The sequence below is a fragment of the Mesocricetus auratus genome, unplaced genomic scaffold (genome assembly GCF_017639785.1).
Source record: "Mesocricetus auratus isolate SY011 unplaced genomic scaffold, BCM_Maur_2.0 Super-Scaffold_100028, whole genome shotgun sequence".
NCBI lineage: Eukaryota > Metazoa > Chordata > Mammalia > Rodentia > Cricetidae > Mesocricetus > Mesocricetus auratus.
Window position 1 is genome coordinate 11,603,877 of NW_024429209.1, and position 139,393 is coordinate 11,743,269.

General features: G+C 53.3%; 3 protein-coding genes across 10 annotated transcripts in view; all 3 read right to left on the reverse strand.

Annotated features, from left to right (window-relative positions):
• Cdh22 (cadherin 22) overlaps positions 1–6,112 on the reverse strand; it is a 123,273-nt gene extending 117,161 nt beyond the window's left edge. The window contains exon 1 of one of the 2 annotated variants that reach the window (XM_040732786.1): positions 5,809–6,112. The gene's annotated coding sequence lies outside the window, so the exon portion shown is untranslated. The remainder of the gene's footprint in view (positions 1–5,808) is intronic. The other variant, XM_005084979.4, reaches the window with a different exon arrangement.
• A 39,466-nt stretch (positions 6,113–45,578) lies between these two features.
• Positions 45,579–57,468, reverse strand: Slc35c2 (solute carrier family 35 member C2). 6 transcript variants are annotated; one of them, XM_021235891.2, is made up of 10 exons: positions 57,379–57,468; positions 53,101–53,451; positions 52,564–52,714; positions 51,894–51,957; positions 51,188–51,260; positions 50,550–50,718; positions 50,383–50,466; positions 47,957–48,132; positions 47,199–47,328; positions 45,579–46,115 (listed from the first exon to the last, which is right to left on the reverse strand). In XM_021235891.2, the coding sequence occupies exons 2-10, from the start codon at positions 53,218–53,220 to the stop codon at positions 45,958–45,960; spliced, it is 1,125 nt and encodes a 374-aa protein (XP_021091550.2). In that variant the 5' UTR covers positions 53,221–53,451; positions 57,379–57,468; the 3' UTR covers positions 45,579–45,957. The 6 variants fall into 6 exon arrangements, with proteins under 6 accessions (XP_021091550.2, XP_021091553.2, XP_021091554.2 ...); XM_021235894.2 differs by having other exon boundaries at positions 53,101–53,448; positions 57,379–57,449; XM_021235895.2 differs by lacking the exon at positions 57,379–57,468 and adding an exon at positions 57,244–57,367.
• Positions 57,469–58,706: 1,238 nt separating this feature from the next.
• On the reverse strand, positions 58,707–115,052 carry Elmo2 (engulfment and cell motility 2). Of its 2 annotated transcripts, none has more exons than XM_005084974.4 (21): positions 114,988–115,052; positions 104,804–104,922; positions 104,541–104,581; positions 104,043–104,115; positions 103,356–103,406; positions 81,553–81,734; positions 80,170–80,269; positions 78,858–79,009; positions 74,139–74,217; positions 71,212–71,262; positions 67,555–67,677; positions 67,142–67,276; positions 66,321–66,425; positions 66,129–66,237; positions 65,554–65,690; positions 64,211–64,374; positions 63,989–64,101; positions 63,726–63,833; positions 62,854–62,936; positions 61,324–61,401; positions 58,707–60,092 (listed from the first exon to the last, which is right to left on the reverse strand). In XM_005084974.4, the coding sequence occupies exons 2-21, from the start codon at positions 104,879–104,881 to the stop codon at positions 59,892–59,894; spliced, it is 2,163 nt and encodes a 720-aa protein (XP_005085031.1). In that variant the 5' UTR covers positions 104,882–104,922; positions 114,988–115,052; the 3' UTR covers positions 58,707–59,891. The 2 variants fall into 2 exon arrangements, with proteins under 2 accessions (XP_005085031.1, XP_040588577.1); XM_040732643.1 differs by lacking the exon at positions 114,988–115,052 and adding an exon at positions 114,653–114,749.
• Positions 115,053–139,393: the final 24,341 nt, after the last annotated feature.

The window sequence follows — 139,393 nt, forward strand, 5'->3', positions numbered from 1 at the left end:
AGCCTGCAGACCCAGATCAGTCCCCAGAACCCGCATGAAGATGGAAGGACAGAACTGACCCCACAAATCTGTCCTCTGCCGACCACAAGCATGCACGGCACATGTGTCCACACCTACATGGCACATCACACACATGCACACGCACACTCACACACATACACACAATAATAACAATGAAATGTAAAAGAATAACAAAATCTACATGCCCTAATTAGAAACAAATGACAGAAACCAGCAAGACCAGGAGAGGGGGCTGGTGAACTACACACTGGGCAGCAGCCCTCGGCCTCGGGGCTGTGGCTCTCTCCCTATGTGGGAGCCACAGGTATGCTGGTTCCCACACTGTGTGACTGTAAGCCCCTCCCCAAGCCCACGCTTGATGCAGCAGAGGCAGTGTTGGCCGTGTGCCACAGACCAAGGTCCACACCCAGGAGCCCGAAGGAAATGTCCACACTGGCCTCGATGGGGCCTCCCCCAGGGCTGGGTCTTCAGCCCCTGCACTGATCTTGGTACTGCAGAGTTCTCGGTGATGGAGTGGCCACAGGTGGGGACATCCTGTGGATGGTAGGTGGTTTGGCAGTGTCATTAGGGTCAGGTTTCACCCACTGGGTGCCAGTAATGGTCTTTGACCCACAGACATTTCTAGATATCACCTGATGTCCGTTGGGGACCAAAAGTGACTCTGGCTGAGAAACATTGAGCCACCATGCTGAGAACAATAACGAAGTCGCCCATGGGGAAACCTAAGCTCCACTGCTAGGATTTGAGGCAGGGGGTGATCCCTGGGTGGTCCCACAGGGCTCCCTGGGCAGCACCTGGTCTGGGGGATTCAGAGCCCCGCAGACCTCTCTATGCTTTTGACTAGACATGGAATGAACCCCTTCATCCTTGGGACCTCACAGACATGCTTCCAGCCCCAACTGTCCCCTGGGTATCCCCATTTGCAGGTCCCACCAGCTTCTCACATGCATCTGTCCCTAGCTGGTCCCCACCACTTCTGCAGCCCCTGCCTCGTATTTATTATCACGGTGGCCCAACAGCCTCACGGTCCAGAAACGGACATCCCTACGCCTCTGCATTCATCCAGCCCTCGAAGGTCCCACATGCAGCCCTCAGAGCAGCCCAGCAGTGGCATCCCTGGACCTGGCTTCCCAATCTATCCACTCTCCCCACAGCTGGGGCTGAGGCTTCTCCAGGCAAATGTCACCGGGTGCTTCCCTTGCTGAGAGCCCTCAGGGTCCCCACGGCTCAAAGATGCCATCCTATTACCTTTCTGCTTCCTGTGGCTCTCCAGCCCCGCTGGACCTGCTTCTGCAGCCCCATAGGGTTCACTGGGCTTGCAGCTTCCCACCCCTATTCCCCCTCCCCTCGGGGGACCTCCACAACCCTGAGCTTGGAGCCTGCCTTCCTCTCCAGTGCCCGCCTCATTTTCACTCCTTGGAGGACCGTTATTCAATCCTGCAGGGCCCTGCTTATACCTCACTCTTTCTGAAAGTCTCTGCTGCTCATCCACAGCTCTAACCATGGTGATGGGAACTGCTTAATCGTGTGTGTTGGGCCACTGGCCTCTCGCTGGCTCGGGCTCACAGCTGTGTCTCTCACTCTGAGCACAATGCCTTGCACACATACAGGCTTAGCAGACACGGGTGTACATGTATTTTTCCAACTGGATCATGAACGGATGGATGGCGTCACAGACAAGTGTATGGGTGGACATGGGGAAAAATGCCACTTGGGTTTGCCAGGGGGGCTTCAGGAGATCTTTGCACAGGCCATTCTGAGGAAGGCAGGTCTGGCCTTGTGCGGGACTGTCAGGTTGGAGGCACAGTTGGAGATAAAGGAGGATGCAGACGGATCACAAGGACCTTGAATGTCACTGTGCAGAGTCTGGACTTAATTCAGTAGGCAATGGGGAGCCATGGAGGGGTTTTAATCAAGCAAGTGACGCGATCCCACCTGTGCCGGGGAACTATTGCTCAACTGCAGCCAGGGCTGGGGTAGGAGAGACTGGAGGCCTGGAGACTGGCAAGGAGGTTACCACCACAGTTTAGACTTTTCAAAGCCAAGACACCTGAGTCAGATTGGGAATTACGGGGTGGGTCAGGGCACAGAAGGCAGAAACTAGGACAAAATGAATCTGTGAGAATCTAGAACCTTCCTTTGCCACTGGCTGCTTAGCCGGCCAGTTTCCACTACCCTGGAAGAATAGGAGGAGTCTGAGGTCAGAGGCAGCCAGATTCTAGCCCCCAGGTGGCCAAGCAATTGTGGCAAAGCAGGGAGAAGCCATTGCCTTCAGGATTATCAACAGAGGAATTTTACCATAACCGATGCTTTGTTTATGGGCATCCTGAGTGCCCAGGACAGTGCTAAGGGAACTGGTTTGTACAGGTTTCTTTTGTTTCTTTTTCCCCCACAACAACCCAACAGAGAGGTGAAGTAACTTGTTCAAAGCCACACAGCCCACAAGTCACAAACCCAGGTTGCAGTGACAGAGCCAAACAGCAAGCAGACAGCCAAAGGCTGGTGGGTCTGAGGGGGAAACAAACCCTCAATGTGACAGCAGGTAACGTGGGGCCTGGAGGACAGAAAGGAGCACCTCCAGGCTCTGGAACCTTTTATGCTAAGACCCAGATCACAGATTTAGGAAGGCCGAGTCCCCTGTAAGAGACCCAGCTAAGGAGTGGGCGCTGTGCACACCCTTAGCAGTAATAAAGCAGGATCTTCGGAGGCGAAGTGGTGACGTAGGCCCAGGCCCGAGAGCATCGCATCGGAAGCCTTTTTGCAAATTAGACAAGAGTGTGCCTTCTCCAGGCAGACGCGGTTGCCTTTAGGGCACCTTACTTGTTGAGTGGAGCTTAAAATAGATCTCAGACCCTCCTCTCCTCCTGAACCAAGTGTCCTCGAGACAGTCAACAGCCTGCCCAGCCGCACAAGACAACTACACTTCCAGCCTCCCTGTTCCATACCCCAGCCTCCCAGTATCCAGCCTCCCTCCCGTAGACAAGGACTCAACTCATGGTGCAAATGTAACTTTCCAGTTAGTCGTTGCCCACTCCCCGTGAGACAAAGTCTGATGATGCTTGTGGTCCTGATAACAATGTTAAGCTCAGAGCCTGTCCTGATTAGAGCAGGAGTGGGGGGGTGGGGTGGGGATGGGGGTATCTAGGCTTTCTTTAGAGACACCAGAAACAAAACTGAAGGTTCCAGGAAGCTGAGGCTCCCTTCAAGCATTCCATCTTAAGTGTACTCCGAGGAGCCAAAGCTAGGGAAGGGGATCCGCCCTTGTGTGTGGGGGGGGGGGCATGGGGGAAATAAGACTTTGATTCCTGAGCCTGGACTGAAGTCCTGGTCTCCTCCCAGCCACGTATGACTGGTACTGCCTGTCACTAGGGGGAATGGTAGGACCCTACCTGAGGTCTCAGCCTTGCCTCTCCTTGGGATGTTCTTCCTCACTAAGAAGCACCCGCCCATCCCAGGCCACCCAGCACAGGTGCAGTTACATAAATAGGATCTCACCCCCACACACACACATAACCGAAGCTACATTTCCAACGGATTTTCCTGATGGAAGAAAAGGGGAGAAAACTCAGACAAAAGAGGAAATTTAATTGGCCAACTCCTCCATTTGGTGTGGTAAATAAACTGTTCCAAACTTTGCTGTGTTGAAGGTCCCTGTCCCAGCTCTAGCCAGTCCCCCACAGGGAGCCTCAGAACCCCAAAAATGAGACCCAGAGGGCCCAGAGAGGGCAGAGGCTTTGTGCAAATTGTAGACTGTCAGAGAATCAACCAAGACCCTAGCACCTTACACAAACACACACACACACACACACACACACACACACACACACACTACACATGTACCCAGGGTCACAACAGTTTGTCATTTCAGTTTCTCTCAGTCATTCAATTGCTTTTTCTTCCCCTAGGAGCTCAGGGATCTACCTTAAATACCTCATGCTGCATGGAAGCGTCTTCCTGCTTTGCCCACAGCCCAAGGACAAGAAACTATCAATTTCTCTTCAGATTCGCCCAACATAGAATTGATGAGGCCTGGATGTCAGGGTACCTGGATCCCCATTCTGCCTCTTGACAGTGCTCCTTCGGATCTGAAGCCTGTTTCCGATACTTTAAGACAGGAAGGAGGGCAGCCCAGGTAAATTGAAAGACATGGTGACCCAGAGATAGGTGCCCTAGGCCGAGAGCCCTAGCTTGCATGGCAAAGCACCCGCTGAGAGGTTTTGGCGTTGAAAATGAGGGAAGAGCACAAGACACCCCCATCCAGATCCCAAGCAGGATTTAAGGGACCACAGCGACTTCCAGGAGCACTGGAAAGGGCAAGGCACCCAGCTGGCTTGGAGAAGAAGGTGCCTCCTGACCAAGCAGAGAGAGAAGGAAGCAGGTTGGGTGAAAGAAGGTGGACACACTAAGGATGAGATGGACCAAGCCTCCACATTCCAACAAGAGTCAAAGAGGGCACTGATGGGCAAGCGTGGGGGATACACCTAGGGATAGTGCTCCTAATAGATGGGCTTCAGGACAGTAGGGGGGAAAGAGGGTGGGAGCTAGCACCCGCCTCCAGCAGCTCAGCAGAGGCGGCAGCCAAAGCTAGCAAACAAGCCACTGGCCAGGCTGGGCACTCCGGCCAGCCAGTTCTGGGACACGGTGAGCGCTAGAATCAGACTCTGGTAAAGCAGGACCGGAATGCACATCCTCCAGCAACAGATCAGGGAGAGAGGTAGAGAAAGTCGGGGGTTCCCAGCAGCGCGAGTGTGGGAAGTCTTCAACCTAACCGCCTGGCTTCAGCCTGCCGGCGCTCCTGTGCCCGCCAGCAGGGGGTGCCCCTGTGGCTTGGGGAGACCTCGGGGGACTCCGGTTTCTGTCTGCGCTCCGCCGGCTGCACCAGACTGGGTAGTCTCCCGCAGCCCCCCAGCTGGGGCAGGAGCCCGACCGGGCCACAGCGGAAGTGGTGAGGTCAGGTCCCCAGGCAAAGGCGACACAGATAGGGTTAGTGTCCACCGAGGGTCCTGCAGCCCTCACGGTCTCACGGTTCACGCCTCCCCGATCCGCACTCCGGGCCTCTAGGGTCAGTCCCGAGTGACGCTCGCTTTGGACGTGAGCTTGTGAAGCCCGGTCTTTCTCCGTGGCGGGGACAGAGTCCCCCGGAGTCGGGTGTGGAGGAAGAGGGCAGAGCTGCCCCTCGATCTCCGCATGTCATCCGACGGCCGAGGGGCGCAGGGGTCACGTCGGCAGAGTCGCAAGGGTCCCCGTAGCCTGTCCGGCTCACCCCACCCCAGGGTGGCCGCAGCCGCGCGTGTCTCGGCGGCCCGACCCGCACACGCACCCGCGCAGCGCACACGCTCCCGCCGCGCCGATCGCCGAGCCTCCGGGAGGGGCCGCGAGCCCACGAGCCCAGCCCGGGCAGTGCGGGGTGGGCAGTGGGGACGCCAGGGTCCCGGCCCGTGTCTACGCCGGGTTCACCATGTCCGCACCCCTCCTCGAGCGCCGGCCCTGCACCCCCGGCGCCGCCACCCCCCACCCCCCCGGCCTGCGGGGCATCCCCGAGCTCTGGGCGCAGGGACCATGACTCCGGGGCCGGGAGGTGGCCGGGCTGGGCTCCGCGCCGGGGAAAGTTTGGACGTGGGAAAGTCCCCGTCGCCCCGCCGGGGAGGGGGCGCGGGATGGGCGCGCTTGGGCCGTTATCCCGGAGCCCGCGCCGCGCCCGCCTCTCCCCGGCCCGTGAGCCCTCACGGCCCGCAGCCTCCCCCGGTGGCGATCGGCTGGCCTCCCGCAGGCGCTGCGCGCTCTTACCTCGGGGAGCGGCCCGGCTGCACCCTGGTCCCCGAACCTCGGGACGCCAGCGAGCCGCGGGATCCCGGCCAGGTCCGGCCCCGGCGTCCGCCTGGAGGAGCCGAGGGAGAGCGGGAGCGAGAGGGGGAGCCGCGGCGGCGAGTGCGCGCGTGTGTGGAGGAGCGAGAGAGCGAGGGAGTGTGCGTGTCTGACTAGGGGGGAAGTGTGCAAGGGACGGATCCCTTCCTTCCTCCCGCAGCCTCTGGTGGAGACTCAGAGAATGCAGCGCCCGCCGGGCAGGAGCGCCGCGCCGCGCCGAGCCGCAGGCGGCCGCCGGGCCGGACCCCGCAGCCAGCCGGGGAGCCCGGCCCCCCGCCCCGACCGCGCCCCTCCCTCGCCCGCTGGGCCCCGAGGCTCCGTCTCCCCTGCAGCCGGCCGCGGGAAAGCCCCTAGGGGAGTGCTCCTCCTCCTCCCAGCCCCGATCCGCGCGAAGGGAGCGCCCCCAGGAGGGAGCACGCTCTGCTCCCTCCCTGCCTGGAGCCTCAGCTGCCCCGAGGCACCCGTGGCAGACTAGACCCTGTCCCCATTACTCCCCTGGCCATAACCTACACACACACACACACACACACACACACACACACACACACACACACACACACACACACACACACACACACTGAAAGCCTGGCTTCAAAAGAAGGGGGTGCAGGCGAAGGTAGGGGCGGGCTTCTCAAGTGGCCACCCCTGGCTGGCTGCCCAGAAAGGCCCTTTGCACAGTCTGAGGCTTCAGAAACAATCACTGTGCATTGAGGTGGACAGAGCCCCTGCTCTGGGGCAGGGAGTCTGCTGGCAGGTGGGAGGTCAGTTGTCCTGGGAAGAGAGCCATGCCAGACATCCCCCTTTGGGAGAGAACTCTGGGAGTCCTTCCTCCAGCCAAAGGGGGGAAAACACCAGAGTAGGCAAGCAAGACACTCCAGCTGAAACTTAGTGTCCTCTTGCACCGGTCTAATAAAACCCTCCCACCATCCAGAAATGCCTGGAAAACCGGCAATTGACTTTTCCATTCCTGCTCAAATTCAGCTAGCCCGCTGCCCCGTGCCTTTTCAGCGTGGACTGCTTTTTCTCTTGGCTGTGCAGGTGCCAGCTAGGTGGCTGAAGTATACCCTGCAACTGTGTGTCTTTGCCGGCCTGTCCCTAGCCAGGCATCCTGGCCCGAAAAACAGACGCTGAAGTTAACGTGGCTGCACCCTCCTCCAAGACCCTGACTCCTGCGGGTCTCCAGGGAGCCATACTCCAGCTCACCCGGCCTGCTCACCACCAGGCACTCTAATTTCCACCCCAAGCCTCCTCCCTGGTGACCGGCTTCCCCTCTGGGTGGCTGCATTTCTAGTCTTTCCTGCTAAACTCCATCACTCTTATTTATTTTGAGATTTATTCTCTGCCTCGACAGCCAGCTCCCTCCCTTAAGTCCTTCTCGCGGGCGGCTCATTCCCTTCATTGATCTCCCAAGCCTCGCTTTTGTGCGGCCCCTTCTCCTGGTCTCTCTCCTCCCCCTCCTCTCTATTCTTAGCTTCTACCCTTTCATGCTTTCCCAGACCAGAGGCCGGCCCTTCCAGGTGCCTTCCTTCACTCTCTGCTCTCCCCGTCTCTCAGACTCACTTTTGTGGCTGTGGGTCCTCCTTTCCTGTCCTCACCCAGGCCTGGGTGTGTGCTGCTCTCTCGGGAGTCTGACCTGATTACGTGGCCACAGGCTATTTGAGCCTGAACTGCTGCGGTTTCTGCGCATTTGACTGCGCATAGTGGGGTGCTCTAAGAAGTCTCTTCTCCCCAGAGCTCCATTAAAACCTCACCTTTTACTCTCCCAACATGTAGCCCCCCCACTTCAGGGTCGCCTCCTGCCCTTATCTTTGACTCTTTCTTCCACAAACCTCCTCTGGGCACATGGGAGGCTCTGTCCTGGACTCTGGGAACACAGGAGAGTCACCATCATCACAACTGTCCGTGATTCTGCCTTTATGAAGATACAACATCAGTCCTGTTTTACAAATGAGGACACTGAGGCAGCACATTCTGAAGTATCAGGAATAGGCAGTCAGCAAATGGTGAGGGCAGATTAATGCCTTCCGTCTGGCTTCTCCACTCTTGTTTTCCCTGTCTGGGAGTGGACAAGCCAAGACTCTTTCTGGCAAGCGCAGCAACAGGCAGTGTGGTGTGAGAGAAACTGCCTCGCGAGAACCACGGGATGGAGGGGGCAGGCTGCTTTCCCCAGTGTTGGTGCGTGGATCAGATGGCCATAACAACACCCTGTGCTGCCACTTAATTTTCACATAGATCGCTTCACTTGATTTACACAGCAACTATACATGTGTACACAGGAAGGCTGGGACAAAGAGAAACTACGAGACTCGCTGAAAGTCACAGAGTGTGTAGAAGAGCTGGGCTTTGATCCTACACAGGCCTCTGAGCTGAACTGGTGCGGAATATTGTTTCCCGACTAGCAATGGGCCTAGTGCTTCTCAGGTGTCTTTATGCCATGGCATGGAGGTGACCCCACAAGAGGAATAGGACTCCTCCAGGGTCTGGATGGGGTCATGAAGAACTTGAAGGGATATGTTAGGGATAATTCTAGGAGGGGCTTGTGAGGTTCCATCAGAGGAGTGCCAGCTGGGCTCAACACACTGATGGCTTTGGGGCAGCCATTTGGGCCCTTGGCCTTCGCCTCTTTTGAACCCTGGTTTCCTTCACCTCCACCCCATGACCTTTGGGCCCATAGCTCTTTGTCACCATGCTGTCATATACATGGCGGTCTACCTAATATCTGGCCACTAAACCCTGTGGCACCACCCTCTTCTCCTAGTTGTGACAACTATAAGGTCATGTCAAAATGTTGCCAAGTGTCTCCTGAAGGGCAAAGTCAGCCTTAGTTGACCACCAGGACTCCAGTGTGAGGGTGAGCTCCAGGGTGCTGTGCCTCTGAGCATGTGTCACCAAGTGTTATGTGTGTATATGAGAGTGTTTATATGTGCATGTTTATATGTGTGTATATGTCTACATATGTATATATGAGTATGTGTATATATGTCTGTGTTTGTGGATCTCATGTGTATGGCATATTTTGTGTGTGTGTTATATGTGTGTGGGTCTGCTTATGGATCTCTTATGTATGTGCATGTGCGTGCACGCGCATGTGTGTGTGTGTATGTGCGAGCGTGCACGTGTGTGCATGTCACGTGCACACTCGTGCTTTCAGGTCCAGGCTCTTCCTCTCCCTGCTTCTTCCTCTCCCATCTACAATTGCTCACGCTATAGCCAGACCCCCACAGGGCCTCACCTGTTTCCCTGTTCTCCCCACATGCAGTCCCGGAATGATTTTATGTCCTCCTGCTTGTCTCTGTGTCTGCCTGTTGCCTTGGTACACACATTCTGCATACTCTTCTCTGGCACCCTCCGTCCTGGCTGTCTGTTCCTCTCCAGCAGTGTTTCTATGATGCTTTCTGAATGTGTGTCCTCACTTGTCCTCTCTACCTGTCCCCACATCCCCCACCCTCTCTCTGTCTTTGGCTGTCTTCTCCTCCCTAGTTCTCTCTCTCTCTCTCTCTCTCTCCTCTCTCTCTCCTTCTCTCTCTCTCTCTCTCTCTCTCTCTCTCTCTCTCTCTCTCTGTCTTTGTCATTCTGTCTCTGTCATCAGCCCCCTGCTCTCAAGTCTCCATGGTACCTCCCCCCTCCCATGTCACTGGACTCTCTGACCTCACCCTGGCCCCTCCCCATCTTCCTTTCCTCCACTCTTTTCTCCTCTCCCTTCCATGCTTCCCATCCCTCTTCCCCCTACTGCCTGCATCTGCTCCCCTCCCTCCTGCACTCCCCCTCCACTCCCTCTCCCCTCCCTCTCTGTCCCTGGGAGCTGGAAGTTAAAAGCTCTTCCGAACTTGCTCTGCAGTCGCGGTTCCCGGCGCCTTTCATCTCGACAGCACATTTGTAAAACTGCACAGACTGAAGGGCCGTGACACGAACAACCAAAGAAATGTCACTGCTTGGATGGGGCCGCCAGCCCGCAGGGGGGTGGAGGAGCCATTGGGGCACACCCCACGGACTCCTGGGAGGGGACCCTTGACCAAGGCAGGGTGGAGGACCCTCTACCATGGCTCTAGTGCCCGGTGCCTCTCCAGAGCTGGAATCAGAACAGGGTGGGGTGGGGGCAGGCAAGGTGGAGGAGGAGGAGGAGGAGGCTTTAGAGCTGCCAGCTGGACCAAGACAAGACAGGTGGGCAGCTGACATCAGGAGCTCTGGGAGCTCTGTGGAGCAGAGCTGGGTAGATTGTTAACCCCAACACCTCATCCTGTTCAAACTCACCAACCCAAAGCCATAGTGTCTGGGTTCAAATCCTCCCGCTTTCACTTACCAGCCCCGTCACCCTGAGCAAGTGGCTTTACTCCTGTTCCTCAGAGAGAAAGCAAGGATGATGCTAACAGTGTCTATGTCGGGACCCATGCATGGCACTTGGAATAGGTGTTCATTGTAATTAACAAGAACAATGGAAATGGATCGCTAGGTAGGACAGTGGGCCCTGTACTTCGGCCGGGGGAATGGAGGGTTAGAGAACACAGGTGGTCTAAGGGAGGGATTACAGCCCAGCTCCCTCCCTCCTTTCCCTTTCTCCTGGGGTTTGTGGGTACAGGATTAGGACTTGCATTCTAGCTGGTCAAGTTACCTGTTTGTTCCCTGCTATATCCTATGGAGGGGGACCATAGTCGATGTTCAATAAACATTTGCGAATGATGAATAAAAATCTTGGAATGCATCAAGGCTAGACAATTGAAAGGCGCTTTGTTTGCAGGTGTATGTGGAGCAGGCATGGAGAGGAGAGAAACAAGGCTTGAAAAGAAGTCTGGACCTTGCCCTGTGGAGTTCTAGAATGGGGAATTTTGTCCAAATCCATAACCCCCATCTGGCCTAAGAGCCGGCAGCACCCTGGACAGCAGACATGGTGACAGGTGGGAACCCACCTGCCTTGGAGCTGTCCAAGAGGCTGTTCAAGCCGGTTTGGCAGTCTCTCACAGCTTCTGCCTGGAGCCAGACCCCAGCCTTCTGTCCCCCCTCGCCCCTGCCATGCTTGCTATGTCCCTCTCCTCGCTCCCTCTGTACCCAGATCTAAAGTCAGGAGTCCTACTGAGGGAGGTGCTCCTCCTGCCTCCTCTCTTCACTGCCTTCAGGCCTCGACAGCTTCTGCAGCCCCGAGGCTGACACTGCAGGTGGCTGTGTGGAGATGAGAGGAAGGGTCCCCAGGGCTTTCTGAACGTCCCTAAAGATCCAGCAGACTGGAACAGGGCCCGAGCACCTGGAGCATCCTCTTGACCCCCTCCTTCCCTATGGTTGCAGGGTGAGACAGCCCTGACACCCACACTCCTCCAAAGCACACACTTCAAACACTCCTCTCCCCCTGAATTATTCACCTGCCTTTCCCCAGGGCTGCCGCAGAGCACCCAGCCCAGGTGCTGAGCAATAGGAAAAAAAATGGAAGGCCCATTAAATTTAAACACCACTGAGGATTGTCAGACATGAGGTTCTATTCCTGGCCTGGAAAAAGAGCAGCCATGGAAGGGGTGGGGATCAATGATGGGATAGTGGGGAGAGACCACCTTGGGCTGGGTGACTCACTGAACAGTAGGAAGGCTGGGCCAGGATCCCAGAGATCCCCACACCGCTGGTCCTCCTGAGTGAAGGGCGTAGTGCCCCCTCCCTCACCTGCTCTGGTAAGCCGGAACACCCATCTAAAAATAGCTCTTTGCAGTTACCCGAAGGCCCACCATTCCCGATTCAGCACTCGGGGAGGAGCAGGGCATTGCTTCTCCAGCTGCCTGTGTTGCTACTGGCTTCCTTCCTGCATCTCCCATCCTGGAAACACCAAGCTATTTCAGGCTGCTATCCTATCTCTGATCTTTTACAGTATTCTTACCACTTGGAACTCTGTTGGGACTCAGACTTGCTGGAAAACTCCTATTTATCTGTCAAAACCCAATTCCGATGGATGGCATGGAACTCGTTTGCCTCAGCACTTGATCAGCCGGGAACACCCGGACCTGGCTGCCTACTTTGTCGACCCTGAGACCCCATGCTGCCATCACCATCTGCAATCACAGCTACTTGAGAACAGGTGGTTGGAAGCAGAGAGAGGCACCGCCGGGGATGCTGAGGAGCGCCCTGCCCCGCCTAGTCCTGGCTGTGGTCCCAGAGCTCTGTGCTTTGGGCAGGTCCCTGGCCTGCTCTTAGCCTTGATTTTTCTACCATGTGAAATAGAAGGGGCGTTGCAGGAGACAAGGAGGGTGACTGATCATGTCATGATGAGCACCGCCCTCCCGGTTATTAGCATTCTGGAGTCTTTGCCCCCGTGTGGTTTCCCAAGCTTTCTCTACATGAATGATGCTTCAGGCCTGACATAGCTGGTTTATACTGGTTTATCCAAGCCAACTGTTACACACACACACACACACACACACACACACACACACACACACACACACACACACACACTGGAAATTTTGCAAGCCCTTGGAAGTGACCCATTGAGTGTGTTTATCCCATGAAACTGACAAATACCAGTCAGGGCTTGCCCTCATGCTCCCCCAGAGCCAGCTCCTTAGTCTGGACTTCCCAGCCCCAGCTCCAGGCCCTGCCCCTGCGGGTCTTGCTAGAGAGACTGCCATTCCTGTCTTCAATCTCTGATCTCCCTCCCTGCTCAAATGTAGCCCACTCAGGACTCCTTGCTTCCCCTACCTCATCCTCCCTGTCTGGGATGCTCAGCATGAGTGACCACAGTCCAGCTGTGTCAGTATGCACTCAGGGGCGGACCAATGTGAGCGGACACCTAACCCTGCTCTGGGCTCACAGAGCCATCATCCCCTACTGTTGGTGTTTCTGCTCAGTGGTACCTTGGTAGGGAGGTCCATCCCTCTTCCACCAGGACCCACCACGGCACGCTCTTCCAGCCCTGTTTATCCATCTCAGGTGCTGCCCTCACTTTGTGATACGTCATGTCACTGTTGACTCATCTATAGGGTTCTCTGTAGAATGGTTTGAGGACAGGAACCCGCCCTGCCCTGCCCACCCCTGCAACCTCATCTATAGCACTGCCTAGCAGAGCAGCTGCTTCACTGTTTCCTGGAGCAGATGGCTGTGTGACCTTAGGCAAGTCACAGCCCTCTCTGGGTTTCTGTTTCTGAGCTCCCTCCCTGGAGGAGGCACTGCGGGCTGCAGGCTCCTGCTCCAGAACTGCCTCAGAGAAGAGCCCAGGCCTGTCTCTGCCTCTAACTTACTGAGTCACCCCAGACAAGTCCCCAGCCACCAGCCACCAGTACCCCACCTCGGTTTTTACCTCCCTCTCACATCCAGGCGAAACAACAGCTTGAGCTCAGGTGTCATTTAGACCTCTGAACCGTATCTTCGTCCTTCACATCCAGTCTCCATCTCTAGCTCATTCGTTCATTCCTTCACTCAGCTAACACTTAGTGATTGTCTACGTGTCAGACATCGAGGACTTCCTTTCCAGCAGGGAAGCCAGTGAACAAGATAAATTAGTAAAATAAATAGCATGTCAGAGAAGTTTAAGGCAGGAAAAGGGCCCCGGGAGAGCTGCAGAGGGCTGTCAGTTTTAGGAAGGAGGAGCAGGCAAATAGTTGCCCGAGAAGATGACCTAGGCAGAGCTATACAAAGGACTCGTGGCTTTGGTGAGAAAGCCTTCTAGGCAGAGGAAATAGCAGGCGCAGAAGCCAGAAGCAGGGGTGGTCTGGTGAGCGCGGCACCCAGTGGGCCAGCGGGAGATGGGAGACTCGGGTGGTTGCTTCTGCGTCTCCTTCCCTTCATCCTTGTCTCCACAGAAAGCCCATCCTGATGTTGATGACATAGGAGTCTGGAAGGGGGGCTCCCCTGCACCGCCCTCCCTCCCTCTAGCCTCCTAGCCTGCGCTGCAGGGGCCTGCAGCTTTGGATCCGCAATTTATCTCCTGGTGCCAGGAGTTTCCTGGAGCCCAGCGCTTCCTCCCCACTCAGCCCCGCTCCCCTGAGCGGCAAAGACAGGTGTGAGGAATTAGCTGTGGGGACTAAAGCCGTGACAGGAACCAGCACAAAAGAAGGGGACAGAGTGTAATGTTTATTGCGTTTGAAGCAAAGCAAACACGCGGCCTATTTATGTATCTATAGAGAATTAATTGGCGAGCGGCAACGAGAAGCAGATTATAAATTAGAATCATTTTCGCCAACTGAAACCCATTCATCTTGCTTCAGAATGGGCCTGTCACTGCCTCCTGACTAATTCCTTTTACATTCCGTGTTTTTTTCTCTCCGGCCCCCCACAGGCTCTCACCTTGAGACCTGAACCCCAGGGGTTATCAGTACCACAGGGGAAAGCCATGGTTGTGTTTTCCCAGGGACCTCGCTCTCTCTGCCACCCTCTTCTCGAACTGCTTCCCCACAAACTGCTCAGGGTCGAGCCCCTGGCATCCTTATGTCACATTTTGTCCCTTTTCTTTCCATAGTTCCGGCTTGCTCCAGTCTCTCAATGGCCTTGCTCTGCCCCTGAGAGTCTGGCAGGAAGGGCCTCCCCACCAGGTAGTTTCAGGCCAGGCAGGTGGAGGGGGCAACAAGAGGCTGCCATCCTGGGGATGCTGGGGGCACTGGCGGGCGGCTGCCTGCCTTTGATTCTGGGCTCAGAGCAGGCAGACTCCACAGGAATCAAAGAGAAGTCACGTGGCTGGGGTCCTGGCAGGCTCTAGCTCCTCTCACCTGGAGTCTGTGGAGATAAAAGGCCAGGGCAGGTGCCAGTCTTTGTCAGGCCTTCGAAGGAGGTCACACCAATCCCGGGCTGTGACCCAGTTAACCCCTTCTTTCCTGCTGCCCACACTGTACTAGTGCTTTGGGTCTGGAAGCTGCCGCTCACAGGCCCTGTCTAAGTAGGGGGCAGCAATGGTAAACCTTAATGGCCTAGAGATGAATGGGCTCTGGAGAAGGCCCAGCAGGGGCCTGATTCTAGGAAGCATTTCTGGATTACAGGTGGTAGTTCTCTGAACTTCAGCTTCCTTGGTGTAAGATGGAGATGTGAATGGTGAACCGACACTAACTAAAGTTTGTCAAAGCCCTCAAGGGCACAGCGACTGGTGGTGCACAGCTTTAATCCTGATATTTGGGAAGCAGAGGCAGGTGGGTCTCTGTAAAACAGAGGCCAGCCTGACCTACTAGTGAGTCCCAGGTCAGCCAGGGCTACGTAGTGAGACCCTGTATCAAAGAAATAAAAGTGAAACAGACAACAACGAACCCTACAAGACTTCCATGCTGGTCAGTAAACAGCCAGCCCAGCTAATGCTCCTCCCTGCTGCTTCCTCTGGGCCACCATCAACGATCTCCCTTCCTTATGGTCCCAAAACAAAAGGTCAACTCATCTCACTGGGGGCCTAGAAAACCCACTCCAGCATCAGCGATGGATGCTCTGATTGCTCTTCCCATGCAGCACTGAGCATCAGTATTACACATTATCTTCCCTGTCCCTGTTCTATGATGGAGAAAGATTAAATGAGACAATGGGGTGCAGCGCCTTACATCCCCCAGGAGTGTGGTAGACACAGGTACCATTTGGCATTGATTTGGAGCACAGCTGTTAGCCATGAATCCTGGTGGTCAAGCTCTCTCTTCCCCACCCTCCCCGCCCCTGGGAAAACTCCCAGTCATTTCTAGTTTCCTCCAATGATGTCACACCCTCTCCCCATCTGCTGGCCCCCCAGAGCCAGAGCTAGTGCCAGAAGGACCTCCTCCCAGGACAGAGCCTTCACTGATGAGAATGTAGACTCTCAGGGTGGCAGACTGGCCTCTCTGATGCCTGTTCCTCAGATCCATCACAGCCCAGGAGCCATCAAGAGACTGGGAAATTTGGTCCCGTCGCTGCAGGTCCCATCACATCAGGGGCTTGTTAGGGCTCACAGAAAACATCAAGGTGTAAAACGAAGCAAAAACAAAGATTAGCTTCAAAATGCAAAAAGAAAACTGCAAAATGGAAATGAATGTGTGTTTAATTGTCTGCAAAACTCAGCATTGGGCCAACTGGTCAACAGTGGCCCAGCGCTGCTTTTTCAAACTCACTCAAGAAAACGGATGAGGTGGGATCACCATCGGAATGCATGTAGGGTACAGCAGAGGAGGACTCTCAAAGCAGGGGTGCTCCAGGATCCACCTTGGTCTTCAGACTCTCTTGGGTTTCAGCTCTTCTCCCAACTCAGTGACCCCCATTTCCTGGGTCTTGAGTCTTCAGTATCAGCCAGGGAGAACCACTTCCTGAATGCCAGGATAGCCTTGAGAAAGATGGGAACCTGCTCTGGGATGGCAGGAAGCACTTTAAAATGCTCATTATAGAGGTACACACCTGTTACCCTGCTCGTCAAGAAACTGAGGCATCAGGATCACAAGTTTGAGGCCAACCTGGGCTTCATAGCAAGACCTCATCTCAGTAAATACATGAGGACTGGAGAGATGGTTCAGTAAGCACTGTGCTTGCCTTGTGAGCATGAGGACCTGAGTTCAATCCCCAGAAATCACATAAAAAAGCTAAGCAGGGTGACACATGGACACATGGTCCCTCGGCATTGGGACTCTCTGGCCAGCCAGCTAGCTGACCTAACCTAATCAATGAGTTCCAGGACCAATGAGAGACCCCCCTCTCTCTCTCACACACACACACACACACACACACACACACACACACACACACACACACACACAGAGAGAGAGAGAGAGAGAGAGAGAGAGAGAGAGAGAGAGAGAGAGAGAGAGAGAGAGAGAGAGAGAGAGAATAAGTGATGTCGGGATCAGCAAATGGAGAACCTGTATCTCCTAGAGGGAAACTTCAGCTGCAGGAGCTCTTCCCCTATAGGTCATTGACAAGAATGACCTCAAAATGTGTGAGGGTTTGTTACAGGCATCAGAAGCCAGGCAGAGCCACCTGTTACCCTTTACTTGCAAGATGTCAGAGAGAATCAAGGGCCAGGGAAGAAGCTGGCACCGAGGAGGGGTAAGTTGAGCCTTCAGGGGGTCAGGACAGCAAAGCAGCCATTTTCCCATTAGAGTAAGACACAGATACATGGCCCCACCCGATAGCCAGCACAGCCAGCCCTACTTGTGCACGCCAATTCTGCATAACCTGCTGGGGATTGTTTTCCACGATGCTTGGAGATTTAGAAAGAATTGTTGACTAACCCCAAATACAAAGATTCTGCTTAAAATCTCAGCGAGATTTATACATCTCAAAACACTTCTTAGCACGCCTCATGAAGGACAAATCTGAGGAGGGCTATCCCAACACGGTGCTGGGGGTGGGGTGGGGTGGGGTTGGAGCAACCGGCACCCATGTGAATGATGTGCAGGGAAGGCATGGGGACACACACTGTGCCTGTCCTGGCTGTGTTTAGAATAATAGGTACTGCGCAGCACGAGCTGAGGGTGCATCTTTGAAGCATGTGATCAAAGGCCTGAAACCCACGGGTCCCCACAGCATAATACCATTTGTGTATTGAAAGTGTGATCAGAAGAGGGTTTCAGAAAGCTAGATGTGTGTTCAACTTTATCGGGCTGAGTACACTAAAAAAGTCAATGCTACTGTATGATGACTCAAATAAAAACAAATAAGGGACACACTCAGGGCTGACAACCTCAGCTCCATTCCCAGGGCCCACATGGAAGAAGGAGATAATAGACTCCTGTGTGTCATCTTCTTACCCCCACGTCTGCACTGTGGCTTGCACACATGCACACACACACACACACACACACTCGACATAAATAGATAAATAAATAATGCAAAGCTACATTCACACAAACCCAACAGGCTAGCAAGAGCACATGCACCCAAAGAATGCCTGTGGTGTCACCTTTGGGAACTTCCGGGGTCATTTGGGAGACACTGAAACCCCCCAAGGATCATCAGGGCTTTGACACATGCCAGGCACTCAGGGACCACAGAGGAACAAAGCAATTTATTCTGCCTAGGAAAACCCTGGAAAGCTGCACCTAAAACTTGATGATATGTTATTTGAGTTTCTGCCTGAGTCCCAACCTCCTATGATGTCTGCATCAGAGAGCAGGCATCATTTAGCAAAGGGAATGAAGCTGGATGTTAGATGTTGGAGAGAAGCAGGCTGGCCAGGGGCCAGTTCAGGCATGGGTACTTCTTGTCTTATCAGCTCCTGACAGCTGGAACCCCTGCAGCACCAGTTGGGATTAAACTCATGGGCTAGGTCCCGCCATAGGACACCTGGCATGGTGCTCTATGCTGGGAGGGGTATGGCCTCCTCCTCTCCATTATCCCATCTACTCCTCATCCTCATCCCATTCACCTCATCAACCCATTGCCCCCTCCAGCATCCCATCCACCAACCCACTGCCCTCTCCAACAATCTATCCACCAACCCACTGCCCTCGCCAGCATCCCATCCACCAACCCATTGCCCTCTCCAGCATTCCATCCACCAACCCATTGACCTCTCCATCAATCCATCCACCAACCCACTGCCCTCTCCATCAATCTATCCACTAACCCACTGTCCTCTCCAGCACCCCATCCACCAACCCACTGCCCTCTCCAGCATCCCATCCCCCAACCCACTGTCCTCTCCCTCATCCCATTCACAAGCCCACTGCCCTTCCCTTCCAAATCACTCTTGGGCTTGTCTCCTCTCCTATCCCAGCCTTGGCTGCCTTGAGCCCAGTAGCAGATCGCCTTGTTTCCATTCCTCACCAGCCTGTGGCCCGAGGGAGTCTCCTTGAGTCAGGTACCCTGCTACACCTGCATAGCTCCTGACACATCATGTAGCTTCCCACCTTTCCTCTGTCTCCCAGAACCCCGTCCCACCCCTCGCCTTCCGGCACTGAGACCACTGGAGTGCTTTTGGTTCATTCTGCCCTGTCCTTTCGGGAGATCTTTGCTTCTCCCTCAGCTAACACCTACGCATCTCTCAAGGCCCCTTGAGAGCTCGCCTCTTCCAGAAACCTTGCCTTGACCACCAGAGACTTCACATCGTGCTTCTCAGTGCTCCACCACCCTCACAAGCCCCTTCTTCTAGCAGAGCTACCGATGAATGAAGAGGCTCTTTACTTCTCCACTAGGTTTTATGGTTAAAACAAATGGGTTTTAGGCTCAGGCAGCCTGAGGTGCCATTCTGGTTCTGCCATGGTGAAATTATGGTGGCCTTGGTGACCTTATAACAGACAGGGACAAGTTGTGTGATCTTTCTGTGCCTTGGGTTTCTTACCCTCAAAATGGAAATGGAAAAGGTACCTGAAAAAAATTAAAAGCAAACAACAAACAAAAACCCTAAAGTAAGTGACTGTCTACAGAAACCAAGGGGCAAAAAAACATCTCAGTGGGTAAGTGCACTCGTTGCTAAAGCCTGATGACATGAGGTCAATCCCTAGGACCCACGTGATGGAAGGAGAGAGCAGATTCTGGAAAGTTGGTCTCTGACAGCCACATGTGTGCCCTGGCATGCACTCACTTGCACATACACACACACACAAAATACATACATACATACACACATGCATACATACATACAAGAAACCAAGAACTGAGGTGTATGTCCTGGCATAGTACTTTGTCTAGAATTATGTTGGGGGGGATAGTTTCTGTGCTCAGGACTGAAAAAAAGAAAGGGAGGAAGGGAGAGAGAGACGTGATTATAATTCATCTCCCTCCACAAGCTGTAAGTTTCTAGGGGTTGGGGTAAAGTCCAGACTGTTGTTTGACCATCTGCTGAGACCCAGATCCTGTGCACAGACAAGATACTCCACGGATTCCCCCTGAGTGCTCCGTAGGTTCATGGATGCCCCCTGAGAGTTCCTTAGGTGCATGGATACCCTCTGAGTGCTCCTTGGGTGCATGGATGCTCCCTGGGTGCTCCTTAGGTGCATAGATGCCCCTGAATGCTCCTCGGGTGCTCCCCATCAGCCTTTTCAGCTCCTGTGCTCTTAGAACTGTCTTACAGTTGATCTGTGCTCTTAACCAGGGGCTTGGAAGTGTGGGCCGCTGACATCTGGCTTCCAGCACACTCACAACCTTTCCCACACTGCCCTAAGTAGGCTGCCCTGCCTGGGTGGTCCTTGGCCTCATTATCAAAGAACTTTCTTTGGCAGCATTACTAATTAGCAGCGAACGACGATTAGTGTCATTAAACAGATTCAAAATGTTTGCATGATGGGTTCCTTGCTGGCTTTGAGGTGCCCTGGACAGAGGCAGGGGTGGGAGTCCTGGAAAGAGTGGACTTAGAGAGAGCTGGTGGGAGGGGGAGGGAGTTGGCAAGAAAGAATGAAATTTAAAGTGGATGAATTATTTACTGCAGCAAACAATCGCAGACTCACTTATTCTCACTCGGAACATCCCAAACTGTAATCTACGGCATTTTTCACATCTCCCTGGTGTGCCCAGTGATTTTCTTTACGGCCAGATCCAGAGGCCAGGGTAATCTTGTAGGAGATTGGCTTAGTATCGATCACCTCGTCCCCTCCCTGAGCTCCAAGCTCCCCACTATCCTGGACACTGTATTCCCAGCTTGGATTGTGTCCCCAGGCTGGGTGCCAGGTGGGAGCTGATGAGGGGTCATGCCTTGTAGTGAACACTCCAGCCGCCAGGATGGACTCCCTTGCCCTCAGAGCCACCGCGGCCTTTGTTGGTCTGGGCCCAGGGCGGCCACTAAATGAGCCCCTGCTATTTTGTCGTGCCTTTCAGATGCATTATGTCATTACCCTTCCGAGAAGCCTACGGTAGGTGTTATTAATCCCATTTTTCAGATAGCTTCAGTAGCTACTCCTTGCCCGCCTCTGCTGGTCCCGGGGCCTCTGCTATTACCTTTAATTCATCATCCCACTGGCCCCTCACAACAGTCCTGCTTCGGAGAGACTGGGAAGTGACCTGCTGGCCTGGAGCCTCACAGTGAGTGGCAGGACCGGCCTTAAACCCTGCTCCTCTAGCTCCTTTCATGGTGCCTATGGGGCCCGCTGCGGGACTCCTGAGGAGCAGCCATAGATAAAGATAAAGGCTGTGAAGGGTACGGTCAGTCTCCTCCTGATAGAGTCATGCTTTACCTACCCAAAGGGACAAGAATGTGTCTGGCACAGTGGCCTTCCCCTCCCCCCCCCAGAGTCGGCTGGGGGGATCCCCACTGGGCAGCCCCTACTTCCTGCCCACCCAAGGGGGAGGGGCCCCAGGAGTCCAGGAGGCGGAGCCTTGGGAAGGACCGGGGGAGGCAGAGCTGGTTTGCTGGCTCCTCTAGGGAGCAAGATGGAGGTGGGTGTCCTGGGCTCTGAAACCCGCTAAGTGGCCAGTTTTCTGGAAGTCCTGATGCTCCTGGAGTCGGACTTTCCCCGTGCAGAGAGAGATCTCTGTCTTGGGTCAGGAATGGGGGTGGGGACGGGAGGCATGGGGTGGGAGCGAGCACTTCTGTACTTGGACCTTGTTGGTTGAAGCTCAGCTGGTTGCCTCCGTGTGGAAGGGGACGCCTGCCGCTGACAAGTCTCCCTCCCTCATTCTCCTCCACCTGGCCTGATGTCTTCTTGACACATGAGGGACCCTGCATGTCATGGTGGTATTGGGTGAGGTACCCCGGATGTCATAGTGGTGTGTGAGGTGTCCTGAATGTCTTATACCAACCTACTTACTTTGCATGTGAGAATCCTGAAGCCTGTAGATGGGGCAGAGGGCACCAGCAATCGAAGACAGAGCAGGGTGGCCCAGACTGCCTGATGCCACTAGGGGCCTCATCCAGGCTGCAGGGACTACTGGATTGTGAGGCTGTTCCACTTGGAGTCGAGGGACCTTGACAACAACCTGCAGAAGAGACAGGGAGGTGGGTCCCACAACAGGTCTGCGGCTCTGGCAACTGGCCACCTTTCTCTGTGGTTTTAACTGTAAATAAGTGCCTCCCAGCACTAAAAGTGTTTAACAAGCAGTTGTGAATGACCAGCTCTATAAATGGACCTTTTAATAATAAATAAGTACTTATTTAACAGGTAATGACAGTTTTAATGCCCTTGGAATCCTCAGAAACCTGAAGCTCTGCATCAGTGCTTTAGACTGGCATCTTCTGCTCATAAGTTTTGTCTATTTTTAAATTTACTTTCTCTTATTGACTAGCAAAAGCTCTTTGTATATTAAGGCTACTGAGCATTTACCTGATGTATCTTCTCCTAAATCCATACAAATACTTCTCCTTAGGGGTTCAGAAGTCTAAATATTTTATATAGAAAAGTCTTAAAGAAAAACAAAACAAAACAAAAAAACTACTGAGTTCTGAGTTACTTATGAGCCTAATTCATTCTTGGGGGGTTTGGGTGGACCCAGACACAGGCGTGGACATGAATATGGGTGATGATCAGAAGAGCTCGCATTCAAGAGCCCTGGTGATGGATGCAACCATGGGTGATTGTCAGTCCCTTGGGGCCTTGGTGGTTCGTTTGTGCAGTGCCATGTTTGAAACAGACCCCTAGCTGAAGGCCTACGATTCTGGAGGTCCTGGGAGGAAGTAGCTGCAGGTCACTCCGCCTTTCCCCTCCTCACTCCCAGCAGACCTGCAGCCCCTTCGCCAACAAGAAGGGCATCCCTTTACTATCGAGCCCTTAGCACCTTGCAGCAGGCTACCGAGGGAAATACCCTGGGACAAACCCACTTGACTGAACCGCTGGGGGCAGTCCTAGCTCCACGACACGCCCAATATCAGAGGGGTGGAATAAGTAGACGAGGCAGGGCGCTGCCTGAGTGTGGATGCCAGCTTTACGTTGCCGGGCTGTGTGACGTTCAGCAAATTACTTCACTTCTCTGAGCGACTCTTTCTGACCTGCAGAGGTGGGAAAGCCCATGCAGGCTTGCAGGTGAAATGGAACTAGAGTTTGATGTCACACAGTAGGCATCCTGTGGGGTCAGCCCTCTTGAAATAGCTCACACAGCCTAGGTAAGCGCTGTACCCGAGCTAGTTCCCAGTCCCCCCTTCTTGATGCTTCTCTATTGCCGGACAGACCGCACCATGCCTTCAAGGGCTCCGTGTTTGAGGAGGGGCTTCCCTCAGCAGAGGACCCTGAGACAAGGATTCAAGGGCAACCTGTTGTTAGCATAGTGATGCCTGAAGCACCTGCAGTGGGGGAAGCAGCCAGCACAAGAACCCTGCTACTACTGTGCCAATGGATGAGCAGAACCCTGAGGATTATGGAAGGCAAGATCTCCACTCTCGTGCTCCTGTCCCGAGCAAAGGTGCAAGGATGATACAAGGATGTGGGGATGCAGGGATGCAAGGATGTGGGGATGTGGGGATGCGGGGATGCAGGGATGCAGGGATGCAAGCTTGCAAGCATCCCATTCCTGGACACTTCAACCCCAGCTCCTAAGTCATCACTTACAAGCTTGACATCAGTTCCCAGCCTCTCCCATCTGCCACCTGGACAGCAAAGCCATGCAGGTGCCAGCAGCCAGAAGCCAGCCATGTGGCTGTGCACTGAACTGCTAAGGACATGGACCTGGAGGGGTCGTGTCACCTCGGAAAGATGGGTTAAGCAGTTGTCGCCAGCTGGCCCTGTGGTTCAAGGAGAGGCTCTGGGGGCAGAGAGGTTACACAAGGCTGGTCCTTTGTTGCTCTTTACTTGAAATTGATAGCTGGTACCAAAGGGCACAAGTGTCACCTCTCAATAAGATGAAATCTATGTCTTGAGCTCATGGAGACGACAGGAAGATTTATCAAAGTCCTGGAAAAATTAACATTTGGACGGGGGGGATGCATGGCAAGAGCGGCCTCCAGAGGGGGTCTCTTTGCGTGACTCGGGATGGTTCCTGCCAGCAGTGGACGGCAAAGGGCTGGTCGGCTGGCCTCGAAGGAGAGGGAAGACCAAGCAGACAGATGCTGCAGACATCCAGGACTGGGAGGAGAGACGTCACTCAAGGGGAGCAGGGAGGCAGCAAGAGACTTGGGGCTCAGTCCCTGGCCTGCCCGTCTTTGTTCTGACGCTGGGACTCTGTTTTCCTATCTGAAGGGTGAGAGCGTTCTCCATGCTGGCCCCATGTGAGACTCCAGCAACCTTGGAAGGCTGGTAGGAATCTGCCTATAGGGGGAAAACAAAAAAAGAAAAGCTCTATCTTCATAGCTGGGGCAGTGGAGTGGCCCAGCAGGTGGGAACTACTGCGATCTCCATTTACACTTGAAGCAGAGAAGTGAGATCACTTACGCAGGACCCCACAGTGGGTTGGGGCCCTGTGGAGATTTAAATCTGGGGCCGCTGGCTGCCATCTGTCATGGCTTCCTGCCTTGGCTCCAGACCCCACCCCAGCCCTGGGCTGCAGCTTCTGTGGCTACCTCTCCACGGTGTGACATGTGAACGGGGAACGTGGCTTGGAGCTGGAGTGCTTGCCCAGTGCTGGAGGGTTATCCCCGCACGAAACGAGCAGACAGGGGCTCAGCATTTGGTCTGATCTGCTTCTCGCCTCAGTCCTGTCCCCTACGTGGCACTTTGCCCCAAGCCCTTCACAGGGGCCTCAGTTGCTTGGTCTGTGAAAGGGACCTATGGGCAGTCCCACACAAAGAGCCTAGTTCATATGAAAAGTGACCCCACATCCACCCGCACTGGACTTGTGCCTGCTGGACTCACCCAGAATAGTTCTGTACTAAAGAGGGGGATCCATCCCCCCCCCAAATAGGGTGACCTAGGCCTGGCAGCCCCAAAGAGTCCCAACAGAAGCCTTACCTCTGGTAAGGGAGCGAGAGACTCATGTGGAAAGGGCAGTTGTCAGAGGTGCAGGACCTCAGTCACTCACCCTGATGGGCCCTGGACTCTAGGGTGGGGAGGGAAGTTCTCAGTAGGAGAGACAGAATCCTAATGTTGAGAGGAGCTCCAGAGCAAGCCTCAGTTTCCCCATCTGAAAAATGGGCACTGGGAAGGCCATCCACCCGTCAAGTCTGTTTGGGCACACTGAGTTTTAAAACTGGGATCTAGACACCTTATAGATCTGAGATGGTCAGTGTGGGGCTTTTCTTGACTGGGCCTCAGCATACTCACCTGAGCCCACTGGCCTGGGCTGTACGAACTAGAGGGCCTGGGGCGTGGTGCTAAACCTAGACAGTGTCCAGCCATTAGGAACCCTGAGGAAAGATGCATTGCTGTATTGTCACTGAGACCAGAAAATGCGGGGCCCCGACTGGAAGAAGGCTTGAGCAAGGCCACTCTACAAATGAGACCACAGGGAGAGCAGTCACTTAAGGATCTGGCTTTAGGAACCACAGCCACTCATGTTGGGCCCAGCCTAGATCCTTGGGCCTCCCCTCCCCCATCAGGCTGTCCTTCCCTCACTCTGGAGGAGGAGGCCCAAATCCAATTAGCCTGGGAGCTGACTGCAGAGCATCGCCCCTTTAATATTGCCAGAGAAGCTGCAGAGATAAATGGGAAATTAGAATTCTGCTAGGGTCCCTGGGACCGGCCTGCCAGCCTGCCCTGAGCAGAGGCTGTGCAGTTCTTCTCTGGACCAGCAGAGCTGTCTTGAACCCTAATGGAGGGGCTGTTTCTGAGAGGCCTACTCCTTCCTAGGCCCCTCCATCCTCCCAAACTCTCGCCTTCCCCTGCCCCCCCCAGGAGTACCTTCTTCATTTTGGAGGCCCCTTCTGTCCCTTCCACAGCTTTCTCTCGTGGGGATCTGATGTTGGCAGGGGGCTGTCAGCCTCACCCAGCTGCTTCTCTTGTCACTGGCCTCCTGTGGTCTTCATGCAGCCCAGGACCCTCCTAGACTGATCATGGTCCAGGGCGACGAGATGTGGCTGAGGCCACCTATATGTAGCTCCCTTGAGGGTTCCCCACGAGGGTTGCTTCTGAAACGGTGGAGCCGGCGTGCAAATGGACATTTAAGACTTCCTACCCTGTAGGAGGCATGAGCTTCCAGGCAAAGCCCCAGTTACCCCAGCCTTGCTCTGGCCTCAGAGCAACAGGGAAGGAGTTCCTGAGGCCTGGACACCCCAGTCATGGCTCTGCAAAGTAGGTGGGTTCCTGTGGTCTCCAGCCCTGCCTGAGTCTCCCCAACTCCCTCCCTGGGGGACTCACTGCTGCTGGGAAAGTTAATCCATTACAGTTTAAAGGCTCCTGTTCCTCGCTGGCAGTAAATTACCTGCTTTGCATTTCGCAGCAACAACTTAACGGTATTAATTTATTGTGCTCTGTCTTTAACAAACATCATTATCATATTGCCAGCCAGGATTATGCAAATGGGAGGGACAAGGGAGAAAGAGGCCGATTCTTGTCCCCAAAGTCACCTTGATTTATTAACTTTGGGACTCTGCAATTGGCTGGATCTGGAAGATTCAGGTGAACCCTAGGCCAGGAAAATCCAAGAGCTGGACAAGAATTTGTGGCCAGTAGGGATGGTTGGGGAGATCCTCCTGGAGTGGAGAGCTGGCTGGGCCGAGAAAGAGCCCTGTGTCACACTGGATTAGTTCATTCATGCTCTGGGTCCTAGCTTATTTGTCTGTAAAAGGAGTTGATTAAGGCTATAATGTGTGCTGAGAATGTAGCTCAGTGGGTAGAGTGCTTGCCTGGCATGCCTGAAGCTCTGAATGCGATCCCAGGGCCACATAAAGCAGGTACGGCGGCTCATGCCTATGGTTCCATCACTCTGGCAATGCAGGCAGGGGAATCAGAAGTTCAAGTCCACCTCTAGCTACCTAGAGAGTTAAAGGACAACCTGGAATCTGTAAGATCATGTCTCAAAAGACAGAGTTACCACGTGGGTACTTGAGAAGCAGTAATACATTTTAGGCAGGCATGGTGACGCGTGCCTGGCACTCAGCAGCTGGAGACAGGAAGTCTGATTGAGTTGGAGGCTAGCCTGGGCTACACAGTAAGACCCTGCCTCAATTATTTTTTAATTTTTTATTTTTTTATTTGTGTGTGTGTGTGTGTGCGTGTGTGTCTCTGTGTGTGTGTGTGTGTCTCTGTGAGTGAACCCCTGCCACAGCTCGTGGGTAGTCAGAGGACAGTTCTTGAAGCTGGTTTTCCCTTCCACCTTTATGTGGGTTCCAAGAACAGAACTTAGGGTGTCAGGCTTGCCCACCCGCTCATCCTTTAGATTTCCTCTAGAGGGTGTGGGGGGGTTGGAGGAGGGCAGACTGATAAAGAACGGAGTCATGTGATCCTGGCTAGAGTTCCTTGGGCTGGGCTCCCTGTTTTTCTGTGGTTGCTGTCCCCAGGCTGTCTGGACTAGTCTGTGTGGTGGGCATGGGTAAAGGCAGCTGGGACCTTGGAAGAGGAGAACCGAGGGAAGAGACTCCTGCCCGGATAGGGCCTGTCATCTAGGCAGAGGCCCTCGGATGTTCAGGCTGCAGACAGAAGTCCTGGTTGGTAAGGGGTGCCAAGCTGCGGGGGTGGGGCAGCACCGTCTGATTGGTCATTGGGCACTGGACTAGGCCGGAGCTGGGGGGAGGGAGCCTTCCCTCCAGGCCTTCCTGGCATAGCTTCTACAGCTCTTGCTGTGCTTCAGGGCCCTAAGCTCCACCCCCAGGCTTGTGGTCGGCTTGCCTGGGGGCTGAGGTGGGCAACAGAGGCCAGTGTGAGCCAGGCCTCCCCTAAACACCTGCCTCCAAGGCCATCCCCGCCTCCCGTGTCGATAACTCTCAGCTTTCACGGTGAGAGTTTGCCTGCTTACACAGCTGCTGTCCCCTGGCCACCATGGTCCATTCCCTACCACCTGCAGCCTGGTTCTACCAGGAACTCACTGCAGCTTCTTCCAAGCACTGGGGGCTCCGGCCCAGGGGTCTGCCCTGGCCATCAGGGCCTTTCCCTGGGTCTTGCAGAGGCGCCAAGGTGGAGGCTGGACAGGGGCCAGCAGATAGAGAGGGCACAACCTGGCCCATGAAACTTGAGCCTGATGGACATGAGATATGTGTAGGACCAGCAAGATGGGTGGGTGGCATCTTCACCTCTGCCTTGTCTCAACCCTCATGGCCCAGTTGACCCTGTCTCTGCCCCCAGTCTCTGTCCGCAGCTAATACTTAGCGACCTGGGCACTTGTTACTCTTACCTCCCTCTCTTGGTCTCAATCTCATCCACCAAAGAACTAGCCATGGAGAGAAGGGATAATGGAGGGGCGGCTATGGGGGAAAGGGATAACAGAGGGGCAGCCACGGAGGAAAGGGGTAACAGAGGCGTAGCCATGAGGGTAAGGGGTAGTGGAGGGGCAGCCACAGAGGGGAGGGGTAATGGAGGAGTGGCCATGGGGGAAGAGGTAAAGGAAGGGCAGCCATGGGGAGGGGAATCAATTCAATTTCCAATGTTGACCGTGGCAATTCAGGCTGTGTCATGATAAGAAAGCCATTTCCCGTGATGGGCTTCTAATCCAAGCTGTCTTTGCATTCCGAGGCTCCCTCCTCCTGCTGCTGTGTGTGCCATCGCAGGAAGAGCCCTCCAGGTGAACCTTGCTGAGCTCCATGGCTGGACAAAGGCCAAGGGCCAGAGGACACAGACCCAGGAGGAACGGAATGTCAGTGACACACCTGATCGCTAGGACTGAGCTATGTGTAACTCATACTCTAGACAGTAAGCTCATTAGAGCCTCATGCTAGCCCCCGAGACAAGTAGAGATCTCCCCATCTGCAAGACGGGGAAATAGAGCCTGGAAATATGTGGGGCTATGGCGGGGGAGCTGGGGAAGGAGAGTGGGAAAGGATGAGAGAGGCCATCCTGGACGGGTCTACTAGGGCCCTTGTGCCCTTCTAGGCAAGGAGGGAAGACAGGGAGTTCTCCTTCATACTGGCTTCTGTCAGCTTGATTCTCCGGAGGGGATGCGAGAGGGGCAGGGATTTCATCCCCAGACTGCAGACCATTGGGTGGCACTGGCAGCACCTTGCGTCTGGCTGGGCAGGTGACCTAAAGGTGGAGAGGCTAAGGCAGTTACGGAGACACAGGGACCAGTGGCCCGGGTGGCCCTGTGAACAAGAGTTCATGGAGGACAGGTGGCTGTGTGGACCCCGAGTCCTGTTCGTCTCCCTTTGTGCCCTGCCCCATCATGGACTCCGTTGGGGAGAGACGGTGCTCTCCGAGGCTGGTAGGGTCCTTTATTCTCCTTGCTGGCCCTTGCTGGCCGCAGTTCAGATGGGAGGTGCAGGCTGCGGGAGACTCACCACGACAGCTGGAGGCTGCACAGGGCTGTGGGTGGTAGCGAGTAGGGACTTGCGTTAGCAAGCAAGCTAATCTCATTTGGTTGTTGTAGCCCATACCACCAGAGCTGCATGTTAAGTGGCCAGACGCAGGCCCAGGACAGGGGCTAGCCTCTATACAGAGAGAGGCAACCTAAGCCAGCCTCTGACTTGGAGGAAGGGGCATATTGGGCAGCGGAAGGAACCGTTAGGGCCCATTCCATGTAGCATCTGCTGGGAGATGAACTCTGGGTCCCCCAGTCCTCTCAGCTGGGCCCTTTCTTCTCAGCCATCCTCTGGGGGGTGCCTCAGGTGGGTTGGCAAAAACTCCTGAGCCTGTGCCCCTGGGCAGGTGGCATCTGGAGAACCACCTCCCTCCTGTGTGCCGGCGGCACTGCAAGGCAGAAGGGCCCACGGTCGCAGCAGAGGCAGGAGAGGAGCTGGTGGGGAAGGGCCTGGGAGCCTTGTCTAGAGGCCCCTTTCCATCAACCCACTTCTCAGAGTCTATTTGGAGGGAGAGCACCCCAGGCAACAGAAAAAATGAGGCTGGAAGCTTTGCGGACTAATGTAGAAACATCTTGCGCTCAGAGGGGAGAGAGAGGAGTGCCAGGGATGTAGTGCCAGGGGCGGGAGGGGGCCAGGCTGGGAGCTGGCACTCCCTGGGTCCCTGGATGCACCCATTCGCCCAGTGTGGCCTCACGTGCAGAGCTGTCCATGTGGAGGGAGATCTGGAGCCACGGGGAGCCAGGCCCTTGGGCAGAGAGCTGGGAGATGGCCTGAACTCTCATCACAGTGGGGACAGGAGCTAAAGCCAGAGCCTGCGAGGCACTGTACATAGCCACAGCTGTCACCTAGCTCCCTTGATGGCAGCTGCCAAGCCCCTGCAGCAGCTGACTTAGTTAGCCTTGCTCAAGCTCTTAGCTCAGGTGTAGCTGATACATGTGCTGTCTACCCCTTCTGAGGGATTGGGAGCCAGTCATTGAAACACCTATGCCCCAGGCCTGTCCCACTTCCCTTCAAGGAAAGCACTATTTTCACATTGTGTCACTCTGAAAGCACCCCTCAAATGCTTGAATACCCCCCCCAGTGCTCCACCATTGCAGTTTCCTGGGCCTTCAGAAAACCCCTGTCTGCTGATGTATAGTGGTGGGCAGTTATTCTTACCTCTCTGAGCCTTGGATCTTCCATGTGTAAAGTGGGAGCAGACATACTTTACTGGGAGCCTGAGGGTGTGGCTCGGTTGGTAGAGTGCTTGACTAGTATGCAGAAAGCCCTGGGTTCAGGCTCTAGAACCAAGGGAAGCAGCCACAGTGACAACCCCAGCAACCCAGAGGCGGAGGCAGCAGGATCAGAAGTTCAACTTTGTCTCTGGCTGCATATTGAGCTTGAGGTCAGACTGGGACACATGAGACCCTGCCTCAACAAGGAAGAAGAGAGCTGGGCATGGTGGTGCATGCCTTTAATCCAGCACTCCACAGGCAGGTGAATACCTGTGAATTTGAGGCCAACCTGGTCTACAGAGTTCCATGTCAGCCAAGGCTACACACTGAACCCCTGTCTCAAAAATATATAGATAGGTAAGTAGATAGACAGACAGAGAGATATATAAGTTTTAAAAGATGAAATGATGCCAGGTGGTGGTGGTGCACACCTTTAATTCCAGCACTCGGAAGGCAGAGGCAGGTGGATCTCTGTGAGTTCGAGGCCAGCCTGGTCTACAGAGAAAGTTCCAGGACAGGCTCCAAAAGTACGCAGAGAAACCTTGTCTTGAAAAACCAAAATAAACAGGTAAATAAATAAATGACAGAATGAAAGAAAGAAGACAGACACACAGAGGTACTGAATATAGGAATGCTATAAGAAACAAAATAGAAAGCAAACACCCATGGAGACGACAATCTGCCACAGGTGCTCAATCTGTGCAGTGTTTGAACTCTCAGGGACATCATAGACTTGGTATTGTGGGAGCTGGAAAAACTGCCCTCTGCAGCTAGGCCATGTGGCCTGCCAGAATTTGCCTTGCCCGGCTACCTCAGTGGGTAGAGCATGGGACTCTTAATCTCTGTGTCATGGGTTTGAGTCCCACATTGGGCGCCAGATATAGTGAAAAATCCACAGATGCTTGGGAGGAAGATTTATTTATTAAGGGATGAAATAGGGAACACACATGCTCACAGATACAGCAGGAAGCTACTCTTTGCTTCTTCGTCCACCAGGAAAGGATGGAGAAAGCTCCAGCCCAGGCCACCACTTCCAAGCAGAGAGTGTTTGACCCAGTGACCTCAGTTCACATTTATTTATTTGTTTAATTGTTTGTTTATTTATTTTGAGACAGGGTTTCCCTGTGTAGCTTTGTAGACCAGGCTGGCTCCCAACTCACAGAGATCAGCCTGCCTCTGCCTCCCCAGCGCTGGGATTAAAGACATGCACCACCACCGGCTCTGACCTCAGTTCTTAACCCCATCACGTATTAGAGAAAACCACACCCGTATGGCTAGTCACCCCAAATGTCACTGGTTAACTGAATGGATCCCCCACAACACTTGGATCTAGTGAAAGGCAGGGGTTGGACTGAAGTCTCCACAGTCTGCCTGTGGGGAGCCAGTATGCACCCGCCCCCCAGCCAAGACCTCGGGGCTTTGGTAAGGCCATTGTCAAGTCCACCAAGCTCCAAGACCAACTCTTCTAGGTCACGTGACCATCTTCACTGTGGAAGGTGGCATGAAGGTTTCTGAGCTAAGTCTCCAATGTGGGAAGCCCCTGCTGAAGTCATATGCAATGGCCCTGGGACTCAGGCCATCTGTATCTGTCAGGGTCAGAATTCTCACCTAAACCCCTCCCATGCAGACCTTCCCCACCCCACCTGGCTCAGGTTGGCTCTGATGCTGGTGGGGGCAGGTGGGGGTGGTCATCGGATGTGTGAGAAGCAACTCTGCCCCCTCCCCAGCCAGCTGGAGCCTGGGTCTGGGATGACCGTTCAGCTGGCAGTTAAAGTCCCCCTGGTTGTCTAATTTAATCACAGCTGTGTGCACGGCGACTCTATAAATAATTTTTAGTGCGACATAACCATTATTTCACTAATTGCTTCATGTGCACCCCTGGCCTGTGAGATAAATTAAAGTTTGCTGAGTCAGCACCTTTGGCCGCTGAGGCTTTGGGGCTTCAGAAAGCGGTGCCCAACAGCTAGGTTATCCTAAGCCAAGCTGAACTCTCAGGGGCACCCCGAGGGACAGGGACAGAGGGTTGGAGGGGTGAGGAGCCATGAGGAGAAGGAGCTACTGAGGGTTAACCATACAGTTTTCCAAGTTGTATCCCGCACAAGGGTGCTTGGCTGAGAGGCAAAAGCAGGCTGATACCCAGGGCATAAGACAGACGCTACATCAGTCTGTGTGTCCTGCCTTGCATTTGTGTGCCCTGAGGCAGTACAAATGGGCTAGCAGCCCCAGAGTTTTACCCTAGCAGGCCACCTGGTTGTCAGGGTCCCTCCCTGTCAGAGAGACAGCACTGTCTTGCAGTGTGTCTTGATGATAGTTTGGGGACCTGGGTTCTAGATCAGGGCTGTTGGGCGTCCTGGATCATATCACTTCTCTTTCTGGGTTCCACCGTCTGCACAGCTCATCTTGTGCCTGTCATGTCTAAAGCTGGGCCTGGAACCTGTGCTGGCCCTGTGTCCGGACCCTGGGTTCTCTCCTCCAAACAGCCCAAAGGCAAGGGATGTGACTGTGATGCTGACATGGGTGAGTCTGGGCAGGGCAGAGCTCAGTGATTCTTCTTAGTCTAATTTCCCCCAAAACCTGGGTGTGACGAAAGCTGGGATGGCGCAGCTCCTCCCGAGTGTGTCAGGATGTTTGCCCTTCACTTAGGACCCTTGTGCTGGGAACACGGTGATCTAGGGAGTGGGCCAGCTCCGGAGCAGCAAGACCTCTTCTTCCTGGCCTGTCCACAGCCCAGGATCAGCCAGTCTGGCCCCCACAAGCAATCTGGGGTCTCCCTCCCCACCGGGAAGTTGAGTCCTCCAGGCTGAGGGCAGCCCTGGGCCTGCTGCTCAATGCTGCTTCCTTCAAGAGCAACTCAGGTTCTGTCTGTCTGTCTGGTGGTGTCAAGCCCTGCATGCTCAGAGCTGCTGCTCCTGCAAGTCCCTATCACCAGCTTGGCTGGTCATGGCTGAGGACAGCAAGTCCAGGCCCCCAAAGGGCTGGCAGGAAAGGCACTTTCTAAGGATGAAAAGAGTGACAGATGATCCTTGTTACCTGTCCTTGGCTCCTTGCAACAGGGCTGCGGCTGGGATAATGCAGTTATGGCCACCGCTGATTGAATGCTTGTGGAGGAGCCAGGCCCTGTCCCGGGGCCTCTGCTCACATCATTGCTGGCCTGTAAGGCTTGAGATGCTACAGGAGGAAAAGCACTTTCCTTGTTTAGCGAAAGGAATACAGAGGTTCAGAGAGCTGTTGCGTCTCACCCAGAGACACACGGGCCTTAGCTGCGGAGCTGAGATTTGGACACAGGTTTATTCTCCCCTCCTCTGACCTACTGGCCTCATGCTAGCTCTAGAGTCTCCACCCTCCCGTTGTGGGCAGGTCCTGAGGCTCCTGGGGGGAAGTGGTAGGACTACCGGCTGTGTCATGGAGTCTTCCTCCAGGTTAGTAGTGACAAAGGCACAACAAAGGTGGCTGAGTGTCTCTCAAGTCTCATGTTGGGCTTTAGAGCTTCTCTCTCAAGCCTGCCATGCAGAAGGAATCTCCTCACCCCGGGGACCGAGACAGAGGTGCAGGACTAGAGTGTAACCTGTCGGGCACATGCAGTGATGAAGCAGGTGGCAGTGGGGTTGGGAACATAGCTCAGCTGGCGGAATCCTTGCCCAGCAGGCACCAATCTCTGGGTTTAAGCCCCAACATCACATTGACAGAGAATGTTGGCACATGACAACAGCAGCCGAGGCAAGCGATCAGAAATTCAAGGTCATTTTGGCCTGTATAGTGAGCCCAAGGCTATCCTTGGCTACATGAGACTCTGTCTCAAAACTAAGTAACAACAAACAGGTGGCAGGGTGGGTCTCACCTGAGGTTCCAGAAGGCGGCTCTCTCCTTGATTCCTTGGAAGCTGAGATCTGGACCCCTGAACAACCCGCCCCAGCCTGGGATGGCTGGGCTGGTTCATCCTTGTCTCCCTGATCCCACACACTAGCTCCCTCTCCTGTAGCTTCCATTGGGACATTCCCAAGGCACGGTGTCAGCCTCTGGCCTCTGCGTCCCCTTGTCCCTGGCACACCATCACCACCCGGGGAAATGCTGGAAGCTGATGACAGCACTCTGGGCCCAGCTCCTCCAAGGTCCCTGCTTAACATCCAGGGAGGCCATGGGGACAGAGGGCAACCGGGAGCAAAGTAGCTGCTGACATCCACAATTGATGCCCAGAGCCTGCTCACCTCTAGTCATCCTGCTTGCTGGCCTAGCTGAGTGGGGACACCGACATCCCTCAGGCCGGCCTCCCCTCCTAGAGCAAGTCTTTTCCCTCTGGTCTCGGCCTCACTTCTGAGCACCGCCATTGAGATCTCTCTGTGTGGGCTCATCTCCCCAGCGTGGTCTCTCGATTGCTCATTTGTACTAAAACCCTTGGCTGACCACCTGTATGCTTGGCAGTGTTCCAAACACAGCAGAGGACAGGATGGGCAAGGTCTCAGCTGTCCTGGGAGGACCTGGCAGTGAGCAAGCCAAGTTCTTGCAGGGATGGGAACGTAAAAAAAAAAAAGTGAACTCCACAGATGGGTTTCCAGGGATGAGTGAGGGAAGACGGAAACCAGCCTGTTTTAATTTCCCCAATCTCCACCTGAAACAGAGCATCTCTCTTCAGTTACACAGGCTGGGGACACAGGGTACAGTATTACAGTGCCTGTGACTCTGTCACCTGTGGAAATCAGATATTGCCTGTCACGTGGCAGTTGCTGCAGACATTTCGAAAGATCGTTGACACTTATCACCGCTTCAAAATTGTTAAGTTAATGGAACTGCTGCGTGATCTTTGTTTGATGCGGCAGTAAGACGGTGGTCTGGGACTGTAGCTCATATTTGTTTTGCAAATATTTTGAAGACTGTACTTCCATATAATCAGCTGCCTTTGACAATCTGTGTATTTTTTTCCTTGCTTTTCAAACCTTATTCTGAGTTAGGGGGCCATAAGCTACACATTGCTCTGCCTCTCATGGGTCACCACCTGAGCCTTCCCAGGTGGTGACAACCAGGGCAGGTAGAGATGGAGTGCTCGTGACAGGACACCCTCTTGGGGAGGGGTATTCCTTCAGCTGACTGCCCAGTCAAGTTCACAGTGGGCAAGGGAACCACAGGGCCATGGACCCTAAGCGAAGACGGAGCCGAGATTCCAGGATGGTTAGAGCAAAGTTAACATAGGAAAGGGCAGGGAAAGCATGACCAGGGTCTCATCCTCTCAATGAGGGGGGCTGCCCCTGAGCAGGTCTGTGCCATCAGATCTGTGGCTTAGAAAGGCCACCTTGCGGAGCTAGGGGGATGACTCAGCGGGTTGGAGTACTTGCTGTGTAAGAGTGAGGACCACAGTTCAAATCTCTAGGACTCCCATGGACAGTCAGGTGTGGTCACACTCACACCTGCAACCAAAAGGAAGGTTGGGGCTTGCAGGCTGCCAGCCTGCTTCCAGGTTCAGAGAGACCTTGTCTCAATAGGGCGAGGTGGGGAGAGCCATAGAGCAGGGTCTCCCGCGGGGGGGTGGGGGTGGGGCATGCACCACACATTACTCAAACATACAAAAAAAGAAGAAAGGGCTCGCCTTGGATATTGGCATGGAATGGATGAGGGGTGGGGCACAGCCACAAAGGACGAGGGGACCAGGAACAAGGTCAGGCATTTGGGCAAACACGATGGTGGCTTGTATCGGGCAGGTATGGGCATTCCTGCCCAGGGAGAACTGGAGACTGAGCTTGCACCAGTAGAAGGAGCCCCAAACCCTGCTTGGCCGGGCTCATAGATGTCCCCAGCAATCCGTCCTCGGCCAGATTGCTCCTCATTCTTCACCCATGGCAGAGGCTGCCAGCTGCCTGCCTTGGTCCATTTCCCCCTTCTGGTGATGAGGACTGCATCCCAAGCTTGTCTGCAATGTAACATGGCCAGCTTAGAGGCCATATCTCCCAGCCTCCTTTTCGGTTAAGGGTTGCCATGGAGATGTAATTAGAAGTCATCGGGTGGGGCTTCCAGGAACAGGCTTTTTATAGGAGGGTGACTCATTCTTTTGCCCCTCTTCATCTTTCTTCTTGGAACATGGGCAGGATGTTGAAGGCCTCTGTCTTCAAGAGTCTTTTTGGTATATCATGAGGAAAAGTGAAGGGAACCAGGGACCCTAGACCTAGATATCCCCAAGGATGAGGCCCCATTTGAACTCCCCCTGGTGGGCACAAAAACCTTTAAGGGCTTGAGTCATCATAATTGGGTCTTGTCACTAACATTGGGATATAATCTTCACTGGACACAACCACAAATCCTGCTTCTGTTGGACAGTGCCATCTGAATGATGACAGACCCCTGGGACCTGGTGTGCCCAATACTGAGTCATCTATCCTTCTCCCGAGGACTTCTCGGGGATTCTGAACATGTGTGAGAAGGGTGAACTGGTGGTGTAAGGTTGGTATGTAACCTGTTAGACGGCAAGAGTAGGTGTGCGCCGGGTGGTGGTGGTGGCGCACGCCTTTAATCCCAGCACTCGGGAGGCAGAGGCAAGCGGATCTCTGTGAGTTCAAGGCCGGGCTGGACCGACAGCCTCCAAAACAATACAGAGAAACCCTCTCTCGTAAAAACCAAAAAAAAAAAAGAAGAAGAAGAAGAAGAAGAATAGGTGTGCAACTGAATAAACAGGACGTGGGACACCTACCTCCCTGTCTACCAACCACCGGCCCACCTACCACCCATCTGCTCACCCATTCACCCATACAGTCACCCATCCATTTACCATCCATCCCCCTACTCACCCATTCATCCCCCTACCCACCTACCCATCAGTCTCCCATCTGTCTACTCACTATCCATGTAACCATATGCCTAGCCATTCACTCATCCACCTATCCTCTCACTCACAGGCTCATCTATCTATCTGCCCACCCACCCACCTATCCATTTGTGCTGGCTGCTTTTATGTCAACTTGACACAAGTTAGAGTCATTTGGGAAGAGAGACCCTGACTTGAGATAATGTCCCTGACTTCTTTGATCATGGACTGTGATGTGGAAGTATAAGCTGAAATAAACCCTTTCCTCCCCAAGTTGTTTGTAGCCATGGTGTTTTATCACAGCAATAGAAATGCTAAGACGCCATCCATCTATACATCAATTCTCTTACCCATCCACCCACCCATGTATCCATCCATCCATCCATCCATCCCTGTATCTACCCATCCACTAGACATCCATCTATCCTCCCACACCTCCACCCTTCTATCCATCCACTCTTCCCTCTCCCTCTTTCTCTCATCACTGTATGCTACACCTTACGTTAGGTACTGAGGCCTGAGATATGAGTAACACATCTTATTTGATACTCACTTGTGTTTTATGACAGACATTTCTGGAAGAAGGGAACCATGATTGTCCCCATGCAGAGAAAGCGGGTGCTATGAGACTCAAGTACTCAGTCCCTTGAACGTTTTAAGTCCCTCATCATGTGTATGCATTCACTAGCTAAACATGTAAAAAAATATGTGCACATCTTGTTTGGGTTTTCAGCATTTGCCTGGCCCCTGGAAGGATTTCAGGCTTATGAGAACACACAGAGATGAATAGATGTGGTCCAGCTGCCAGGGAGCTGACAGTCTCGTGGGGAAGAGAGAGGAGCAAACAATTCCAGTACAGTGTTGTGGGCGGGACAGAGAAGCATGGATGCCAGGCTGCTTGACAGTTCCTTAAATGGTCCCAGTGACTGTTCTGGGCTACTGTCCGCAAGTGATGACCAGATGTCACCCCCTTCATCTGCCTCCTGGGTTGAGAATCAAGATGCCTGCCTCTCGTGTGCAATGTGTAGGCCCTTGCCTGTTCCATCCCCCAAGTCACTGCTATTGTGACCAATTGCCCAAGTCACAAAGTGACTGGAAAAGCAGCCAGTGGCTGGGCCATCCCAGCGTGCGATCTACATCTTTACAGGTGAACCCCCGCTGGCCTAGAGTGAATGCCCAGGAGGTGGCAGGGAAGTCGCCTTCAGTTCTGTCAGTTCATGCAGGACCCTTCTGCAGCCTCAGGCTGGGGTGGGATGGGGCTGAGGGCAGCAGGGGCTGCCTACATGCCCGTGCTGAGGAGGAGAACCTGGGCTGTTTGGAGAATACGGTCTTTTCAGAGCAGACCTTTGAAACCGAGCAAGAATAACTTTAAACAATAAGATGCTTCTCTTTCCCCCTCGGCTGTTGCCCAGGCAACGCCAGAGTGCTCAACAACTGTTTAGTTTTTTAAGAAACCAAATCTCCCTCCCTTTGGTCAGCTACCGCCAGGAAGATGAAGAGGCGGTGGGGGCACCCCTCATGGCCCATTGTGTGGGAACCCGGGTCAGCTGCCTGCAGCAGTGACATTTAGATCTGACGCTACATATTATGTACGAACCCTGAGCTGCACTCCTCTGAGGCTAGTGCTCCCAAACTGGGGAGGCTTTAAGCTGCAGCCTGGACTGTGCCTGTGAGCATGGAGCTCTGGCAGCTTGGGGGTCATTTCCAGACGCTGACCTCCACCTGCCAAAGCGGCTGGGAAGTGGTGTGGGTGTGCAGCAGACATCTGTCCCCATGCCTCTGCATTTCCTCGCTTAGGAGAGTCCTCGTTAGGCCAGAGGCCACCTTGAGCAGGGAGCTTTTAACTCTTCCAAGCTCAGACGTTTGCGACGCTGGTTCTCTGTGGGACCTCTAAGGCCTCCATCAAAAAGGAGGGAGGCCTTGCTGATCCCCACTCAGACAGAGAAACCATGGCCCACTTGGAAAGAAATCGTCTAGATGTCAGGCCCTACATCTAGAAATTCAATGTCTGTCCTTCCACACAGAGAGGTGTCTTTGTGTGCCCATTTTCCGGCTGTAAAAACTGAAGCAGTTGACATAACTGCTGGCTGAGTCAGGATTCAGAGCTGGGCCAGCCCAACCACACGGTGGGGCTCACAGGTCTCATCCATACAACCTCAGGGAGGTTTTGAGACTGAAGACACACCTTTGCTGGGCTCTGGGCAACGCCCCTGCTAGGGAGACCAGCTCTGCAGTTTGCCTCCATTAAAGGAAAGCAGTCAGGTTGGTAACTCATTCTGGATTGTGTTTCCAAGTAATCTGAAGGACACACATACAACATTTTGCATCTCTATAACATGGGGACATACTCAGTTGGTAGATGACTCTAGGAAGACACTACTTTAAAGCCTGATCTGATGACTCAGGCCTATAATTGTAGCACTGAAGCCAAGACAGGAGGATTTCTGTGAATTCAGGTCTAGCCTGGGCTACAGAATGAGACCTTGGCTCAGACAAACCTCAAAACTAAAACAGGGCTGGGGAGATAGCTTAGTTGGTAAAGAACTTTCAGTACCCCATCTACTTGTTTTAGAAAAAAAATTCAGGTGTAGGAACTGGAGAGATGGCTCAGTTGTTAAGAGCACTGACTGCTCTTCCAGAGGACCTGGGTTCAATTCTCCTTACCCACATGGCAGTTCACAACTGTCTGTAACTTCTGTTCCAGGGCATTCATTACTCTCATACAGTCATTCTATAGGCAAAACACCAATGTACACACAACAAAAATCCATTCTTCACATAGAAAAGCAATTAAAATAAAAAAAAGCAAGTGTAGTGCTTGCTTGTAATCCAAGCTAGAGAGTGGGAGGTGAAGGGAGTATAGGGTGAGGAGAGGGGAAGGAGAGGCAGAGAAGTGGGTCTGTGGGGGTCTCTGGCCAGTCAGCCTACCCCACCGATGAGTTCCAGGGCAGCAGGGAGGCTTGCCAAACAAACAAACAAACAAACAAGCAAACAATGTGGACAGCTCCTGGAAATAATCACCAAGTTGTCTGTTGGCTTCCACACACAGCACATATGTGTGTGCATGCACCCCCAAAACACACACACACACACACACACTCACGCACGCACACACACTCCCAGAGAAAGCAGCCGTGTGCAGTTTGTGATTAATTTCACCATCTCAATGACCCCAGAACACAGGTCTTATCAATTCCACTTTCTTTTTTGCTTTGGTTTTTGAGACAGGGTTTCTCTGTATTGTTTTGGAGGCTGTCCTGGCACTCGATTTGTAGACCAGGCTGGCCTTGAACTCAGAGATCCACCTGCCTCTGCCTCCCAAGTGCTGGGATTAAAGGTGTGCGCCACCAACGCCCGGCACACACTTTCTTTTTTTAATGATTTATTTTTATTTTTTTGTGCATTGGTGTGCCTGCATTTGTGTCTGTGTGAGGGTGTCAGAACTCCTGGAACTGGAGTTACAGACAGCTGTAAGCTGCCATGTGTGTGCTGGGAATTGAACCTGGGTCCTCTGAAAGTATAGCCAGTGCTATTAACCTCTGAGCCATCTCTGCAGCTCCTCCTCCCCCGCCCAATTCCACTCTCAGCTCAGAAGAGGAGGTTCAGAAAAGTAGGGATTTCCTGGTTGGAAATCAATAAACGTGGGAACCTGGGAACAGGCCCTGGCACACAGTAGGTTCAGAGTTCCCACTGGATGTCTTTTCCTGGGAGATGGGCTTTTCCTGGGGCTTCTGTCTCCTGGGAAACAAAGCGCACCACGGGAGAGAGGTTTAAATTTAGAAAAGCTAAGGCAGGTTAGACTAGACCCTTATCCAGCCGGGCAGCAGACTCAGGATGGGAAATTGGCTTCAGCCACAACAAAAACACAGAAGAGGAAGCCTTGACACCTGTGAAATGAGAAAGGCAGGGATGGGAGAGCCTTGATGGGGCGGCTTACTGTGCATGCGTGTGTGCGTGCCCACATTAGTGCGTGTCCACATTAGTGCATGCCCACATTAGTGCGTGCATGCGTGCACGTGCACGTGTGTGTGTGGGGGGGCGGGGTATTGGCAGCAGCAGGGACAGGTCCAGGTCTGGATTGAGTGGAGGAGCTCCTGGCCCAGCCCAAGCAGCCTTGCCCTGTGTGGGAATCCTGGAGGCTGCACCTCCCCAGCCGTGACAGAGCACACGGGCAGGTAACAAGCTCAGTGCAGAATAGCATTTCCTAGCCTGAACGTCACCCCTCTCCTCGGGCCCTTCTTCTCACCCAGATGCCACCCTTTGGCACCACCTCCCCCCGCAGAAAGTCCCTGTCCCTTCACCCTGCCACCCAGCACGTCTCGATTAGCACTGCTAAATGGCAAGCCCAGAGGTACAGTGAGGGAAGGGGCCCGGGTAATGAACTCCCATTGGTTTCCTTCGCAAGATCACTACCTTAATTTACGAGGCCTGAGTGAGTCTCATTTCCCCAGTGCACGTTGAGTAATTAACTATTAATAAAAGCATTACTGAGTTAACCACGGGGGCATGTTTAATTCATGGGGCAACCCGGAACAGGATGGTGGCAAGGCTCAGTGGGGGATTCCTCCTAGGGCCAAAAGAGAGCAGCATGGGGCCCTGGCCTGCTAGACCTCAGCCCCCTGTGGTGGGCCATTACTGCTGCCCCCAGGCAGAGGGGCCTAATTGGCAGGAGGGCATCAAAACCGCCTGGCATCCCTCGCAGACGGTGGCAGTGCTGGGGAGAAGATCTGGGAGGAAGGACTCCTCATTGAATGACCAGGGTGAGTGACCTTGGGCAAGTAGACAAACAACTCTCAGTCTTTTTCTGTTTTGTTTTTAAATCTGGAAACCGGGCTGTAAGTCACAACCATTTCCAGAGTGCAGGCGATCGGCAGGGACGGCCAGATGGACAAGTGACAAAGCTTCTGCATTGGCTTCATCAGGACCGGAAGGAGCATTGCTGGGGTAGCAGTGAGGGGAGGGGGCACCTGCTCCTTGAGGAGGACAAGATGGACAGTCCCTGTCAGAATGCCTCCTGGAGTCCGCTGGCTGTTCAGAAGCCAAGCCACCCCCCTTTCCTGTGCAGTCCCAGCTAGCAACCGTGAACTTGATCTCGGAGCTAAGCACTACCCTGGTGCCCACTCAGCCTCTTGCCTTAGCATCTGCCCTGCCCTGTGTGTGCTCTGCTTTTTTTTTTTTCTGTGTTCCAGTGAGCTCCTCTGTTGTCCTGAAGACTAAGTTCAAAAGCCCAGGTCTTTCTCAAAGTGGCTTTCCTGACCCAGATGGTCCCTCTGTATTTCCTCTCCTGCCACTGCCCCTTATCCCCTCACCCATTATCTATCCACTCACCTGCCAGTCTACGCATCCATCCGTATATATAGCTACATGCCTATCTATGCATCCATCCATCCATGCACTTACTCATTTCCATATCTACCCACCCACCCACCCATCCATCCATCATCTATCTCTATCATCTATCCACCCACCCACCCATTCATCCATCTATCTCTATCATCTATCCACATGCCAATCTATTCATCCATCCACCCAATTATCCATCAATCCACTTACCCATTTCCTCATCTGTCCATTCACCTACTCATCTCCTTACCCACCTACCCATCTCTCATTCATCCGCCCGCCCACACACCCATCTCAACCATCCTTCCCCATCCGCATATCCACTCAACCACCCAGTCATCACATTTCCTGACTACCTTCTGTGTTTATTTCACTGAAACTCTGGACAAATAAGGGTTTCCCTAAATCAGCAGTTCCTAACTTTTTAGGAGTTACGAGCACTATACCTAAAACAAAAAGCAAAATGCCCCAAACCAAAAAACAACAAAGCCACACACATGTGCACATCCATGTCAGATGTGCAGATGTGCAGATTCTTGATGGTCCTGGAGCTTGGCTATGGTCCTGAGGACAGGAACACCATGATACAGTGGGGGACTGTCTTGAAGAAAATTGCCTACCGGAAGTCATGCCTCATTCCAGGGGCAGGCCCACCAAAGTGACTGAGTACCATCAGTTATCCCTCGGGGTAAGGCTGAGGGGCTGATGGGCCAGGATGCTTCACTGTCAAGGGGCCAAGTCCCGCCCTTCTCTCTCTCCCCAGGGCCACTTCCTAGTAGACTTTGCCACTGAGTCCCATGAGGACAGGGCGGATGGTCTCCGCGGCTCACACAGGCAGGCACCTGCAAATGCTCCAGAAGCATTTCCTGCATGTATTCTGATGGATTTCCTTGTCTCCAGCAGGAGGGTTCTTCTTATACTTTAAAAGAAAGGCTCGGCCCTGCCACCAGATGCCAGGGCCTGGGGGTTGCTGGCCTGCTTCAGGGAAATGTACTAGGTTGCCAACGAAACTGTAATAACCATGGGAACAGCAGTCAAGCTCATTGGTTGCTCTGAAGCTGGGGGAAGGGGCCTGGCTGATGTCCTGGCTAGGGGCAGGCAGAGGCTGGACTGGCACTCACCGTTGGTGGTGGGGGATGGGAACCTGCCCACCTCACTGAGCAAACTCATCTCAAGTTTATAACTAGCACCACCCCTCACACTTGGCTTTTAAAATCATTTCTCTAACATTTAGGGAGGAGCGCATGTGAGTGACACAACGCACTCGTGGTGGCCAGAGGACAATCTGTGGAAGCCGCTTGTTTCTTTAGCTGTGTGGGGCCCAGGGATCAAACTCAAGTTTGGGGACGGTGACAAGCACTTGTGTTTTCTTCACAGAGCCACCTCCGCTACTGGAAATTTCTCCATGAAACAAACACCAATAAAGAGACTCCGGTGTGTAATCCCTAAATGTTGGGGCTCCGGTGCTGGCTGCTCCTCTCCCTTGTCACCTGGGTAGGTTGTGATATCCGCAATCTGGATACAGAGAGCTAATAGCTGTGTGCTCAACACAGCAGCGGATTTCCATACATCCCTTATCTTCACAGTTGCTCAGGAGACAGAATTATTCCATTTATCGACAAAGACACAGGCTCAAAGAGGGGATCAGCAACATGTCCAAGGTCACCCAGTCCAGGGAGCCGAGGACAGAGGACTTCTAGATACGTGGCTTCTGTGAAGTTAGTTTCCACAGCCAAGAGGAATGGGTCCGCAATTCTAGCTATACGGGGCCACCTGGGATTAAATAATCCACAAGAAGGGCCAGGAAGTGGCCTTTCTTCCTTATTTTTTGTTTTTTTGAGACAGGGTTTCTCTGTGGCTTTGGAGGCTGTCCTGGAACTAGCTCTTGTAGACCAGGCTGGTCTCGAACTCAAAGAGATCCACCTGCCTCTGCCTCCCTAATGCTGGGATTACTGCCTGGCCAGAGTGGCCTTTCTGTCCTGTCCTCCCCACCCCTCTTCTCTTTCCCTGGGCTGGAAGGACAATGACTCTGCTTTCATGTCCAGCAGTCTGTCACATGGCCAACAGTCCCTGGGTGGCTCACCCTGAAAGGACAACCTAAGAGTCCCCACCCTCAGGTCTTCGGACTATGCCAATTCACAACGATGCCTAAGATGCTTGCAGGTACCATGGGACAAATTCTCCTGGTGCTAGGCAACTTCTCTTAGGCCACGGGGGTTTTTACAGCACAGGAAGGAACAGATGGGAATGATCTCCTGAGCCCCTAAGGTAGAGAGGGTACCAGAATGAAGATGCGAATACAGCAGGCTCTCAGCACACCTCTGGCTTACTCTTGTCCACACACCAACCACAAGCGTCCTAGTATATTGGGGTCATCAACCTTCCTCCCACTGTGGGCTCTGGGGAGAGGCGGTGGGCATGTAAGCACTTAAAACTCAGCCCTGGGTCAGCCCTTCCCTTTCCGCTGCTGCAGCAGCCCTGGAGCTGGGGACAAACAGTACAGCCTCAGAGACCAGTCACATCCTCAGCTTTCTTCAACCTGGGCAAACGCTGAGTTACCATGGTGACGCTGCAGCCCCCAAGATGCAGTGGTTGCAGACAGCATGGGTGGTTGGAGGGCTCAGGGCTGAGGGTGGACAGTCTAGACCAGGAGGCCAGGCAACTGGGTGGGGGAGGAGGGAAGGGAGGCCTCCTCTAGGCCTGGCTGGTAATTGCTGCTAAGTGAGGGGCTGTCATTGAACCCAACATGTGAGCGGCGAGGGCCCACTCCACACCCTGTAATTACCGCACCAGACAGCAGTGCCAGCTTGTGTCCTGGAGAGGGGGGCGGTGCAGAGTAGACAGGAAGCTCTCATCCACCTGAGCCAGTGGCTGCGCAGCCCTCTCCTTTGCAGGAAGCCTCCCCAGCATCCACCCCCCTTCCTGGCTCTTCCCACATCATTGGGCTGGAACAAGAGCATCCTAATCCTGACCTCGGAGTTTGCAGAACCCAAGGCGGGCAGGAGCCAGATAAGGTATCTCTGGAGTGCTGAGGTAGGCTGGGACCCAAAGCTTATCACAGTTCCTGCAACTTTAAGGGCCTCAGGCAGTTATGGCTGCTCCTGGGCTTCAGACTCTCAATTCATAGGGTTCCCTTTACAGCAGGGGGTGGGCAAGAACTCACTTTTAGAAACCAGATTTTACTGGGACGTAGCCACGCCCCTTTGTGTCTATGCCATGTTAGGCTTCTTTCCTGCTTCAAGTTGCAACAGACACCATATGGTCCCCGATGGAAATATTTACTATCTGTCCCTTCCAGAAGTCTGTGGTCCATGCGTTCTGGGCATAACCAAAGGAGCTCTACTCGCTCCAGCTCTACCCAGCGCCCCTTCTGGGTTTTTGCCCAAAGCTACACAGATGCCACTGCTGTCAGGCACCCTCTGCTGCCAGGGTTTGGGCAGGAATGGAGCAGGCGGGGCTGGAACCATAGTGTGGGTCGCTGGCGCCACCTGCTGTGAGTGCCGGAAGCACTTCTACAGGGCTGCCTCCTGGGCCAGCGGCTCCCCCAGCTGTAGATAGCGGCTCTCCCAGCCTTAGACAGCAGTGGAGGGGATCAGTCTGGGAGGTAGGTGCAACCATCAGGTGCCAGGCCACAGGAGGGCTCAGCCCCCACAGCACGGCCCTTTTGTCTTCCACTGTGGTCTAGAGACTCCATAACTTGACCCACATTCCAGAACCGAGTCCCTTCTCTCACACAGCGGCCTTGCATCCTTGTCCAGCTGCTCAGTAAATCCTTTTCCAGGTCTTGGTCTCTTGGTTCCTGACAGTGTTTTAAGAATACATACATAAGATTTAATCTGTAACATTCTCTAGAAAGCCTGGGATAGACATTATCCTCTTTTCTTCTTTTTTATTGTTTAAAGATACACAACCTACAGTACCAAGAAACCAAGTCATCCGCTTAAAGTCACACAATGAGTACACACAGAGCCAGAATGCAAATGTAGGCTGTGAAGCTAGTAAGGTCTCCAGACGATGGTACTGGACAGATACTCCTTTATTTCTGGTGGTGGGTCCACAGTGTGGCCCCAAGGATGCGTCTGGGGCACAAAGAGTAGCATGAGCTAGGAGGGCAGGGAAACAGCCCCAGGCAGGGGAAGGAAGGGGAGGCCAGGCCCCAGGGCTCGCTTGTGCTCATGCCTCAGGCAACATTGGGCCGTGGAGGAGGAAATCATTACCTCAACTATAAATAAATCTACTCTCTGAGGAAGCTGTGGTCCAGGTGATGAGGTCCAGTCTCCCCATGACTCCTTCGAGAGGCCCTGCAGTCTGAACCCAATAACCTGAGAGCTACCACACATGTCAAGTTCATCCAGCCCTCAAAGCCACAGTGGAGAAAACGCCACTGGCTTCCTTCACTGCCAGGTCAGGTCCTGGGTGATGGTGGCATTCACTTTTGGACCAACCTCCACAGGAAAGGGCAGGAGCCGCTCCCCATTCCTACCAGGGTCCTACAGGTGACTCTGAGACCGCCCCTTGCAGCTGGGCTCCCAGCCCCCACCAGGGAGCCAGCAGTGCTGGCTGCTTCAGCTGCTCCTGGACTGGTCACCATCGCCCCTAGGTCACAAAATACTCATCGTCGTCTTCCTCCCGCTGGCTGCTTTGGAGCAGCAGCTCCAGGTCAGCGCTGGGGCCCAGGCCCTTCGTGAGCTTAGGGCCACCATCACCTTGGGGTAGACACACCACAGTTACTGACCTAGTAACCTTTTCTGGAGGTGACCCCTATGTAGTCCCAGGGAGGCAGCGCCATCTGGCACATGTCCCGGGCTACAGCAACAGTCGGTGAGGTGGCCGGATGGTGGGGCAGTCAGTGATACTAAGCCAGGGGAGGAGGCCACCGTACCTTTGGAATGCAGGGCCTTGAGGGCCACGTGCAGGGAGATGCCCGAGAGACAGAGGGCAAAGCCCAGCCAGTTCAGGAGGCTGATCTGATCGCCCAGCAGGTGAGCCGCCAGCAGCAGAGTGCAGACTTCCTGTGGGCAGAGGCAGGGCGTGGGTTAGAGCCGGCCTGACAGGCTGACCCTGGGAAGCAGAGACCTCTGTGCCCAGCTCACCGGCCTGTAGGCTACCTGGTGTTACTGAGACGCAGGGTGCACGGGTGCTTTCCACAGATTCCCAGCAAAAGCAGAAAGAAACCCACTCAGGCCCCAGAGGATGACATAAGTGTCCCACAGGAATGAGAAGTCTGCCATTGCTGGCACCCATATATGGACAGCCCTCAGCATGGCCTTGGTAAGAAAGGCCTCTCTTCATCATAGCCAGGAGACCTTATACTCAAATGTTTGCTTTGGGTGTCACTGTTCCAGCATGGAGTCTACCTGTCCAGAGGGAAACTCCTCCACACACCTGACCCGTGTGCCCAACTCTCAAGGCTGGGCCTTCTCACTGGATCAACCCAGACATGCTCCAGGTCACTGCCATAGAAACCTGCATCTCCGACTGTACGCACTGGCTAGAAGGGGCGCTTCCTCAGCTCTGCCCGGGAAGTCATGGCACGTCCAGGGCAGCTTTCTCCCACCCTCCCAAGGTGCAGAAACGGGCTGAAGCTGCTAAGAGAGAAAGAAGCCTCCTTCTAATCTGGGGTCACGTCCCAGTGTGTACCTTAAAGATGCCAGCGATGGAGAGAGTCAGACTAGATGTTCTGGAGACCAGGAGGAACTCAGAGAAGCCCAAACCAAAGGCTAGAATCCCGCCAAGGAAGAGGCTGCCGAGAACCCGCAGGAGCAGCCCTGCATCTTGGAAGCGGAAGATTTTCTCTGAGGTGGACAAATGGAGACCTGAAAGCAACAGGGAGAGCGGGAGGCCAGGCCCTGAGTGGCGTGCTGACCCTTCTCAGTAACCTCTGCACCTCTTCAGAGTGGGGGGTTGGGGGCGACACCTGGCTTGCTGATTGCCTGAGGTGGGAAAAAGGATGGGAGGGGCGGGTAAAACAGTCCCAGGCAGGTGGCCTGAGACTCAGGGACCACGGTGGCATTACAGAACCCGGGGTAATGCTCGTCCTGCACGTCCACTATCAGAACAGGGAGGAAGGACTTGAATCTGTGCACAGAGGCTGACTGTACAGGACTCCTCACTTTAGATTATGTGCATGTGAGTACATACATGTACACACACACACACACACACACACACACACACACACACACACGCACGCACGCACGCACAGTGCCAGGATGGAACTCAGGGCTCACGTTAGGCATACGCTCTACTGCTGAGCCACACAGCTCAGCCTGAATCTGGGACTTGCTACTATGAAGCTATGTATAGACTTGGGTGGAGAGATGTCCCCTTTTTGGTTATTGGTTTTCCTACTGAGAGAATGACAGAATTGCCACTAGACTGTCATTTCTCCAACAAGCAGTATAATATAATGAACATAACTCAAAAAACAAAAACAAAACAAACTTCAAAAAACAAGAAAGCCCAGAGCAGAGTGTGGTGACACACACCCGTGACCACAGCACCTGGGTGGTGGGGTCAGAGGACTGGTTCAAGGAGAGCTACAGGAAGCTCAGACCAGCCCGGGCTACACAGGGCTCATCTCAAACCACACCACACCACACCACACACATGTAATTACATGAGAGCTACAGCCCCTTGCTCCACACTGCACAAAACATCAGTCTCTGCTTCAGTTTTTGGAAGCCGTGGCCCCTCCTTAAAGAGCTCCCAGGCTTTCCCACAGCAAGGTCCCCAGGGTGTGTCAGAGGGGGGGGAGGTCAGTGTCTACTGGGCACAGTAGACACAGGGGGAGCTGAAGGTAGACACGAACTCTGTGGGGTTGAGGAGGGGAGGGGCACAGAAATTTGACCACAGTGCGGCTGGCCTGGCCACGTGGGGCCATCTTGTTGGTGCTGGGTTCAGCGGTGCTGCAGAGGCGGTGGCAAATGGAAGGGGATTCGGGGAAGAGCAACATAAGTAATGAAGGCGCTTGGGGGATTAATTTACCAGAGAAGATTAAAGGGGCTAAATCCATGCAGCTTTGCTAAGTGGTGGCGACCAGGGGCTTTTGGATGAGGTTTGCAGAGCAGGGAACAGCAAGGACGCCTGGGGGGGGGGGGGGGCGTGGTGTTTGCTACGAGGGGCATAATGAAGGAATGGGGAGAGATTTTAAAAAGGAAAAGCATGAGGTTCCACACACAAGTTTCCTGGACAACGGGGCTGTGGAATCATTTTCTCAGAGAGGTTGGAGACGCTTCGCTGCTTGAAACTTAAATGGATGTGGGATGGAATTTTCGGTAATGACCCTGAGGACAGCTGGGACTCTGAGAAGGAGGGTAAACAAGGGACAAAGACTAATCCCAAAGCACTGGAGAAAGGAAGGCAGCAACACCCTGCCCACCTTGTACAAGCCCCTGGCCTGGCCTCTTATCTGGAACAACTGTCCATGTACCCAGGCTGTCCCCCTACCCAGCTGTGGAAGTTAACACTCCACCCATGCTCCCTGAGCACACACAGCAGAGCCTCCTGCCCTGCTCCCCAGGGAGCCCTGGTGTCATCATCAAACCACACACCCACCACTCAACCTCTACCATTCCCCCTTTCCCACCCAAGCATTCCTGGACAGACCCTGACTCTGCTCCCTGGGAGCCATGTACACCATGTGACAGTGGGCCCAGCCTCCTGACGCCAGGCTGTTGGGCACCAAGTCCACTTTGCTTATGAGCTATGGGACTCTGGGCAAGCTTTCCCCCTTGTTTCCTTCTTCTGCCGAATGGGGAAGAAAACAGTCCTCCACATCTGGTTACAGAGGGAATGAAAAACGGGTGCATAAATAGCTCAGGCACGCCTGGAGTTGTCCACACCCTCTGCACTGACTCCTTGTATTTCACACATAATTTCTCGCACCCTTGTCATACGAGACTCTAGTCATTCTGTGTGTGTCTGTCTAGTCCCAAACCACAGCAGCTGGGGAGGGACTAAGTTCTAGATCTGGGCAACCTCTATGGCTAGCACTGTGCTGAGCTCAGGGCAGTAATGTGGTATCTGCTGTTCTGCGGTGCCCAGAGGTAGAAGATGGAGCGTACCTTCAAATACAGCAAAGAGAGGGAAGAGCCCCAGAAACATGAGTGGCTGCAGGTGGAACATGGTGTCGATAGGATTCTGAAGGCCTACAGAACAGGACACGGAAGGTTGTCAGACCTAGCCTGGCGGCCTACGTCTGCCCCACCCCCACCCCTCCCCAGGGGCTCACCCAGGTCAGCTTTCTGCAGAAGCATCTGTGTAAGGGTCCAGCGGATGCCGCCGATGAATGATGCCCCCAGCACCAAGGCAAAGCCCTCCACATTGAACTGTGTGGACTTATAGGTAAACATGAAGAGGCCCCCAGCGATGAGAAGGACCACCAGGATCAGGGCTGCACGCTAGGAGAGGAACAGTGCAGCTCACTGGGGGCTCCAGGCACAAGCATGTGCCCGATGTCGAGCTGGGGACAGTAGCCGTTCTGTGCCTCATCACGTCCAGAGGTCCTGGCTTACTGACAGACACAAGGCTGACACACAGCTGGCATGTTTCTGATAACATACTTACTCTGAAATATTAAAGTACTGGTGTGCTCATTCCAGGCTCCAATTCCGCCCCCCCCCCCCCCCAACAAACAAAATAACACCGAATGGCTCCATGGGAACCCCAGGTCCCCCGGCCAATGCTGGCCCTGCTGCACTTGTTTCTAAACCTCCTGCCATCACCTGTATCTATGTCCCCTCCCAAAGAAAGGCATTTTAAGAGACTCGGGGCAACAGTGCACTGTCACCGAGTGACAAGCCACTGCTCTGAGTTCCTCTTTCATCCTGGGTATCTGCAGTGACCGGAGGGAGGGTCATGGGGCCTCACCAGCTCCTCCAGCTTGAAGATCAGAGAGAAGATCAGGATGAAGAGCACGGCAGACGATTTGGTCATTGTGTACCTGGAGCAGAGATTCCCACAATGCACGACTGCAGACCCCCATCCGATGGCAAGCAGGCCCCAAAGAGCAAAAGAAGCAAGCAGGGGTGGGGGTGGGGTGGGGAATGGGACAGGAACGGAAGAAGCCTTTAAGAGGAGGGGGGAGGAGCGGTGGTCTGATGCCGCCGAGTTTACTGAGTTCTGTTCTCTACCTGGTGGAGACTAGGTAAGAAAGGATGACAGACCATGGACAAAGAGAAGCCAGGACTACACTCTCTGAAGCCGGGCGTCAGAGCTGTGACTGCTAAGTGGCTGGGTTCTGACGGGCAGTGTTTCACTGCCTGGTGCTCCACTCTGCGGCCTGACACCCCCAGCCATCATGCCACCTCACCAAGCAGCCATGGCTGCTCTGTCCAGTCCCCTGGCTTGCCCTTGCTGCCTGGCAGGTGGGTACAGCATATCTCTCTGCACTGGCTTGTGAAAGAGCTGGAGGCTTCTTGGAATGCTGCTGGGTGCCAGCAAGGAGCTGAGGGGGCAAGGGTGGGTCCCAGAGACTGATGGAATAGTTGGCCCGTTGCTGGCAGCACAGACTGCCCGCTGGACTGAGCAAGTGAGCTCAGCCTGAGTGGGGGCTGAGGGCGTGGCCCGTACTCACAGTGACACGGTGATGTAGAGAAAGCTCCAGTTGGACAAGCCCACATCAAGTGCTGTTGCCAGTGCTGTGGGGACAGGGGACGCCCAACGGGGCAGTCAGCGGGCAAGCATGTGGCTGAGGCACCTGAGGCCCTGCTTGCCCTTCCTGTCCACCAAGCAACGCCAGGTTAACACCTGGCCAAAAGGGTCCATCCTGATTGGCTAGGCCTGTCAGTCTCCTCTGTGAGTCCATCCTCATTAGCTAGGCCTGTCAGCCTCCTTTGTCAAATAATTCAAACAGCTCCAGACGAGAGCATTAAACTGATCCTGTGGAACTGCTCGAGGCACCTGGCTCTCCACAACTAGCCTGGCCTGTCAACTCACCTCCCGCCCCCTCACCGGCAGAGTTCTCCCCTTCTGACTTCATCCTCCCAGGGCCAGAGGCTCCCATCCACCCTCAGGTCTTGCCCGCTCAAGACTAGTCCTAGGAAGTCTTTTAACCCCACCTAGCATGGCCACCATGGTGAGGCCCCCGTGAGCCAGCAAGGATAGAGATGCTGAGCGCTTTGCTGAGATGCACCAGTGGGAGAGGACTGAGGAGGGAGGGGGGCGGGTAGGGCATGGCCTCAAGGCCATAGGGCTCCTCTGCTTTCGGGCTGGGCTCTCCAGCAGCCCCCTCACACTGGACCCACCTGTGGGCGCCACTCTCCTGAGGTAGTCAGTCCAGCTGAGCACCACACGGGCCCTGTGGCTGGAGCACTGAACCAGCGCCCTGGACAGGGCCGAGAAGAGGAAGATCACGGCCAGGTGCAGCATGGTCATGAAGAGGGGGAAGTGGAAGCTCTGTGGGGCCCGAAGCAGACAGGGGGATGGAGAGACGCCTCCTGTGGTGGCGGGGCCGGCCCCGCGCCTCCCCACTCCCTACAGTGGCGGGGCTGACCCAGTATCTCCTCTCCCGCCTCTGGTGGCAGGGACTAATCTAGGGCTCTGTGTCAGGGACTCAGCCACAGAAGGACCTCTTGGAACAAGGGGCTAGTCCCCACTGTGGAGGTCTCACAGAGGAGTAGCAGCTTGGGGGCTCAATGCTGCCCAATTTTATCAAAACCTGTTCTTCGGATGGATGCTTAGCCCTCTCAGGGTCAAGGTCCAGGAGAAGGCACCATGACCCAATGCAACTGCAGCGACTACAGCCACCTTGAGGCGTCCCTGTGCTGGCAAGGCCCGGTTACCTTTGTCAGCCACTTGTTGTAGAAGGTGATGCCTATGGAGAAGCAGTAGTAGAGAAGGACCAGGCCCACGGTCAGCACTGCCTTCCACACAAAGGCCAAGTCGAGGGCCCACCTCCCCATCCGTGGGCCAGCAGGAACAGGAGCCTCTCCTGAAGATGGTTGGCAGAAGAACCAGCAGCTGGACCCCGGCTTTCAAAGGGCAGCTCCCCTAGCTGGAAGAGTCCTCTTCACCTCCATGATGTGGAACGTGCAACGGCCCCCGATGGAGTCCTCACCTAAGGGGCCGATGGCCAGAGCCAAACTGCTCCATGGTTAGCTGGATGCGGAGATCGCAGGTCCCCAGCTCTGCTGCTGCAGAGAAGAGAGGGAGGGTCTAGCCATGGTGAGAATGCAGAGGCCATGGGTCCCACCCCAGCACAGGCACTGGAAACTCTAGTGTACATGCAAACTGTCCTCCTCGGGCTCCCACCAAAGCAACCTTTCAACAGGTAAGTGAGATGCTGCCAGACTCTTCTTCAAGCCTCCAGCAGCTCCCAGTCACCCTCACAAAGGCCAAAGCCTGCCTGGAGTTCCAAGGTCTAACCTGGTCTAGTCGGCCTCTGCCAGTCTGTCCCCGGCACAGAAGGGATGGAGGGGGCGGTAGACTGGGTCACCCTTCTGTCCTTCCTCAGGGACCTGACTACAAGCCACCACTGTTCTACTTTTCTTTTGTAGCAACTAGGGAGTGTGATTTGAGCAGGCCTTTTTTTTTCTTTTCAATGCTGTAGACAGAACCAGGGTCTCATGCTAGGGCCCTGTACCAGTGAGCCTTACCCCCAACCCGTGAATGATGCTGCTGTCCTTGCTAGGCTGCACTCCACAAGGGCCTCACACACACAGCATTCTCTATATTCTCCTTTTGGCCTGATGACCCCATGACAGAGTGTGTGTACGGGAATTCGGGGGACTTAACAGGTTTTGAGGAGCTAAAGGGGACCGGGTGTACCTTGCCCTGGTCTCCAACAGCTACTCCCAGAAAGCAGGTGCCTCCCAAACCACATTTCCACTTGTCAGTCAGTCCAGTAACACCATGAGTGCCCCGAGCAAGCCTGGCTCAGGGAACACTGGGGACTTGGCTCTGCCTGGGTGAGCCTTGGAACTGTTCCGTGTACTACAGTTGTTTCCTCCCCTCCATGCTGGAATGACAGTTCCTCTGGGAGCCTTCTAGAATCATGAAATCAGACCTTTCCCCTTCCAGTCTGTACTCTGGAACCTGTTATCATATCCCCTCCCTGAGGGCAAACTGGGCTGGCTCTGGGCTTTGTCAAAAGGACTCCTGGACTGTGGCGGAGTTTGGACTGGAACTCTGGGTGTTGACCTGGAGGAAGCTCCTGACACTCAGTGAGCAGGGACTACAAAGGCCCTGCCCAAGAAGCTAAGAGGGTTTTGCATTCTGAGCATCTCTGATGTTCACAAAGGCTTCTGATTTCTGTAAACACAGTTTTCCAGGGCCCTACCACACACGGAATTGCTATGAATACTATGCGTACTATCAAAGTGGAACCAGGGTCTCCATTCTGGAAAACCCACTTTGTTGACAACAACTCATATCTCTGGGCTGCTGACACGGGCAGCTGTGAAATTACCCTTATGGCAGGCTCACTTCTGTGTATTCAACAGCAAGAGGAACCCATCAGTGGCCTCCCTGTGACTCCAGCACTACTCTGACGGACAGAAACCTTTTATTTTATCATTAATTACCTTCCCTTCAACTATGGTTTGGGTCCACTGGTTTTCAGGTTAATGAAGAGACTGCAATTAAAAGACATGGTGGGTCCAGGGGAGAGGCAGTGCCCTGTTGGTCTAATGCAGCCTTGCATTTTTTTCTCAGTATCTGTTTTTATTTAAATTAGAACAGCCTTACATACTGACACACATTCTGCAGGCTAACATCTCCCCAGCATGCAGCCTGCTGCTGGTTCCCATGAGCCCTAGAGGCAGATCCAACTGCTGACTGGACTTATTCAGCAGGGCCACTAATCTCGGCTACCCTGCTAGACAGCTGGGGACACAGGCTCTAACCTAGTTCAAACAGGCTTCAAAGTCCACACTCTCTCTGCTAGGGCTCTGCAGCCTGGCACTACCAAATCTTTCTGGGAGAGGTCAGTCCTATGTACTGCAGTCATTAGCAAATCCCTGCCTCTACCCACGGGGTGCTAGAAGTATTAGGTCCCAAACCCCAAGTTGTCACAACTAGGCTGTGCCCAGAAGTCACCTTGTAGTGCTGGCCTGCAGGAAACACGCCAGGCTCCCCGTGAGCCACTGCCTCCCCTACCCAGGAAGTGGCGGGGCATCTACATGCCAGGACAGCCTGTTCCCTTTTCTCTCAACTTACTGGTCCACCTACTTCTGATCTCCTACTTGGCACTACAGTGCCCTTTGTCCAGTGTTCTAGCCCTCCTTTCCTTCAGAGAGCTTGTCCAGCTCCCCACCTCTAGGGGGCACCATGCAGAAAGTCGCCTATTCTATCTGCAAACACAAAGCTAGAAAGGCCTCAGCCAGAAAGGCCTCCAGGAAGCAGCCAGCCACTCCCTCCACGCCTCAACACAACGCAGTGGTTTGCCTCACACTGACTGGATATACAGACATGAAACCTCTAAGGTCCTCACCCTCACTCTGTGGTAAGGCAGAGCAGGCATACAATCACATCTGTCCAAGCAAAGGATTCACAGTCTTCTTTTTCCCAAGAAGTAGCAGCTACCTCAGAGCAGGTTGGCAAACACTGGCTTCCCTCTCCTACCTCAGCTGTAACATCAAGCTTTGTGTAGCTTAGTGCCTCAAAGCACGGGCTCTAACATCACAGATGCAAGCAAACCCTCTATGTCCACCTGCCAGAGATTCCAAGCTCTCCGGCTGTGTGGACTCGGGTTCTCTAACCATATGCTCTTCGGGCAAGGTCGTCATTGGCATGAGAAGCAGCACTTGACAGTGACCCACAGTCACCACAGCTTTCCAGTGCCGGGCCCATTCCCTCACCTCAGGCTGTCAGGTTGTTCACGCAGGCCACGGCTAGTCTTTGCCTGTCACCTGTTCAGGGACCAAGTTCCTGTGACTCCCTCATGAAACCGACCACTTCCTCCTCGGAGATCTACTGGGTGTAACTTGTCGCCGTCTCTGGAGTCTTCTGCTTTCTGGACAGCTGCCTGCCCAGTGCCTTCTCTCCAACTAGGCCAATCAGAACTGGTCCCTGAGGGGTGGAATCCCTCTTCTGTCTTCATTCCCATCCCACCAAGACCACCCCAACCTTCCTGTGGGAACAGAGGAACCTAACCGTCATTTAGGTAGCTCCAGTTGGACCCCTCAACCTCAAGGTGCCCTGAGGAGCTCTCTTAACATTCTTCAGGTCTCTGTCCTAGAAATAGTCATCCTAACAAGGGGCAGTCATCAGTGAAGTCATTGCTGTCCCCCTGCATCCCTCATACCCTGCCTGTCAAGTCCACCTCTAGCTGTCTGCTGTCCCCCCCCACTTGCCCCCCTTCTTCTCCACCACCAGTCTGAGCCACAGACACCTTTCACCTACTGCCTGCACTTCAGAAAGAGCCGCAGGCAGGTGTTACGGTTAGTGCTGTCAACCCGGCAGTCACCTGGGAGATGGGCCTTGGAGCACACCACTAAGAGATTCTCTAGGTCAGGTTAGCTGGTGTGAGGGGATCTATCCGCTTGTGGGTAGCCCCCGCCCCCGACTGCATAAAGGGGCAAAGGGACCCTAGCACGCATTCAAGGCTCCCTGCTCCGGGGCTGTGGATGCAACGTGGCCAGCTGCTTCCAGCTCTTGCTGCCCGGACTTGCCCACGATGGTGTGCACACAGAATTGTAGGGAAAAGTAAGCCCTTCCTTTCTTAAGTTGCTCTACCACAGCAACAGGGAAAGAAAGTAAGACAGACGGCTTCAACAGACTCGGAGACCCTTGGGCTGGGTCCCCAACAAGTCCTCCTCGGATGCCGCCTGCCAGAGCTTTGCAACCTCCACGCTCAGCCGTGCGCCCAACACATCAGCGGGTGTCCTCCTCGGTTACCTGATGCTCTGGGCTGGCTCCTGTCCCCCTTCCCCAGGGTCCCCACTACGTGTGGCACTTCCCACCGCGTGACGTCTGTGTTTGCTCACGTGTCACCCGCTGCGCCTGCCCGGCAGTGCTCGTCTAGTTCCAGGGGGACGGGCCCAGGGTCACGAGAGGATTAGGGAAACTGAGGCCCGGGACTGGCGGTAGCGCAGGGGACCGCCCACCGCACGCCCACTTACCTCCGCCCAGGCGCTCGCTCCGGAGACTCCTGCCGGAAGCTCGAGCTAAGCCCTGGGCCGCAGAAGGCGAGACTTCCGCCGGAAGCCGGCGAGGGTGGGTGGAGCCAGAGCATCTTTCTCTAGCTAAATCGGTCACTGCAGGCATTGCAACACAGTGCCTCGGTCTTTCCCTAAACTGGCACTGGGAACGAATCATATATACTAATAACTCTCTCGTGTGCTTTTCTTCTGGGACCTCAAGCATCTGGGAAATGGCATGAGGGCCATTAAATTTTAGAAACGTAGAAAGTCTGGGCAAAGTAATAATGGACACTTGTGAAATTACATATACCTATACATTTGTGAGAATTATTCAGTAGGTTGAGAAGGTGAAGATCGTCCCAGGGGGAGTGGAATCCAAAAGGAAGGGGTGAGAAGAGTGTAGTGACTTCAGAACGCCATCTAGCACACCCAGATTTGAGTCATTTTAGGTGCGGGGCACGTGAGCAAGAGAACCTCTAAGCCACACAAGCTAGGGCTGCAGACCCACGCTGGCCAGTTCTCTGCTACAGCTCTTCTGGGCTCTGCACTAAGACTGGCTGCAAACAGGGATTCTTGCGCATGACTTGGCTGGGCTCCTGGCTCCTAGCAGAAGGCTGAAGGCCAGAGTGTAAGCTGTGCTTTGTACGGTGCTGCTGTAGGCTGCTGCCAGCTGGCATCACGCAAGTATTAGTTCATTCAATGCTTCCTAAAACCTACAATGGTACCCATCGCAGCCCAAGGTCTTGGCTTCATTCAGCCCTCAAGGCCTGCGTTGCATGCACGTTCTATGCCTTCTGAAAGCGCCTGTCCTCACCCCCTTCTGACAGTGGCAAGGGGAAGTATTTTCATCTATTTTCATCACTGCCCTCATTCAAGCTTCCCAGCTACCAAGGCTGCTGATGGGAGCGAGAGCTTAAGACACCAGCTGGAAGGCTGGGCACCGAGCACAGGCAGCACACGGGGCGCACAACATGTCTTCTTTGAAAGGCACAAGTACTCGAGCTGTTCCCTGGCTGTGTCCCTGGCAGGGAAAAGAGGGGGATGCGATCTTGGGGGTGTACCCAGCAGGGCTGAGCGGAAACACTCTGTCCTGGCCCCACAATCTGTAAGCATCCTTAGCCAGCAGGTGTGAGTAGTCTGTGCATGACACAGCAGGATAGGTGAGGAACAGAGAGGAGGGGCTCCCGGAAGGTGGCTGGGGCGCCCCAGATGCTCCCAGGCACAGTGGAATGAGGGCTGGCAGGTGACTCCCTGCCCTTGGGGTGGGGGGCAAGTGCAGAGGAACAGGTGTTTATAGGAACCAGTCATCATGAAAGAGTATTTATTGAAAACACTGTCACTGACAGGAACCCCTTGGCTGCTTTCTGGTTACAGTCCTAGCTCATGACCAAGAGCATTACATTTTTGCACTCAGTTTTATCTTCTCTTAAACACTCTAACCTAGGATGGGATGATCTTATATAAATATATATACACGTCTGTATAAGTATGGCCTATAGTAGAGAAAATATATAGTACACTCTTGGTCGGGTAGTGCTACCATGCCAGGCTACCAGTACTTAATACCACCGTGTTAGCATGCGTCCAAGGAGAGAGGCTGTGCGTGTGCTTCAAGTGCTACAGCACCAGAGAAGGCCCATGGCACAGCTGTGGCCCTAGCCGCTTCTTGAAATCATGGCTAATGGCAGAAACCACAGCGCCAGGAAGGAAAGAAAGGGAAGGCAAAGTGCCCCGAGTCTAGGGGCAAGAGGGAAGCAAACAGAAGGGTCTGTACCTAAGGGGCATGAGAACATCCTTCCTCAGCAAGGGAAAGGTAGAAATGGAGGGGGAGAGCTGCGAGGCCTCAGCCTGACTCTTCCTGCAGTGTTCCTGGAGACTAGACAGCAGGCCTCAGGCTGCAGGCCTCTGCCTGGCTAGGGTGAGACCGAGTGCTTGGGGAAGAGATTGCTACCTGTCCTGATGCCTGCGCAGGCAAGAGAGGTGGATACCTCTAGAGACAGAGATGTTAGGGCCAACCCTGAGGCAGTAGCATCTTGGCACAGGATGAGACCAGAATGAGCCCTCAGAGACCTATTAAGCAAAAGCACGGGCCTGTCCTTGCTGAGCAACCTGAAGATAGTCACTCCAAGGCTCTCACCATTCCCATTTCCCCAGTCCCCTTGGGCAGCCTTCCTGAGTCAGCTGCAGCCCACATGGGTTCTCCAGAAAACTAGAGAAAGAGGATGGTCATCAGTAAGTCCAGTTCCAGATGCAGACTCAGGGTGGGAGGCAAGAGCATCTTGAGTTCACTCCTCCAGGCCCGACCCCAGGCTCTGTGGTGCTGAGGAGGGCAGCATGCCCTGACTTCTTGACTCCTAGTGAATGGGGACCAAGAGAAGCTCTGGGTCCCATTGGGATTGAGGAGTAGCCACCACGACCACTACTGAGTCTGTACAAGTAGAGGGCAAGGCACAGTCTGCCAGTGTCTCTCCTGAGCCGCAGTCCCTTCCCGCTCATCCGTAGTGATAGACGAAGTCATAGCTGCTGGGCTCCTTGGGGACTGGTGGTGGTGCCTCAGGAATCTGGATGTTCTCCAAGTCCAGAAGCCGCAGCTTCATCTCCATGCTGAGCAGTGTGTCCAGGTCGCTCTTGGTCAGCTCACTGGACATGTCCTTCCCCAGGAGGGCACTGAGTCCATCAATCCAGATGCAGTACTGTGGGCAAGTTGCAAATGTCACACAGTGGCCCCACAGGCTGCAGTGGGACTCATGAGTGCTGTTTGGTAGCAATCAGAATACGTAAAACTCATAGGAGACAAGAGCAAGGACAGCTCGGAGATGACTGCCACTAGCAACTGAAAGATTTTTATGGAGAATTTATGTGAAAACTTTAAAAACTATATGAAATGTGGTTTGCAATGCAATTAAGGGATACGAGAAGATGGAAACGGTACTGGAGCAGTGAGAAGAAATGGGAGCAGTAAGCACTCAAAGAAAAGATAAGGAAGCAGACAGGGACTCAGCAGTGCTATTTTGTTTTTTTAAAAAAGTCAATTATGTTAAAGGATTTTTTAAAAGGGAAGTACAAAAGAAATTGGCATAGCTTTCATGGTGGAACAAGCTTATGACACCCAAGCACTTGGGAGATAAAGGCAGGAGGATCAGGGATTCAAAGCTAGCCTCAGCTACACCGTAAATCTGAGGTTAGCTCCAGGCTATATGAGACCCCGTCCCAGATAAGCAAAACAACAACCACAACTATGCCAGAAGCTCTTAGAATGCAATGGTACAGCAGACACTATGCTCTGCCAATCCCTCTGATGCTGGTTTCCTTTGTGCTCGTTCACTAGGCTCTGTTACCCTAACAAAGCCCTACTGGCCCCAGTATCTGCTCCTCCTGAAGCCTGACCCCAAGTGCTCAATGACAGGTGCTCAGGTAACAAGGAGTTGGGCAGTAACATCTTCCCGAGCTACTGGAGAACTGGGGTCCCTTGTTAGGAGGAGCACAGCCTAGCTCCACAGCCTGATTGCATCTGCCCATGTAACTGAGATTCAACTCACCTGGGAAGATGTGACTGCAAGATTACAAAGCGGGAAACCATCTCCGGGTCAGGCCTAACGATCTAATAATAAATAGCCAGCTGCTCCTAATGAGTAAGGTGGAAGGCTGGGGGGTTGGGGTGGCGCACCCCTTTAATCCCAGCCCTCGGGAGGCAGAGGAAAGCGGATCTCTGTGAGTTCCAGGCCAGCCTGGTCTACACAGCACACACACAAAGAAAAAAGGTAAAGTGGTGAGTCCAACCTAGTGGCAGAAGGCCCACAGACTCGGCAATCCACTGTGGCCACCTGCTTTCAGGGGACACTGCTGTGCTGGCCACACCTCCTCTCTGGCTGAAGAGCCACACTGAGGGCACTGCTGCTCAAGGCAGTGTGGTACAGTGCTTACCTCATACTTATTAGGAGCGATGAAATTCAGTGTCTCATCAGGGTCGTACAGGATGGAGAAGGCCAATTCCAACACCTCCTACAGAGAAAGAGTTTGAAGGATTTGGAGCAATGATCAGTTATGATGTTACCAAGGTCCCTTACAGCCAGGTGTGAGTTAACTGACCTACTCCCTGACACAGTCACACCTAAGAGGTGGTAGTAGCTTTTTAAATTTGGAACTCAGTGTGCTGGCTGCCTGGACCCCAGCACATGGGAGGTTAAGGATCTGAGATGAATCTGGGCTACATGGGGAGACCCACCCTCCTCAAAAAACAAACGAACAAATTGCAGCAATGTATTTTTAACATGCAGAACCTCAGATGCCATACAATACACCACCCCACGTTTTTATCTTATATCCCAAGATGACTGGCTTCCTCTTTCTGTGGTGCTGTTCTCAGTACCAAAAAGTCCTGAGAGTTAAAAACCCCAACAAAAAACAAATTACTGACGAGTTGAGACAGACTGAACATCAGGAAAATAGCTGCAGTTCAAAGAGTCACATGTGACTGGCTTAAACCATGAGCTCACAACAACATTAAAAACACAATGTTGAGACTTAAAGACAGGTCACCAATGTGCGGTACAGGGAAACAACTCGCTGCCGTTATACAAACCAGTTCTATGAGAGGGGAGTCAAGCTGTTAGCCTTTCCATAAACTACCGGAGGGAAGGCAGCAGCACATAGGGCAGGTTTCTTCACTGAGAAGTGGTTCAGGCCATTAGTAACCGGGATACCCCGAGTATGCAAACCTTAGCTACTGAGCAGCTACAGTCTGCTGACATGAGGGAGCATCACCCAGCCATTATGGGCCTCCTGATAGGCCCCAGTGCCATCTAGGATACGGCCATGCCAGGGCAAAGTCAAACCTGAACCAAATCAAACCTCTAGGTCCCTGTGCCAATTTACAGATCGGGGACAGAAGAAAAGCACACAGCGACAGTCAGCAAAATCTGGACTCTAGGAAATGACCACATAAGCAGCATGGTCTACTAGACTAATAAACTGCAAAGACGGGGAAAAGATGGAGGGGGAATGCATGAATTAGAGATGCATACACCACAGCAAGCAAATCGACCAGAACGGATTCAAAACGGGGTACAATGTGTGCACGTGTGTGCATATGACATTCATGAGACAGCAGGTGGACATTTCAAGACCAATGGAATATTTAATATTAAATAGTTGCTTTTCATCTTCTGCTAGGTGTGGCATGTGATTCTGTCTTTGTGTCCTTTAGAGACACGCAGTAGATACTCATGAATGAAGTGGTATGCCACTTGGGAGTCTTCCAAAGTCCAAAGGAGAAGTGAGCGACAGAATTTGCCAGGGTTGCTGAGGCTGGTGAGCTGTGCCCTGGGGTCTGTTTATTTTTATAGTGTTCAAAGCTCTTGACACTGAGTGTATAGGACTAAATCCAGTGGGAGGAGTCAGTGTGCACCTAGAACCTGTGTCTGCGGGAATCACAGGCACAGCCTCCCCACTCACCTTGTTCTGTTTCAGGGCGCTCTTCTCTTTCATGTGGGGACAGTCTTTTCCAGTGACAATGGCCTTAATATCTGCAACAGGAACTGATAAACACCGGGAATTAACATCTGGAAGCTGATGCTACAAGCTGCTTCAGCACTGTCCTCAGTGCTGGCAGGGACGCCCTGGGCAGGGTACCAGGATACACAGCCCCCAGGCTCAAAGGTCCTTCTAGCTCAGGGAGGTGTGTGCATGTGTGAGCCTGCCCTACTCTTCAGGCTCTCCCTGTAGACCCACTGTGAGTCTACTACTCCCTGTAGACCCACTGTGAGTCTACTACTCCCTGTAGACTCACAGGTGCTACTTGGGTTCTTCTCCTTCAAGGAGTAGAGCCTTGGACACCCTTCCCGCGTCCCTGTCCAATAGTGAAGGCGGGAACGAGGCCAAAGCAAATGGCATTGCAGCCATCAGTGAGGCTAACCCTGCTCCAGGGCCCCAAGGAAACATATGCTTTTCTCACACAGTCCACTGAGGCTAGAAGCATGGCGCTATCCTACCGCACCAGATAGGAAAGCACAACGGAAGTGAGGATTAATTCGCAGCATCTAGTGTCAGCAACTAACTAGGGGCTAAGCCAGGGTTTCCATTCAGACCCTGTAGCTGTAGACCCTCTGTGCGCCCATTGCCTTTCAATGGAATCCCATCCTGCCCTTCGTGACTTACACACAGCCACAGCTGGGATCTCAGTAACTCTCCAACCACCCAGGTGGGCCAGAGAGAGAGAGCAGACTAGGAAACAGAGGGCTCATGCCTGAGACCAAACACTGGGTTTGAGACAGCTAGGACCAGCACTCAGGGGACCTGTTGAATATGTGTTATGACACACCACCTACTTTTCTCCTGCAGGGATTCAAATGTCACCTCCCCTTGAGGGTTGTCATCCAAGTCACCATAATGCAGGACCTTGTGGTTCAGCGCCAAGCGGCAGTGCCAAAACCGCTCTGGAACACAGGACGGCAAGCAGGTGAGGCACAGGTAGTGCTGGACAAAGGGGCACCCGCAGAGCCACCCAGGCAAGCACCCCAGGTAAGCACCCCAGGCAAGCATCCCAGGCAAGCATCCCAGGCAGGCTCCCAGTGCCCTAGCTGCCCCTTACCTTGCCGCCGACGGTTCCCGATTTTTCGGAAGCTGCTGCCCTCACACAGCCGGTTCAGGCGCTGTTGCTTGATCAGCTCCAGGATCTCAGGCTGGATTTTCTCCCGGAGCTCCCTGTGGCACACACACCCATGTCAGCAGGACACCATGGGACGGCAGTGCTCTCAGAGGCGGAGCTGGTAATAGGCTGTCTCCCTCACTGGCCCTCTCACCCGACACTTACACAATTGGTGGGGACTGGAAGTCGTCCTGGCTCATCCTCTCAGACTGGCGCAACCGCAGAATCTCTGAGTAGCTCAGGCTGCGAAGCTTGCTCTTGAACTGATCCAGAGAGTTGGGTTTCGAGGGCAGAGCCCGGGTGATCTGCTCTCGGACGACTTGCATAACCTGGGCAAAGAGGGTAGCCACAGGCCACTCTGAAAACGGACAGGCCCACCAAAGAGGCTCTCCCTCACCCAGTGTGGAGTCCTGGTCAGGTCATGTGACTGATAGTGAAGCAGCTTTGCCTCTCACACATTTCAAGCAGTCGTGGTGGCAGGGGATGGGTTCTAATCTAAACTCGTTATTTTTTATTTTAATTTTTGGTTTCTTTGAGACAGGGTTTCTCTGTGTAGCCTTAGCTGTCCTGGAACTCGCTCTGTAGACCAGACTGTCCTCAATCTTCAAACTCACAGAGATCTGCTTGCCTCTGCCTCCTGAGTGCTGGGATTAAAGGTGTGTGTTCTGATCTCAACTCTTGAACTCTCTTAAACTATTCTTTCAGCAAGATTAAACATGCTCAGTCTCCACCTGCAGAGAGGAAGACATCCTGTACATGATGCCATGAAACAGGAGATGCTATAAGGAAGGCAGGCCCAGTGCCTAACAGGTAGGGGTTACAATGTGCTGGTTTCCCTAAAAGAACTGTTGAGAAGAAAACGAGACGCTTGCCCTCTGTTGTACAGGCGGCATGACCCTACTGAGGAAAGAAAATCCTCAAAAAGGTGATCGCGCAGCTCTTTCTTTTTTACATCTTAGAAGGTTTTGCTGTTTTATTTTCTTGAGGCAGGGTCTTGGTGTGTAAACCAGGCTGACCTAGAATTCATGACCCACTAGCTCCACAGGCATCGCAGCCCTGACAGCTCACTTCTGGACTGTTGTCTTGTGAGGGCCTAGCACAGTGCTCCACACGGAGCACTGAGGCCTGACAGGCACCACAGTGTGCACAGCATGCACCCCCGTGCCTTGCTGACACTGGCTGTTCATGGAACTCATCTACCACACCGCAGCCATGACAGGTACAGCTCTCCTGCTCAGTTATTCCCGACCCCTGTGGAGGACAGCGGCAGGGGTTGGCTTCCCCAGGCAAACGAGGTCTTGGGAACCATGAGGAAGATGTCTGCTCAAGGTTACAAAGGAAGTCACAGCAGCTGAGACCCAGGCTCTCCAGTACTTAGACCTTGTGACTCAGTACTGCCGACCAAGCTGGTTTTCCAGCCCAGGGATTCCCCAGGCGCTGGCCAGCTGTCAGAGGCTGTCCTGTGACAGGCTCTTCCACCCGCCTCTGAGTGGCTTGGCAGCGCTGACCTTGTTGAAGTCCTCGGCTGTCGCCCTCATCTCCTTCCAGGTCTTGTTCAGCAGCTGGATGCAGATGCCAAAGAGCTCTTCAAAGGCGCGGTCATGGGTGAAGAACATTGGGTGGTAGTCATTGCGCCCTTCATTTGCTGAGGAGAAAAAGCCAAAGCGTGAAGGCTCTGCCCTCAGGCACCCAGGGGGCACCCATCTAGAAACTCGGGATTCTCTGCACCCAAGTCCCGAGGACAAGGAAAATAGACCACAGACTACAGCCACCAAGGAGAAGTAAGGCCTTCCCTCAGGGCCTTAGCTTTTCCCAGGCGTTTTCTCCCTTGGTCTCTCTACGCTCTTACAAACTCGGCTAGACCTTACACACAGTACCGTGGGCTTCAGAGAAACCTCAGATCACTAGCTCAGACAAAACAGCAACCATGATCACCATGAACAGATAAGATGGATGGTGAGCTCATGGAGTAATCAAGAACAAGTGACCCCTGCCTCAGGCCCTGCAGCCCCCTGACATCTAGCTGTCTATCATCTCTAGCTGGAGACTGGCTGCAGAGCAGGAGAGAGAGGTGCAGACTTACGGAGCTCTCCAACCTGCAGGATCTCACAGAGCATCTTGGTGAGCTCAATGGCACTGCGGCCGAATGGACACTCGTGTTTGTCCTCCCGGCTACTGTTCTCCAACACAATCTACAAGCAGAGGAGAAGGAGGGGGGTTGGGGGAAGGAAAGCATGGATGGGCACCAGGAGTGAGAGGCTGCCCCTGCCTTTACCCGGATGTAGGTGTCCTGGTGGACTTTAGCCAGGTACAGCATGTTGTCCAAAGCCAGCATTCCAGGAGGAGTCTGGGTGAAGTCCAAGGCTGGGTTGATATGGTTCTGGAGAAACCAGACCAGGTATGAACATGAAATGCGCGGAACGACACCTGAGGGCATTTCCCTACCCTCCCTCTCTCGGCTCTACCCTAGTATGTCCAGCTCCTGGAACACCAGACTAAGGCTGACTCACCATGCATCCCACAGCCAGCAGGCAAGCACTGAGTAGGTGCACAGTACAGCTAACCCAATCCCACTGCTGGTTGACTAGGTGCAGAGTACAGCTAAACCAATCCCACTGCTGGTTGACTAGGTGCACAGTACAGCTAAACCAATCCCACTCCTAGCTGAGCGGCGTTTAACCAGACAACAGTCACTCCAGCTTTGGGAAGAGCAAGCTGTGTCACTGAGTTGACTCATGCAGGCTGTGGATACCATCCCTTCCTTTCCACTGTAGGGTGTAAGCTAGATCTCAGCACCAGAGGTGAGGAGGCACACCGTTAGGTAAGAACAGAGCATCAGATCTAGACCCACCCAGCCACATGGTCCCCTCCCCTCTGCTGAGGATGGCTTCCTGGGTCTGTAACTAATGGATCTGATTTGCATGCTCAGATGATTTACATCCACTGAGTGGCATGGCCAAGGCAAACTGAACACACAGGCCCTCACCTCTTTCTGTCTGTTCCTCCAGGGCTACCACAATGGGGGCTGGGGGGCCGCCAGGGCTGGCTGAAGGCCTCTCAACTTCCTGTCTAGAAGGGAGCACCCTGGGTACTTACAGTAAACCCCAGCATTTTATAGTCCTTGGTATACATGGCCTTGCGCTTTTCGGTCCCACTGCCAGGAACATTGCTAGGGTCGGACTCTGCATCAAATGCAATCCTCCTCAGTTCAAATATAATGTCTCTTTGAGCCTGGAAGGTGTAACACAGTAGGCAGGTCAATCCGCTAGCCCAAGGGAACAAAGAGGAGAGCAGCGGGGCATGTGCTCCCAAGCCAGCCTCTTGGGAGCGACCAGCAATGGGACAGGACAGAGAGGGCTTTGTCCCAAGTCCTCGGGACATGCTCCCACACTGTTTGACAGGGCTGACACAGAGCACGTCATACAGCGCTCCCAACACACACTGAGGGTGAGTGACCACAGCCATGAGGAGACAGCACGGTGTACACCAGGAAGGCCCCTAGCACCTGCCTGGTCATTGGGATCCATCTTAGTCATCATTCTTTCTTCCAGAAGGTTAAAGGTCAGGACTTGAAGGACATAGAGCTGATGGGCCATCTCTGTTTTGATTGGTCGATTCCCTCGGATCACATGCTAGAGAAAGCAAAGGCAGGAGCAGGGCTCAAAGGACTGTCTTTTCCTGAAGAGCCACATTCACTGGGGGTGGGGACAAGAATAAGCACATAGGACAGGGGTCACTTCCTCCCTGCCGTGGAGTCTGAATGGTCCTGAAGGGGCTGGAGTGGAAAGGGACTCAACCCAGTCAGCAGATTCATGCAGACAAGCCTTCCTCTCCTCTCTTGGGTGAAAGTTCAACCTCAGACACCAGAGGTGGGGAGGCACACCATCAAGGTGAGAGCCGTCCACCAGACCTAGACCTACCCAGGCTTGCACCTCACAAGACTAAAGTCAGAGCATCAGTGAGTGCATGGAAAGGGCCACCGGCAGACAGGCTTTACAATAGGTCACTTTAAATGATGCGGAGCCACCTATAAGGAAGGCCATTTGACCTTCCTACCCACCCTCATACCACCCTCCCATCCCCCCTGTCCTCTCCTGTCCCGGCAGACCATGCCACTGGCCACCCTTAGCCATCCTCTCTGTCCTCTCACTGCTGGCTCCTCAGCTTCCTTTGACCCGATGCCCTCCCCCCCCCTTCTCTCAATTCCCAACTGTCTCCCCTGCCTGTCTTGGCTGATCAAGCTGGGTATCTCATGTGGGTCCCTACCCATGCAACACCCTGCTTTTCCTCTTTGCTCCCTGGACTTCTCAACTAATATCCCTGCCCACATCTTGAACCCTGTCACTCTGGGTTCTTGTCCTGCTTCTGCCATGTTCTGCCTGGGTCCTTCAGGTCTCACTCAGCAGCCCGGATGCTGGGCCCTCTCTGTACAGTGTAGCAGCCACTAGTCACCTGTGGGGATTTGTGATTGTGGCCGAGTCACAACAGCCAACCTCTGGTCAAGAGATTCTCCAAGGGCAGGGCCAGCAGCACAGCACAGAGCACCTCAGCAGCATGGACTTCCTCACAACCCGGCCCTAGCACTAACTCTGCAAAGCTCCCCCAACCCGCCCCGCCCCGCCCCCTTTCTGGCACCTGCTCTGACACGAGACCAGTCTTTTGGGACCTATGCAGTACAAATTAATGGCTCTAGGCTCACATGGCTAGTGAACACTGGTCATGTCCACACTGGTGTGCAGTGTCTACAACGGCCCAGACCTGGAAGCCTCGGTGTGAAAAGGGAAGGCAGGCATGTGTCACTGCGGCTGCATGAACGGATCTGGTGCACGATGAAAGGTTTTCGGTATCATGTGTTAAATACACCACCATTGCATGAACGGATCTGTTGCACGATGAAAGGGTTTCTCCCGTCCCCTTAAAGCTGCTGATGGAGCATCTCCGAGCCCACGCAGGCTTGAGTTGTATATCTCCCAGCTGGGCCTGTCCTGAACCTCATCCTCAGCCGTGGACCAAAGATGGCCTGCTGTTTCTGCATTTCCACCGCCCAGTGTAGTAAGCCACACACAGTGAGATGAATGGCACTGAAAGTCATCCATTCAGGTCCTTCCAAGCAGCATCTTCTCTGGACAGAACTTCCGTGGGCAGAGTATGTGTGGAGCCAGACCTGCCCAGCTGCCCTCAGAACAGAACTAGGATGGCTCCTGCCCTCCAGGCCTGCTGACACATGCATGCCTCTCCGTCTCTTGTCTCTCGTCAAGGATAGCTGAAACTCAGGTATCCTTGTGACCACCCCCAAGGTCACGCCCTCACCTTCTACTCTCACAGGCGGGGCTCTGCCACCCTGCTTCTTGTGTCCTCCACATCCCCTCTTCTACCCCGCCCCAATTCCTCAACTGCTCACTCTTCCTCCCGCACCCTGGACGTCCATCTCTAGCCTGGCAAATCAGTTCAGTCCTGACACTCCGCTCTCTACTCTGTGGGACTCTCTTCTGATCCATCAGTCTCAAACATGGTAGATTTTCCCCATATCCACATGAAGGGGGTACCTAGGCAGCTGTGCACTTCCCCTCATATCCCCCCTCCCGTTGTGACAGTATTCAAACATTTGCTGGGAGCAGGGGTTGCAGTGACCTGGGGACCCAGTCACAAAAGGTAAAGCCAGCTAACTGCAGGTTTGCTCAGAGCTCTCTTCTGGGGCTCTGTCAACACACACAGACACACACAGACACAGACACACAGACACAGACACACACACACACACACACACACACACACCCCTTTTCTGCCCGCAGAGAGGTTTCCCAGATGCTAGCACCCTGCCAGGCATGGTCTATGCATTAGCTCTTTCAGTCCTCTCACCTAGCTGAGCAAATCAAAGCCCAGGGATGCCGGGTCAACTGCTCAAGATCAAAGCAAACTGGAAAATGGCTAAAGCTCACCATCAGCACCAAATCTTTTATGCTCGACTCTGGTGTTTGTTTACTACCTCCATTGCTGTCTCTGGGTTTGCCTTTGTTTCTGACAACTGTAAACTCTCTTCCTTTTAGCCCTGATCTGGGCTCCTGTCCCCACCCCCACTTGCTGTCTCCCCACACTCCACGTCACCACCATGGTAACAAGAGTGAAGACCTCCTTCTAGACTCCTCTCCAGCTCCTCAGCAAGTGTCTAGCTCCTGCAGCATGGTCTGCGGTGACCTAGAATCCAGCCACCACCTTGAATCTCAGCCGTGCTGGGGAGGGAGACTAAGGCTTGACCTGACTAGGTGCTCAGCACAGATCTGCCCCTAGCTCCACCCTACACTGCTGGTCTCCGTGGTCAGGCTGGGGGTGCTGCCTGTGCGCCTGACATTTGCAGCTCCTTGAAAGGCTTCCTGACCCCACCCCTGCAAAGCAGATCTCACTGGCTCCCTTCTCCTGGCCATTGCTGTGCTGGGTGCCTCCTGTTCTACCGGAGCACAGGCTGAGAGCAGATCCACCCCCTCATCTGTCTCACCCTGTGTGCTCCAGGTTTCTGAATTCTGAGCTGTTGCTGGCTCTCCTGTTTTTGCGTGTCTATTTAATAGTTTTGAAGTCATAACAAGCAGTAGAGATGGCTTTCACCTCTTCTCCCTGGAGGGGCTGCAATCTCTTGGGTGCTGTGGGGAAATGTGGTGGTTTGAAAGAAAATGGACCCCAAAGGGAGTGGCACTATCAGGAGGTGTGGCCTTGATGGAGAAGCCCGTCACTGCAGAGGTGGGCTTTGAGGTCCCATATATGCTCAAGCCACGCCCATTGAGACTCTATTTCCTGTTGCCTGCATATGAACATGTAGCAGCTCCTTCTCCAGCACTATGTCTGTCTGCACGCCACCATGCTCTCCGCCTGAACCCCTGAAACTGTAATCCACCATCTCCATGAAATGCTTTCCTTTATAAAAGGTGCGGTGGTCATGTGTCTCTTCACAGCAACAGAACACACACTGACTAAACAGGATGGTTTCCCAGGGGCAGCTTGGCTCAAGAGCCCAAGAAAAAGCTCAGGCCTCAGAAGCTCCTGAACAGGTGTTAACAGTTAATCTGCTCCGTGCCTCCAACCCTCAATGGCAATACTCACAGCCCCCACTGGTGTGGCGACCACTACCAGCAACAGCAACAAGCACTAACAAAAGGTGGTCACTAGGAACTCACGTTCAGGATTATGGACCGAAGGTGCTTCTGGGCAAAGGCGTTGGCCATGTCCTAGGGAGGGAAACCAACAGACGTAAGGTAAGGCAGATGGTACCTGTGACTGCTGTCAGGGGACAGTGTCCTCACAGCTTTGAATGCTTTCTTTTCAACTGAAAAGGGAAGAAATCCACTGACCATCCAGTTTACTTCACTCTAAAAATTTCCCTGCTTCTTTTCATGAGTGCAAACGAACTCAGATAGCTCCCCCTCAAACAGGCACAATAGGCTGCACATCTTCACAGGGGGCTCGGATTGTTTAAGGACAAGACACAAGACAGGTGTGTGACAAGGATGCTGGTGATGGATGCCGCCCGCGGAGCACACAGCAGTGCACGCACCATTCCAGGCCGATAGCCACAGCTGAAGAACCCTGGGCGGCAGACTCTACTCCAAGACCAGGGCCTGGCTTGGCATGAATGCCTGGCTACTTGCAGCTGGTTTAGAGAGCGATGTGTTGTGTGGCTTTGGGTAATCTCTCACGGTGGACTCGCCTTTCTCATCATATTTGGCAAACTCTGACAGTAACATTTTACTTAGGAAGTATCCAGGAAATAAAGTACTCTAAGAGATGAGTTCTCCACTGAGGTTGTTAAGGGCCCATCAGCACCATTTGGGCCATCTTTGAAAAGACACAAGGGACTACGATGATCATCAACCAAGCTCCTCCCAAGCTTGCTGGGACCACACTGCCACGACACTGTCACCAGAGAAGCTGCTGAAATCTCACCTAAACAAACTGGTCCCGTATCAAGATGCCTCTAACATTCTCCCAGCTTTTCTCAATTTCCCAGTCTCTCCCTTCCTATGTCAGCATTGTCTTAGTGATGTTAACTACAGAGACTCCCTTCTAAACTGCTGCCCTGGCCACCTTTATGGATGGCTGTAAGTCAGTGGGCCTGAGGGAGCTGCTGCCCTGTGTGCCCCCTCCTGTTTCTAAGCCTCTGTCCACATTCCACATGTCTGGCCAGGGGCACTTGGGTTTACTGTGACCCCTGAGCATATCCTGGCTAGCTATAAGATGTCAGATAAGACTAAATCCTAAGTGGACAATTCACAGATGGGCACCTGTCAACAGACGAGAGCGTCTCCTGTGCTGGGGTGGGGAGCTCACACTCCTTCAGGTCCTTAAGACAGCCTTTCCAAAGTCCCCTCTAACTAAGAATAAGCACCCAAATTCTTTTTAATCTTAAAAAGTGTGCATGAGTGTTTTGACTGTGTGTGTGCATGTGTGCAGTATCTGAGGAGGCTAGAAGAGTGTGTCAATCCCCTGAACTAGAGTTAGAGACAACTGTGAACTACCATGTGGGTGCTGGGTGCTGGGAACAGAACCTAGGTCCTCTGCAAGTGTTGTCTTTTCAGGCCTCAAGCTCCATTTGTAAACTGTCTAGCCCTTCTCATTGTCCATGTAGGAACAGTCCAGAAAGGGCCTGGATTTACAGCCACTCTGGCTTTGGCAGCCAGGAGGTGACACATCCTTGGGATCACATGAAAGAAAATCAGGCTGCTTCTGAACATGATGCCACGCTAATCCTAGACTCACACAAAGGTGTCCTGAGGGAATGCCTGGCCACTCTCCCAGAGCAGGCATCCCTCAGCCCTTCTGTAACTCTCACCTAGGATACCTTTCTAGGATTCCAATAAACAGACATATGTCACCTTTCCAGGGCCTTGGTTCCCTGGGCAGCCAGCCCAGCCCATATGCTTCCTGTCCAGCTTTGACCTCCCCACCAGCAAGAGCCAGGCCCTGGGTAACAGCAGTGCTACTTACAGTGACGGGCAGGTCTAGAGGGTTAAGGTGCTTGTCCTCCAGCAGAAAGCAAAGAGCACAGAGAGAAGCAGACAGGATGAGCTTTGGTTTATGGTTAACACGACAGGAAGGGAGATGGTCACAGAGCCACACCATCCAGACAGATGGGACAGACAGACCATGGATGCTTCGACTCCTCCATCTAGCAAAGGAACTCCCGAGAGCCTGGTGCATGACCGCACTTGAACCTCATTCAGTGGGCCCATGATAGTGACAGAGAATTAGAACGCCTTACTTCTGTACACCGTGTGTGCTTTTACCGGACATCTGGTACGTTAGGGTTGGAAGGGTGCTTAGAGCTTGCTTAATTTTGTCCTTTCATTTCACAAGAAGAGGACCTCAGGCTTGGAAGGCTGATGCACGTGCCCCACCAGAGGAAGGACAAGCACGTGTTCAGGTCCTCCACTCAAGCCAGCACCAGCCCCATTAGCCAGCTTCCAGGTCCCACGCTACACACAGGGGTCTCTTGTGACCCGATGACGTCACCGTGAGTGAGTGATCAGGGCAGATGCTGGCACTCCCACAGTACTAGGTAAGCAACTAAAGATGAGACGGGAAGAGCTTGTCGTGGCTGCGGTGCCACAGCTGGAGACAGAGAAGGGAGGCTGAGGATGTAGATCAGGACTTCCACGGGTAAACGCGATACCAAGTCCTGTTTCGGTCTCCGAGGCAGTCAGAGGTTCCCCTTCCTTCCTCTTGGCCCTCTAACCCAGGAATTAGTAAACTAAAGGCATACTGGGTGTGTTGTCTGTGTAAACAGCTTGGCTGGAAGACAGCTGTACCACTGTTTACCTCTTGTCTGAAGCTGCCTTTGGCTACAACAGCCCAGCTTGAAGGCTGCCACAGAAGTGAGAAACAGTTACAGCAGCCACTGAAGAACGCTGCTCTGACCCTGCAAGCATCCGGTCTCCCACCTCCCAGTTCTTTCCTGGGGCTTCCTTAGCAAAAACACCCTACTGGGAAGGCTGGGAGGGAACTTCTGGGAGCACAGTTGGATCTCTCTCCTTGCCCTTAAGAGAGAGCACTGTGGCATTTCTCTTAGAAGAGCCCAAGAGGAAAGGTTGGAACAGCAGCTACAGACCTGTCGCTTGTCTTCAGGGGCCTTCAGGAACAGTGCGTTAATCAGAGCGATGGCGTAGGTCTGGATCTCCTGGTTAGAGCTGTGCCAACAGAGACAGAGGCAGGGGGATCAGAGGACTGAAGAGCAAGAAGATGACGCTCATAGACAGCTCAAAACACCCACAGATTGTGATCAAACAATGACCTGGGGCTAAGTCAGGAAAGCATTTGGAGCAGGCGCACACTTGACCCCATGATTCCACGGGAGGGCTTTATCCAAGACAGTAATCAGGAGCTATGCATGATTTATTGACAAGCTGTTACACTACAGTACTATTAAAAAGACAAGAATGTTAAGTAATCCAAATGCTCTTGCTGGGGGCTGTTTAATATGCGAGATTCCTAAGGGCCTCCTAGAAATTATGCTTTGGGGTGAAGATTATTAACCTGGGACTCATGGATGGATTGGAGTATCTGTGAAGCCCAGAGCACTACAGAGTATTCAGTTGACTGCGTGTGACCTTCTCAAGGAGAGGAAAGCTCAGTTGGTACTGGTTTCCACAAGCATCTGGGATGCAGAACAGGCCTAGAAGCATCCTTGTAAGAGCCTGATGTGGGAAAATGTCCAAGATGTGTTATTCAGCCAGAAAAAGAAGTAACAATGTAGGTACATATAGGAGTGGATAGCAAGATCTAAATTTTGGCAAAAACATGCAAGGGAAAAGGCTAGAGGGACATTCAACTTAGTGTTGAGGCATGGTTCTGTCTGGAGCGGGATAATGAGCAAATAATGTGCTATTCATGTTTTTACATAGTTTCAAAGTTCTGACTACGAATTTATCTTGCTTTGAGTAAGTAAAACAACCACTAGCATTTCCCCAGAATCTTAAAATGCTGGCTTGGCGCTTCCCAATGTCTGCCACATTGTGGGTGCCTCCTGTGGCTTCCATCAGCTTCCTGGTCAGGAAGGTCCCTTGCTGAGTGTATGCACACTGTTGACAGTGTAGGCTAAATATTCATGAGGGAAGCCTAGGAAATGTCACCGTTCTCTACTGTTCCCAGGGAGGCAGTTGAGGTCACCTGCAATTTGGAGAGGAGGAGAGAGGAGTAAGGTGGCCAGGACCCAAGAAATCGCTATCCAGAGTCTGTGAGCTCCCTCCATACTGGCTCTTCAGGTATGAAAGGTGGGGTTGAGGAACCCTTTAAAGGTGACAAAGTGAAGACAGGGGAGGTGGTGCATGCCTGCAGTTCCAAAGTGTGACAGGTGGAAGAAAGAGGATCATGGCTTCCAGGCCAGCCCCGACAGCATGAGACCCACTCTCCGCCCAGAACAACAGCGACAAGGTGAGATCACCGCACAAAGAAGCCATATGCATTCTAGGTTAATGGGGGATGGGCCAGGAGCACTACTGGGCTGGGCTGTGCAGTCTTATGTCATCTTGACACAAGCAAAGGTCATTTGAGGGGACAAAGCTCAACTGAGAAAATGCCTCCATCAGATGGGGATCTAAGCAAACCTGGAGAGCACTTCTTAGTGATTGGGGTGGAAGGACCAGCCCCTTGGGGGTGGGGCCACCTCTGGGCTGGTGGTCCTGGGCTCTATAAGACAGCAGGCTGAGCAAGCCATAAAGAACAAGCCAGTAAGCAGTGCCCCTCCAGGGGCTCTGCATCAGCTTCTGTCTCCAGATTTCTGATGTTTGAGTTCCCGTCCTGACTTCCTTTAATGAACAGTGATGTGGAAGCATACACCAAACAAACCCTATACTCCCTAACTTGATTTTGGTCATGGTGTTTACCATTGCAATAGTAACCCTAATTAGGGCAGAAATTAATCCCAGGAGTGGGGTATTGCTGTGATAGACCTGCCCATGTATTCTTGGGAGGTTTGTGGAAGGACTTTAGAACTTTGGGCTAGAAAAGCCGGTGTTTAAAGCTTGGTGAGCTGTTCTGTGGGAGCTGGGAAGATAAGAATGTTGAGAGTAGTGCAGATGATAGAAGCCTGGTTGTGAAGTTTGAGAGGGAAGCAAAGACTCTACCAGTCCATTTGTGTAAAGAATCTGTGGTGTCTGCTCAGCTGGAGCTGAAGAATCCGCTGTGATTAACAAGGGGCCAGCACTACTGAGGTGAAACCTGTGCTTTACTTGGGCACTTGATACTGGTCAGTTGGAGCTGAGAAATTAGTGGTGATTAAGAAGAGAGCAGCATCACTGAGGTGAAATCTTCTGAGAAGTGTTTCCTGAGAACACAGAAAAGCTGTGTTTCAAAGGCAACCAAGGTTGTACCTCGTGCTGACAGCCAGACTTGGTAATGTGTAAGAGTCACCCAGGTAGCACTGGTTTTGAAGGCATGAAGGGGTCATGGAGAACAGCTAAGTCTTGTCCCTGTGAGAGGGCAAGGGAGGCCATTGGTGAAGATGCAGCTGCATAGCGGTAGAAGCCCCAGGACTGAAGGAGTCATGCAGAGAAGTTGAGGCTTGGCACCATGAAGAGAGCCTATGAGAGCCTATTGGTGAAAGTGCAGCCCAGTTGCAGCAGAGACCCCAGTGATTTGGAGATGCCGGTACCATGTGACGACCACCAGGGCCAGCAGCAGCAGAGGAGTGGAGCCAGCTGGAGCCTAGAAGACAGCTCTGTGTGCGCTGCAGAGGACGGAGCTGGAGAACGGATCCAAGCCCCTCAGAAGATCGTGAGTTATCTACTGCTGGGGTTGGTTTTGCTTTGTTCAGATTGTGACTGTGCCCTGGTTCTTTCCTCTTGAAGTAAGAAAGTATTTATTTTTGATTTTACAGGAGCCCATACTTGAGAGACTTTAAACTTTTTTTTAAAAAGATTTAAGAGTTTTACGGTGACTTTAGATTTAAAAAGAGACTATATTTCTAAAGATACAACTTCTAAAGTGTTTGAATTTTGTAAGGCTGTGGGACTTTTTAAGTTTGTGAAATGTTTTATATTGTGATGTCTTTATTAATGTGTGAGCTCAGGGATGAACAAGAAAATAAAGGTTGTAGCTTCATAGTAATGATGTGTTGGTGTGTCAGGTTGACAAGAGGTCAGTTGTACGGCCAGTTCTATGTCAGCTTGACACAAGCTAGAGTCATCTGAGAGGAGGAAACCTCAATTAAGAAATGTCTCCATAATCATGAGATTCGCAGGCAAATGGATGACACTAGAAGAAACCATCCTGAGTGAGGTAACCCAGTCACAAAAAGAGAAACATGGCATGTACTCTCTCATATATGGATTTTAGACATAGATCTGGGGAGTGCCAGCCTACAATCCTATGGCCAGAGAGTCTGGGAAACAGAAACTTTATTTAGTGGCTGATCGAAGAAGAGGCAGACTCCCTTGGTTAAGTACTGAGCTGCACTCAAGAAAGCCAGTAACAGAAAGGGAGGACTGATGACCAAAGGGATTAAGACTGGGCTGGTTTAACCTCCAGAAACAGCTGACCAGACAAAGGTTAACTCTTGAATCCCAGGCATCAGCCTGGGAATCCAGCAGGGGACTGATCAAGACCCCCTGAATCTGGGTGTCAGTGAGGAGGCCTAGGTAATCTATTGAGCCTTGGGCAGCAGATCAGTACCCATCCCAAGTATACACACGGACTTTGGACTCCCATAGAACAATGTGAGGTGCACTCTCACCCTGAACTCTTGGGGAAGGGTCTAGGCCCTGCCCTATATGAAATGACAGACTATGCACACCCCCATGGAGGGCCTCACCCTCCCTGGGGAAATGAGGGGATAACGGGGGGGGGTGAGGGGAGGGCACGGGAGGAGTGGAGGGAATGGGAGAGGGACCTGGAACTGACTTGTGAAGCAACCTCGTTTCTTATCTAAATTTAAACTGAAAAATAAAATTAAAAAAAAAAAGAAATGTCTCCATATGACTGGGCTATAGGCAAACCCTATAGAGCATTTTCTTAGTTAGGGATTGATGTGGGGCTCAGTCCATTGTAGGTGGGGTCACTCCTGGGCTGGTGGTCCTGGGTGAAGCTGCATCCCCCTTGCATCTGGAAGACTATCCCAGATATATGCATCCTCAGGGACCCACAGGGGATCTGGCCCCATTCCAATCAAGTCCAACAAGCAGGAAGGAGTGAGAATCAGTGTTAAACAACAGTGTTGCCACCCTTCTTTGGGAGTTTGGCCCTAAATCATGTAGAGTGTTTCCAAGTGATGCCTGTGTGTCACCTGGCTTTACTGTAGGTTAAATATATGTCGTGATAAAGTATGGTTGCTTTGAAAAACAAAGCAAACTAAAACCCTGACTTTGGGTTACATATTAATCTGGGCTGGTCATCATGCTAACTTTTTAAGGTATGGAAGACAGGGATGACTTACACATCCAAGGCCAAACCCTGGCATGCCACAGAGCCTGGGTCTAAGCTGGCGTCCCAAACTTACTTAGCCTGTCCTTCTTAATGTTGCCACCATAGTAAATGACGACCCAACAAACCAAGCTGCCACTTAAATCAGGGAGTTCAAAAATGGCTGTGTCAGAACTTCAGACAGGAACAGGTGATAAAATACAGTCTTTTATATAAATACCATTGTCATGGGTACAAACAAGGCTAGCGGGCCCATAGAAGAGGGAGTGTCTAACCTTGCCTGGCAGCTGGGGTCTGAACTATGAGAGGAATTCCCACAGAGGGAGAGGAGGTGCTGAAGGAATGTGGAGGGCCAGGCAGAATTGTACGACAGAGGGCAGCCTGGCCAGGGGAGGGCAGGGCCCTTACTCACACTTGCAGGTGGGAGATGAGCTGTCCCACGGTGATTTCCTCCGCTATCTTCTGGTACAGGCTCTGACTGTTTAACACCATACTCTCTAGGATGGCCAGGGACCGCTGAAGGATGGACACATCAACCATCGGCTGGCTCACATACCCAGCAATCTAGACCAGGGAGAGGCACACTGGTTAGGAAGCGTGGAGCCAAGGAAACCCTTGATGCTCTCTTCTCTGCATTCTGCCTCCATATGGGCAACAGTGGCCAGGAGAATTGTAACATCGGGCTTACAACTGCCCTGGCCAACGAACCAGGATTCCCTCAGCCTCCGTCTTAAGTGACAGTATCCATTCAATTGTTTCTTCAAAATGCTTAACAAATTAATCCTTTTCAAAATAAGGGTTCAACATGAGGTGGACCTACTGTACTGATTCTTATATCTTGTCTTTACCTGCTCTTCCAACACCCTACAGAATTAGACCATCAGACTTGGAGAGCCGTTACCCAAACCCCTCTTCTCAATTCCCTTCTCAGACTGTCATGTCACCTTTGTCCAAAAGTTTCTAACACTGAGAAGTCCCCAATGGTTCAAGATAAAGATGTGAACTGCTAGGCAACGGACAGCAGAGTAGTCGCTGGTTTTCACTTAGTTTCCAGAACTGAGACTGTGCCTGCAGGTAGCAGACTCGGAAGGGCTCTTCTACTGCCCCGGTTCATCTCATAACCAAGTGGGCTGCTTTGAGGATTTGCACAAAGGAAACACATTTGCAAATGAGATGCAATTTTCACTCAGGAGAGCTGAGGAAGCAGGTAGCTCAGAGCTGATGACTGGCTGGTTTGTGCCAACCTCAGTGACAAGCAGTTCTGCTCCGAGCCTTGTCCTTGGTGCAGGCCCTGAGGGAAGGCAAATTGTGAATTGAGATTTTATTTTCCTGGGCAAGTGACAATGGCCTCTCTGGAGACCAGGCTGTGGAAGCTGAGCCACCCCTCCCAGGGATGTGGTCAGGAGGCAAACAAAGGAGTCACTCCAAGCTGCTAAGAGGGGGAGTTCAGCAGGCCAAGGGCAGTGCATTCATTTTTAATCTGGTGACATTTCCAATGTATGATGGGTTTATCAAGTACAGACCTACAGTAAATTGAGGAGCATCTGTTAGAATGTAAACCGTTCAGAAGTCCTGGGAAGATCATTGCTTGAGGATGAAAAATCCAGCCCCAGGGAATACAAAGCTGATTCCTGCCAGACTACAGGCTGCAGCGCCTACTCTCCCCTTATGCCAGAGAATTTACAGGGAGAGGGAGGGGACAAACAGAATGTTGGAGGCCTCACCTGTTTAATAAAGGTGATGGAAACCATGTCCCAGGAGACAATGCCATGGTCCATGAGCTCTAAGAAGGCAGTCAGGGTGAATGCCAGCATCTCACTGTAGCTGAGACATGTACGACACACAAACACAGAGATTCAGGTCCAGGGAGCGCAAGTGTACCTAGGCTTGTCTTCACCATCTTGCTTCATCTCTGGGTTAGTCTGTTAACTATCTTCCAAAACAAAGACCTTTGTCAAACTGATGCTTGCAGGGGACCAACGAGGGCATATGTCTCATGTCACCCTTTAGGCAGAGAGGCACCAGGGCGAGGGAGACAGTCCAGGCGGGGCTATGCCTTCCGTTTCTGTCTGAGCAGTTGCCAGGCTTGTTTTATCTCCCGACTCTAGCCTCCTCCTCTGTAAGATCGAGTTAGTCTCACAGCATTAGTCTCACAGGGCTGTGGTAAGAGCAAGCTGATGAGGTCTGCTGTGCCCTTACACTAATGCGGTGTAAAGATTAAACGTCTGCCTTTTGTCTCTCCTTACAGGTTTAATCATTCATGCAGTGGCACGGTGCTCTACAGTTAACGAGCCAGAGCCCTGTTTGCCAGCGGTAATAACGCTGCTTACAAAACTGGGGGCTGAGTGTCATCCCCATTACAGAGAGGAGGAGACTAAGGCTGGTCGGCTGCAGCCCAGCACTCTCCCAACAGTAGCCAGCGGCTTCCGCTTTGGTGCAGCTGGAGAATCCAAGACTTTAAAACAAATACCTAGGATTAGCTGCTTGGCTTGGCTGACAGTCTAGAGAGCTGATCCATCACCTGCGAGATTTCGGACTCCCTGCCTGCTAGCTTAGGCTCCACAGGCTTAGGTGGAGACCTGGGGACCTGTCACTCACTGCTGATCATAAACAGGGCACAGCCACCTAAGCCTGAGGGCAGTAGTGGTGTCGAGGGGTGGTGCCCAGTCCTGAGCTCCTCCTTGACAGCGTGGAGCAGGGAGATGGCAAATAGGAGCAGCCTGTGGCATCCGGAAGTCGGCATGCACATCGGGTGAGAGTGGATGGGATCAGGGAGGGCAGGCATGGTCGCTAAGAGGATCAGGGACAGTTCCCATCTCTCCCCGGACTCTCACCAGGCCAAGCACTTCCCATAAATTACCAGGCCTGCTGCGCACTGACTTCCTTCCTTCCTGAGGTGCAGGGCCCCTACTTTGACTACTCATCCAGCACAGCACTGGGCCACTCAACCCGGGAGACTCCTCTGGACTCTGAGATGTGGGACACCAACAGGGACAAGCCCTCTCTGTATGTGGACTTGGACTCCTATGGACACCATGGAAGTGAGAACAGGAGCCCTGCAGGTCACGAGACTCTGAAATAGCTCGGAAGACATTGGAGACACTCACTGGGACAGGAGCTTGGTTCCGCTCTCCACCAGCCTTGTGAGCACAACGATGCCGTCCATGTTGATGAACTCAGTGGCGAAAGTCACGTCAGCTGAGAGCTTAGCCAGTTCCTTCATGGCATCCAGCCGGGTCTCCATACTGGATGACTGGGTCCTCTCCATCAGCTGGCGTGCAGCCCGGGACTATGAGGCCAGGGACAAAAGAGACACCATCTGCTCCTGCAGCAGGTTACTACTGTGGGCTCGCAGCCGAGCCCCCAGGCAGGGTTAGGTTTTCACATGGCTTAGGAACTGCTAAATAGATGTTTTGGGGACCAGTAAGAGAATTTCCAGCATTCTGAGACTGATCTGTAGCTATCTGTATCTTTTCCTTTTCTATATCCCTCTAACCTATGGATTTGTTTTACTTTTAAGACATTTCTTTTGTGTGTGTATGCATGTACACACCATACCCTGAGTGTGGCCATCAGAGCATAAGTTATAGGAGTAGGTTCTTTTCTTCCACCATGAGGTCCAAGGGATAGAACCCAGGCCACCAGAGTCATCTCGCTGGTCCCTGGTCTACAGATTTTTTTCTTTTTAAAATTCCTACCCCCCCCCCAAAAAAAAGTTAAGGAAAACTGGGGTGTCTCCTAACTGCATAAGTCTGCAGAAGCAGATCTGGCTTGACAGGGTGCTGTCTGCTGATGAACAATACCACCTGAGGCAGGCGGGGTTCCGCTGAAAAGCCAAGCCCCACCCTTGGAAGAAACTGAGGGGATCTTGTCATCATCTGTCAGAGGCCGAGGGCCTGCCCTAGAATTTAATCTGATGGCCCTGATGGTGCTTCAAAGTTCTAGATCACCCTTACCCAAAGGAATCATGCTGTGAAACACGGACGACGGAGGATCCAGAAGCCAGAATTGCGAATAGCTTCATGGACATGAGAGCTGGTGAGGACAGACGCCTCCCACCATGGGTCCTCCCCAAACAGGACGCTCGCCTCCTGCAGCCTGGTAAGCCACTGCTATTGTGTGCGCTCATGACGTTGCTCCTGGGCTGAGCTTACTACCACAGTCAGACTCCAGGCATGGTTTCACCACGCCCTTCTCTGAATGGACTAGTCTCTGGGAAGCAGCAGGAAGAGCAGAGTGCCCCAGGCTTGAGTGCCCTGGGTCCAGCGGTCTGCTCAGGAGTCCAGTTCTTCGGAGGCCAGAGACTGCGGCCAGCGACCTCTCCTTTGCCTCTCTCTGGTACCAAGAGGGGCCAGTACCTGCACAGGGCTCTCGTGACATGCAAACCCTCCCAACCCCACTGCGGAAGGCTGTGGTCCTGAGAAAGCTCACCCACGAGGCAGTCTCAGGACACTCTGCATCACACTTACGAACTCCCTCCAGAGACAGCCTTTCCGGGATGCTGCCCCCTCTCCACTTCATACAGAGGTTATAAGTGCTCGGCACTTTTGAGTACTGTCACATGACATTAGCAAAGCCTAGTGTGTGTTTGCAGGGAGATGGGCCAGCTGAGGTTCTTACTTGCAGAAGCTCCTTCACGAGGGGAGGGAGGTGAACAGGAGACTGACCGAGCCTCACAGGCCTAGGACTGAACCGGGCTTGGCTACTTTTTCAGTGGCACAACAAGTGGCAAGCTACTTGACCTAAGTCCTCAGTTTTCTTGTCTGTAAAATGGGCTATCAAGAGCACCTTCCTCTTGATTCTTTGGTAGAACTAACTGATGCAATTGGGAGAAGAAATTAGAGAAACACAAGGTAAGTGCTGGCTGACACTATCTTTCGCCTGTCCCCTCCTCTGACAAGAAAACATGCCCTTAAATTTCATACAAGAGTGACAAAGGCTGAGCCCTGGTGATCATGTCTGTCACAGGCCAGCCTCCCTGTCCTGATGCACAGTACCCTAACTCTCTTTCCTGAACCTTCACCTCTCCCATCTGAACTCACCCATGGGACACACGAAAAACAGCAAAAGGGGCCTCCGGGCCGCAGAGCGGGCACAGGCACTGGGCACAAGAACCTTTCATGTCTTGCAGCTTTGAAACACATTACTGTGTTTCCCGGTTTTCACACAAACATCTCCCGAGTCCCTGTCCTCTCTCTTCCGTAGAGACTGAGCTCCCTGGTGCAGTAACAGACAGAAGCCCCTCTACTGTGCCGAAGCTGCCACTCAGCACACCTGGCTGCCCATGTGGGTGCTGTGGTGCTGTGCGGCTGTGGTGCTGTGTGGCTGTGGTGCTGTGGTGCTGTGTGGCTGTGGTGCTGTGGTGCTGTGTGGCTGTGTGGCTGTGTGGCTGTGGTGCTGTGTGGCTGTGTGGCTGTGGTGCTGTGGCTGTGGTGCTGTGGTGCTGTGGTGCTGTGTGGCTGTGGTGCTGTGGTGCTGTGTGGCTGTGGTGCTGTGTGGCTGTGGTGCTGTGGTGCTGTGTGGCTGTGGTGCTGTGGTGCTGTGTGGCTGTGGTGCTGTGTGGCTGTGGTGCTGTGGTGCTGTGTGGCTGTGGTGCTGTGGTGCTGTGTGGCTGTGTGGCTGTGTGGCTGTGGTGCTGTGTGGCTGTGTGGCTGTGGTGCTGTGGTGCTGTGGCTGTGGTGCTGTGGTGCTGTGGTGCTGTGTGGCTGTGGTGCTGTGGTGCTGTGGCTGTGGTGCTGTGTGGCTGTGGTGCTGTGTGGCTGTGGTGCTGTGTGGCTGTGGTGCTGTGTGGCTGTGGCTGTGGTGCTGTGGTGCTGTGGTGCTGTGTGGCTGTGGTGCTGTGGTGCTGTGGTGCTGTGGTGCTGTGGCTGTGGTGCTGTGTGGCTGTGGTGCTGTGTGGCTGTGGTGCTGTGTGGCTGTGGTGCTGTGGTGCTGTGTGGCTGTGGTGCTGTGTGGCTGTGGTGCTGTGGTGCTGTGTGGCTGTGGTGCTGTGTGGCTGTGGTGCTGTGGTGCTGTGTGGCTGTGGTGCTGTGTGGCTGTGTGGCTGTGGTGCTGTGGCTGTGGTGCTGTGGTGCTGTGGTGCTGTGTGGCTGTGGTGCTGTGGTGCTGTGTGGCTGTGGTGCTGTGTGGCTGTGGTGCTGTGGTACTGTGTGGCTGTGGCTGTGGTGCTGTGTGGCTGTGGTGCTGTGTGGCTGTGGTGCTGTGTGGCTGTGGTGCTGTGTGGCTGTGGTGCTGTGGTGCTGTGGTGCTGTGGTGCTGTGGTGCTGTGGTGCTGTGGTGCTGTGGTGCTGTGTGGCTGTGGCTGTGGTGCTGTGGTGCTGTGGTGCTGTGGTGCTGTGTGGCTGTGGTGCTGTGGTGCTGTGGTGCTGTGTGGCTGTGGTGCTGTGGTGCTGTGTGGCTGTGGTGCTGTGGCTGTGGTGCTGTGGTGCTATATGGCTGTGGTGCTGTGTGGCTGTGGTGCTGTGTGGCTGTGGTGCTGTGGTGCTATATGGCTGTGGTGCTGTGTGGCTGTGGTGCTGTGTGGCTGTGGTGCTGTGGTGCTGTGTGGCTGTGGTGCTGTGTGGCTGTGGTGCTGTGGTGCTATGTGTGTGCTGTGTGGCTGTGGTGCTGTGTGGCTGCTGTGTGGCTGTGGTGCTGTGTGGCTGTGGTGCTGTGTGGCTGTGGTGCTGTGTGGCTGTGGTGCTGTGGTGCTGTGGTGCTGTGTGGCTGTGGTGCTGTGGCTGTGGTGCTGTGGTGCTGTGGTGCTGTGTGGCTGTGGTGCTGCGGCAGTGGTGCTGTGGTGCTGTGTGGCTGTGGTGCTGTGGTGCTGTGTGGCTGTGGTGCTGTGTGGCTGTGGTGCTGTGGTGCTGTGGTGCTGTGTGGCTGTGGTGCTGTGTGGCTGTGGTGCTGTGGTGCTGTGTGGCTGTGGTACTGTGTGGCTGTGGTGCTGTGTGGCTGTGTGGCTGAGGTGCTGTGGCTGTGGTGCTGTGTGGCTGTGGCTGTGGTGCTGTGTGGCTGTGGTGCTGTGGTGCTGTGTGGCTGTGGTGCTGTGGTGCTGTGGCTGTGGTGCTGTGGTGCTGTGGCTGTGGTGCTGTGTGGCTGTGGCTGTGGTGCTGTGTGGCTGTGGTGCTGTGTGGCTGTGGTGCTGCGGCTGTGTGGCTGTGGTGCTGTGTGGCTGTGGTGCTGTGTGGCTGTGGTGCTGTGTGGCTGTGGTGCTGTGTGGCTGTGTGGCTGTGGTGCTGTGGTGCTGTGGTGCTGCGGTGCTGTGTGGCTGTGGTGCTGTGGTGCTGTGTGGCTGTGGTGCTGTGGTGCTGTGTGGCTGTGTGGCTGTGGCTGTGGTGCTGTGGTGCTGTGGTGCTGTGGTGCTGTGTGGCTGTGGTGCTGTGGTGCTGTGGTGCTGTGTGGCTGTGGTGCTGTGGTGCTGTGTGGCTGTGGTGCTGTGTGGCTGTGGTGCTGTGTGGCTGTGGTGCTGTGGTGCTGTGTGGCTGTGTGGCTGTGGTGCTGTGGTGCTGTGTGGCTGCGGTGCTGTGGTGCTGTGGTGCTGTGTGGCTGTGGTGCTGTGGTGCTGTGTGGCTGTGGTGCTGTGGCTGTGGTGCTGTGGTGCTATATGGCTGTGGTGCTGTGTGGCTGTGGTGCTGTGTGGCGGTGGTTCTGTGGTGCTGTGGTGCTGTGTGGCTGTGGTGCTGTGTGGCTGTGGTGCTGTGTGGCTGTGGCTGTGGTGCTGTGTGGCTGTGGCTGTGGTGCTGTGGTGCTGTGTGGCTGTGGTGCTGTGTGGCTGTGGTGCTGTGGTGCTGTGGTGCTGTGTGGCTGTGGTGCTGTGTGGCTGTGGTGCTGTGGTGCTGTGTGGCTGTGGTGCTGTGTGGCTGTGGTGCTGTGGTGCTGTGTGGCTGTGGTGCTGTGTGGCTGTGGTGCTGTGGTGCTGTGTGGCTGTGGTGCTGTGTGGCTGTGGTGCTGTGGTGCTGTGTGGCTGTGGTGCTGTGTGGCTGTGGTGCTGTGGTGCTGTGTGGCTGTGGTGCTGTGTGGCTGTGGTGCTGTGGTACTGTGTGGCTGTGTGGCTGTGGTGCTGTGTGGCTGTGGTGCTGTGTGGCTGTGGTGCTGTGTGGCTGTGGTGCTGTGTGGCTGTGGTGCTGTGGTGCTGTGTGGCTGTGGTGCTGTGGTGCTGTGGTGCTGTGGTGCTGTGGTGCTGTGTGGCTGTGGCTGTGGTGCTGTGGTGCTGTGGTGCTGTGGTGCTGTGTGGCTGTGGTGCTGTGGTGCTGTGGTGCTGTGGTGGCTGTGGTGCTGTGTGGCTGTGGTGCTGTGGCTGTGGTGCTGTGGTGCTATATGGCTGTGGTGCTGTGTGGCTGTGGTGCTGTGTGGCTGTGGTGCTGTGGTGCTATATGGCTGTGGTGCTGTGTGGCTGTGGTGCTGTGTGGCTGTGGTGCTGTGGTGCTGTGTGGCTGTGGTGCTGTGTGGCTGTGGTGCTGTGGTGCTATATGGCTGTGGTGCTGTGTGGCTGTGGTGCTGTGTGGCTGTGGTGCTGTGTGGCTGTGGTGCTGTGTGGCTGTGGTGCTGTGTGGCTGTGGTGCTGTGGTGCTGTGTGGCTGTGGTGCTGTGGCTGTGGTGCTGTGGTGCTGTGTGGCTGTGGTGCTGCGGCAGTGGTGCTGTGGTGCTGTGTGGCTGTGGTGCTGTGGTGCTGTGGTGCTGTGTGGCTGTGGTGCTGTGTGGCTGTGGTGCTGTGTGGCTGTGTGGCTGTGGTGCTGTGGCTGTGGTGCTGTGTGGCTGTGGCTGTGGTGCTGTGTGGCTGTGGTGATGTGGTGCTGTGTGGCTGTGGTGCTGTGGTGCTGTGGCTGTGGTGCTGTGGTGCTGTGGCTGTGGTGCTGTGTGGCTGTGGCTGTGGTGCTGTGTGGCTGTGGTGCTGTGTGGCTGTGGTGCTGCGGCTGTGTGGCTGTGGTGCTGTGTGGCTGTGGTGCTGTGTGGCTGTGGTGCTGTGTGGCTGTGGTGCTGTGTGGCTGTGTGGCTGTGGTGCTGTGGTGCTATGGTGCTGCGGTGCTGTGTGGCTGTGGTGCTGTGGTGCTGTGTGGCTGTGGTGCTGTGGTGCTGTGTGGCTGTGGCTGTGGTGCTGTGGTGCTGTGGTGCTGTGGTGCTGTGTGGCTGTGGTGCTGTGGTGCTGTGGTGCTGTGTGGCTGTGGTGCTGTGGTGCTGTGTGGCTGCGGTGCTGTGTGGCTGTGGTGCTGTGTGGCTGTGGTGCTGTGGTGCTGTGTGGCTGTGTGGCTGTGGTGCTGTGGTGCTGTGTGGCTGCGGTGCTGTGGTGCTGTGGTGCTGTGTGGCTGTGGTGCTGTGGTGCTGTGGTGCTGTGTGGCTGTGGTGCTGTGTGGCTGTGGTGCTGTGTGGCTGTGGCTGTGGTGCTGTGTGGCTGTGGCTGTGGCTGTGGTGCTGTGGTGCTGTGTGGCTGTGGTGCTGTGTGGCTGTGGTGCTGTGGTGCTGTGTGGCTGTGGTGCTGTGTGGCTCTGGTGCTGTGGTGCTGTGTGGCTGTGGTGCTGTGTGGCTGTGGTGCTGTGGTGCTGTGTGGCTGTGGTGCTGTGTGGCTGTGGTGCTGTGGTGCTGTGTGGCTGTGGTGCTGTGTGGCTGTGGTGCTGTGGTGCTGTGGTGCTGCGGTGCTGTGGTGCTGTGGTGCTGTGTGGCTGTGTGGCTGTGGTGCTGTGTGGCTGTGGTGCTGTGGTGCTGTGTGGCTGTGGTGCTGTGTGGCTGTGGTGCTGTGTGGCTGTGGTGCTGTGTGGCTGTGGTGCTGTGTGGCTGTGGTGCTGTGTGGCTGTGGTGCTGTGGCTGTGTGGCTGTGGTGCTGTGTGGCTGTGTGGCTGTGGTGCTGTGGTGCTGTGGCTGTGGTGCTGTGGTGCTGTGGTGCTGTGGCGCTGTGTGGCTGTGGTGCTGTGTGGCTGTGGTGCTGTGGTGCTGTGTGGCTGTGTGGCTGTGGTGCTGTGGTGCTGTGTCTGTGGTGCTGTGGTGCTGTGGCTGTGGTGCTGTGGCTGTGGTGCTGTGTGGCTGTGGTGCTGTGGTGCTGTGGCTGTGGTGCTGTGTGGCTGTGTGGCTGTGGTGCTGTGTGGCTGTGGTGCTGTGTGGCTGTGGTGCTGTGTGGCTGTGGTGCTGTGTGGCTGTGGTGCTGTGGTGCTGTGGTGCTGTGTGGCTGTGGTGCTGTGGCTTTGGTGCTGTGGTGCTGTGGTGCTGTGGTGCTGTGTGGCTGTGGTGCTGCGGCAGTGGTGCTGTGGTGCTGTGTGGCTGTGGTCCTGTGGTGCTGTGGTGCTGTGTGGCTGTGGTGCTGTGTGGCTGTGGTGCTGTGGTGCTGTGGTGCTGTGTGGCTGTGGTGCTGTGTGGCTGTGGTGCTGTGGTGCTGTGTGGCTGTGGTACTGTGTGGCTGTGGTGCTGTGTGGCTGTGTGGCTGTGGTGCTGTGGCTGTGGTGCTGTGTGGCTGTGGCTGTGGTGCTGTGTGGCTGTGGTGCTGTGGTGCTGTGGTGCTGTGGTGCTGTGGCTGTGGTGCTGCGGCTGTGTGGTGTGGTGCTGTGTGGCTGTGGTGCTGTGTGGCTGTGGTGCTGTGGTGCTGTGGTGCTGTGGTGCTGTGGTGCTGTGTGGCTGTGGTGCTGTGGTGCTGTGGTGCTGTGGTGCTGTGGTGCTGTGTGGCTGTGGTGCTGTGTGGCTGTGGTGCTGTGGTGCTGTGTGGCTGTGGTGCTGTGTGGCTGTGGTGCTGTGGTGCTGTGTGGCTGTGGTGCTGTGTGGCTGCGGTGCTGTGGTGCTGTGTGGCTGTGGTGCTGTGTGGCTGCGGTGCTGTGGTGCTGTGTGGCTGTGGTGCTGTGTGGCTGCGGTGCTGTGGTGCTGTGGTGCTGTGTGGCTGTGGTGCTGTGTGGCTGTGGTGCTGTGGTGCTGTGTGGCTGTGGTGCTGTGTGGCTGTGGTGCTGTGGTGCTGTGGTGCTGTGGCTGTGGTGCTGTGGTGCTGTGGCTGTGGTGCTGTGGTGCTGTGGTGCTGTGGTGCTGTGGTGCTGTGGTGCTGTGTGGCTGTGGTGCTGTGGCTGTGGTGCTGTGGTGCTGTGTGGCTGTGGTGCTGTGGTGCTGCGGCTGTGGTGCTGTGGTGCTGTGGTGCTGTGGTGCTGTGTGGCTGTGTGGCTGTGGTGCTGTGGTGCTGCGGCTGTGGTGCTGTGGTGCTGTGTGGCTGTGGTGCTGTGGTGCTGTGTGGCTGTGGTGCTGTGTGACTGTGGCTGTGGTGCTGTGTGGCTGTGTGGCTGTGGTGCTGTGGTGCTGTGTGGCTGTGGTGCTGTGGTGCTGTGTGGCTGCGGTGCTGTGGTGCTGTGGTGCTGTGTGGCTGTGGTGCTGTGGTGCTGTGGTGCTGTGTGGCTGTGGTGCTGTGTGGCTGTGGTGCTGTGTGGCTGTGGTGCTGTGTGGCTGTGGCTGTGGTGCTGTGTGGCTGTGGCTGTGGCTGTGGTGCTGTGGTGCTGTGTGGCTGTGGTGCTGTGTGGCTGTGGTGCTGTGGTGCTGTGGTGCTGTGTGGCTGTGGTGCTGTGTGGCTGTGGTGCTGTGGTGCTGTGTGGCTGTGGTGCTGTGGCTGTGTGGCTGTGGTGCTGTGTGGCTGTGTGGCTGTGGTGCTGTGGTGCTGTGGCTGTGGTGCTGTGGTGCTGTGGTGCTGTGGCGCTGTGTGGCTGTGGTGCTGAGTGGCTGTGGTGCTGTGGTGCTGTGTGGCTGTGGTGCTGTGGTGCTGTGTGGCTGTGTGGCTGTGGTGCTGTGGTGCTGTGGCTGTGGTGCTGTGGCTGTGGTGCTGTGTGGCTGTGGTGCTGTGGTGCTGTGGCTGTGGTGCTGTGTGGCTGTGTGGCTGTGGTGCTGTGTGGCTGTGGTGCTGTGTGGCTGTGGTGCTGTGTGGCTGTGGTGCTGTGTGGCTGTGGTGCTGTGGTGCTGTGGTGCTGTGTGGCTGTGGTGCTGTGGCTTTGGTGCTGTGGTGCTGTGGTGCTGTGGTGCTGTGTGGCTGTGGTGCTGCGGCAGTGGTGCTGTGGTGCTGTGTGGCTGTGGTCCTGTGGTGCTGTGGTGCTGTGTGGCTGTGGTGCTGTGTGGCTGTGGAGCTGTGGTGCTGTGTGGCTGTGGTGCTGTGTGGCTGTGGTACTGTGTGGCTGTGGTGCTGTGTGGCTGTGTGGCTGTGGTGCTGTGGCTGTGGTGCTGTGTGGCTGTGGCTGTGGTGCTGTGTGGCTGTGGTGCTGTGGTGCTGTGTGGCTGTGGTGCTGTGGTGCTGTGGCTGTGGTGCTGCGGCTGTGTGGTGTGGTGCTGTGTGGCTGTGGTGCTGTGTGGCTGTGGTGCTGTGGTGCTGTGGTGCTGCGGTGCTGTGTGGCTGTGGTGCTGTGGTGCTGTGTGGCTGTGTGGCTGTGGCTGTGGTGCTGTGGTGCTGTGGTGCTGTGGTGCTGTGGTGCTGTGTGGCTGTGGTGCTGTGGTGCTGTGTGGCTGTGGTGCTGTGGTGCTGTGTGGCTGTGGTGCTGTGTGGCTGTGGTGCTGTGGTGCTGTGTGGCTGTGGTGCTGTGTGGCTGTGGTGCTGTGGTGCTGTGTGGCTGTGGTGCTGTGTGGCTGCGGTGCTGTGGTGCTGTGTGGCTGTGGTGCTGTGTGGCTGCGGTGCTGTGGTGCTGTGTGGCTGTGGTGCTGTGTGGCTGTGGTGCTGTGGTGCTGTGTGGCTGTGGTGCTGTGTGGCTGTGGTGCTGTGGTGCTGTGGTGCTGTGGCTGTGGTGCTGTGGTGCTGTGGCTGTGGTGCTGTGGTGCTGTGGTGCTGTGTGGCTGTGGTGCTGAGGTGCTGTGGTGCTGTGTGGCTGTGGTGCTGTGGCTGTGGTGCTGTGGTGCTGTGTGGCTGTGGTGCTGTGGTGCTGCGGCTGTGGTGCTGTGGTGCTGTGTGGCTGTGGTGCTGTGTGGCTGTGTGGCTGTGGTGCTGTGGTGCTGCGGCTGTGGTGCTGTGGTGCTGTGGTGCTGTGGTGCTGTGTGGCTGTGGTGCTGTGTGGCTGTGGCTGTGGTGCTGTGTGGCTGTGTGGCTGTGGTGCTGTGGTGCTGTGTGGCTGTGTGGCTGTGGTGCTGTGGTGCTGTGTGGCTGCGGTGCTGTGGTGCTGTGGTGCTGTGTGGCTGTGGTGCTGTGGTGCTGTGGTGCTGTGTGGCTGTGGTGCTGTGTGGCTGTGGTGCTGTGTGGCTGTGGCTGTGGTGCTGTGTGGCTGTGGCTGTGGCTGTGGTGCTGTGGTGCTGTGTGGCTGTGGTGCTGTGTGGCTGTGGTGCTGTGGTGCTGTGTGGCTGTGGTGCTGTGTGGCTGTGGTGCTGTGGTGCTGTGTGGCTGTGGTGCTGTGGCTGTGTGGCTGTGGTGCTGTGTGGCTGTGTGGCTGTGGTGCTGTGGTGCTGTGGCTGTGGTGCTGTGGTGCTGTGGTGCTGTGGCGCTGTGTGGCTGTGGTGCTGTGTGGCTGTGGTGCTGTGGTGCTGTGTGGCTGTGTGGCTGTGGTGCTGTGGTGCTGTGGCTGTGGTGCTGTGGCTGTGGTGCTGTGTGGCTGTGGTGCTGTGGTGCTGTGGCTGTGGTGCTGTGTGGCTGTGTGGCTGTGGTGCTGTGTGGCTGTGGTGCTGTGGTGCTGTGTGGCTGTGTGGCTGTGGTGCTGTGTGCTGTGGTGCTGTGGCTGTGGTGCTGTGTGGCTGTGGTGCTGTGGTGCTGTGGCTGTGGTGCTGTGTGGCTGTGTGGCTGTGGTGCTGTGTGGCTGTGGTGCTGTGTGGCTGTGGTGCTGTGTGGCTGTGGTGCTGTGGTGCTGTGGTGCTGTGTGGCTGTGGTGCTGTGGCTTTGGTGCTGTGGTGCTGTGGTGCTGTGGTGCTGTGTGGCTGTGGTGCTGCGGCAGTGGTGCTGTGGTGCTATGTGGCTGTGGTCCTGTGGTGCTGTGGTGCTGTGTGGCTGTGGTGCTGTGTGGCTGTGGTGCTGTGTGGCTGTGGTGCTGTGTGGCTGTGGTGCTGTGGTGCTGTGTGGCTGTGGTACTGTGTGGCTGTGGTGCTGTGTGGCTGTGTGGCTGTGGTGCTGTGGCTGTGGTGCTGTGTGGCTGTGGCTGTGGTGCTGTGTGGCTGTGGTGCTGTGGTGCTGTGTGGCTGTGGTGCTGTGGTGCTGTGGCTGTGGTGCTGTGGTGCTGTGGCTGTGGTGCTGTGTGGCTGTGGCTGTGGTGCTGTGTGGCTGTGGTGCTGTGGTGCTGTGTGGCTGTGGTGCTGCGGCTGTGTGGTGTGGTGCTGTGTGGCTGTGGTGCTGTGTGGCTGTGGTGCTGTGGTGCTGTGTGGCTGTGGTGCTGTGGTGCTGCGGTGCTGTGTGGCTGTGGTGCTGTGGTGCTGTGTGGCTGTGGCTGTGGTGCTGTGGTGCTGTGGTGCTGTGGTGCTGTGTGGCTGTGGTGCTGTGGTGCTGTGTGGCTGTGGTGCTGTGGTGCTGTGTGGCTGTGGTGCTGTGTGGCTGTGGTGCTGTGGTGCTGTGTGGCTGTGGTGCTGTGGTGCTGTGTGGCTGTGGTGCTGTGGTGCTGTGTGGCTGCGGTGCTGTGGTGCTGTGTGGCTGTGGTGCTGTGTGGCTGCGGTGCTGTGGTGCTGTGGTGCTGTGTGGCTGTGGTGCTGTGGTGCTGTGTGGCTGTGGTGCTGTGGTGCTGTGTGGCTGTGGTGCTGTGTGGCTGTGGTGCTGTGGTGCTGTGGTGCTGTGGCTGTGGTGCTGTGGTGCTGTGGCTGTGGTGCTGTGGTGCTGTGGTGCTGTGTGGCTGTGGTGCTGTGGTGCTGTGGTGCTGTGTGGCTGTGGTGCTGTGGCTGTGGTGCTGTGGTGCTGTGTGGCTGTGGTGCTGTGGTGCTGCGGCTGTGGTGCTGTGGTGCTGTGTGGCTGTGGTGCTGTGTGGCTGTGTGGCTGTGGTGCTGTGGTGCTGCGGCTGTGGTGCTGTGGTGCTGTGTGGCTGTGGTGCTGTGGTGCTGTTGTGCTGTGTGGCTGTGGTGCTGTGTGGCTGTGGCTGTGGTGCTGTGTGGCTGTGGTGCTGTGGTGCTGTGTGGCTGTGGTGCTGCTGCGTGGCTGTGGTGCTGTGTGGCTGTGGTGCTGTGTGGCTGTGGTGCTGTGTGGCTGTGGTGCTGTGGTGCTGTGTGGCTGTGTGGCTGTGGTGCTGTGGTGCTGTGTGGCTGTGGTGCTGCGGTGCTGTGTGGCTGTGGTGCTGTGGTGCTGTGTGGCTGTGGTGCTGTGGTGCTGTGGTGCTGTGTGGCTGTGGTGCTGTGGTGCTGTGGTGCTGTGTGGCTGTGTGGCTGTGGCTGTGGTGCTGTGGTGCTGTGGTGCTGTGGTGCTGTGTGGCTGTGGTGCTGTGGTGCTGTGTGGCTGTGGTGCTGTGGTGCTGTGTGCTGTGGTGCTGTGTGGCTGTGGTGCTGTGGTGCTGTGTGGCTGTGGTGCTGTGGTGCTGTGTGGCTGTGGTGCTGTGTGGCTGTGGTGCTGTGTGGCTGTGGTGCTGTGGTGCTGTGTGGCTGTGGTGCTGTGTGGCTGCGGTGCTGTGGTGCTGTGGTGCTGTGTGGCTGTGGTGCTGTGGTGCTGTGTGGCTGTGGTGCTGTGGCTGTGGTGCTGTGGTGCTGTGGCTGTGGTGCTGTGGTGCTGTGGTGCTGTGGCTGTGGTGCTGTGGTGCTGTGGCTGTGGTGCTGTGGTGCTGTGGTGCTGTGGTGCTGTGTGGCTGTGGTGCTGTGGTGCTGTGTGGCTGTGGTGCTGTGGCTGTGGTGCTGTGGTGCTGTGTGGCTGTGGTGCTGTGGTGCTGCGGCTGTGGTGCTGTGGTGCTGTGTGGCTGTGGTGCTGTGTGGCTGTGTGGCTGTGGTGCTGTGGTGCTGCGGCTGTGGTGCTGTGGTGCTGTGTGGCTGTGGTGCTGTGGTGCTGTGTGGCTGTGGTGCTGTGTGGCTGTGGCTGTGGTGCTGTGTGGCTGTGGTGCTGTGGTGCTGTGTGGCTGTGGTGCTGCGGCTGTGTGGCTGTGGTGCTGTGTGGCTGTGGTGCTGTGTGGCTGTGGTGCTGTGTGGCTGTGGTGCTGTGGTGCTGTGTGGCTGTGGTGCTGTGGTGCTGTGTGGCTGTGGTGCTGCGGTGCTGTGTGGCTGTGGTGCTGTGGTGCTGTGTGGCTGTGGTGCTGTGGTGCTGTGTGGCTGTGGTGCTGTGGTGCTGTGTGGCTGTGGGGCTGTGGTGCTGTGTGGCTGTGGTGCTGTGTGGCTGTGGTGCTGTGGTGCTGTGTGGCTGTGGGCTGTGTGGCTGTGGTGCTGTGGTGCTGTGGTGCTGTGGTGCTGTGTTGCTGTGTGGCTGTGGTGCTGTGGTGCTGTGGTGCTGTGTGGCTGTGGTGCTGTGGTGCTGTGGTGCTGTGTGGCTGTGGTGCTGTGGTGCTGTGTGGCTGTGGTGCTGTGGTGCTGTGTGGCTGTGGTGCTGTGTGCTGTGGTGCTGTGGTGCTGTGGTGCTGTGTGGCTGTGGTGCTGTGGTGCTGTGTGGCTGTGGTGCTGTGGTGCTGTGGTGCTGTGTGGCTGTGGTGCTGTGGTGGCTGTGGTGCTGTGGTGCTGTGTGGCTGTGGTGCTGTGGTGCTGTGTGGCTGTGGTGCTGTGGTGCTGTGTGGCTGTGGTGCTGTGTGTGCTGTGGTGCTGTGTGCTGTGGTGCTGTGGTGCTGTGGCTGTGGTGCTGTGGTGCTGTGGTGCTGTGGTGCTGTGGTGCTGTGTGCTGTGGTGCTGTGGTGCTGTGGTGCTGTGTGTGCTGTGGTGCTGTGGTGCTGTGGTGCTGTGGCTGTGGTGCTGTGTGGCTGTGTGGCTGTGGTGCTGTGGTGCTGTGTGTGCTGTGGTGGCTGTGGTGCTGTGGTGCTGTGTGGCTGTGGTGCTGTGTGCTGTGGTGCTGTGTGGCTGTGGTGCTGTGTGCTGTGGGCTGTGTGGCTGTGGTGCTGTGGTGCTGTGTGGCTGTGGTGCTGTGGTGCTGTGGTGCTGTGGCTGTGGTGCTGTGGTGCTGTGGTGGCTGTGGTGCTGTGTGGCTGTGGTGCTGTGTGGCTGTGGCTGTGGTGCTGTGTGGCTGTGGTGCTGTGGTGCTGTGTGGCTGTGGTGCTGTGGCTGTGGTGCTGTGGTGCTGTGTGGCTGTGGTGCTGTGGTGCTGTGTGGCTGTGGTGCTGTGTGGCTGTGTGGCTGTGGTGCTGTGGTGCTGTGGCTGTGGTGCTGTGGTGCTGTGTGGCTGTGGTGCTGTGTGGCTGTGGTGCTGTGGTGCTGTGTGGCTGTGGTGCTGTGTGGCTGTGGTGCTGTGGTGCTGTGGCTGTGGTGCTGTGTGGCTGTGGTGCTGTGGTGCTGTGGCTGTGGTGCTGTGTGGCTGTGTGGCTGTGGTGCTGTGTGGCTGTGGTGCTGTGTGCTGTGGTGCTGTGTGGCTGTGGTGCTGTGTGGCTGTGGTGCTGTGGTGCTGTGGTGCTGTGTGGCTGTGGTGCTGTGGCTGTGGTGCTGTGGTGCTGTGGTGCTGTGGTGCTGTGTGGCTGTGGTGCTGCGGCAGTGGTGCTGTGGTGCTATGTGGCTGTGTCTGTGGTGCTGTGGTGCTGTGTGGCTGTGGTGCTGTGTGGCTGTGGTGCTGTGTGGCTGTGGTGCTGTGTGGCTGTGGTGCTGTGGTGCTGTGTGGCTGTGGTGCTGTGTGTGCTGTGGTGCTGTGTGGCTGTGGTGCTGTGTGGCTGTGGTGCTGTGTGGCTGTGGTGCTGTGGTGCTGTGTGCTGTGGTGCTGTGGTGCTGTGGCTGTGGTGCTGTGGTGCTGTGGCTGTGGTGCTGTGGCTGTGGCTGTGGTGCTGTGTGGCTGTGGTGCTGTGGTGCTGTGTGTGCTGTGTGGCTGTGGTGCTGTGGTGCTGTGGTGCTGTGGTGCTGTGTGTGCTGTGGTGCTGTGGTGCTGTGTGGCTGTGGTGCTGTGGTGCTGTGGTGCTGTGCTGTGGTGCTGTGGTGCTGTGTGGCTGTGGTGCTGTGGTGCTGTGTGGCTGTGGTGCTGTGTGGCTGTGGTGCTGTGTGGCTGTGGTGCTGTGGTGCTGTGTGGCTGTGGTGCTGTGGTGCTGTGTGCTGTGGTGCTGTGGCTGTGGTGCTGTGGTGCTGTGTGGCTGTGGTGCTGTGGTGCTGTGTGGCTGTGGTGCTGTGGTGCTGTGGTGCTGTGGTGCTGTGGTGCTGTGGCTGTGGTGCTGTGTGTGCTGTGGTGCTGTGGTGCTGTGGTGCTGTGTGGCTGTGGTGCTGTGGTGCTGTGGTGCTGTGTGGCTGTGGTGCTGTGGCTGTGGTGCTGTGGTGCTGTGTGGCTGTGGTGCTGTGGTGGCTGTGGTGCTGTGGTGCTGTGTGGCTGTGGTGCTGTGTGGCTGTGTGCTGTGGTGCTGTGGTGCTGGGCTGTGGTGCTGTGGTGCTGTGTGGCTGTGGTGCTGTGGTGCTGTGGTGCTGTGTGGCTGTGGTGCTGTGTGGCTGTGGCTGTGGTGCTGTGTGGCTGTGGTGCTGTGGTGCTGTGTGGCTGTGGTGCTGTGGTGCTGTGTGGCTGTGGTGCTGTGTGGCTGTGGTGCTGTGTGGCTGCGGTGCTGTGGTGCTGTGTGGCTGTGTGCTGTGGTGCTGTGGTGCTGTGTGGCTGTGGTGCTGTGTGGCTGTGGTGCTGTGGTGCTGTGTGGCTGTGGTGCTGTGGTGCTGTGGTGCTGTGTGGCTGTGGTGCTGTGGTGCTGTGGTGCTGTGGTGGCTGTGGTGCTGTGGTGCTGTGGTGCTGTGGTGCTGTGGTGCTGTGGCTGTGGTGCTGTGGTGCTGTGTGGCTGTGGTGCTGTGTGGCTGTGGTGCTGTGTGGCTGTGGTGCTGTGGTGCTGTGTGGCTGTGGTGCTGTGGTGCTGTGGTGCTGTGGTGCTGTGGTGCTGTGTGGCTGTGGTGCTGTGTGGCTGTGGTGCTGTGGTGCTGTGTGGCTGTGGTGCTGTGGCTGTGGTGCTGTGGTGCTGTGGTGCTGTGGTGCTGTGTGGCTGTGTGCTGTGGTGCTGTGGTGCTGTGGCTGTGGTGCTGTGGTGCTGTGTGGCTGTGGTGCTGTGTGTGCTGTGGTGCTGTGGTGCTGTGTGTGCTGTGGTGCTGTGTGGCTGTGGTGCTGTGGTGCTGTGGTGGCTGTGGTGCTGTGGTGCTGTGTGGCTGTGGTGCTGTGGTGCTGTGTGGCTGTGGTGCTGTGTGCTGTGGCTGTGGTGCTGTGTGGCTGTGGTGCTGTGGCTGTGGTGCTGTGTGGCTGTGGTGCTGTGTGGCTGTGGTGCTGTGTGGCTGTGGTGCTGTGGTGCTGTGTGGCTGTGGTGCTGTGGTGCTGTGTGGCTGTGGTGCTGTGGTGCTGTGTGGCTGTGGTGCTGTGGTGGCTGTGGTGCTGTGGTGCTGTGGTGCTGTGGTGCTGTGTGGCTGTGGTGCTGTGGTGCTGTGGTGCTGTGTGGCTGTGGTGCTGTGGTGCTGTGTGGCTGTGGTGCTGTGTGGCTGTGGTGCTGTGGTGCTGTGGTGCTGTGGTGCTGTGGCTGTGGTGCTGTGGTGCTGTGGTGCTGTGTGGCTGTGGTGCTGTGGTGCTGTGTGCTGTGGTGCTGTGTGGCTGTGGTGCTGTGGTGCTGTGTGGTGCTGTGGTGCTGTGGTGCTGTGTGGCTGGTGCTGTGGTGCTGTGTGGCTGTGGTGCTGTGGTGCTGTGTGGCTGTGGTGCTGTGGTGCTGTGGTGCTGTGTGGCTGTGGTGCTGTGGTGCTGTGTGGCTGTGGTGCTGTGTGGCTGTGGTGCTGTGGTGCTGTGTGGCTGTGGTGCTGTGGTGCTGTGTGGCTGTGGTGCTGTGTGGCTGTGGTGCTGTGGTGCTGTGGCTGTGGTGCTGTGGTGCTGTGGCTGTGGTGCTGTGGCTGTGGTGCTGTGTGGCTGTGGTGCTGTGTGGCTGTGGTGCTGTGGTGCTGTGTGGCTGTGGTGCTGTGGCTGTGGTGCTGTGGTGCTGTGTGGCTGTGGTGCTGTGGTGCTGTGGCTGTGGTGCTGTGGCTGTGGTGCTGTGGCTGTGGTGCTGTGGTGCTGTGTGGCTGTGGTGCTGTGGTGCTGTGGCTATGGTGCTGTGGTGCTGTGGTGCTGTGGTGCTGTGTGGCTGTGGTGCTGTGGTGCTGTGTGGCTGTGGTGCTGTGTGGCTGTGGTGCTGTGGTGCTGTGGTGCTGTGTGCTGTGGTGCTGTGGCTGTGGTGCTGTGGTGCTGTGTGGCTGTGGTGCTGTGTGGCTGTGGTGCTGTGGTGCTGTGTGGCTGTGGTGCTGTGGTGCTGTGTGCTGTGGTGCTGTGTGTGGTGCTGTGGTGCTGTGGCTGTGGTGCTGTGGTGCTGTGGCTGTGGTGCTGTGGCTGTGGTGCTGTGTGGCTGTGGTGATGTGGTGCTGTGTGGCTGTGGTGCTGTGGTGCTGTGTGGCTGTGGTGCTGTGGCTGTGGTGCTGTGGTGCTGTGTGGCTGTGGTGCTGTGGTGCTGTGGCTGTGGTGCTGTGGCTGTGGTGCTGTGGCTGTGGTGCTGTGGTGCTGTGTGGCTGTGGTGCTGTGGTGCTGTGGCTATGGTGCTGTGGTGCTGTGGTGCTGTGGTGCTGTGTGGCTGTGGTGCTGTGGTGCTGTGGTGCTGTGTGGCTGTGGTGCTGTGTGGCTGTGGTGCTGTGGTGCTGTGGCTATGGTGCTGTGGTGCTGTGGTGCTGTGTGGCTGTGGTGCTGTGGTGCTGTGGCTATGGTGCTGTGGTGCTGTGTGGCTGTGGTGCTGTGGTGCTGTGTGGCTGTGGTGCTGTGTGGCTGTGGCTGTGGTGCTGTGTGGCTGTGGTGCTGTGGTGCTGTGTGGCTGTGGTGCTGTGTGGCTGTGGTGCTGTGTGGCTGTGGTGCTGTGTGGCTGTGGTGCTGTGGTGCTGTGTGGCTGTGTGGCTGTGGTGCTGTGGTGCTGTGGTGCTGTGTGGCTGTGGTGCTGCGGTGCTGTGTGGCTGTGGTGCTGTGGTGCTGTGTGGCTGTGGTGCTGTGGTGCTGTGTGGCTGTGGTGCTGTGTGGCTGTGGTGCTGTGTGGCTGTGGTGCTGTGGTGCTGTGTGGCTGTGGTGCTGTGGTGCTGTGTGGCTGTGTGGTGCTGTGCTGTGTGGCTGTGGTGCTGTGGTGGCTGTGGTGCTGTGGTGCTGTGGTGCTGTGTGGCTGTGTGGCTGTGGTGCTGTGGCTGTGGTGCTGTGTGGCTGTGGTGCTGTGGTGCTGTGGTGCTGTGTGGCTGTGGTGCTGTGGTGCTGTGGTGCTGTGGCTGTGGTGCTGTGTGGCTGTGGTGCTGTGTGGCTGTGGTGCTGTGTGGCTGTGGTGCTGTGGTGCTGTGTGGCTGTGGTGCTGTGGTGCTGTGGTGCTGTGTGGCTGTGGTGCTGTGGTGCTGTGGTGTGCTGTGGTGCGTGTGGCTGTGGTGCTGTGTGGCTGTGGTGCTGTGGTGCTGTGTGGCTGTGGTGCTGTGTGGCTGTGGTGCTGTGGTGCTGTGGCTGTGGTGCTGTGGTGCTGTGTGGCTGTGTGGCTGTGGTGCTGTGGTGCTGTGGCTGTGGTGCTGTGGTGCTGTGTGGCTGTGGTGCTGTGGTGCTGTGTGGCTGTGGTGCTGTGTGGCTGTGGCTGTGGTTGTGGTGCTGTGGTGCTGTGGCTGTGGTGCTGTGTGGCTGTGTGGCTGTGGTGCTGTGTGGCTGTGGTGCTGTGGCTGTGGTGCTGTGGTGCTGTGGTGCTGTGGTGCTGTGGTGCTGTGTGGCTGTGTGGCTGTGGTGCTGTGTGGCTGTGGTGCTGTGGTGCTGTGGTGCTGTGTGGCTGTGGTGCTGTGTGGCTGTGGTGCTGTGTGGCTGTGGTGCTGTGTGGCTGTGGTGCTGTGTGGCTGTGGTGCTGTGGCTGTGTGCCTGTGGTGCTGTGTGGCTGTGTGGCTGTGGTGCTGTGGTGCTGTGCCTGTGGTGCTGTGGTGCTGTGGTGCTGTGGCGCTGTGTGGCTGTGGTGCTGTGTGGCTGTGGTGCTGTGGTGCTGTGTGGCTGTGGTGCTGTGGTGCTGTGTGGCTGTGTGGCTGTGGTGCTGTGGCTGTGGTGCTGTGGCTGTGGTGCTGTGGTGCTGTGGTGCTGTGGCTGTGGTGCTGTGTGGCTGTGTGCTGTGGTGCTGTGTGGCTGTGGCTGTGTGGCTGTGGTGCTGTGTGGCTGTGGTGCTGTGGCTGTGGTGCTGTGGTGCTGTGTGGCTGTGGTGCTGTGGTGGCTGTGGTGCTGTGTGGCTGTGGTGCTGCGGCGTGGTGCTGTGGTGCTGTGTGGCTGTGGTGCTGTGGTGCTGTGGTGCTGTGGTGCTGTGGTGCTGTGGTGCTGTGTGCTGTGTGCTGTGGTGCTGTGGTGCTGTGTGGCTGTGGTGCTGTGGTGCTGTGGGCTGTGGTGCTGTGTGCTGTGGCTGTGGTGCTGTGGTGGCTGTGGTGCTGTGTGGCTGTGGTGCGGTGCTGTGGCTGTGGTGCTGTGGTGCTGTGGCTGTGGTGCTGTGGTGCTGTGGTGCTGTGTGCTGTGGCTGTGGTGCTGTGGCTGTGGTGCTGTGGTGCTGTGTGGCTGTGTGGCTGTGGTGCTGTGGTGCTGCTGTGTGGCTGTGGTGCTGTGGTGCTGTGTGGCTGTGGTGCTGTGGTGCTGTGGTGTGGTGCTGTGGTGCTGTGGTGCTGTGTGGCTGTGGTGCTGTGGTGCTGTGGTGCTGTGGTGCTGTGTGCTGTGGCTGTGGTGCTGTGTGGCTGTGGTGCTGTGGTGCTGTGTGGCTGTGGTGCTGTGTGGCTGTGGTGCTGTGTGGCTGAGGTGCTGTGGTGCTGTGTGGCTGTGTGGCTGTGGTGCTGTGGCTGCGGTGCTGTGGTGCTGTGTGGCTGTGGTGCTGTGTGGCTGTGGTGCTGTGTGGCTGTGGTGCTGTGGTGGCTGTGTGTGCTGTGGTGCTGTGTGGCTGTGGTGCTGTGTGTGTGCTGTGGTGCTGTGGTGCTGTGGCTGTGGTGCTGTGGTGCTGTGTGGCTGTGGTGCTGTGTGGCTGTGGTGCTGTGTGGCTGTGGTGCTGTGGTGCTGTGGCTGTGGTGCTGTGGCTGTGGTGCTGTGGCTGTGGTGCTGTGGTGCTGTGGTGCTGTGTGGCTGTGGTGCTGTGTGGCTGTGGTGCTGTGGTGCTGTGGTGCTGAGGTGCTGTGTGGCTGTGGTGCTGTGGCTGTGGTGCTGTGGTGCTGTGTGGCTGTGGTGCTGTGGTGCTGCGGCTGTGGTGCTGTGGTGCTGTGTGGTTGTGGTGCTGTGTGGCTGTGTGGCTGTGGTGCTGTGGTGCTGCGGCTGTGGTGCTGTGGTGCTGTGTGGCTGTGGTGCTGTGGTGCTGTGGTGCTGTGTGGCTGTGGTGCTGTGTGGCTGTGGTGCTGTGGTGCTGTGTGGCTGTGGTGCTGCGGCTGTGTGGCTGTGGTGCTGTGTGGCTGTGGTGCTGTGTCGCTGTGGTGCTGTGTGGCTGTGGTGCTGTGTGGCTGTGGTGCTGTGGTGCTGTGTGGCTGTGTGGCTGTGGTGCTGTGGTGCTGCGGTGCTGCGGTGCTGTGTGGCTGTGGTGCTGTGTGGCTGTGGTGCTGCGGTGCTGTGTGGCTGTGGTGCTGTGTGGCTGTGGTGCTGTGGTGCTGTGGCTGTGGTGCTGTGGTGCTGTGTGGCTGTGGTGCTGTGTGGCTGTGGTGCTGTGGTGCTGTGGTGCTGTGTGGCTGTAGGCTGTGGTGCTGTGGTGCTGTGGTGCTGTGTGGCTGTGGTGCTGTGTGGCTGTGGTGCTGTGGCTGTGGTGCTGTGGTGCTGTGTGGCTGTGGTGCTGTGTGGCTGTGGTGCTGCGGCTGTGTGGCTGTGGTGCTGTGGTGCTGTGTGGCTGTGGTGCTGTGTGGCTGTGGTGCTGTGGTGCTGTGGTGCTGTGGCTGTGGTGCTGTGGTGCTGTGTGGCTGTGGTGTTGTGTGGCTGTGGTGCCGTGTGGCTGTGGTGCTGTGGTGCTGTGTGGCTGTGGTGCTGTGTGGCTTTGTGGCCGTGTGGCTGTGGTGCTGTGTGGCTGTGGTGCTGTGTGGCTGTGGCGCTGCGGCTATGGTGCTGCGGCAGTCTGTGCCCTCTGCCCAGTGCCCTCATTACAACTGCATACCACATCTCGACCCTGCCTGGGTCACTGCGCATCCGCCCTCGCCCTAACCCACCCGCACCCTATTGTTGTTTTGAGACGGCACCGTATGATCTACAGCTCACATGGGCCTTGACCAGTCTATAGCTGAAGGGGACTTTGGACTCTGATCCTCCTGCCTCCACCTCCCGGATGCTGGGATCATAGGCCTGTTCCTGGCTCCTGCTTCTTACTCCGTCTGGTTGCTTCCTTTAGTCTTTTGAGGGTCGCTTACACAGAATAGGGGATCCCTTGAGTGCCCCCTCAGCCCCAACACACAGGACTGTGCCACATTCACCAAGGTTAGCTCAAGTCCTCCTCCTGTCCGTCAACCCTGACATCCCCCTGCCGCTGCTGGGATGCGAGCATTCCTTACCAAGCTCCCGGTGGCCCCTCTCCCAGCAGCCTCCCTTGCCTGCCTTCGAAGCTGACCTTTGCAGTACTCAAAGGGAAGCACCGGTCACTTTCCTTATGGGTCCCCTTTCTCTCTGAGTAAGGTCTGAGCCCCCGACAGTCATTTGAGTCACTCGGGACTGGTCTCCAGAGCCCCAGGCCACCAGTGCTGTCCCAGCACAGCCCCAGCCCTGGTTTCTACTCCAGGAAACACATTTCTTCTCCCTTTAGTTAGTTCCATCTTTACCCTCTAAGCTCAGGCTCCAGAACAGCTTTCTGGAGCCCCCATTCGGAGGTAGGTTGTCCCTCTCAGTCTCTGAGAGCCTGAGTGACTCTTTCCAAATGCCAAGAGGCTGTCTGCTGCCCTTGCTTGCAAGCTGTCAGCCAGGCTGTGAGGATGAGGGATTTCTTCTCAATCTCTGGAGTCGGTCCCTCCACACCGTGTGAGCTGGTTAAACTGGAATACCTACCGGCGAGATGGCCAGTTGTAAGATTGTCCCATTCTTAATGTCATTTCGGGTCTAGGTAGCAAAGAAAGAAAACAAAAAGGCAATTAAAACAGTGCATGGAGGTGAATCAATAAGGACTTGTAGTCATTTTAAATGTGTAATTGGCTTTCCTCATCTGCAGATGATTCAACCAAGACTGAACCAAATACCTCTGCAGGAAGAAGGTTTGCTTTGAACATCACAGCCTTTTTTCTTGTAGGAGCCCTATGCATTGTTGGGTAACAGGTACTCCCATGGCCTGCCCATGCATGAGGCACATTCTCTATTGGGTTTTAATGTGCAGGGCATGTGCCCAGGTGACAGGCAGCTACAATGCCATCCGTACATCCGGAGTTTGGTGTCCAAGGCTTCCAGGGGACCACTTCCTCTGGGGACTGAGGGACAACTGTAGCTAACTGAGGCTCTGCAGCCAAGCCTCCTCCTGCCTGAACTTGCAAAGAGATCCTAAGACTCTCAAGAGCTCCAGTTCCCAAGAAGCAAAAGGCACTCAGTTACAGGGGAGTAGACTGGCGTGCTCCACCATCTCCAAAGGGCAACTCTTTAACCAGGAAAAGAGCCACCTGGACAGCCAGGAAGCTGGGTAGCACCATCTCCTTGGCAGGTCACTTGCAAGCTAGGCTTGCCCTGCCCTTGGCTACCTGTACTTACCTGCTCGGTGACATACAGCTGGGGCCCATCTGCATAGCGGAGTGTGTAGTACTCTGGGTTTGGCAGTGACCACCTGTGCAAAAGACAATAGTTCACCCTTTTGGCTTCTCTTCTGGACTTGTCTAGAGCAGTAACAAAATGATTTTCAACAGTCGTTCAGGAACTGGCCAGACTGTCTGGAGCACAGTGGAACTCAAAGCTTTTGGCAGAGCTCCTGAGAGAGGCCCCCTCCACCACCAGTGAGGGTCAGTACTACAGAAGGAGGTGCAGACAGAGGAGCGTGGGTCTCACATACTACCCAGACCTCACGAAGGACACCCCTGGGTCCAAGAATAAATGAGAATCCCAGGACACCTTGGGGACGTCCTTAGTAGCCATTGTTCCTTGGTAAGACAATAATCCAGCCACACTGGACACCCTCTGTACAAGTTCCTCCAGGGCTGGGCAGCCACCCTCGGTCTTAGCCGTCATTGTTGAGAGGAAGTTATTTCAACCTACCCATCACACACTTCCTTGATGATGGATGCCAGGGGCCGTTTCTGAAAGAGAGGGGAGGAGATGCTTCATCATATGCTACACTGCCAGAAGAGCCACTCAACTTCTGAGGAGGAGGAAGTCTTTCCCAAGCCACAGTGACCCCCTTCCCTAGGGAGGCCCAGGTCCACTGCCCTTACTTACGTTAGTGGCCTCTGGGCCTAAACACATCCTCCATTATACACCCAGACCCTTCTCACAGCCCTGACTATCACACAGGAGCATACCTGGTCGATTTCAAGGAGCTGGGCATTAGCACCTGGCCATTCAATGGCCACTTTAACAATGTCCGATGGAGGTGGCATTGTTCTCGGTGGGGCCTACTTCAAGACACAGACACAGCTGCCTGGGGAGTCAAAAAGAAGGAAAGGTCAGAGTGTGCCTTCCTCCTCATTCACACTGTCCGCTTGGGGCTCTGAAGACAGCATCTAACGGGGCATGTGGAACTACTCGGCATGCTGTTTTGAAGTTCATGCTGCAGCCTCCCCTTGGGTGGCTGTCTCCTTAGATCCAATCAGCAGTAGAAAGGGGACAAAGCTCTCTATCATCTACAGCTCAGGCAGCAGCAAGATCTGCCAGTGTGACAGTTGGTGTGAGAGGTCAACAAGACTGGGTGGGAGCAGAGCTCACTGAGCGCAATTCCCCATCCTGGGCCCTCGGGAGAAGAGAAACACACGCTCTGAAGCGGAGAGGAATAGACAGTCTTTTCTTGGTTGAGTGGTCAGCTGAAGGGGCAGGCCACTCCTGCTCGGCAGCCATTCAGAAGACCCCAGTGTCGGCAGGGCCTAGCCTGCTCCCTCCTCCCCACTTGCTGTGACCACTCCTGTCCCCTCAAAGGACACAGTGTGAAGCCTCCTCCCTGTGGGATAATGTGGAGTTCAGAAAATGGAGAAGAGAACTGAAACAGGAAATGCTATTTTGGTCCCTAGTGCCAAGGGCAAGGGCTGTCAGGAGCTTGGGTGCAGGCAGTAAGGATGCTCCCACACAAAGACCCCTCTACAGGGCAGGGCTGTGGAAGTGTCTGAGCCCTGCCCCCACTGCTCTTCTAAATAAAGGGAAACAAATCATCTGGGGCAAGTCTGGGAGATGGGCTCATGTGACTGGTATCCTAGGCAACTCTGGTGGCTTAGTGGTATTCTGGGCAGCGCTGAGGCTCTCTCCAAGGTCTGACGAAGGCAGTCACTCTGCTGATGGATTATTTCAAAGTATATTTACACTCCTTGCCTACAGGTTCGGGAGCGGGTGCTCTCTTAATGAAAAAGACCTTTTGCCTCCTCAAGGTTCAGCCACTCGCCTGCAGTTCGTGCCTGGCTAATGGGGACCGCCTGCCTCTGTTAGCATGTGCCACACCGCTGTTGCTAAGCTGTTAATCGTGTGTCCCATCAATTTTCCATCCCCAACAGATGCCAGTTCTCATAGCCTGGTGGGTGCAAACCTCTCCAGTGAAAAGTGTTTGTGAAGTGTGTCCTCTACACCCCCAAGCAGAGAAGAGGAAGCTTACTCGACCATTTCCTGAGGGGTGGGCTGTGTCAAGAGTCAGCTGTCAAAAACATCAGGGTGTGAAAGTGTATCCACTTCTGCTTCCCAGCAGCCCTCAGGAAGAGGTAGGACAGCATCAGACTTGAAGAGGACAAGATCGAGGCTTGGTCAAGTCCTAGTTGAGCCAGCCAGTAAGTGGGGAAGGTGGCCAAGCTTAGAGCCAGCCAGCCCCTCCCTCATCCATTAAGTATATGAGGCCTAAGAAGACAGCAGTGGGCAGCTATCTCTGCAGCTCCTGGCAGAACCCTAATATGTAGCTTTTATGTACCTAGGCCCACAACAAACCTCTGAAGGAAACTGGTCCCATGAGGCTAACTTCCGGAGGAAGGCGCTGCTCCAGTGACAGCAGTACGGAGAGAGAGAGCATGCTGTGATCCTGATTGTAGGATATCCCTCCCTGTATGTATCGTTGGAAGCAGGACTCCAGGGGTGAGGCCACTTCTAAGAACTGACATGTAATTTGCATCTAAGTGCATGGACCTGAAGCATAGCTACACATATGTGCTTATGTATTCAGATTATAAAAGTAGAAACACACACAAGTCTCCCTTAAACTCAGCCCAGGACGGGGGAACACACAGTCACCACTCCAGACAACTCATCAGCCCTCCTCCTAGTCCCTAGTGACTTCACTGCCACCAAGGAGCTGGGCCTGTTTCTGTGCTTCCTATAAATGGAAGTGTATTGTATAGCTTTCCAGACCATTTGTCAATCTGGGTTTGTTTCTTTTCCAAATAAGTGGGCCTGGGTGGATGGCTCAGTGGGTAAAAGCATACATGCATGCGCATTCGCATTCGCATACAGTGAGTTGCAGATACTTTGAAAAGAGCACCAGGCTGTCCCTGCTGAAGAAAGCAGGTGGATTCAGAGCCCACGACTGTCACGGCTCCTACAAATTCCGTCTTTATCCAAGTCTGTCTTCTGTTCTTGAAACATGAGTTAGTTCTAAAGTGTCCTGGGTGCCCTTTGAGTTGCAAGTTCATGATTCCAATGAAGAACATAAAAACACCCAAATGAGGATGCCCTTTTTAAAGGTCCTCGAGGAAGTTAACCCTTATTCTGCTGTCAGGAAATAAATACATTGTACTCTCTGAACTCCTTCTTGAGCACGCCTTTTGAAGGTGACAAGCTGAGTGTGTTGTCACTACTTTACTTGGTTCCAAGTAACTCAGTCATCACGTCATTTATCAAAACTGGTCCTGAATGATTCATTTCAAAGCTCGACCCGTGTTACATAGAGCAGGAAAATCTCCAGCCACTCAGATCACCCAAGGGATAGCAACAGGCCTGCAGTCAGTAACTGTCCTCCCCACAGTCAAGCAGACTATTGACGCTGAGTGACATCCCAGCTGTCACAGCTGAAGGGAAGGAAGAGAAGAGAACACTCGGCTTCAGTTGAACAAATCTAATTCCATCTCTGAGCCTGAAAGACACTGACTAAAGAGGATGGGTGACAAAAGACATAAGAGCAGTAAAGTTATAGCTTCGGGGTGAGTGTCAGGGCGAGCCAAAGCTACGTACAAACCACAGGAAAAGCCATGAGCCTTACAGAGGAAGCTATTCTGCACAGCTGATGTGAGGCCAGAAACCTGCAATGAGAAAAAATCCCAAGAGATGGGCAAAGCCTGACCACTTCTCAGATGCCACGGTGACACTTCCTAAACAAAATGCCCCTATATCCCGCCAATGACAGCCCTTTACAGTGTGCTAGCCTGTGTTTCTGTTCACTGCAAGGGAAAAGTCCAAGACCAAGATTGCCCAAGCTGGAAGAAACTGCAATGGAGGCCAAAATAGACAGAGGGTCATGGTGTGAGATGATGGATGCGCCCCGTGGGCACTTAGCTAACCCTGGCTAAGTTCATGAGCAAAGCCCACTTAGGGAGGATGGGCTGCTTACAGCAGTCCACTACAGGGTGACTCTGGGGTCCTCAGACATGATGCTTGGTATAGATAGCCTCTAACTCGCTGCTTCTGTGTCATTTTATAGTTGATGGCTCAGGAACCCTGAGAGCATTCTCTCTCTCTCTCTTAATAGGAAAGGCGGTCAAAGTTTAGAGAAACTCATCCTCCATCTTACTCATCCGATTGGAAGGGAGGGAGGGATGCAGGAAGGGGCAAGAGAGAAGCGAATTACATCAGAACTGGGTCTCAATGATGTCAAAGTTCACTGTCTCCCCTCCACACAGTCCCTCCTCTGATGAGGATCGCATGAGCTAACAATTACACGACGATGCGGAGGTACCACCCAAAGCTTTTCCCTCCCGGCTCCCTCTCCTTCACTGAAGTACTAAGGTTCTAAGCCAGGGCTCTGAGCTTGCTAAGACAGTGCTCTGCAATCCCAGCCCTATTTTAATTATATTTTACTTTTAAAGGTGGGGGGAGAGTTTCATAAAGTTGCCCAGACCTAACTTATGATCCTCCTGTCTTGACCTGAGAAGCTAGGGTGATAGGCCTGTGCCACCTGGATCACACAGCCAACCTGTGGGGGTGTGCCTTCTACACAAAGGAAGTCAGGGGCGTCCTCAGTCACCTGGAATCACTTGGTCACCAGGTGATCAAATGCTAGAAACCCATACTAAAGAAGGAAGCCTTTTATGTGACCATCACAGCTGCTCACTGGAAACTTCAGGTCTGTGCACCGAAAGGCAAAGCCAGAGGTCCTCAGAGCCCTGTTCAACAGAAAACGGCCCTCCATGGTCTACAGAAAGCTGCCCACCCTCCCCCAGGTGGTGCTCAGGCCAGTCTATGCAGACCCTTCCTGGCTATTTGAGGCCAAGTCCCTTCATTTCTCCTGTACCTTTGCAAATTTCCTTCTACTAACTGTCATAGAGCTCCTATTCAAGCTTCAAAGCCCAGTTTGGACATCACCCCCCTTTGTATCATTCTTTCATGTACAGTGTCGTCACAAATGTCATCACTAGCTTCTCCTGCAGAAAAGGACCTCTGTACATGGAAACCCCATGACTCTGGCATCTTCCACTCCTACAAACCACAGCTGGTTCCCAACAGGCAGGAGGCAGGAACTGTTCCCATCAGTTCCGAAGCCTTGCAACACAGTATCCCCACACAGTTCTGTTTTCCGAACTTAGAACAAGCCTTTCTGGAGACTCTAGTTAGGGGGAAAACAACCCCTTCTCCTTCCCCCAGAACCACAAGGAGGGAGGAGAATGGAGTAGGACTTCCCAAACAATGAGAGCTCAGGGATGAAGGATCTCCTTGTAGGGAAGCCCTCTAGCACGTGTCTGCTTACTCTCTTCATTTTCATTTTAGAAAGGAAGTGGGAAATTAGGTCGAAGCAATTCAATAACATTGCAAAATTCTCAGGGCTATAAATAGCCACTTGCTCCGCCACTCACAGGAGCAGCACACACAGCTCAATAGCAATCGTCCAGCATGAGAACGCTAGAGTCCCACTCCCAGCCCTCAGCCCTTTCTGGCCCCAGTGACTCTCCACCCTCTCCCTCCCCTGCTTTCTTTATTCACAACCTCAGGGATGCTAGGCAAGCCTCTGGGACTGAGCAGGGCCCCAGGCCATGCAGCTGCCTTGAAGGCAACACAAATACAAAGATAATCAAGCAAACAGAAGATGGGTCCTATAGATCCAAGAGCGCCGGAAGGACGGTACCAGTGCTGCCCTCCAATGACACAGGTACAATGGCAGTGCAGGCACTCCAACCCCCAATGGAACACACTCCAAGTGGCTTCTGGGAGGGGTGCATCATGAAGGAAGGCACCCCGCAAAGTTTTCTCCATCATCCCTGCAGGGAAGTGGCAGGCTGAACTGGCCAGCAGAACTGGAGCCCAGCTTAGGGAGGGAAAGACAATCTCTCCCAGGAGGTATAGGGGATAGAGGATGCCAGAAGGTTCCCAGCTCCCCCTGCCCCCAGCTGGTAGGGATCCCTGTGTGCAGTCTGTTCTGTTCTGGTAGCCACGAGTGGGGGAGGCCTGGGTGAGTTTGGTTTATATTTCCTGTGACACAACACTACCTCATCAAGGAGGTAGCTAGAGATCACACCCTCTTCTTAATCATGATCACAATCTCAGTAGAGGCTTCTCCCCTGTAATCTTTTCATGTGAAGAAGACTCAGTTTCCCTCAGTTCACCCCACTGAACTACAGTGTGGTCCCTAGGCACAGAAAGGGAACTGTAGAAGTTGAGGGTAGAAGATGAGGGCCACCAGACCCACAGGAGCTGAGGGACCGACTTTGTATTGGCATTTGAACACAGGTCTTGCCCACCTTGGCAGAGAGCCACCATGCACAGAGACAATGTGTGTGCTAAGGGATGCCTGGCATCTTTCCCTGAGCTCATCCACTCAGAGGCCACTCTGTGGAACATGTGTTCTTAGAGGACAGCGGGCTATTGGTCTTATCAGAGCATCCACACTTAGGTCAGCTCCATGGTGGTGTCCACACTTATTCCTGCGCAAATCACACACTTCCCACCTGCCCCCTTGAAAACCATGACAACTCTGCACCTTTGCTGTCCAACAGCTCCCACACCCTGTTCAAAAGGCATGTGTGTTGCCAGGCCTTGCTACACACCTTCAGGACTATAGATTTTATAATCCTGTCTCTGAAGCCTCCTACCTGGTAACTGGGCACATGGCATATTCCTCAGGAGTCAGTACAATGTGGAAGTACTCCTCCAGGCCACAGCCTCTGGATTGGGACCTGCCTTCAGATGCAATCCAGGGTGGGTCACAGACCTCAAGGCCGAGAAAAAGGCCCAAGGCCAGCAGTTCTCAACCTGTGGGTCACAATCCCTTTGCAGATCAAATGACCCTCTCACAGGAGTCTCCTAAGACCATCCAGCATATCAGATATTTATATTACAACTCATTAAAGTAACAAAATTAGTTATAAGTATATAAATATGAAAATAATTTTACGGTTAGGGTCACCACAACAAGCAGAACTGTATTAAAGGGTCACAGCATTAAGACAGTTAAGAAACACTGCTCTACTTCTATGGCTCTCCATACTGGCTGTGTAACCCCTGCTGGGACACTGAAACCTCCCCCAGATGATTTTACTGGAGGCTGAGATAGAAACCCTGCTCCAGGAAAGAAAGCAGCCTGAGGACAGGGTCATTGAAGGGCACACCTACTCCCAACCTACTAGCCTCCAGTTTGCAACATGATGCCTGGCACAGAGCTGTGTCCACAGAATCCCACCCCAAATGCCCTCAGGCCTAACTGTCTTTAAAAGTAATGAACCATTAGTGTCTGCATTATCCATTTCCCAGAACTTGCACATCCCTGACTATAATTATGCAGACAAGTAATTCAGAAAGGGTCAGATTTAAGGGGGAACAGAAACCCAGACAGAAAACACAGCTGAATTTAAAGAAACTGTTTCTCAGGCTGGAGAGATGGCTCAGTGGTTAACAGCACTGGCTGCTCTTGCAGAGGACCTGGGTTCAATCTAACACCCATATGGCAGCTCACAACAGTCTGTAATTCCAGTTCTAGGAGATCTGACACCCTCTTCTGGCTTCCATAGGCACACACATGGTATGTATAAATACCTGCAGGCAAAACACCTATACACATAAAATAAAAATTAAAAAAAATTAAAAACTTTCTCACCAACAGATTAGCATTGTTATACAAGGAAAAAGAGCTTGGATAGGGCAGGGTGCAGCAGGCTAAGAGTGGCCTGGGTTGTCCCTAGAACCTGGGGCTATGGGACAGACTCCTTCAATAGAGACCATAACAACACAGCATTGTTCTCTGAGAATGAGGCCAAGCCTTTCCTCTCATTTCATAAAGAAGGGAACTGAGGTCCAGAGGAACTGGCAAGGCCAGGCCAGGACACCAGCTAGGAACAACAACAACCAACAGGCCCAGCCTCCACTCCTGGATCAGGTCCTCGCCTGATCACAGCTCTGTGGCAAGCACAAGTGTCTCTAGACTGGATGTGGAGGCAGGGGATGAACTGTTTCCCAGCCTTGACCCTCCCATGAAGCAGTGGCACTGAGTAATTAGGGGCTCGAATCCCCGAGCAGCCAGACCTACATTTGGACCCCAGCTTTGACAACTTCCTTACTATAGTTAAACCAGGGATTAGAACCAACCACTCCTTGCAGAAGCTAAGTGAACACGAAATGGGCTAACTTACGTAAAGCACTCTGTGTGATAGCGGGCATTCCAACTGTGTGAACCGACAAAGCTCCTGGAACCACATATCCCAAGCAGCTGCCACACAGGGACCTAGCAAGTTAGGAAGCCCTACAAATGCAAATTCAGTTTCTTGGAGGAGGGGAAGGGACATACGGGGGCATCGTGCAGCTGAACCAAGACACCACTTGGCAATTTCTAACACACAAGGGATTCTGGGTCTTCTCATACCATGTGCTCTCTTGTACACACACTAGTCATCTTACGTGATTTGGTTTTGACTTTCTAAGTCCACCTGAGTAGTCAACTCAAGTGGCCTAGTGCAGGCCTCATGGAGAGCACTGAGTGAGCAACTGGTGAACTAACTCACCCTGACCGACAACTCCAGTCCACTATCCCCAGCGTCTCTGAGATCCTACAGGCCATGGAAGGTTTTATGCCCCAACCTAGAACCAGGTCAGAGGACTTGCCTTGCGGGTTTTTCCTTTTCTTTTGAGTTGGAGTCTCACTACACGGCCCAGGCTGGTTTTGGACTTCAGGGGACCTTTCTGCCCCAGTCTCTATAATGCTCTGACTAACGCTGTACACCTCCAAACTCAGGTTTTTCTTAACTATGTTTGCTTGTGAGCCACCTAGGAAGACATGACCCAGACACAGAGAATGCTAGAATATTCTAAATATTGGTGCAATTATTTTTTTTAAGTTTGGTCCCCACAACCTACACCCCAAACTTTCTTGGCACCTCTTAGAGGCAGCAGAAAGCATAAAAATTATGAGATTCAAGAGTAACAAACAACCTGGGCAGTGGTGATGCACGCCTTTAATCAGGGGCCAGCCTGGTCTACAGAGCAACCTGGGCAGTGGTGATGCATGCCTTTAATCAGGGGCCAGCCTGGTCTACAGAGCAAGTTCCAGGACAGCCAGAGCTACACAGAGAAACGTGTCTTCAGAAACACCCCAGACAGACAGACAGATAGAGCAGTGGTGAGGCATGCCTTTAATCAGGGGCCAGCCTGGTCTACAGAGCAACCTGGGCAGTGGTGATGCATGCCTTTAATCAGAGGTGAGCCTGGTCTACAGAGCAAGTTCCAGGACAGCTAGAGCTACACAGAGAAACCTGTCTTCAGAAACACCCCAGACAGACAGACAGACAAAGTAGTGGTGATGCATGCCTTTAATCAGGGGCCAGCCTGGTCTACAGAGCAAGTTCCAGGACAGCCAGAGCTACACAGAGAAACGTGTCTTCAGAAACACCCCAGACAGACAGACAGATAGAGCAGTGGTGAGGCATGCCTTTAATCAGGGGCCAGCCTGGTCTACAGAGCAACCTGGGCAGTGGTGATGCATGCCTTTAATCAGGGGCCAGCCTGGTATACAGAGCAAGTTCCAGGACAGCCAGCGCTACACAGAGAAACCAGTCTTCAGAAACACCACAGACAGACAGACCACACACACACACACACACACACACACACACACACACACAGAGTCACCTGCCAAAAAGAGTGACACATAGAGGCCGCAGCCCTGCCTCCTTCACTCACAAACTGTAGCATGAATCTGGGCAGGTAAAATCTTTTGATAACTGCTACTTTTAATCTGTAAATGTGAATAACAACAGTCTCCTCAGAGGATCATAATGCAGTTTAAACACCCTCACATATACATACACAACACGAGCACTTCACTGTCAGAGCAGCCACCGGCGGCCACCGCAGTCTTGTGGTTACGGACCACTTGACAATGGCTACTGCTGTGCTTCTGTGAACCGATTAGGGCTGTCCCAAATGCAAAGTACACACCACAGTTCAAGAAGTTAGCACAAAAAAAGGTCAACTCTATTAGCACGATTTTACACTGATTGTGTGAACTATTAGTTATATTCTGAAATACATTAAATAAGGCAATAAATTATTTTCACTTGCTTATTTTACATTCTCGAGACGTGACTGTTAGAAAAGTTTACTTAACAAATGTGACTTGCATTGTTTTTCTTTTGGAGAGCCCGGGGTTAGCCTACCGCCTGACACACCAGAAGGTGGCTTCCATGCCCCTCAGTAGGGTTGTCAGGGGCTGCGCTTGCATCCCATTCCTCCGGACGTATCCAAGCCCTTCGTTCATTTATTTAGTCAATATTTATAGTGCCTGCCCTGTTGAGATGCTGTGGGTGCATGGACCAACATCAGGTGCGGTCTTCCTACCTGCTGGGACATGCACACATCAATCAACACTTTAAACAGTTGTAAAGCCACAGAAGCACAAGCCCCAGAGCGTTCAGAGTGCGGCACCGGGGTCAGAACTCGCGACCCCGGAAGCCTCTAGAAGTAACACTGAGAGAATGAAAAAAGTTTATTAGACTAGACCGAGGGACGAGCTCGGAGGGAGGCCACAGAGAGGGATGCAGAAAGAACAGTACCAGGCCGGGGAACTGCCTGAGTCCAGGGAGGGCGGCGAAGGACCAGATCTGCAGAGCCCGGGGAAGAGAGGAGGGTGGAGACCGGCCCCGGAGCATCCCGGGCATTGCAGCGCTGCGGGGAGAAGCGGGTAAGAGCGGCCTGGATCGAAGCAGGGCGGCCGAGAAGGAAAGGAGGGGGCCGGTATCGACGGCAGGGGGATGACCGGGCCAGCGCCGTGCCTGGGCTTAAAGCTGAGGCAGCCACTGCCTTCGGCCTCAACCCCATCCTCAGTCCCCGGTCCCCCATCCTCAGTGCTCCGTTCCTCGGCCCCCGGCCCCGAGCGCCCCTCACTCACCCTGCGCCCGCCGCGGCCCAGCTCCGCGCCCGAGTCCCGCCGCCGCTCCTCTGGCCTCGTCCGCCCCGCCCTCCTGGGGCCCCGCCCCGTGCAGGCCGGCCCGGGCTCCTATTGCTCCTCTTTGCCGTCAAGCTGAGAATTCTTGCTTCCATTGGGTTGTTTGTCTATCAGTAAAGAGGAGGCGGACCTAACTGAGGGCGCGGGCTGGAGCGACGCCGCCTGGCCCCGCCCCTCGGCGGAGGCCTCTTAAAGAGACAGATTGCCTTTCTCCTGCAGGCCATTGGGTCTGAAGGAACGTGATTTCCCAGCAGACACTAGAGGCTGCTCCCCACCCAAACTTTTTTTTCTTTTATTTCTGTACACAGCCTAAGGTTGAAGGGGATCCGGGGGAGAGCTCTGGGTCCTTGTGACACGTTGTTGTAAGGAGCAAGCTGTCCTCTGGTGTGGCTCACCTGATCGCCTCAGTGGTGGGAATAGCTGATTTGGGGAACTGAGTGGGAGGTGACAGTCGTGTCAGAGGCTATGAGCAGCCGAGATGGAGCTAATTATACCGGCACCCAGGCCTGACCGTGGGCGCTGAGCAGAGGCAGAGGGGTACAGCTCAGCTGTGCTGTTGGTAGGGATCCGTGGGAGGTGGCGTTTGTCACCGCACCTGCGGATCTAACAAGGCCGGGCACTGGGCCAAGGACTGATTCCTGCCATCTCCCTTAATGCTCACAGCAGGCTGGTAGGGAGGGCATGTGCGATCCCCAGTTGCAGAAGAGAAGACTGGGGGTGGGGGTCGTACGGGACCAACTATACAGCCGGTGATAGACAGCGAGATACTATCTCCCTGTTTAATTCCAATTTTTAAAATCGTTTCTCTTAGCAGATCCTTGACAATCCCAGTAGACAGACATCTTGTTATCTGTTCTATAGAGAAACGGACACTCAGCAGAGAGATGAAATAATGGCCGCGTTTCATGTGGTGCTTCATTGCCTTTGAAGCAGTTTTATAGGCACTGTTAGACACTGACATCCTGCAAACGTTTTAGAACAGAAGAAGATTCTTATCTGTTGGTGAGTAGGGTGGTGCCGGGACAGCAGACTTACCCTCACAGTCACAGCGTTAATAAAGCCCCTGCAGGAACAGTCAGCTCACCACACTTCCAATAGGTTCCAGCCACAGTCTCTTGTCTTTGTTTTAGAGACATGCACCATAGATAAATGCCGGTTGCTGTGTTCCAATATAGCTCCCGGCCCCCACCACACCCGGAACATAAACGGTGGCCTGGGATAGTGTATCCACCCTCGTCTACATCACCGTGTTGAGCACCAAGGCCCCCCACTGCTCAGTGGGAGTTCATAAGACTGTCAGATTCATACTATTACCATTTATTGTCATTCATAGTGTTGTGACCATCCTCATCGTCATGGGTTGTTTGTTTGTTTGCTTGCTTATTTTGAAACAGTGTTACAGGAACATTTAAGCAAATGTCTACCCCACCCATAAGATGACAATGACCAACCAAAGTGTGTTCCATCAAGTCCAACTTGGGGAATCAATGAGTTCGTTGGTTTCACTAACAGAACACGGGTGCCTTAGTTTGCTTTCTACTGCTATGATAAAGCAAGGCAACTTGAGGGGGAAGGGTTTACTTGGTTTATACCTCCATGGTCCATCGCTGAGAGTGTTGGGGCAGGAATTCAAGGCAAGAGCCTGGAAGCAAGAGCTGAAGCAGAGGCCATGGAGGAGCACTTCCTGCTCAGCCCACTTTCTTATACAGCCCAGCTCATCTTGACCAAGAGTAACACCACCCACAGTGGGCTGGACCCTCCCACGTCAAGCACTAATCAGGAAAAGACTCTCCCCCACACACCAAAAAAATGCCAGGCTGTGGTGGTGCACGCCTTTAATCCCAGCACTTGAGAGGCGAATCTCTGTGAGTTTGAGGCCAGCCTCGGCTACAAAGTGAGTTCCAGGACAGCCAGGGCTACACAGAGAAACCCTGTCTTAAAAAACCAAAGGAGAGAGAAAGAAAGAAAGAAAAGAAATAAAAGACCCCACGGACTTGCTTCTAGGCCAATCTAATGGGGGCATTTTCTCAACTGAGGTCCTTCTTCCCAGATGACTCTAGCTTGTGTCAAGTTGACAAAAACCAACCAGCACTATGGGTGAGGGGTTGTTTAGGACATCGCAACAGCCATGCCACCAGGAAGTCTCACCTCAGCACAGATGACGACTCACCCATAGCAGCACAGCGACCCTATTCAGCCAACTTTCCACTCCATAGTCCAGAGCCTGCAAAGAACACAGGCCATGCGCGATTAAAATTAAATCCCATATAACTGACTGAGAAGTCTACCACTTTTCATGAAGGGCTTCAGTGAGCCTCCTGCCTTGAGCTAACCCAAAATAGGATGCCACGCCCTATCCTCCGGCCTTTTCCTCGTAACGTGGGATGTTCTGCAGTTCCTCTTCTGGACAACACTCCCGAGTCCCTCTGCCTCCCTAGTTACTCCAGCCCTCGAGCACCTTTCTGTCCCTGAGCCCCCAGGATACTTACTCGACAACCTTTGATATCATTTAGAATAGAACCTGCTGGAAACTAGGCTCCCTGTGAGCAGGGACTTGGTGGGATTTGCTAGCGGTCCACCAGTGGCCCTTTCCCTGCTTCTGTAGTGACATTGCTGCCCCACCCTCACCCCATGACTCACTTCCTAGCCTCGTGTGTGACAAAGACCAAAAGCCAGCTGGGCACCTCCTTCTCAGCAGGGGACACGAAGGCATGAAACCTCAGGCTGAGGTGTGAAGTCAGCTGGTGCATCCTCCCTATCCTTTATTCTTGTGGGCTGCACCCAGCCTTGACCCTGTGAGGACCATGATGTGCAGGGTAATGACAGAGCCATCACGTAGAGAATGTCATGGTCCCCAAATGGTCACCTGGAGTAGAAACTCTTCACTGACCCAGAAATGCTCACTTAAAGACTGTTGCCTTGTTCTTTGTCAGTGGCTTCCAGCACTAGATGAATCTCAGAGTTACTGTGTAGCGGAAAATGACCCTGAACTCCTTCTGACCCTCCCGCCTTCACTTCCTGAGTGCTGGGATTACAGGCGTGAACCACCACACCTAGTTTACGCAGCCCGGATATAGGACCTAGGGCCTTCTGCACTCTAGACAAGCAACCTACCCACTGAGACCCACCGAGCTCTGTCAGCGACTTTAAAGAGCTGACCCTGCATCCACACAATTTTGAGAGAAAGCCTCCTTCACGTTTATCCCTGGTTCCTCTCCCTGGCCCTGGCCATACTCAGAGCACACTGGACCTAGGAACAACACTGTCGGGCTTGCAATTAATTCTTTTCCTATTGGTCTTTGCCTGTGGGTTCTTAAGAGTATGAGATTAAAGAGTGTTTCCATTCCAGATTAGGTGAGTCCAGGAGCAGCTCTTTAAGAGCTCACTGATGGAGCAGCAAGATGGCTCAAAGGCTAAAGGCATTTGCCTCTGAGCCTAAGGAACTGAGTCCAGTTCCAGGGACCCACATGGCAGAAAAGGAGAACCGACTCTTGCAAATTATCCTTTGACCTCCACAATTGTGCCCTGATACACAATCAATCATCCCATCAGTGTGACACAACTATTACCTAATTGGCCACTAACAGAGCTGGGGGCATGGCTCAGTTGGTAGAGGAACTATCTTTAGCACTAACAGAGCTTCCTGAAAGGCTAGTGACTACTAACTCACAGAGTGACAGGAAGCTACAGTGACCAGAGACACTTTGAGAACTCAGGGTGACAACAAAATGACTTAATTCTGTCCCTTTCTCTCCTACTTGAGCAGAACTTTCTTTGATTTGAGTCAGAGTCCCATCAGTCAAGTTTGGGCAATGTTTCCTCCTTTTAGCTAAGCTGCCCTGGAATGGGTTTCCCCAACACCCCCCCCCACCATGCTACCCCAGCTCAACCACTGGGCAGCCAAGATCAGGCCTCCTGTCTGTGGCTGGGTTTGAACTGGTGGAGTAACTCAGCTGAGAGCCACAACACTATGAACCCAACCCACTGAGGTAGGGTAGACGTCTCTGCTACTGTACGTCCCCCAGAAGAGGTTCTAGGTCTTTCTGAGACTCAGAACAATGGGATAATAACAGTACCAGCTTCAGTGGATGGTCATGAGACCTGAATGAGCGATAGTAAACACGGAGTGTTTGGCACAGTACCTGGTACATCACAGGCCCTCAATTAATTAGTTTTCCGTTTGTGTGTGTGTGCACATGTACACACGCCTGTGTTCTATGGTGTATGCACATGTGCACCTGTGTGTGCGAGCAGATGTGGAGGACAGAACTTGACACCTGACGTCCTCCTGGATTGCTCCCCACCTCATTTACTTACGAGTAAGGTGGTGGGTGATCTACAGTGTGTGGGCGTGTAGCGTCAGAGGACCATTTCAGTTGTGATCCTCTCGTTCTACCATGTCTTCCCAGGGTCAAAGCCAAACCATCAGGCTTACTCAGCAAGTGCCTTTACCTGCTGAGCCGTCTTGCCAGCCCCCTCCCCTTATCCTTTGAGATAGCATCTCTCACTGAAGCGAATCTTACTGTTTAGGTACAACGGCTAGCCCGTAAACGCCAAGGATCCACCTGTCTTTGCCACCCTGCCCTGGTTATTTCTCAGCTTTTCTGATCTAGCAGGGTTTCACCCTCACATCTGACTTCCAAGTCTTTGTTGGTTAATAGAACGATAGAGACTTAGTTTAGACCTACATATAGTGGCCACAGCAGAGTTGGGGCGGTGGGACAGGAAGACCTGGCTGGCAGGACGCTGACTGGGACTGTGGGGTTGCAGGTGATCACTAAAGTGTCAGTAGATTCATGTGTAGCTGCTAAGCTGACAGAAAAGCTCCATGTTGAGCACCAAATGTGGTTGGACTTTCCTTTGTGCTGCCAGCTCCAAATAATAACACAGAGACTTATTATTAATCATGAAAGCTTGGCCTTTAGCTTAGCTTGTCCCTTATAGCTCTAATAACTCAAATTAACCTGTTTCTATTACTCTACTTTCTGCCACATATCTTTTACCTCCATCCCATTCTGTATGTCTGACTCGTTCAATGTCTTGCTGACGTCTCTGCCTCTCTTCTCCCCAGAGTCCTCTCCGCCCGAAGTCTCTATTCTCTCCTGCTTAGCTATTGGCCATTCAGCTCTTTATTAAAGCAAACACAGTGACAGTTTTCACGCGGTGTAAACAAATGTTCCACAACAGATGTACACTACCATATTGGGCTTTAACATGGGTTCTGGGCATCTGAATTCAGGCCCTCACTTTACCACTGAGCCCCCTCCCCATCCCTGAGTTTCAGATGGTTCAGTATTTACTGAATCAACTGCCCAGAGGTTTTTGAGTTTCTCTACAATGGCATCTGAAACTGGAACACAGGGGCATGCCTCTCCCAGTTCCCTAATCCCTTTGACCTTCTACTTTTACACAGTTTGTCATCCTCTACCTCCAGGCACCCCTCCCCCACCTTGCCCAGCAGAACCTGCCTTTACTCCCTTGTCTTCAACTCTGATGCTCTCTCCCCTCCCCAGTTACTTCTGGAAGGAATCTCAAATCTCCTTAGACCAGGGCCCAGCACTGAATGGGGCCAGAGCAAGCCACAATGCTTTTCTGGCTCAAGAAGGTCCTCCCCACAATAGGGCAAAGCACCGTACCGTGTCACCTGGGTAGCACCAGGAGGCGCCTGGGCATCTTCTCATCTGGGCTTGTGACTCCTCACCCTTACTGGTGACTTCTTGTTTACATGGAGTGGAGGAAAGAAACCATAAAGAAAGAGCAACCTCTTCCTCCCCAGCCCTACAGCATCCCCGCTCCTCATTCCTTACCAGAACTGTCTTTCCCTTCCTCCCAGATCAGGGAACTACGCAGGCAGACCCCACTGTTACTCTCTTACTTACTCTCAATATTTACTGCCACCACCTGTGTCTTGGACCTTGCTTCAGTAATTTTCCTCGTTGCTTCCAAAAATACCTAACAAAAGCAATTTAGGAAAGAAGCGTTTGTTTGGGCTCACAGTTCCAGGGAACAACAGTTCATCATGTTGGGGAAGGCCTGGTGGCAGGAATGTGACATGGCTGGTCACATCGCATTCACAGGCAGGAGTGTGACATGGCTGGTCACATCACATTCACAGGCAGGAGCCAGAGGGAGATGAATGCTGGTACTGGGCACACTTTCTCATTTTTATTCAGTCCAGGATCCCAGCCCACCGGGATGGCACCACCCACATTCAGGGCGGGTCTTATATGGGATGGCACCGCCCACATTTAGGGAGGTCTTCCCATCTCAGTTAACACAATCTAGAAATTTCCTCACAGATGTGCCCAGACACTTGTCTCCTAGGAGAGTCTAGATCCTGTCAAGTTGACAACCAATATTAACTATTACAGAATGTAAATGTCTCCAAAGGCAGATGTGTTATAGGCTCAGTTCTCAGCTCTATAATATTAGAAAGAGGTGTGGCCTGGGGAAGGTTTTAGGTCACTGGGGTATGTCCTCAAAGGGGGCAGTGGGACACCAGTTTCTTCCTCTTTCTTTAGGCTTAGCCGTGACTAGAGCAGTCCTCCTCCACCACAAGCTCAGGCCATTGTGTGCCACGTCACCACAGGTCCAAAATGCAATCGTGCCTGCCCCACCACGACTGGTACCTTCCAGACTGTGAGCCAAAAGAAACCTCTTCTCCTTCTAAGCCAATGGCTTCTGGTGTTTCTTACCAGCTATAGTGGACTGACAAACATTGCCTGCTTCCTGCCATATCAACGCTCTGGTGGTCTATCAGCACCCATGGAGGCTGTCAGACGAACCACAGTGTAGAATGTGATCCTCTGAGAGAAAGGACTGCCATCTTCACCATGTCAGCTTTGCCTCATTGCAAGAGACTACCATGAGTGGGCCTGCAGGCTTGTGCTATTTCCCAGAGAATGAATGAGGGGATAAAGAGGCTCGCTGGACCCTTGCCTGGGCTTCTGGTGTGTTCCTCCTACATCTCCCAGCCAACTCTATGCAATTCAGCCCAAGTTGTACACGGCCTTGGGGGTCTAGGAGGTGCTAGAGTATGTAGACTGGGAAATGTTAGCTGAAGGGGTAGGACGCCGTCTCTGTGGCTCTAGGAAAGACAGCATCCATCGGGGAAAAGACAGCCATTGTTATCTGGCTAAGAGGCTGCTTCGAGGTCCCCCTGACTTCTGTAAGCAACCCTCACCTGAGCTCTGTAAGTAAGTCAATAAAATCACTGATGCAGTGTATTTTTGTTTGTCCTTGGGAAAATAAGGAGGGGGTAGACACTGTTTCCATCCCCCCTAAAAGGAATTCTCATTAAAGAGCATCTTCAGAATGAGTGGAGCAGAGTATAACACAATTGTTTTTGTTGTTGTTGTTGTTATTGTGATGGGGTCTTATGTAACCCAGACCATCCTTGAATCTCTTGTGGAGCCAAGGATGACTAGAATCCCTCCCTGGTCTTCCTTCCTAATCTAAATGATGGTGTTACCTCCACCATTCCTTCTGGTTATGGTCGTGTGTGTGTGTGTGTGTGTGTGTGTGTGTGTGTGTGTGTGTGTGTGTGTGTGTGTGTTTGTGTGTGTGTGTTAGTTGTGGTCCTGTCACTGTGAAAAGGCACCATGGCCATCACATCACTCTTAAAAGAAAACATTTAATTGAGGTGACAGCTTACACTTTCAGAGGTTCAGTCCATTATCATCATGGCAGGGAGCATGATGGCCTACAGGCAGACATGGTGCTGGAGAAGTAGCCAAGAGTTCTATATCCAGATCTGCAGGCAGCAGGAAGAGAGAGACACGGGGCCTGGCTTGGGCTTTTGAAAACTCAAAGCCCACCCCCAGTGACACACTTCCTCCAACAAGCCACACCTCCTAATCCCTCTCAAGTAGTACCACTTCCCTGATGACTATAATTCAACTATAGTTGAATTAGCCTCTGGGGGGGGTGTCATTCTTATCCAAACCACTACCGTGTGTGTGTGTGTGTGTGTGTGTGTGTGTGTTATCACTCTTATTTTGCAAATGAAAACCTGAGGCAGCCATTGTTATCTGGCTAAGAAGAAGCTGGTATTCAAACCTAGTTCTGTCTGAGTTCCAGGCCTGAGACTTCTCCTGAGATACTACCTTCTGTCCCTCAGGACAACTCTCTGCTTCAGATAGAAAGAGAAGCAAAATGGCTTAAAATGGGCAAATGCAGCACGGGGAAGAAATTTATGGAGACTCGGTTCTTTAAGCAGGAAACAAAGGGCGCAGGGCAGCCAGCCAGTCTCGCTTTGGCTCTCAGAGGCTGGGGTTCACATAATTCATGATAACTTAATTTGGGAAAATCGTTCTTCTGGGAACTAGGGTTTCTGGCGCATTTGTGTGTGTGGAAGCAGAGGGAAGGAAGGGTGGGTGCTTGAAGTTTGTGGGGAACAGGGGCCTGTCTGCTCAGAACACACTGCTGGAACAGGAAGTTGCCCTTTCTAACAGTCAAAGTGTGTATGTGTGTGCACGTGGACTTGAGCACACTTGCACGTGTGTGCACACACATGTATTTTTGCATGTGTGTGTGCATGTGTGTACATGTGTGCGCGCGCGTGCACAAGCGCAAAGGGAGAAAGCTAGTCATTGAGATTTGCAAAATTTCCAGCACACATAGTAATGAAAATAATAGCCACCACTTACCAGTGTAACCAGAGGTGGAGGGCAGGCACCAGTTTAAGGATTGTACATTAATTTATTTACTCCTGGGAACTTCTACACTGCATTGTGTTGAACCTTCACCCCGCCTCTTTGGATCAGGAATTATTCTTATTGCTCTCATTTTTCACAGGCTTAAGCTGGCGCTTACAGAATTAAGCCATTTGCTCTACAGCTATTTAGTAGCAGATCTGGGGCTTGAACAAGTGGACTCTGACCTTGAGGGTCAGAGCGCTGGAAACCACTCCACATCCCTTAGGTCTGCAGCGCCCCCTGGCGTGTCTCCTAGTAACAGCCTCACGTGAGAGAAAGTGAGATGCTGAGGTTTCTCCTTTCTTTTTCCTGCCCTTCCTTCTGACCTCCTCCCCTCCCTCGCCCACCCTTTCTTTCCTGATTTTTTTGAGACAGGGTTTCATGTAGCCCTGATTAGCTTTGACTTTGTTATGTAGCTAAGGATGACCTTGAAGTCTCCATCCTTCTGCCTCTGTCTCCCAAACTCAGATCTCAGAGGTTTGGTTTTGGTTTTGTTGTCGTGGTTGGAGCCCCGCTTTTTTTGTGGAGACAGGGTTTCCCTGTGTAGGCCTGGCTGTCCCAAAACTTTCTCTATAGACCAGGCTGGCCTGGAACTCAGAGATCCACCGGTGTCTGCCTCTGCCTCTGAGTACTGGGATCAAAGGTGTGTGCCGCCACACCCAGTTCAGTGAACTTTTTAAAAGGAGTATTTTATTTGTAATTATCTGTATGTGTCAGCGTATGGGTACGAGCACGTGGGGGGCTAGGAGAGGAGAAGAGAGGGAGTCCTCGGTGCTGGGATTGAACTCACATTCTCTGAAAGAACAGCCAGTGCCTTTAACTGTTGAGCCATCTCTCCAGCCTCCAGAGATGTCTTAAGAGATGTGCTGGTACTCCGTGGGTGGGCTACTTTGGTGTACGGGAGAGTGAGAAAGGCTGTGTACTCTCGTGGGTGATGGACTTGTCTGAACAGGAGCTATGCCCACAGAAGCACCAGGGTTGGCTCCAGGGACTGCTTTGCCAGCAGCAAGGTGATAGCAACAGAATATCTTAATTAATAAGGTGAACTATTTGGCTAAGTGTGAGGCACGAGTTCCAACAGATCAAGACAGCCCTGGAACAGGTTTAGAAGATATAAGTAGTGCAGGCCTAGAAACCCAGCTACTCAGAGACTGAGGCTGGGGGACTGCAAATGTAAGGCCAGTCTGGACTGTATTTAAAGCTAAGTTCAAGATTGAGGCTGAAGGATCACAAATTCAAGTCCAGCTTAGGCAACTCAGTGAGATCCTGTCTCAAAACAAACAGGGAAAAGAGGGCTGAAGATACACTGATCTGTGGTGGTATAATTGCCTAGCATGCCCAAGGGCCGAGGTTCTCTACCCAGTACAAAACAAACAAAACAAACTTGATACCTCAGAGTCCCTCTGTCTTACAATCCCTCATCTTCACCCTGGAAAGCAGTGCCTAAGGAGCCTGGTCTATGCTTCCTTTGCCTCAGCAGATACCTGTGGAAGGTCTGCTGCACTTTCTCAGACTTTGCAGAATAGCTAATTACCCATTTATTGGTAAATGGGGGCAGCCATCATGAAAGGAACCAAGACCTACTCCTACTTAAAGGTCTGCCCTACAGAAGATGCCCTGCAGCTCTGGTGCGTTATATATAGGAAGCCCTCCCTTTGGAACAGATTGTTTTCCACAAGTATCTGCCCAGTGCTCCCTATGTATGTGACCTGGGTCACCTAAAGGTGAGCCAAACACACTACCATCCTCATATTCACAGTCAAAGAGTATGCAAGCAAAGAAATGCAAACTGTGTGTGCATATATGTGACTGTATGTGTGTATGTGTTTATAACTGTGTATTCCTGAGTGTGGGGTGTAAGTGTGGTATCTGTGTTAGAGTGTGGGTGTACAAGTATGTATGTGGATGTGTGTGGTGTATGCACATGTTTGGGCACAGATGTGCACAACCGTGTGTGTATGTCTTGAGCCAGGGGAGGACATCCTTTGCCCTGCTCCATCATTCTCCACCTTATTCCCTTGACAGAGCGTCTCTCACTGAACTTGAAGCTAGGCTGGGGGACCCGCAATTCCATCTTCCCCAACCAGGAATTTTCTGTTTCCTCCCCTCTCAGCGCTGAGTTACAGGTGCACACAGACAGGCAGCTTTTGGCTGGAAATTCCAGCTCAGACCCTCATGGCTGTACAACCAAGCCCTTACCCACTGAGCTATCACTCCAGCCCAGCCCCTTAATATTTTGAAGGCTAGTGAACAAAAACTAGTGTTTGATGCTGTAACTGGCCCCAGGACGACAATTCAATTTCATCCTTTCTCCTCTGCCGCCCAGTTTGTCATCCTCTCCCCCCTGGTCACCATTTCAACATGGGTGGCTCAGGCCTTACTTATGGAGATATGAGTCCTTACTTTAGCCTTGGCCATTTCCCAACCGAGCTGAAGAGCCCCAGTGGTGCTCTGTGTCCCCATTGATCAGCAACTTCCCGAATTTCTCACACTGCAGGGTGGTTTACTCAGCTGCTATGGCTATTTCTTCCTCTGCCCGCTAAACCTGTAGCATGAAAGCCTATTTGGCCACAAGACTAATCTGCTTCTGGTCCTTGTTTCTAAGATACCTTGGCACATACTGGCACAGGCTTTGCCCTGTGCTGAAGGAACCCCCTACTCCTGAAGAAGCTGTCTCAGCATCTCAACTGATCCTAGGAGAGACCAAAGCCATCCTGCAAGGAGATTGTATTTAGAGATGATGTACAATCTTACTACTCAATGTGTGTATGTGTATATATACCTCCTATGGATGTATGGATGTGCATACATGTATGTGTGTTCATATGTGCATTTGTATGCATATGTATGTTTGTTCATGTGCATGTACATCTGTACATGTGTATATATATATATGTACACTTGTGTGTGTCTGTGTGCTAATGCATCCTATGTATATATCTATATATGTGAGTGTACATATATGTGTGTGTGACAGGGCAAGACAGTGCAGAGGCTCCTCCATCTTGCATTGTTACTGAGGCCATTTTAGGTTTGAGTAGGATTTGACCTCCTTAAAGGAGAATCTTGTGGAAGATTACCCGGTCATAGTCTAGGAACCCAAGGCCAAGATGACCCAGCTAACTTACCTTGGCTTCTGTTAAACTGCCTGCTTGTGCAAATCTCCCCCTCCAGCTAACTGCTTATCTTAGCTTCTGTTAAACTGCTTGTTTTCCCAAAGCATCTTGCTGCAGCTGCTGAGCAAGATACCAGGCTACAGTTTTTGCCTTTCAAATCCCCCTCAAAATCCAAACACAATTCTTTATAGACCTTGTAAGAGCAATACTCAACTTCATATGGAAAAACAAAAAACCTAGGATAGCTAAAACAATCCTGTACAATAAAAGAACCTCTGGAGGTATCACCAATCCTGATGTCAAGTTCTACTACAGAGCTACAGTAATAAAAACTTCATGGTATTGGCATAAAAATAGACAGGTGGATCAATGGAATTGAATCCAAGACCTAGATGTAAATCCACACAGCTATTGACACCTGATTTTTTTATAAGGAAGCCAAAATTATACACTGGAATAAAGAAAGCATCTTCAGCAAATGAGGCTTATCTAACTGAATATTGGCAGAAGAATGCAAATAGATCCATATTTATCACCCTGTACAAAACTCAAGTCCAAGTGGATCAAAGACCTCCACATAAATCCAATCACACTGAACTTGATAGATGAGAGAGTGGGAAATAATCTTGAATGCATTGGCACAGGAGACAACTTCCTGAACAGGACACCAATAGCATAGGCACTAAGACTGACAACTAATAAATGGGACCTCATGAAATTGAAAAGTTTCTGTAAGGCAAAGGACAGTGTCCATAAGACAGCACGATAGCCTACACAATGGAAAAGCTCTTTACCAATTCCACAACAGACAGAGGGCTGATTTCCACAATATATAAAGAACTCAAGAAACTAGATACAAACAAACCAAATAATCCAATAAAAAATAGGGTACAGATCTGAACAGAGAATTCCCAACAGAAGAATCTCAAATGACCAAGAAACACGGAGACGCTCAACATCCTTAGCCATCAGGGAAATGCAAATCAAAACAACTCTGAGATTCTGTCTAACATCTGTTAGAATGGCTAAGATCAAAACAAAGATGACAGCTCATGCTGGAGAGGATGTTGGAGTAAGGGGAAACTCCTACATTGCTTGTAGGAGTGCAAACTTGTACAGCCACTTTGGAATTCAGTGTGGCCATTTCTCAGGTAACTGGGAACCAACCTACCACAAGACCCAGCAATAGCACTCTTGGGCATATACCCAAAGGGTGCCCAATTATACCACAAGGTTACTTGCTCAACTTTGTACTCAGCACCTTTATTTGTAATAGCCAGAACCTGGAAACAAACTGATTTCCTAAACTGAGGAATGGATAAAGAAAATGTGGTACGTTTACACACTGGAGTATTACTCAACTGTTAAAAACAAGGACACCAGGAAATTTGAAGGCAAATGGATGGAACTAGAAAAATATCATCCTGAGTGAGGTAACCCAGACCAAGAAAGACAAACATGGTATGTACTCATTCATAAGTGGATATTAGCTATAAAAATAAAGGATAACTATGCTACAATCTATAGACCCAGAGAGACTAGGTAACAAGAAGGGCTCATGGGGGCCACCCAGATCTCCCTGGGAAGTGGGAATAGAAGAGATTTTGTAAGTGGATTGAGGGTGAGTGGGAATAGGACATGAGTGATCAGGTTGGGGGTGTCCAGAGGGGAAAAGTGCTGAGTGGGACTCCTGGTGGGAGGGAAGGGGGAGGAATTTCAGGGTTGGATGGAAGCCTGGAACAGGGGAATCTCCCAGGAGTCTATGGGAAGGACTCCAGTTTAGGCTTCTAGTAATAGTGGATAAGTAGCCTGAACTGGCTGTCTCCTGGGACCAGATTGGTGCCTGACCCAATTGTCATCAGGAAGACATCAACCAGCAACTGATGGAGATAGATGCAGAGACCCATAGCCAAACATTAGACAGAGTTTGAGAATCCTGCAGAGGAGTCAGAGGAGTCAAGGACACCACAGGAAGTCTCACACAGTGACCCAACCTGGGCTCATTGGGGCTCACAGAAACTGAACCGACAACCAGGGAACCTGCATGGAACTGACCTAGGCACCCTGCATATGTTCCGTGTTTGTGTAGCTCGGTGTTCTTGTGGGACTCCTAACAGTGGGAGCAGGGCCTGTCTCCACTCTTTTATTGGCTTCTGGGTCCCTGCTCCTCATACTGAGTTACCTTGGCCAACCTTAATACATGGAGAGGTGTTTAGTCTTACTGCAGCTTGATATGCCACGTTTTATTGATACTCATGAGAGACCTGCCGTTTCCTGGATAGAGATGGAAGAGGAGATTGGAGGATGGGAGTGAGGGATGCAGGGGAGAGACGGGGAGGGGAGGTTGGGAGAGGGACTGAGAGGGGAGGATGGGGGAGGTTATGACCCAGAAGTAAAATAGATGAAAAAAAGATAACTGTAGGGTGTTTAGTTTAATATTTCTTCACTAGATAACAAAATAATTTTATCACAATTCATAAAAGAAAAATGAGGCTCCCTATGTAGAATCTAAAATAAATAAATAAATAGTTTATACTAAACACTCAGCACTACATTTGGGTTCCAAATATCTGAGTGTAGTCCCAGCCAGCAGGAATAAAGACTTTCAATGGGCTATAAATTGTGTCTGAGTCATCATCTCTGGTGGACTCCCCATAACATGTGTATGTGTGTTTAGGTACATACATGTGCATGTGTATAAGTGTGTGCACGTGTGTGTAGAGGGCCTCAGCAGCACTGGTCAGGAAGCCTGTTAGACAGGCAGAATCTGCATTCTAATAAGCTCTCTAGATGGACTGTGTGCGAGGGGCTGAATTCCTGGTCAAGCTGAGGTGATGCCCGCAGGAGAAGAGTGGTCTGAGGTGATGCCCGCAGGAGAAGAGTGGTCTGAGGTGATGCCCGCAGGAGAAGAGTGGTCTGAGGTGATGCCCGCAGGAGAAGAGTGGTCTGAGGTGATGCCCGCAGGAGAAGAGTGGTCTGAGGAGAGCTGATAGCAGGCGGGAGCAGGGCTGAGGGCACCTGCTGCCGGAGCAACATCAACTGAGGTATTTTCAAGAATGAAGTGCCTTCCACTCTCTGATGGAGGTTTGCTTTGTCTTGTTTTGTTTTGTTCTGAGATGGATCTCACTATGTAGCCCTGGCTGACCTGGAACTTGCTGTGTAAACCAGGCTGACCTCCAACTCACAGAGATCTTTCTGCTTCTACCTCTGCCTCCTGAGTGCTGGGATTAAAGGTGTGCACCACTATGCCCTCTAAAGTTTCTCAAACCTGTGACATTTCATTTATGATCAGGATGCCCTCTGTCTCCTGGGTTTTATATGAGAATGGCCTCTTGGTGTTGTTTTCCAGGTCATTTTAATTTTTTATTTCCTTAGATACAAGTATGATCTAATAGTGTGTTTCTTACTCTTAATTTTGTAGCAGCTCCCAAATCATGACACAGAGACTTGTTATTACTTTTGGATGTTCAGCTCAGCTTAGGCTCGTTTCTGGCTAGCTCTCTTTAACTCAAATTAACCTGTTTCTCTTTGTCTACCCTTTGCCTCGGGGCTTTTTCCTTTCCTCCACTCTGTGTGTCTTACTTTCCTGCTTCCTCCAGTGTCTGTCTGTCTGGCAGCTACCTGACTTCTGACCCCAGACTTGTCTCCCTCTTTCTCCCTAGTTCCCTTGTTTCTTCTTCCTCTTATTCTGTTCTCTTCTCCTACTTATTCTCTCTGCCCACCAGCCCGCCTAGCCCTCTCCTGCCTAGCTATTGGCCATTCAGCTTTCCATCAGACCAATCGGGTGCCTCAGGCAGGCAAGGTGAAGCAAATGCAACACGTCTTTACATAATTAAACACACACCCTTACATTGTTAAACAAATGCGGCATAAACAAGCACACGGCAGCATAAGCAAATGTAACGCATCTTTAAGTAAACGTTAAAGTAATTTCCACAACATAATTTCCAACCTGTGAGCGTATGATTGGTGACCTTTTGAGTTATTTCTCTCTTTTTATATTAGATTGTAACAGAAAAATAGTTTGTTAAATATTCAGTTTATTGGCTTTTGCAAGATTTTCTTCATGCCCAAGTAGATAATAAATTATGATAAGTATTTCATGCATGTTTACATATTACGTGTTAAGAATTGTAAATTTTATTTGATTTTGTAGATTTTCTTTTAATTCTATGAACCTATCTTCTCTCACAGGGTCCCTGATTTTATCTTTTATTTTATTTATTGATTGAATTTTCAAGACAGGGTTTCTCTGTGTAACAGCCTTGGCTGTCCTGGAACTCCCTCTGTAGACCAGGCTGGCTTCGGAATCCCAGAGTTCCACCTGCCACAGTGTGCCACCTCTGCCCAGCAGGCCCTGATTTTAAAGAAAGTCACTGGAGCCCCCACTGAGGATGTATTTGATACACCACACACACAGACACACAGACACACACACACAGACACACACACACACCTTATATCTCTCTTTTCTCTTTCTCTTCTGTTTATCTTTCTTGTTCCCCTCCCCTCTCTCTTTTGCTCTCTTTGCCCTCCCTCCCTCCGTCCCTCCGTCCCTCCGTCCCTCCCTCCCTCCCTCCCTCCCTCCCTCCCTCCCTCCCTTCCTCTCTCTCTCTTTCTTTCTTTTGTTCTGATTTTTGTTTATTGCAGTTCTGGGGTTAAACCATGCAGCTCCTGGTTGTCAGGGAGATGTACAGTCTCATTTCCCTTTACTTCGACTTGAGACAGCTTGGAAGCTGTTAATGGAGACAGCTCTGCTTCCCCCAAGTCTCTGTCATAACCCTCTTCTTCCTCTTCTCCACTTTCCCTTTCCATTTCATGCTTTTGGCACAGAATCTTCCTTAATGAGTTTCCTACAAGTCTATCTCTCTTCCAGAGGAGCCTGGAATGACGATAAGAGGTTGTTTTTAGTCCTGGGGCATGCATGCTTGAGTGGGAAATGTCATAACATGAGTAACTTATTTCCAAATAGTTCAGAAAACAATATGTATGCATGTGTGTGTGAGGAAGAGACCCAGAGACCAGCTTGCAAGAGCTTAGCACATGGCCAATGTGAATGGTTCATATGTAGGGTCTATTGCCCTGTCCTGTGTTCTCTGGGGATTAGACAAAATTTGAAAGCAAAAATTAAAGTATTATTTATTTTTAATAAGTGTTTCAGTGGGAACAAATTAGACTTGTTCATTCAGGCTGCCTTACCTGAGACCTCTTTGTCATTTTTAATCATTTTTGTTTTTCTAATTCAGTTTTTAAATGTTAGAATTCAGACTTGGTCACAGCTCGCAGATTTTTTTTGTATTATGTTCTCATTGTTATTCATTAGAAGTGATTTCTAATTTTGACTTTGATTTCCTTTAACTGCATGGGTAATTACACCAGTGAGCTTTAGATATTTGCGTCCACAGGGGCTCTGCTGGTGGGGAGGTTTTGGTTTGCTGTTTGACTCTTCTCTGCTGGGTCAACTTGGAGTCTTGCTGCACTGGAGTCAAGGGAATGGCCTGGAGGAGTCTGGAATGTTTCTGCTTTTTGGAATAAAGTGGAATCCTGCCCTAGGATCCTGGGGGATGTCTCCTTGAAAGGACCCTTGCTGTACTTATCCTTCCACTCAAAACCAGCTGCCAAGGACTGCAAAGGTATCTCACCAGCTAAGAGCACCGGCTCCAGAGGACCTGGATTGAGCCCCTAGCATCTACAGGGTGGTTCACAACTGTCTGTAACTTTTGTTCCAGGTTGTCCAACATGCTCTTCTGGCCTCCTTGGGCACCGCATGCGTATGGTGTGCAAGCTATGCAAGTAGGCGGGCAAACACTTGTGCACATAAAACAAGTGAATTCCGTTTTGGTAAACTATTTTATTTATTTAATGCATACGGGTGTTGTGCCTGTATGCATGTCTGTGCACCACATGTGTACCTGGTCCCCAAAAAGGACAGAAGAGGGCATCAGATGTCTTGAAACTGGAGTTAGATGGTTGTGAGCTACCATGTAGGTGATGGGAATCAAACCCAGGTTCTCTGGAAGAGCAGACAGTGTTCTTAACCACTGAGCCATCCCTCAAGTCCCCTCCCTTAGTAAATATTAAGGAAATAGACTTATATCCTTAATGAATATAAATATAATTTTTAAAAAATCTTAAGGAAAAAAATCAGCTGTTGAGCCTTCTGTGATCTGAGCTGCTTAAGGAGTATAGAGTAGATGGATGTAAGATCCAGTCCATCCCATGGGTACCCACCTTCTGCCTCTGAGCCCCCAGACTAGAAGTGTGGGGTACAGAGTAAGAAGAAAGGCAATGAAATCTGGGAGCACTTGACTTACAGAATTCAAAGTCGTCCCCCATCCCCCAGGGAGACTCTGCATCTGCCCAGGTGGGCTCTCTTTGGGCTCACTGCTATAGCTTCAAAGAGTATGAGAAGCAAATCAGTGTGTAGTCCTTCCATCCCTGGGAAGTCCCTGGGAAAGGGCTGGCCTTTGTGTCACGGGAGATCAGAAGGGTGAAGCCAAGGCAGCAGGATCATCTATTACTCAAGACAACCCTGCTGTAACCCTTAGCAACTGACCGTGGACCCTGAAGAGCCAGCAAGGAAAATATAGGTAGCTCGAGGGAGGCCGGGGAATGGAGAGAGAAGAGCCAGGCTACCACGGAGAACAGCAGCCACCCGCCTATGGGAGACGGAGAAAATAACCCAATCTGAAAACAACGACTTCACAATATGAAGGTGCTCTAGACAGTGAACTCACATGCTGGTACTCACACACACACACACACACACACACACACACACACACACACACACACACACGCATGCACACACACACGCACACACACACACACACACACACACGCACACAGAGGAAGTAGGTGTCTGTCTGGACCTCATTTGCAGACTAGGAATGAAGTAATGCATCAAAGACAGGGTGGTGGATGTTGAAATCTGACCTGGAACCAAATATGGAAAATAACCAAACACAGATGAAAACGTCAAACGGATGGAGACTGAGGGAAGATGGAAGGGGCTTGAATGAGTGAATGGAGTAGTTACAGTGGAGTCACACCATAATGAATATGTTACAATTAACGCAGCAAACAGAAGATCTGCAATGATTAAATGAATACCCAGAAGGTATTTTCCATGAACTCTTTCCAGTAAAGATGACCTACACATCTGAAAAGCCAACTAAATTCCAAGCAGAGCTTAGAAAGATTAGCGCCCATTTTAGGCTCTTCCACCCCAAATGGCTAACATTACATGTGTGTAGGGAAACGCACCAGTTTCCAGGGAGGGAAACAAGGGAAGTACAGACAGTAACGGTGAGGTGGACACCGGGCTTCCCTGCATCATGGTGAAAGCACTTGGTGGTGTAGTACGAGTTGTAGGCGGTGGGCCACTGAGTAGGTTCAGAGGATAACAGCACTTGCTACTAAGTCTGATGGCCTGAGTTTGGTCCCCAAGACCCACGAAGTGGGAGGAGAGGACTGATTCATGTGAGCTGTCCTCTGACCGCCCCACAGCTGCCATTGCTCACTCGTTTCCCTCCTCCAAATACACAAATGAATGTTTGAAGCCGCGTAAGAAACATCCATGGACTTCTGAGAGAGAAATGCGTGGAGAAGCTTGGAGAAGTGGGAGTGATGGTGGGTGCCAGCCCAGTCTTGGGAAGAGGGGTGGGTGAAGATAGAAAATAGTAGTTCTGAAATCTCTTTGGGCTTTGGGGAAATGAGCTGTAAATGAATTACAAGTGTGCTATCTTAGGGTGGCGTCCTGACGGGTTCCTTCCCACAGGATGACTTACAGACGGTGATAATGGTCTGTGTGTTTCAAAAAGTCGGAAGACAGAAGAGAAGAACAGAGAAGGGAAGAGACCCACCAGCGCAGTGGAAGAATAGAACACCGGCACCTACAAGAGCGTGTGAGCCAGGCGCGGTGGCGCACACCTCTAATCTCCGCACTCGGGAGGCAGAGGCAGCCAGATCTCTGTGAGTTCAAGGTCAGTCTGGTCTACATAATGAAACTCTGTCACAGGAAAAATTGAAAAAAAAAGTAAGAACAGAGTGAAACAGTAATGAGCCTAGGTTAAAACAGAAGCATAAAATAGATCAACTTCATTTTGACACTATCCTGAAACAGGGTAGATTCCATTAAATCCCAAGTCCACCTAGCGGGACTGGAAAACAAAACCCAGTCACACACTGAGGTTAGGAATTTCCCAAAACGCAGAATCCTGTGACGGAAACCCAGCCGACAGTGGTTTCAATGTGTCAGAGACTAAATTTCCCTCGTAACAAGACTCTAGGAGAGGCATTGCCGAGGGAGTGGCCCAGAGCGTGTTGAGTCTCCACTGTCTGTCTGTCCCAGCCCCCTTCTGCTTTTGTCCTTGTCTGGGACTTGGTGGCCTGCCTGATGGTGTGACCCACCTGTGCTGGCCACTGTGTCCATCTCAGGAGGCCATGACAACTCCTGATCATGCCCATTTCCTGTTAAAAACAAAAATAAGTAAAACAAGCTATTTAAAATTAAAATAATAATAAAAAAAGAAACAAAAATAAGCAGACGGTCCCTACCCAAACCCAGGCTTCTTCCTCAGCCAGGGATCCCAGCTTCTGGACCACTATGAGTGTGCGCTATGGAAGAGGCCGCAGCGGAGGAAGTGGGTGTGGGGACTCATTCATATGGCTTGTTTGTGTCGACCCTCGCAGTCTCCTCTGCTTAATCCTTGATGTCCCACTTCTGTCCTGTCATGCTTCTGGGCCCATCTGACCAGATGACTTTGCTAATGTGACAAAATCTGCCTCACTGTAGAGTAGTTCTGCCTGCATGCAATCTGTTGTCCCATGATCAGATGCTCTGTCCCCACCAGGGCCCAGTAGCATCCCGGAGCTTCTGTTGAACACTGTCCCCTTCTCTGCTGTGGATAACATGGCCTTTATCCAAGAACGCCAGTGTGACGCTTAGTTTTCATTGTCAACCTGACTAGATGCAGAGTCTCTATGGAAACACCTCTCAGCTGGTCTCTGACGGTGCTCCCAGAAACATCTAACCGAGGAGGGGAGACTCACCTTAACCCTGCCTTCACTACCATGATGGACTGCAACCCATAATAAGCTTTTCTTCCCTTAAATTGCTTTTGCTGAGTATTTTGTCACAGCAATAAGAAAAGCAACTAGGACACCTGGCATCTAAGCCAATCATTTTCCCAATGGGACCTGCCATCTATGGGGCTGGCTTTGAGGCATTTTTGTTGTAGCCTGGACAGGCTGCAGAACTCTTTGCTTCTCTGGGTGCTTTTAAGTATGGCAGCCTCTTCTTTCCACCGGTATCTGGGCCGAACAGTGCTCTGAGCTTTAGAATACGCTGTCTCCAGAACTTTCTGAGCACAAGGAGGCAGGACGTGAAAGATGCAATCACTTCATCTCTCCTTTGAGAGACATCCAAACTAGGACAATCTGCACCTGCCCCCAAAGGCACATTCCCTTCTCACAGTGCAAAACACATCCAGTCTTTATCCAAGGGTCACATCTGTCCTAGTTACTTTTCTGTTGCTGTGATTAAGACACAAAGACAAAGGCAACTTACAAAAGAAGGCATTTACTTGGGCTGTCAGTTTCATAGGGCTGGAGCTCATAACAGTGAAAGAAAGGCATGGGGACAGGAGTAGCCGAGAGCTCACATTCTGACCCACAAACAAGAAGCAGAGGGCACAATGGGTATGGTGGGAGGCTTTTGGAGCCTCCGAGCCTGCCCCTGTGACATACCTCTACAGCAAGGCCCCACCTCCTGGTCCTTCCCAAACAGTTCTGCCTACCAAGGACTAAGTATTCAGACATATGAGCCTATGGGGGCCATTCTCAGTCAAACCACCTCCGACAGCATCTCAACAGTCTCAGATTGAGCCAAGCCCAAGTCTGAAGACTCTGCTGAAGCTCAAGGCTGACTCTTAGCTGTGAGGCCCTGCGAAGTTCAAAATGGAAGTTGCACACTTCAGCTCACAGCGGAGGGATAGGCATGGGCTGATCACTGCCATCTCAAAAGGGAGGACTGCAGGCATGGAAGAGAGATGGAACCAAAGCAAGACTGAAACTCAGTGCCGTTGCTCAGTGTTTGGCTTCTGGGTCACGTCGGTGGGATGGAGGCCTCTGCAGGGTCACATGTCGTGGGATGGAGTCTCTGACATCTTGAAAGGTCTGCCATACAGCTGCAGTTCTCATATCTCAGGCTGACTCAGCTTGCCATCTGTAGCTTTCCTTGGCAGATGCTCGCTCACGCTCCTGGCATCTCTAAATCCTTGGGGTCTCCACTGCAGTTTGCCTTAATGCCACCCCCCACCCCCCCCACCCCCGCCCCGCCAGCCTCGTACATTGCACTTCCAGGGTTGCCTCTAGGGATTCTGACCTGGCCACACACTACCTAACTTTCCTTTGAAATCTGGGTGGAAGTGTCTGGGGCCCCACAGGTCATGCATTCTGCACACCTGCTCAGCAAATACCTTATGAACAATCCCAAGGTTTGCTGCCAACTCAGGCAGCAGCTGGGCCCGCTTACACCATAGCTACAGCCACTGAATAAAGGAGGTCAGCGAAGAGTAAGCAGCAAAGGATCTCAAGTCTATGTCCTCACTAAAAAGTGAAGACTGATCCAGGACCACTGGTGGATGTGCAGTTGCTTGGGGAGGCTGGGAGTGCTGGTGGAGATGGAGGACACTTGGGGACAAGAAGAGTGGAACACTGAAGTTTCTGTTTTTTTAGGTGAGTCTATACTGAGTCATGACAGAATCTCCAGTTAGGCATTTCTGGGGCTGGGCAGCAGCATGGTGTACCCCAGATTCTAGAAGAATTGATTAAAACTCCTTAACTTTTGGCATGCTGCAATGGCATCACCTTTTCTTAATCTACTCTCCCTCTTTCTCAACACTTATTTTTAGAATTGTGGCTCTGAAAGACAGTCTTTTTAGGTATTTTTCTCTTAGTTGATCCCTTTTCAGTGGAATCATAGTATCACAAATATGTTGTACATTTATTTACTCATGTTGCATATGCGTTTTTAAATCTATCATGGTCTTCTGGAGGGGCACAAACTCATGTGATAGCTTAGATTTTGTAGGGCAGGATAGAACAGAAGAACAAAGTTTCACCCTATTGAGGGTGGTATTGACTCCTGGGGATACATGTGCTATCCCTCAGGGGAAAGAAAAAAAAAAAAAAGAATCGGGAGCAAAGCAGTATGTAATTAAAATGTAAATCTACACAATTTAATTACCCGTGTAGTGACACAAGTAAGTCTCCGGAATTGTTTTCTCAGCATCGTGCACTGTTGTATAATAGATTAATGAAAAGGGGGGGAGGGGTGCTGAAGTGACAGGCGTGGGCAGCGAGAGCTTTCAGTCCAGGGAGACTGCAGTCATTGCATTTGTGACCAGAGCCCTCTGCTGTGCATTATGGGAACATGCTCTGGGAAAGTCGAGCTCAGCCGCTTCATTTAGATACTGCTTTAGCCTCACCAGCATGCCTTGGGAGTTAGGTTTGGCTCTGAGGTCCACTGAGACCTTTTGACATTCAGAACTACAACATGCTCACCTCACTGGTGACCTTGGAATTGAGCATCAGTTTTCTCTCAGCCCAAATTCGCCTCCACAGACCCCTAGTGTAGCGGTCTTGCAGTGAACTTGTAAAGGTGGCCACCGCTTTGTCTGCCTGAGGCCATGGCCACGGGGGTGTGGCCACAGTTACAAATTCACTGCAAGAGGGCTACACCCTAGTCTATTTTTATGGGCTTTGGAAGAAGCCACCTTCTTAGGCTCTGAGGCAGAAAGGAAGACCAGGGGTAGGCTGGAGTGGCTTCATGGAAGAAGTTAGGAGCATCGAGGGGACTGCTACCTTTCAATGTCCCTATTCTAGAATCTGGAGAGGCAGGTGAGGATGACTTGGGTCAAGCCCCGTCTGTGCAGGCTTGCTGTGGGAGACTGTTCCCCAGAGATAGGGTGGGATGGGGTAGCTGGAATCTCCCTGTGACTTCTCAGGAGGGTGACACACCCAAGGAAGTTTAAACTAGATGTGAGGACCCAGGAGGCCTCACAGTCAGATCTCAGAAGAGTTGACTTTTCTGAAGGAGCCCATTTTCCTTGTGGGGGCCAGCAGTGTGTTGGGGTGGTACCCAGTTTCAGAGGGTGGCCAGGGGTGAGCCTGCCACGGCTCTATTAGTACCCCAAAGGGGTAACTGCTGAGAGAGAGGCGTCTATCATCCGAGCCTCAGCGAGCAGGATATGATTGATGGTCCTTCCGGTCGGTTCCCTGTTAGCTCTGCCGAGCTGTGTCACTGATGTGGAACTAAGAATCACAAGGTGGGGACTCAAAGACATGCACCAAGGACTGAAGAAGCCACTCCCCCGGGCAGCTCTCCTCAGCAGTGTCGCTGGTTTCCTCACCCATGCAGTCACTCACCCAGACAGTCATTTATTGCTGGTTATTTATTGCCTAAGCACAGTGCCTCCTGGGGCTTCATCCTGGGCCCAGGAGGAGAATGAGCGCAGCCGTAAACATTTAAAG

What these genes read in the sequence shown, in the direction of transcription:
- Slc35c2 (XM_021235891.2), bottom strand. Translation starts at nt 53,220, where the DNA reads ATGGGGAGGTGGGCCCTCGACTTGGCCTTTGTGTGGAAGGCAGTGCTG. An exon ending in CAGGAGAGTGGCGCCCACAG is followed by an intron (nt 51,958 to 52,563) that starts GTGGGTCCAGTG and finishes CTGTCCCCACAG; the next exon opens with CACTGGCAACAGCACTTGAT. An exon ending in CAAGGCCCTGCATTCCAAAG is followed by an intron (nt 46,116 to 47,198) that starts GTACGGTGGCCT and finishes AAACACTGTCAG; the next exon opens with GAACCAAGAGACCAAGACCT.
- Elmo2 (XM_005084974.4), bottom strand. Translation starts at nt 104,881, where the DNA reads ATGCCACCTCCATCGGACATTGTTAAAGTGGCCATTGAATGGCCAGGT. An exon ending in CCATCACCTTTATTAAACAG is followed by an intron (nt 79,010 to 80,169) that starts GTGAGGCCTCCA and finishes TCCCTGGTCTAG; the next exon opens with ATTGCTGGGTATGTGAGCCA. An exon ending in CCTGCAGGTTGGAGAGCTCC is followed by an intron (nt 65,691 to 66,128) that starts GTAAGTCTGCAC and finishes TTTTCTCCTCAG; the next exon opens with CAAATGAAGGGCGCAATGAC.